This window comes from Cyprinodon tularosa, unplaced genomic scaffold (genome assembly GCF_016077235.1).
Source record: "Cyprinodon tularosa strain WSP-4 unplaced genomic scaffold, ASM1607723v1 ctg117, whole genome shotgun sequence".
Classification (NCBI taxonomy): Eukaryota; Metazoa; Chordata; class Actinopteri; order Cyprinodontiformes; family Cyprinodontidae; genus Cyprinodon; species Cyprinodon tularosa.
Window position 1 is genome coordinate 365,978 of NW_024037970.1, and position 144,179 is coordinate 510,156.

The 144,179-nt window shown below is 36.7% G+C and overlaps 2 protein-coding genes across 7 annotated transcripts in view; one reads left to right on the forward strand and one right to left on the reverse strand.

The window, feature by feature from the left end:
• Positions 1-170, forward strand: part of phox2bb (paired like homeobox 2Bb) — a 3,316-nt gene extending 3,146 nt beyond the window's left edge. Inside the window, exon 3 of the mRNA XM_038308046.1 lies at positions 1-170. This exon is cut by the window's left edge and continues 1,420 nt beyond it. The gene's annotated coding sequence lies outside the window, so the exon portion shown is untranslated.
• A 1,231-nt stretch (positions 171-1,401) lies between these two features.
• Positions 1,402-108,846, reverse strand: LOC119798542 (LIM and calponin homology domains-containing protein 1-like). 6 transcript variants are annotated; one of them, XM_038308057.1, is made up of 27 exons: positions 108,568-108,845; positions 71,748-71,818; positions 65,238-65,307; positions 54,233-54,339; positions 45,572-45,602; positions 40,423-40,533; positions 39,022-39,220; positions 34,603-34,861; positions 32,469-32,732; positions 28,357-28,680; positions 25,068-25,185; positions 24,806-24,963; positions 22,791-23,271; positions 16,766-17,056; positions 16,399-16,504; positions 16,186-16,280; positions 16,018-16,102; positions 14,488-14,516; positions 13,047-13,160; positions 11,538-11,630; positions 11,238-11,402; positions 7,254-7,348; positions 6,718-6,879; positions 6,134-6,229; positions 5,439-5,547; positions 3,692-3,794; positions 1,402-3,186 (listed from the first exon to the last, which is right to left on the reverse strand). In XM_038308057.1, exons 1-27 carry the CDS (start codon positions 108,667-108,669, stop codon positions 3,161-3,163), a joined length of 3,864 nt encoding a protein of 1,287 aa, XP_038163985.1. In that variant the 5' UTR covers positions 108,670-108,845; the 3' UTR covers positions 1,402-3,160. The 6 variants fall into 6 exon arrangements, with proteins under 6 accessions (XP_038163985.1, XP_038163994.1, XP_038164006.1 ...); XM_038308066.1 differs by lacking the exon at positions 6,134-6,229 and having other exon boundaries at positions 108,568-108,846; XM_038308078.1 differs by lacking the exon at positions 32,469-32,732 and having other exon boundaries at positions 108,568-108,843.
• Between the last annotated feature and the right edge of the window lie 35,333 nt (positions 108,847-144,179).

The following is a 144,179-nucleotide window of genomic DNA, read 5'->3' on the forward strand; positions in this document are numbered from 1 at the left end:
CTCCCATTTTGTGAGCATTATGTAACACGTTTTTGTCCAGGATCTGAAAGTTATTTATATGTAGGTAACGAATGCTTATATTTAAGAAAGGAAATATTTCTACATGTGCACATAGTTTTCAAGGTGTACCATTGAAATGATTGTTGATGATAAAAAAAAAAATAATAGTCCGAGCTTGTTTTGTCATTTCTTCAACGTGGTTTGAGAAGTAATAACAGAAAACGTTATGTCTACTTTATAAAAATAAATTAGGCCTCTACGGAAATCTCACGGTGGTCGTTTAAAAGGGCCAACAGTTCCAGCACCAAGGACAGCTCCAGTGCGCTTTATTGATAATACAAGTCAAATATAATTCATAATTCTTTCTTTAAGAACATCCACTTGTCCAAACAAACAAACAAAAAAACAAAAACAATAAACGAAAAAAATGGTCGTGGTTCCATTTAACTAAACTAAATACCGATCTTGTTTAGTTAATTTTTAACATATGGAAAAATTAATCAGTAAGAAAAGTGATGTAAATAAAAAGTCTTATTATTGATCATATTCTGTTTTCAGGTACCAAATACATTGTTGGTAATTTGCAAATGGCAACCTATATTGAATATAGGAAGAAAAAAACACACACACACACACACACACACACACACACACACACACACACACACACACACACACACACACACACACACACACACACACACACACACACACACACACACACACACACACACACACACACACACAAAAGAACAAGGATTGCTTGCATAAAACATAAAAAGAACCAGAAAAACATCGAAACACAAATAAAGAGATATGACGAGGGAGTGTTATTTCAAACCTTTCACCGTGCTTTTACAGCTATATTAATGATCTCGGATTAGGCCTACATTAACATATAAAACAAGTTTACCTTTTTAAAAAAAAAAAAAAAAAAGCTAAACCTACATTAGACGTTAACAAAATATTACCTGATCATAATTTTAGTTTAGGTATAAAAAATGGTCGGTTTGTACAAATAAATATCTAATTACATAAAAAAAAGAAGAAAAAAGAAATACAGCCGTTTCAATGTTACAAGGTATTTTAACCTCATGTTGGTTATGATATAGACGGATAAACATTACTTCATCTTTTCCAGTGTTGCCTAATTCTCAAGCCTAAACCAACATTTCATTATTTATTAAGACATCATTCTTTTTTTTTTGACCAAATCAATAAGGAGTTTCTGCTACCTAGCATCAAACAAAACATAGTAATGAGGAAAAAATCTGTCTTTTTAAAAAAAAACTGAATGCTTGAATTCTGACTCTTTTATGGTAAATATGAGCTGACAACGATTTATCCACAAGTTCACAAAAACTTCCAGAAATCAGCCACTCGTATTACAATAAAGAAACATTTTTATGTCCATTTATATTTATTTATAAACATACAGTGATGTAATAATAAATGCTATTGCATTAAAACATCAAATGAAACTATATTCTGAATAACGTTCAAGCTGAATAGGCTATTATACAATAAATACAGTACAGATGCAAAAAGGTTTCCATTCCCCTATTGTCCTATTAAAACGCTCTGGGACAAGAGCTTGGACTCATAGTTCCTGCTATAAAAGAGTCAACATGGATTTTACACATTAGCTAAATAAGTGCTAAAAATAGAAAAAAAAAATACAGTCGGAAAAAAAATCTTAAAAATACTGCGGTTCAGAGAAAGTGAGAGATGACTCCAGAGGTGAAGCCAGTTTAAGCACAAGGAGATATAGGCCGGTTTGCATTCATACAGCAAATCATTTGGTTTTAAACATGCATTTTTTTCAACATACCCAAAACAAATTAGGAAGCTCTTAACAAGTCTTAAATTTGGAGGTGGCAGGAGTTTAAACCAACTGAACATTGCACAAGTGAAGCTTCTGCTGGTATGTATTCATATTACCTCTGCTGACAACAGATGTTTCAGATACTACAGATGTTTCAGTTTCAACTTTTTTTCAGGTGCATAAATGAACGGTACAGCTGAGAAATTATCAAAACAAGTCTGATTCTCACACATTCAATATCAAAAACATTCAAAACTGAACCCTTATTCGCCCTGTCATGTGGAGTACACATGGTTTTTATTTTGCTTTTTTTATTTGATCATTTACAATTACAGAAAACAAGGCGATCAAACAGAAATTATGATATCAAGTACTGTATAATTAAAAGAAAATAAACAGTAATGATTAAGGAGATGATAAAATAATGTAGTTGAACTTTCTCACCTTTCCTAGTTTTATTCTGACCAAATCACTCTTAGCGAAAATTGAAAATAGTGGGGAAATAAGAAGCACTCATCTGACGCTTTTTTTCCTGCATCCTTTCACTGTCCTAAGGCACATTACAGTGTTGGCTAAACAAGACAGACTGAATAAAACCATCTGCTGCAACCAACAGCTCAAAACAAGCTCACAACTTTGTTATTGCCTTCAATATCAGCCTGAATCTGTTCTCATTTTTAATTTGAACCTAATCTCATTCTCCATAGAAAAGCTCTTTTAAAAATAAATTTTTATATGTATTTGAATTCCTAAATATGTTTTTTTTTTTTTTTTTACTTTATTACAGTTTCCCAATTGTGTATTTACATTTTACTGTGTTATTTACCTGAAGGGGAAATACTTTGTATTAACTTCCATATTTAAAAAAAAAATAACATGAAAAACAAACCAACATAAATCTTTAAACTGTAATTAATTGCATCACGTCTTTTTTATCTCATCTGTAATAAGAAAAATTAATACTATTTTTTCCAGTATGTAAAGTGGTCTGAAGCACTGTGTTGGTGAGCTCTATGTGTTGTCTTTTCAACATGGCTGCCGCCTTAGAACAAACTCGCTGCACAATGAAGCACGCTTTGTGGATGGATGAGGCCCAATAGAATTCAGACTTCACTCATGTAGCAGATGACATGAACACAGAGAATATATGTTTTTGATTTAAACATTTATCAGTCCCCTGATCCCTATTTGGCCCAAATGATAGATCTTCAGTGGTCACAGAGCTGCGGTGGAAGCATACATCCCAACAGGCTGCGGAGGACGTGATTGGTGGCTAATCTGGTTAAAACGAGGATGAGGCTTTCTTCTGCAAACCTTGTGCTTTTTTTCACTGCATCACAATGTGGTCGGCTGTCCAGCGGCTTTAGAGAAAAGACAAAAATAAAATAAAATAGAATGAATAAGAGTGTGAAATTTCGAACAAAAGGCTTTCAATTTTATTGTCCATTATTTTATTTCCTTGTGATGCCTCATGGGGTCTGACTTGTTTATTAAAGGGCATATTGTGCAGATTTGATTTTGCATTTTTTTTTATAAATCACACGTCACACATCGAAAACACTCAAAGAATGTTGTAATCTTAACATTTTAGAAAGAAATAGGGAAAAAAAAACAAAATCTATGACCAGATTTTAAATATGTACACAAGTAGACAGTGTATATCCTTTTTTTTTTATCATAATATTTGCTAATATTAGTTGCGGCAACATATAGGGGTGACAAAATCCACATACGTTCATTAATATTGCTGATTTGTATACAATTATGTATGGATAAATAGATGCCTAAAATCAGAAATGTTAAATTAGAAAAAAAGTTACAAGCAATTGGTTAAAATGGAGACAGGAATCTCTATGGAAAACTTACATCGGGAACGGATGTAGCATTGGTTGCAGTTGAGGAGGCCATTTCTTATCCGGACATCTGTCCCTGTGGTTGTGTCGCCTAACTGTCCTTTACACACCCCGCACTAACAAAGAGACAGGTGAGGAGAAGACAGGAAATATATTTTATCCATTGAATAATACCACAAGATACATAAACAGGATCAGTGTTTTGATTTAGGCCATTGATGCTCCTTCAGCGTAACCTCAGTTAATGTGTTTGAAGCAGATTACTTGTCTAAAGAACAGAAGAACCAGAAGGGAAAAACTCTATATCAGCTCTGTAACACATTCTGTTTTCTTAAAAGACATCTTTACATTTATACTACAATATTTACCCACATTGTATAAAAAGAAAAATGAACGTTTGGATCTGTATTAAAAGGGTAATTAAAAAGATATTGAGAGTTAAATGGGGACATCCATGGATGTTTTTTTCTTAATTTTTTTGTTATTTTGAATGCATTGTAAAGCAACTACTCATTTATAATAACCTAGCATAACAATATAAACTTTGAAAGAAAAAAAATCAGGTTGTTATAATTTCAAGATAAAGGTGAAGGAGTGTAGTTTGCAGGTGCTACACTGATTCTCTCAAGCGTGTAAGTATGAATACAATGGAAATGTGGAGTAATTCAACTATTTGGGAGGGAGACACATTCAGTGTCCCAGCAATGACCAGGTTTAGCTGTGAGCGGAGTCTCAATCCCAGAACAAAAGGAATACATTCTGAAGATTTTTAAATCTTGCTAATGCAGTCTGGGGCAAGATTTTAAAGCTAGGATAGATTTCGGTACGATGAAAGAAAATGTTTGACCATCATGGCTGCTGCTTAATTTGGAGGTTAAAGAGGGAGGCTTGGATGCCTGAGAAGAAAATCCAACATGTTATGAGCAACAGTGGCCCTTTGTTGTTGAATGTATGGCTGCAGGAGGAATTAGTCAAAAAATCACTGCACAATGAGGAAGAAGTATCATTTGGGGAATGTGCAGGCATTAGCCAGGAAGTTAAAGCTTGTGATAAGAATCTCACAAAAATTGACCCAGGTCATTTGGCTTAAAAGGCTACAGAACACTATACATATTTGAGCTAATTTCTTAATATTTCAATTGTTTATTCAGTAAAAATGATTTCAATAACCTAAACCAGGAAAGGTTTAGACCTATGTCTTTTGATGTAGTGGTTCAATCCACCTTCTCCACCAGTGGAGTTAATTTCTGGATCAGTTTTGTTTTGTTCACATCTGACCAAAGTATCTTCTTGCTTTCCATCTCCCTCATTTTGCTTGAAGAAAAATTAATATAATATTTCTTTTAGCTATTTTTAGGGAGGTCTTTTCCACCACTCTTTGGTAAATGTCAGTTCATGACTAGCAGTTGTGTCACCAGGCTTCCCCACCTGAGCTGTGGATCTCTGCAGCACTTAACTGTAAGAGATACCAACGTTTTTGAAAAAGAATCTATAAAAAAGAAGAAAAATAAAATTGTGTTGGTCTGTCTCATAAAACCCACCTAAAATAACAAAAAAGATTTCATGTTGTAATGTCCTAAATGAAAAAAACAAACAAACAAAAAAACACAAACGTCTATAAGGCACAGGAAAAAAGCAAGATTTTCTTCAGTACAACAATTTATTTAACATTATTTTCAGTAGGTAGAAAAGAGAAAGGTTTGAATCTGTATGGGTAAATAACTAAACCTCATGTGATGAATCACCTCTTGTGTACAAACCTTGAAGCAGTGGATGTGAAAGTAGAGGCTTAGTGTCTCTATGATCATGGCTGCTCCCTTTCCTAGAGGCTGTCCGCAGCTGGAGCATAGCTTCCTCCCACTGACAGACCTGCACAAGGCAGAAAGTTAAGACTGATATGTAGTCTTTTTGCACTATGCATGGAAAAAACTATTTTCCTGTGAACAAATCATAACCGTTTTATTCAGTATATTCCTTGTCTTGGTATGTTAATGACACCTTATCATATGTGAGTCCTGAAAATTCAAGTTACTTGAAGGCTAAGGCAAGGCAAGTTTATTTGTATAGCACAATTTAGTACGAGGACAATTCAAAAGTACAAAATTAAACACTAAAAATAAAAGCAGAATAAAAGCAACTGAAGGTAAAAGCATGGTAAAATGATAAAAGCTAGAATATCTGTTACAAAGGTTGTGACTTTGGTCCAGATAAACACTTATTTATCGGAAACCTCTAGCTTCAAATAAAGAGTAAACCTAAACCTTTGCCTCTCCTTTCATCTTTTCTGTTTAAAATTCCAGGCAGGTTGCAGGGCTGCTACTGCTGCAGTGCTACATGTTATGAGATGGGTGGAGATAAATAAAGGTGGGGGTGGGGAGTAAAGCAGAAAATGACAATGCAGAAATGAACTGCGCAGTTTCTTCTCCTCTTTGTGGGCTCTGTTGTGCTGCGGTACCTGTTGGGCGGTGGGGGTAATGTGTCTGGTTCTGATGGACATGATGCGATGGGCTTTGATGAGCCGCGTCCTTTATCATTATCAGTGGGGCTGCACCTGGAAATGAACAGCAACTTGCAACATGATGATGACTCCCAGATACAGCAAAATGATTGGACAGCACAGACAGATGATGACCAATCCAAACCCAACACACAATGGACAGTTTTGGAAGATCCAAGGTGATGTTTTCTTTAAATATAAAATACTTAACATGTTTTTTTAATGAAAAACGACTCACCAAAAATGTTATTCAAAAACATTCTCATAATAAAAAAAATAAACTTTATTTGCTGAAAGAGACCATGGAGGAAAATGAAGGCAACAGATGCCACCTGCTGGTCATTTGTGGTTATCACAATAACGTTTCCTGATTTGCTCATTTAAAAGTGTGACTGCAAAGCAAAAAGAATAGCCACATTTTCTCAAAACTAAAGGATGTTTATGAAAATTATGAAATGATTAGTATATAAAAACTACATGACAATAACAATAACAGAAGCCAGACACCAGTGATTTTATCCCAATCTCAAATATTTACAAACCTTCTCTCTCCTGCTGACCGACTGGGTCTGGTGCTATCGGTAGCGGGAGCTGATTGCTTCTTATCTGGCGTTGAGCATTTGGCTGATGTAGTAGGAAGCGTTTGGCTTTTGGGAATACTTTGAGCAAGTTTTTCTGCCTGACTGCTGCTCTGGCTCACCATGCTGAAGATGAAAGAAAGAAAAACACAGCAACTAATAATTGATCATAGTTCTGTCTGTCTGTATTCAAAGCCTGGTTCCAGATATTTCCATAATAAACAAAACCACACAATTCAGAATGGTTTCAAATATTTCAAAGAAAATAAACTATCATTGATACTGACCAAAAATCACTTAAACATGCTTGTCTAAAAATAAAATTTTGATAACAATTCCTTGGTATACTTGACAATTAAAGTAAAAACTTCCATATAAGCTTGGCTATAAGACAATTGGAGCAAACTTTGACAAATCAATGATCTTAGTTTTACTGTGAGCTTTTTCACTGCTTCAAACAAAACAACTAAATCTCCTCTTCTCAGGCGCTGTCCACATACCTTCTGCCAGTATTCATGCTGTCGTCAGCAGTGCTGATGTCACTAGTTCTGTCGTTTTCTCTCATTTTCCTCTCTGCACTCTCAGTGCTTCCTCTCTGTACATGAAGCAACAGTCAGTTGATTAGCTGATAAAATGTCTATTGCTTATATTCAATAAGCTAAATATATTTTTAATACAAGATATACATAAGTAAAAGCAACTAAGTGGTATTAGCTCTGGTCCCACTGCAAAAAGTAAAATGATTAGAAAATTAATCCCAAAAGTGTCATGCATTTTATTCATCCCCCATAGTCAGTCCCTTGTAGATCCTTATTTCAGTCCACTGACAGCTGTGATTTCATCTTAAAGTAAAATTTGTATTTTATTTGAAAACCAAAGTTCCAATATCTGTGGAAGAGATGCTTGGAAGGAGTCCAGTGTAAAGTTTCCAAAGTCAGTGATAATATGGAATAACTTCCGAAGACCACAAAGTAGCCATCGACTGCAACATTGTAAAAAAACCTTCCAGTTCCTGAGCTGAAAGGCTTTATGTAGACACTGATTTTATTTTCCAGCAGCTACTTTTCTCTACTAACAGTGCCAAAAGTACCAAAAGCTGGCCAATTGATGTCACTCTGATTTACTGAGCAGTAAAATGCTCTGACATGAACCCACAGGAAATTTGTTGTTAAGAGAAGGATCAAAGACACAAGAAACAACAATGTAGATTATCTGAAGGCTGCTTTTAAAGAAATCAGTGTTTTGTTTTTTTGAGTTTTTATGGCACTAGTGACTTGTTTTTCTGACAGGAAAGGGAGTACGAGAGGGGGGGGGGGGACATGCGATGGACCACAGGTTGGATTCGAACCCAGGTTGAGGACTAAGGGCTCCGTATTAACCACTGTGCCACCTGCACGTCCCAGAAAATTGGTACTTGAATTAGAACTACAGGGTGATCACTGTCATGCCACACCTCAATAATGCATTAATTTATGCAAAATTGGATTCAACTCAGAAACTCTATTGATCCCAACTGGAAAGTAGATGTACTAATCCATTTTTTTTTTTCTTTGAGTTGTTGTTGACGACTGTAGGTAGGAAAGCATCTTTTCTAGCTTTCTCTCTTGCACCTTATCTGAAGAAGCCTCTGACTAAAGACACTCTGTAGTTGAAGTCTGATGAAGAGGATATTAATGGTTGTCCATACTGTTCTTCGTTTTATGAAGCATTGGTTGTGAAATAATCCTCGCAAGTTTCAGAAATCTTCCTAGAATGGAACCAGTCTTTTTATTCGCTTGCTGATTTTTTAAAGTAATTTGCTCTGATGCTGTCACCCCAGTAACAGCAACAGTGATTTCTGATGGTAGAAGGTATTATACTCTCCACAACAGACTTACAGAAGATATGCAGCATCTTGCTGCTAAACCGAAGAGACTAAGCTTCTTCAACATAGAGTCTGCTCTATCCCTTCTGTGAACAGCTTCACAGTTGTCTCCAGTACAGTCTGTTGTCTAGGAAAACACTGGCATATTTATACTCCTTATCTGATTTCTTATCTGATGATGTTAATAACATTTGACTTTTTCCTGCTTTTTCGGAAATCTAAATCTTCCTTATTGGTTCAAATTTAAGATCAAATCATTTCGTTTTCACACCATGGCACAGAGAAGTTCAGCAGCTCCATGTACTCAGGTTCTTGTCCATCCCTGATGCACCCAATGATTGCAGTCGTCTGAGAATATCTGCAGATGACATGACTCTGTCTGGTACTGGAAGTTAGAGGTGTACAGAGTAAAAAGAAATGGGGAGAGTACTATCCTCTGTTGTGCTCCTGACTACTTGATTAGACAATGGACCATTCAGTCTCACAAACTGCAGTCTGTTTTTCAGGTCGTGTTTGATCACTGTGATTATTGGGGCTTCCACCTGAGTCTTTTGGAGTTTCTGGCAAATGACAGTGGGTTTGTTAAAGCACACGTACAATATGATGGCATCTTCAACTCCAGCTTAACCGTGATATGCAAACTACAGGGGACCCTAACATCTGCTTGTTTTGTTTACTCAGGTGGATCAACAGCAGTCTCTCTAAGACCAAAATGATGTGAGAAGCAAATCTGTAGTCATTCATAAATCAGACTGTTGGCTGGGTTTCCTTTGGTACTGAGACAAGGCAGGGGGCTTTCTCATTACTGGAAATATCTTCTGGGTCACGTTAAGCCTCTTCACTTGACATTGAGAGACAGATGAAAGGCGGATGGAGCAGCAATATCTTTGGATTTGGTATACAAGTAAACAGAGACAGAAGGATTTAATGCAGAGGTGGAAGATGACACATTTGGGTTGTGAGAGGGAAGTTTTGGGTAAAAGGAGGGTTGGATGTCTATTTGAATGTGGGCAGGGGTTGTTTCTGAAGTGAACCTAATGAAGGTATTCACTTCAATGACTCTGCCCAGACTTCCACCTGTCTGATCCACCCTTTGCTTAGCCCTGTGATCTTCTTCATTTCTGATCATACAATTCTGATAATGTTCTACTAGAGCTCACTCTCCAGCTTCTTTCTGTAAGCCTCCTTGCTTTTTCTTACCTTTATCTCAAGTTGCTTCTTTATACTAATCAATAATTCCCTGTCTCTCTCCATGAAGGCTCTTTTTTCTTCTTAAGCAATTCATTCAGATCACTGGAAATCCACGTTTAATGCTTGGATAGCATCTATAACATATCTGGGGGATAGTGTTATCTACACAGAAGTTTATTTAGTCTGACACACTCAGTCACTGCATTAATATTTTTGCCATGTGGCTGACAGTTCATCCCAGTAGCTCCTGTAGCCTCAAAGGCACCTTGCAGGGTGTGTTCAGCTTCCTGTGACCATATTCCTAAAGTTATCTTTAATTTAAGTAGGTTATCCCTTATAAAGGGGCTAATACTGTGAGCAGAGAAAAAACATGTTTTGATTTAATTTCCAAAAAGAAGACATACTTTAGAAATTTACAATGCCTTGACTTTTGCATAGGACAAACACAAAGTTTTCCTTTTCTCTGGTACAGCAACTGACCAACTCTTGGAACACTGGCACACTTAAAACCATCAGCTTTTGCCACAAATGCATTTAGCATTTGCAGCTTAGCAACAACAGATTCAATGACATCACCCACTGTGTTGCCAACAGCAGAAGGTGGAATATAAACTGTTGTATAAACAATACTAGGTGAATAATATGGATGAAAACGTATTGTTTATTATATGGGGTGCAGAAATAAAACTAAAATGTCTTGGGTGAAACCCTCTGTTGTTTCCAGTGCCTGTTGTAGCAGTGCCAATCCATCTCCCTTAGGTTTCAACCTCTGTTTGCCTAGCAAAGAGAGACTTGAGTCTGGGACATAATCCTGGAGCAACAACTCAGTGAAATACATTATACTGCAAGGCCTGGCCAATATTCTGCCTGGGCTTTTGCTAAGGCTTGGAGGTTTTCTATTTTATTTTTTTTTTAATAATCTTATCTTTTGTTTATAATGATTATTGGAAAAGATGGCTTCAATTTTCTTCTCCCCATTCTTCTGCTTGCTCCTGCTCTGCATCCTCAAGGTCTCCACGGCCCAACCAAATGTTGCATCCATCACAGATGAACATTCAATTTAAGTGTGACATTTCTTGTCTTATATATCATATCTTAAGTGATCTTACATAATGTTTACATTTTTTTAAACAATAAACTTTGGGTTTTTATTATCTCTAGGTCATAACAACTAGAAATGCAGGAAATTAGGGCTTGAAGTGTTTAACTTTATGTGTAATAATTCTATGTACTGTATGGGTTTTACTTTCTGAAATGTGTAATCAAAAATTTCAAACCTTTTAAAGATATTCCTATCTTTTGAGATGGATCTGTATGTACAGCCTTCTTTTGGCCCATTACGTAAAAATGTGAAGTACCTTTGTAAAGCAAATGAAGAAATGGGTAAACAAATTGATAATACAGAGAATATAATTAATAAGTTACTCACAGACTGCCTCTCCAGTAGCTCTTGTTTTCGTTCCCAATCTGCCAGCGAACGGACAATCGTGTCCTCTGGCTCAGAGGTGGAGGAGAGGCCCCCTCGGCTGGGGGAGGGCAGGGCTGAGGAGCGGGGTGTTAAAGGCATTACAGTTTCTTCCAGTATCTTACGCTCCTATTGAGGAGGGGGAGAAAAGAGCAAACCAAACACTGACATAAACATAGAAAACAATACGCTTTTACAAACTCTTTTTTCTTATTATTTCACAAATCAAAGGGCAAACATGTTCCCTCCAGTGGAAACACACACCTCCTCATTATACTTCCTTTCTTCCTCCACCACCTCCCTCTGTGCTTTCTCCCACTCCTCCTTCAGTTTCTCCTGCTCACGCTGGTACTTCTCCTGTTACCACAGCAACAGACACATGACATACAGCACATAGCCTAAGCATAAAAAACTGAGCTGTCTGCAGGTGGATGTTTGGCTGAAAAAAGGGAAAGGACCTACAGCTGCAACAGCCATCGTTTTTTCAAAAATGTTTTTTTCAGCTTTCTAAGTCTGATGATTTTCTGAGATAATCCAAACCAGAAATAAAGAAAATAAATACACAAAATAAAACTTTTATTCTGAAACACCACGTTTCTTTGCATCGTTCAGATATGTAGCCATTAAACATAAACATCAAAATAATAAAAAGGAGCAAAACCACGGCACAACATTGAAAAAAATCTAAAGCATGCAGAGATGTTAAGCATGGAGTTCCTTCACAATTGCTGTTTTAACAAGATTTTTTTATATTTTTCATAGGTTTTGATGGCACTTCCAGAGAGAACAAAGCATCTCTCTCTTCATGCAAATTTGTGTAGGAACCTCAGAAGATTGCAGTTGGAAACTAAAGAGATAAGGGATATAACATCTATAGAAGAGATGGAGCACAGAGAGAAAAAACACAAAACAATGAGGAGGGTGGTGATCACGTGTATCAGGCTTTCGTCAATATGAGTGCATCTCCTCACTACAACAATAAAGGAGCGTTATCTCATTAGCTGAGGAGGGAGAGAGTGACAGAGGCAGCAACAACAGGGCATTGGACAATTTGCCTTGAATGTGCATGAAATGCAGACTGTGCTACAGGATGGCCAAAGCATTGGGTTCTTCCACTGTGCAAGCTCGCCATCTAGTGGTTAAACTGAACATAAAGGGGTTGAGCTTTGTTTAATAAATATGCGAGGGAAGAAACAGCTATAGAATGCATTAGGTCTTTCTGTAATGTTTATTAGATGCATTTTTTTTTTAAGTGAAGTAGTAAACAAAAATCCTGGAATAAAAAGGAACCAACACAGAACTAAACAAATGAACTAAAACAAGGCACATCTGATGAATCAGATCCTTGGAGATATTTACTATGTTAACCTGGATCTATTTAAGAATTCTGATTCAAGTTATCTCAATTTAATAAGCACCAAATGGGGAAACCAAGTCCTCCTAAATAGAAACTTATGTCTCTGAACAACCTGTGTAAACAGTTGCATAGGCCAAACAAAAATGGATGGATGGATATAACTTGTAGACATTGGATGCATAATTAAAGAAAATACAAAAAGAATTCTATGTTCTTATTTATTTTCCCATGCCATGCTTTTGTATGAAAATCTGCAAACTAATTAAATCAAATTCTGCTTCTTAAAGGGCTCAGTAAAAACCTTTCTACCTCAGACTCAGCCTGTTGTGCTCCGCCTACAAAGCTCCTAAGCAAACTGAAATCCTGTCCTTGCACACTCATGCGCCATGCTGTACCCTTTGTGGGTTTCCGTGTACCTGCAGCATGCGCTCCTGCTCTTGCTGCCACCTTTCCTGACGCTTTCGCTCCTCATCTGGGTCCCAAGACCAGCGGTCTCCCCGCCTGGTCTGGGACAACACCGGGACTGAGACCTGATAGGCCCACACACATGTACATACAAGTTAACATGCATAAACACACCACATACATGCATACATCAACATCCACGCACAGCCCATTCACAAAAAGACAGACCCAAATGTGCGCACGCATTCACCACAGAAAAAGAAAAGAAGGGAAGAGACAGAAATATTTGGTCTACCACAACAGCACTACTCCATTGCTAGCAGAAGAATGCCTACTAAGGAGAGAGAAGACAGAGAAAGAGAGATGGAGGTGAATATAAAAGGAAAAAAAGCAGTCTCAGCCATCAACTGGAGCATCATCATCCGGCATGCTACACCACAGCTCCATATGATCTTTTCTAATTAGCTCAGTATCATTCAGGGCGACACGACAAACCAAAGGCTTAGTTAAAAAGGAGCAAAGGAAAAAGAAAATCTAAGAACAAAATATAGAGTTTCATTAGGATATAATGTGATGGGACTGTTTCAGAATTGCTTAATTTACCTTTGGGATCAATAAAGTAGTAGTAGATCTGAAGTGAATTAAAATTAATTTATGTAATGTAAAAAATAAAATAAAATCAGTTATATGTAGATTTAGAGACTAAATAGTTTACGTCTGATTGACTATTTCATGTTTTTAACTGTTGGCAGTATTGAATAAATGCACCAACCCAACAGGTTAGTTGACCAGAAAAGCTCAAAACAATGAGTAAAAAAAAAAACATTCACAAACATACAAACATTGGAAATCAGGGACATTAATAAATAATCTATATAAAATTGAATATACAGCTTATATGTATGAATTATTTAGTAAATAAGTTTGTTTTCAAGAATTGTGATTGCAGCCATTTTGAAATGCTTAAGAGGCTCATTTTCTCTTTCACAACTGAAAATACAAAGAAAACTAATCAAAAAAACACAATTGACCAATAACCTAACTTTATTTGAAAAAAGAAAACACAAAAGATTGTGCAAAACCACAGTTCCCACAAATATTACAGGATTGAGAACTTTCTAGAACAAAGACAATGGACTGAAGGTCACAAAGAAACTGGAAGTTGACTGAGTTTTTAATCTTTAAATGCTTTTAAATTGAAAGTGAAAGAATTTGAAGCAGCCTCAATGATCTGTAATTGTTTTACTTGATATTTTTTTTATGTACCTGTCATTTAATTTATTGTATCTCTGTTTATTATGTAACTTTGCTGCCTCTTGGCTAGGACTCCCTTAAAAAAAGAGGTTTTTAATCTCATTTGGATTAAAAATTCATAAAAATAGATTTTTTCCTGGTTAAATATAGGTTAAATAAAAAAAAAAAAAAGGCAGTTCAGCAACATATTTTACTCACGTTTCCATGTTGATTCTTCTTGGAATCGTCTGTAAAATTGTGAACCAAGACAAAAAAAAAAAATGAAAATCAACATTCATTAAGAATACAAACTAATTTAGTTCCTTGAAACACATTTCTATAAAATATCAAGCACTGGTTCGAAAATCAGAGAGAAAATAAGAATGAAATGACAGTTTAACAGCTTCAAAATGCTTTTTACAAGGCTATACATTTATATAGTATATAGCGTGTTTCTTGGTAACCCAAATAAAGTTGTTTCAAGGCTAAAGTAGAAGCTGCAGAAAAAAGCTCCTCCAGTAAAGGGTTAGCTTTGAAAAAAAACATAGAGGGTTAGGGTCTGAAATAGAATGAAAGAAGGCTCATTAGCTTTGTGTTTATTGGGCCTTAAAATTGACTAAATGACCCAGTGAACATCCTAAGTATCGTTAGAGGTCTATAACATTGCAGATCATAAACTTAACTAAACAGTTTCAAATAAAGCAGGACACAAAATTGTTAAGATTGCCATTAAGTGTAGCATCAGCAAGTTTCCTACTTACAAAGCTTATTTTAGGTGTAATAATATTCTTCTGTAATGAAAGATGAATAATGTTAATCCTTGTTTTAGGTGCAAATAAGCCACCTGTTATCGAGACGAAAGTTTAGTATGTTAGAGTTTAGTATGAATTTAGCAGTTGAGGTACCTGCACGTTTATAAGTAAGTCAGATGCGGACAAACATGTGATTACAAACAGGATGTTTTCAAAACTTGATTACAAATCTACAATATTTTATGTTTAACCCAGCAAGGTTGTAGAAAGAGACTGATAAGCCGAAAAAAGTTTTTCTCCCTCATTTATAAAATGTTAAAAAATGAATGGAGCAGAAGTTGCAACTACTGTAGTTGGTTTTGACTTAGCTCTTAGGGTAATGGGAAGCCTTAACACCAGTATGGTACTGTGGTAGGGGGACCTCCATGAACACAGAGGTTTACCTGGCGGAGCGAAGAATTCCCAGCGTGACTTAGGGTTGCTGGAGGTCTGCAGGGACCTCACACTGATTTCAAACTCTAGAGCAAAATGATGAAAATATGTGGACGGAAGGAAAACAAGGAACATGGGAAGGAAGGAAAAGAGGGAAGGAAATAATGAGGCAAAGGACAGATGTGAAAAACAGGAGCTGGGGAGGACAACCTGAGACTTTGAAAAGTCAAACCAGGGATAGTTTTGTACTTTTACTTATGAGCTGTTGGAGTAGAGGTTCGACTGAACTATAATTAGTCATTCCTATAATTAGGTTAAAATATTTGCTTTTTGAAGGGATCTTTAGTCTGCTCAAAATGGACTAATTTCTGGTTGGTTTATGAAAATATATACATTGAGCATGTGTCAACTGAGATCAGTAATTTTATTTTGTAAAAGGAGAAAAAAAGCTGTGCTGAAAAGGTCAAGTAAAACAGCAAACAAAACTGACATGATAATCAGAACAAAAGAAAGGATGGAAAAGAAGCAGACGGCTCCATCACTGGATATTGAGACATAAATTCACCTGATGATACTTCTTTTTGAGGTATATATCCAAGCGATCCGGGTGCAGCTGAGGGCGGTGCCATCTCCATTCTCTGAAAAGACCCCTGACAGGAAGAAATTCTTACCTACAAGATGATACTAGATGACTCCTGATATGAGGGTCACTTAAAGGTAAAATTTATCTCACCATTGATGCTATAGCCTTATTTTTTATTGTATCAACCTCAGTTGGAAAAATCTGCTGTAGGTTCTCACTGGAAAGTTCAGTCTTCTCTGGTTTAGCTTGAGAAAGAGGAAACAAACAAAATTCTAAAGAATCCTAGCTTTAAACAAAAAAGGAAAACTATTTAATAAACCTGATGCTGATAAAGGCAACATAATAGCAGCACGCTGCTCATACCTGTAGTTGACTGCTGATGAACTGCTGGATAGGTCTTTTCTTCCTGTTGAGCAGCATCTGTCTGACCTCCTGCCTCCCCAAAGCTGTCCTCAGGCTGCCTTAACTCCTGTAATGGTCATAAACATGGTTTACTGTTTGATGGACTGAGTCAACATATACAAAGAGAAGTTTATAACACGTAGTATAAAACATAATTGTCAGATTAAAATCTAATTTTGAAGAAATGTTGCGAGATTTTAATCTTTCCCCAAACAGCACTTTTGAAAACTCAAGCAAAGAAAAAATAGATTTGCTCGATTCCATCACAAACAGGCAGTTTTAGATGAATGGTAAAAATAAACAAAAAAACAAACATCCCAACCCTAACCTCTGGAAGAGTAGTAGGCCGAATGGGAGATGATAAACACTCAGTGACATTCTCCTCTTTAAAATCTTCTGCAGCTGTGTTGTACGGTCGGTCGGTGTCCTTTGTTGACCCTTGACTTCGTCTTTCGGGGGTGGCTGGCAGACATCGAGCAGGTGAGGCATCTGATGAGGGAGCATCCAAAGTGCCATTTCCAGACAGGGATGGAGATGGCAGGAATAGGGGAGGGGATTCCCTTGCTTTAGACTCAGAATTATTTCCAATGTCGCCATTCACTCGTAGCAAACCATCCACCTGCATAACAACAGCAAACTTAAGAGTCCTGGACAATAACTTTCACACCATTATGACTCAAAAACTGCATTGTTTGTTTAGCCTCCATCCATCCATCCATCCATCCATCCATCCATCCATCCATCCATTCATTCATTCATTCATTCATTCATTCATTCATTCATTCATTCATTCATTCATCCATCCATCCATCCATCCATCCATCCATCCATCCAATGCTTTATCATGTATATGTTCCATCCATCCAATGCTTTATCATGTATATATTCACTTAGTCTTGTCTTGGAGTCTAACAAGCATTGGGCCTTCCTTGCTGTTCATCATCAATAGTTCACGTAAATCAAGGGTGTGTTCTATTCTGCTTCAAACACACTGAGGTAACTTCACTACCATAGATAGCTGATCTTGATAGGAATTTTATTGATTATTTTATTTATTTCAAAAATGCTTCTTTTGTAAATTATTATGAAATATTTTATAAAGTTGGTAAAGACCTCTACTATATAAGAGATATTGCTCATTTTTAGTCTGGCTCTAAAGGAACTGCACACCACTGAAAGTTATAATGATCTTTTAATGGCTTCTGCTGCAGGGAATTGTTTCATAATATTTTTACTGGGTCTCGGTGTAATACCATTTATTATTTATAGGGGGAGAACTTTTTTGTTATGGCAAACCAGTTCACTTCTAAGATTGCCTTTCTATCTTGTAGGAAAAGGTTAAGGCTAAGGATAAGGTTAAATACGGTCAGATTGTTATTAATGGTGGTGGTAATGACATGGTTAGATAAGAGGACATTACAATGAGTGATGCTGCTGTGTTCAAGTTTGCCAAAACAATGTCAGACTCAGTCTCTGAATTTCTCTGAGTATTTATGACATGTTTAGTCACGTCATCATTCAACCACTGGTTGTCTAGGTGGCGTCCTGAACACCATGTGGGCTACATTGATAATTTGTAAACCTTTTGCTTAAAACTTGGTCTGGTTCAAAGAGACGGCATCCAACCCACTTTGGATGGTGCAGCTCTTCTACCTGAGAATCTGGCCAACATTATTAGTCCTCCAAATCCCTGACAACCCAGGGTGCAGACCAGCAAACAGAGTTTTAGTTTAAGACACCTCTCTGCAGCTTCTCTACTGTTACCCACCCATTACTCCAGTCAGACAGGACCTTGCCACAACCAAAATCAAATAAGTTAGAAAAGAATCCTAAAGGAGTAAATCGCTCTCCAAAAAGTTAGTTAATTAATTGATCAGTGATAATCAAATTGATTGTTTTCTTACAGAAACCTGGCTGCAACAAGACATACAAAGTAGCTTTATTAACCGTTCTAGTTTATATTTGTAAAATGGCCCATGCATGATTTCTTTTCATTTCTCAATATAAAGCTTTATCATGTTGTTCTGTTTGTTTCCTTACATATGTTTGACTTTTAATATAAGCCACATAAACATAACCAACAAAATTTGGTTGCTAAATCATACAAAATACTGTATACCTCTGAATCAGATAAGCCTAAGATAAATAAAAACCTTAAATAAAATATTTTCCAAAAGCCCCAGTTCTTTCTCATTGTGAGTTTTTCTTCATTTTGTTATTAGCTGTTCATGGGCTCAAAATGCCCTGCTGGCCTTTTCTACAAAGAAGCCCTAATACATGTGTGAGGAGGTGGAGGTCCCACTGAGTGGTAACTTAAGACACAGGGCTGGAGTCGGGTGAATGCTGCCTCTCAGACGGCCCCCTTTTCCTCCTTCTCCTCATCGCTTCCTTTACAGCCTGTATGGGCACTCTTTGTCCGCTGGGAGCCCACTTCACATTGAGAGGGGTCCTACTTGTCGACTTCTTCAGTCAATAGCGAACAGAGACTGCATTCAAGCTGTGACTCCTGACAAGAATCTCCATGTGGATCTGGTAATATCATGCATATTCTTTGAAATGACACTAAACTATATAAATGAATTCTTGTGAATTTTTGCCAGAATAAAGGGAAATTCAAGACAGAAATTAAAATTAAATACTTCTTAAAAAAAGAGAAGTCTTTGGTTTTCATACAAATCAAGTCATTTTCATGACAGTTCTGTCAAGAGCAACAAGCCCAGGGATGTTACTTCCAGAACATTGGTAACATAAACCAATTAAAATGATAAACTTTTATAAAAAAAAAAAAAAGAAACAGAAAAAAAAATAAAATATAGAAAAAAATATATAATATAATGATATAAAATATCTGTCTGCATAAAATGTAACTGAACAATAGGTTATTTTATTAAAAAGGGAACTGTCATCAACCAAATCCTATAGCAATGATGGTGGCCGCATCATGGTCTGGGGTTACTTTTGGTCACATGGAAAAAAGATTTTTTATTAAAGTGGAAGACATTTTGAATATGCCATTCACTTTTTGGCTGAAACCCAAAGAGGCTGTTATTTTTTTACTGTTAGTGAAAGCATGCCTCCTAATCATGACATAAAGGAATTGGAATAGCTTAACAGCGTAGACATTCCATTTTACAAATCATCTGTTAAATTAACTATTTATGTGAACTGAACAATATTGATTTTACATTATTTTTGGATAAACATATAAATTATTGATCACGGTCTTATTTTGCACTGTACAAAAACCTTGCAACATAAAGGTCTGTGTAGACTTTTGAGAACCACTGTGGCTGGAGAGCTCTGAATCACAGTTTAATTGACCAATTATGTACACTACCGTTCAAAAGTTTGGGGTCACCCAAACAACTTTGTGTTCTCGAAGAAAAGTCACACTTATTCACCACCATACATTGTGAAAATAATAGAAAATAGAGACAAGACATTGACAAGGTTAGAAATAATGATTTGTTTTTGAAATAAGATTTTTTTTTTTTAACATCAAACTTTTCTTTCGTCAAAGAATCCTCCATTTGCAGCAATTACAGCATTGCAGACCTTTGGCATTCTAGCTGTTAATTTGTTGAGGTAATCAGGAGAAATTGCACCCCATGGTTCCATAAGCGGCTCCCACAAGTTGGATTGGTTGGATGGGCAATTCTTGTGTACCATACGGTCAAGCTGCTCCCACAACAGCTCAATGGGGTTCAGAGCTGGTGACTGCGATGTCCACTCTATTACCGATAGAATACCAGCTGCCTGTTTCTGCTCTAAATTGTTCTTGCACAATTTGGAGGTGTGTTTAGGGTCATTGCCCTGTTGTAGTATGAAATTGGCTCCAATCGAGCGCTGTCCACTGGGAATGGCATGTCGTTGCAAAATGGAGTGATAGCCTTCCTTATTCAGAATCCCTTTTACCCTGTACTAATCTCCCTCCTTACCAGCACCAAAGCCACCCCAGACCATCACATTACCTCCACCATGCTTAACAGATGGCGTCAGGCATTCTTCCAGCATCTTTTCATTTGTTCTGCGTCTCACAAACTTCTTCTTTGTGATCCAAACACCTCAAACTTGGATTCATCCGTCCACAACACTTTTTTCCAGTCTTCCTCTGTCCAATGTCTGAGTTAATTTGCGCATCTTAATCTTTTTCTTTTATTGGCCAGTCTCAGATATGGCTTTTTCTTTGCCACTCTGCCCTGAAGCCCAGAATCCTGCAGCCACCTCTTCACTGTAGATGTTGACACTGGTGTTTTGCAGGTACTATTTAAAGGAGAATTCCGGTTTTTAACACTTTTAGCCCATTTTCTGTAGTGTCCAGGATGAAATCGAATGATCGACACCAAAATTTTGACAATTGGTCCTGTCTCTGCTTTTTGGCTCATTTAGAATCCACCCCTGGCTGCTTCAGAATGGCTTCCATAGTGCATGTCCGATGATGTCCTTAAAACAACCTTAAACGTTCTTTTTTTAAAATATGCTACTCACCGGGTCGTCAGCGCTGTTCAATGACGTTCCAAAAAAAGTTTTGTAAAGAAAAAACGTTCCTGTAGTGTTTTATTTAGCATTTTGTAAATCCCATTGAGTTCTGTTGGAATAGTCAATATTCCCCTGCCACCGGAAACGGAAATGGGGCCTGTTTACACAGTTTTAGTCTTTTCGCTTCACTCTGTGTACTCCGACGTCGAGAATCAAGAATCCACCTTTCGTATTCCATTTTCAGAGTTTTTTAAAGTGTTTAACAGAGACGTTAGCACCTCGACGTCAGAGGGGAATATTGACTATTCCAACAGAACTCAATGGGATTTACAAAATGCTAAATAAAACACTACAGGAACGTTTTTTCTTTACGAAACTTTTTTTGGAACGTCATTGAACAGCGCTGACGACCCGGTGAGTAGCATATTTAAAAAAAAGAACGTTTAAGGTTGTTTTAAGGACATTATCGGACATGCACTATGGAAGCCATTCTGAAGCAGCCAGGGGTGGATTCTAAATGAGCCAAAAAGCAGAGACAGGACCAATTGTCAAAATTTTGGTGTCGATCATTCGATTTCATCCTGGACACTACAGAAAATGGGCTAAAAGTGTTAAAAACCGGAATTCTCCTTTAATGAAGATGCCAGTTGGTGACCTTTGAGGCGTCGGTTTCTCAAACTAGAGACTTTAATGTACTTATTCCGTAAAAATTCAAAAAAATTAAAAAAATATCCACTGGACTTGGTTTTCAAGATTTGAAGACGTTTCGCCACCTCTCCAGGAAGCTTTCTCAATTCAAATGTCTGGATCCGCAGTGAGTTTGTCTATGATTCTGTCTATGATTCTGGGGATCATAGACAGGTTCAGATATTACAGGCTAACGATGGAACTAAACGACCCATTCATCGGTTACCATTGCATGTTTCCAAGCAATACAAGGCCTTGTCCATATAAGACTCAAACTCACTGCGGATCCAGACATTTGAATTGAGAAAGCTTCCTGGAGAGGTCGCGAAACGTCTTCAAATCTTGAAAACCAAGTCCAGTGGATATTTTTTGAATTTTTACGGAAGGACTATGACCTGGATGACTGAGAACCTTCATCAGCTTAATGTACTTATCTTCTTGCTCAGTTGTGCTACGCGGCCTCCCACTTCTTTTTCTACTCTGGTTAGAGCCTGTTTGTGCTGTCCTCTGAAGGGAGTACTACACACCGTTGTAGGAAATCTTCAATTTCTTAGAACTTTCTCGCATGGAATAGCCTTTCATTTCTAAGAACAAGAATAGACTGTCGAGTTTCAGATGAAAGTTGTCTTTTTCTGGCCATTTTGAGCGTTTAATTGACCCCACAAATGTGATGCTCCAGAAACTCAATCTGCTCAAAGGAAGGTCAGTTTTGTAGCTTCTGTAATGAGCTAAACTGTTTTCAGATGTGTGAACATGATAGCACAATGGTTTTCTAATCATCAATTAGCCTTCTGAGCCAATGAGCAAACACATTGTACCATTAGAACACTGGAGTGATAGTTGCTGGAAATGGGCCTCTATACACCTATGTACATATTGCACCAAAAACTAGACATTTGCAGCTAGAATAGTCATTTACCATATTAGCAATGTATAGAGTGTATTTCTTTAAAGTTCAGACTAGTTTAAAGTTATCTTCATTGAAAGGTACAGTGCTTTTCCTTCAAAAATAAGGACATTTCAATGTGACCCCAAACTTTTAAACGGTAGTGTACATTTGACAAAATATAAAGATGGGTTAGAATGAGCTTTCTGAAACACGTAGCTGAAACCCTTCTTAATGCTGGCAACCCTTTTTTAAATCTATACATTAGTGCTATACGTTTCCTTTTTCCTGACAGTCTTACCTTACTACTCTGCTTTTCAGATGCCAACTGTTGAGGTTGAAAGTAAGGCTTGGGTGACAGCAAAGGCACGGGTTTGGGTGACAGGGCTCGGGTGGATGGCGGTTCAGATGAGCAAGAGCGAATCTGAGGCCGATGAAGTGAGGTTGAATCTTTGGGAAACTCTTCAATTTGTGCCTCCAGCGTGGATGTAAACCTTGGCAGTGGAGCTGACTGCTGCCGCAGATACCTCAGGGGCCCGCTGGGGTCTTCGTCGAAGGGGTCTGGGGTTGTAGGGGAGGAGGAGAGCGAGAGGGAAAGGGGCGAGATGTGAAAGGAGGGATCAGCTGATACGCTGCGGTCTAGAAGCTTGGGCAGCTGCAGGCGCTCCAGGACGGCCTCGCTGATGGAGAAACGTTGGGCGTAACGTTGGAGAACAGCAGATGCCTCCTCTGGAGTTCTGGCTTTCCTGTAAGCCTCTCGTAGCTCCTCTTCACGACGTTCCCTAAAAGAATATAATATGTTTTATGATGTAAACCATTTTAAAAACTGGAAAACACAAGACTTGAATGTTTTGGTATTTTAAAACCTTTGGAATTAAAAAAGAATGTGTTTTATTTGGTTTATTTGTCTCCTACTTTATATGGTCAAAACAAGATGGCAAAAAGGTTTAGGATTAGTGAACAGCATCTGTCTAAATCGAAGTACAAAATAAAAATAATAAAAAGTAAACTTGATTCTAAAAGCATTCAGACTGCTAATATATAATTAGTGAGAGTGGAAATATTTATTTCTCAATGTTTTCTTTTGTTTTTTACAGTAATTAAACATACATATATATATATATATATATATATATATATATATATATATCCTACTTGTTTCAAATTTGTGGTATGCAGCAGTGTTCAGGCCCCTAAGCTGTTATTGAACAAACAGCTTCATCAAGTTCATATCCCTTTTCACAGATGCTGTCTATCCAATCTGACTGAATTAGAACAAATTTCAAAGCAAGTTTTTATATAGTTTCATTCCTATATCGCTTTAAACCCACATTAGATCCTATATATTAGGGATGCACGATATAATCGGCCCCCTATCGGTATCGGCCTCTATCGGCCTTAAAACTGAATATCGGACATCGGCCACCCCACCGACATTTAACCCGATATTTGATCAGCTTCTGAGTTTCTAAAGTCTAAAAAAAAAAAATACTACTTCTTCTTCCTCAAAAACTTCTTTTTTACAGACTTAAAAACTTCTAAAGGCGAGAGAAAAAATATTGATACATTAAAATATCACAATATCTTCATATGCTGATATATTGCCATTTAAAAACACCATATCAATCTCTTTTACTAATGAAATATTGCTATATGTCATTTTGCCATATTTTTATATGTTGATATATTGACGCTGTATCGATCTATTTTACTAACAAAATCTCACAAGAATTTGCAACATATCACGAGAGTTTGTAGCAGAACGATGAAATTTCACGAGATTTTGAAAGTAAAATAGATCGATACCTCGTTTTTAAAAATCAATTTGATATCAGCATATGAAAATATATTTGAGTATATTATTTTTCAAAGTGTCAGAAATGGATAACAAAACTGCTATTTTCAATGACTACTTATTTTTGTCCAGCTTTAACATCGGTATCGATATCGGTTATCGGCTACATGAGTTTTAAAATATCGGCATATCGGATATCGGCCAAAATCCCAATATCGTGCATCCCTACTATATATGTATTACTTTCATTCATAGAACAATACCAGTAAAGACACTACCCCAAATGATCTGCTGCTGGAACACCAATGAAAGATGGGTCTATGGAGGTTAAATGCAAGCAACATTTTTAAAATCTTTTTGTTTTTTTCTTGAACTAAAACATAATATCATGTTTCACTTGCCTTACATTTCAGATGTAAGATGTTGTGTTTCTTTGTGTCAGTCTACAGAATCCAACAAAATAACAACCTTTCCTTTGTGGGAAAATAAATCATTGTGCTGCGGGTGTGGGTGTAACCTACTTCTCTTCCACAATTTCTCGGTAAGTTTTGATGCTTTTTCTCCTTTGAGAGATATATCCGTCTCCTGACATCAGTCGCTCCATCATTTTCCTCTCCTCCTCTTTCTTAATCAGGTCCTGAGAGACACTCCTCCTTCTACTTTTCCATCGGGCCAGGTCCTAACAGGCACAGATACGTACAGATCAGATGCAACCTGGCTCAGCAGCTTGCAAAAACACTGTCAAAGAGGTGTTGATGGAAGAAGGAACCTTAATGCACTAACCTCCTGCCAGTGATTCTCGTCTTCTCTCATTCTGTTGTACTGGTTGTGCATCCGCTCATGACGGACGTGACTATGTGGCGCCTCCTCTTCACCACGCATGTCATTCATACTCACACTCCTGTGTGAGAAGGCGAGACAGAGAGCATGCATAGTGAGTAAACCTTAAATAATGCAGCTTAGACTTAATGTTAATAAACATCTACATTCGACTTCTCTAGCCGGAAAGAAAACACCTAATAAGCACAAGTGAAATTAAATTAAGTGTTATAAACAACTCCCAACAAACATAAACATAAAACTTCTTTCTGTGTCTATGGAAATTGTTGAGCCACAAAACCTCTTTCTCTCATGTCGCATTTTAGGTTTTAGTTTTACCGGATAAGAACTGGCATATTGACAGCTCAGAAATTCAACATTCAGTTATTTTCTGATCAGTAAATGCATCAAGGTTACATTTACCAACAGCACTCTGGTGTGGGTGTTATTTAATAAAACCTGGTCAAGGTTATAGGTATTGGTCATAGGTATTTTAATAAATTAAGTTGTTTGAAAACAAAGTCAGAGGAAGCGCGGAGATGTAAAAAAAAAAAGTACTTTAAAAGGGAACAATATTTTGTGGCCATTGTTTTGTCATTTTAAGGTTACAAAAGTCATAGTTCTGAATGATGCTGATAAACTTTAATAAAAAATTTGTAAGAAGATTTTCTTTCGACTTTGGAAGCATTTTTTTCAGTTTCTGAAACTTATTAGGTTTCTTTAAAAAACAAAAAAAAACAAAGTCTGCAACCTTTTGGGTTGCTGAAATCCAATTTAAGCATATAAAAAGATCACAAATTATATTTCTTTTCAATTTAGAGTCAATTTATTTTGGAAATTCAGTGCAACTAGTTAGTGAGTATTTCTACTTTTCCAAAAAAGGAGCTGGCTTTTCAATATTTTTAGCCAAAGTTACAAAGATCCATTTTCAAGTGTCTACAGAGCCAATTGAGGCTTCAGAGCCGCAGATTACAGATCCCTGATCTAAACAGAACCCTGTTTAGATCAGGGGTCTAATATATGTATCCATAGCCAACGTCTGGATATGTAGATTATAAAATATAATGAATCACTGGAAAATAGTAAATGCTGATTATGGACATCAAATAAGACTACACTCATATTTAAGATTTTAAAAAAAATGAATCCCTTTAGAGCTATTTTGATATAGATAAATATATATATATATATATATATATATATATATATATATATATATATATATATATATAGTGATAACTTCTCTAGAATCTTCATTAAAAAATTACATAGCAAACAGTTTGGCATTCTGTTTGTGTTTAGCAGTAAAACAACACTATTTGTTCCCTTTTGCCGTTTCCATGTGCCGATTTCTATGACACGTTAAGGCATGTATGCCATTCTTTCAGGCAGAGAGAGCAAGACTTTCAGCAGATAACACGAAGAAAGTACGGCAAAACTTAACCTTTTAATTTTCTTTAATTATAAATACTGTTAATGGAAATAATGTCAGTCCTTTGGAAATACTAAGGTCACATTAAGGCCGAAATCTTGGGATATAGCTTCAACAATGTTAAAAGCCCTTTTTGCAGTTAATATGTAATGTTATATGCAGCATAAAATGTGAAGACCTTTATCTTTTTGTTATAGACACAGAAAGCCTAAGGTCAGAAATCTGGCACAAAATTCTGTTTTGTGATGGAATTTTGATTATGATACATATTATTTTATCGCACTGTGTAAATGTTAAAAGAATGGGGTAATATAACCACTGTAAAACCAAAGAAAGAGTTGTCAACCAAATTTGAAGAGTTATATCTTTATATTTTTATATTTGTAATGTTAACTGTAAAATTCTTACTGTTGTGTTTTCAGGTAGACAATTTTAAAGATCTGTCCAGGGACAACAGATGAAAATTCTAATTCAGGTGCATTTGCAGCCACATTAATTAATGTATAGTGTCCCTGTCAAATAAATGAATAAAATGAAATGTAATTCCTTTGGAAAAAAAGAAAACAAATGGGGATCCAATGTTATTTTTTCAAATATCATTTTCTGGGTTAATCTGTAAAAGGTATCAACTCAAAACTGCAAGACCCCCCAAAATCCCCTCAAAACATCTCCCCCGTATGAAACCAAAATTGATTTTTGGCAATAAACGAGGACTTCAGTATTAACTTTGATCGCAGACTGAAAGCATTTAAGCTTTACTAGATGCAACTTACTGTGAATCATCTGAGACATTATCTGTGTGGCTAAAAAACAGAGGAATGAGCATAAAAAGACAACACTAAGATTAATGAAGAAGTAGATTTGATTTTCTCATGCAAATAAGCAGAGAAATAAAGAACTGAGTCTTTGAAGACAGGAAAAATTCTATTAAATCTTATTTAAATTTCATAGCATATTCATATTCTATGAAAATTCTGTAATGTTTGCTTGATAAATCATCCCATATCAAAATAATAGAAGCCTTAAACCAAACACAAGAGGGCACTGTTTTCTAAAATATAGATAAAACTGCAGCACTGCAAAGCAAAACACAGAGCCAGCGGGAAAAAGGTGCATTTAGCATAGAAGAGCTAAATAAAGAAAGCTCATGCGTCTTTAATCAGCACATGAACAACTTGAAAGATGTGGCTCCAAATGTTTTACAGACCGTTTATGGACTCCCATGAATCCATAAACTTTTCACATCTTTTTAAACACAGCTGCTGCTGTTATCGTGGATTGGTGTAAAAGAACTGTGGCCTGTGGTTGGAGCAAAGTAAAGACTAAATTTAGAGAATTCCCCAAATCAAAACCAGATTTTTTTTTTCTGCAGTGTCTGTTCACCACATGGCACTTTTTAGTAAATCATTAATCTGCCAAAGAGTTTGGTACAGATGGGATAATATCTGTCTCAATAACATGTGTCTCAATATAAAATCAACCATTGTTCCTCATTTTGATGCCCTCAAAATACAAAAAGCATAACCCTCAATTGTTTCTTCAAGTAAACAAGCAAAGAAATCAAAATTAATTTTTCCATTCTCATGCATTATCTGTGCAACTGTATTTCTGCTAATCAAACTCAGCAGCTCTGATCCCAGTGTATGCAGAGAATATCATGCATTTTTTAGGTCATAATCCAATCAGGGCACTGCACACTGAGGTCAACATCATGCTGATGGAGAGGGCACTCTAAGATCTTTGGACAGAAAGATCCCTTAGCTACCAAGGCAAATTAAGGAGATGGAGTCCAAAGCATCAGATTAAAACGACTCAGCTCACGTTCTTGGAGGAATACGGTCCGAACAAGATTTCTCCTCCCTTGGTTCTTCTCTTTTACTCCTTTCCTTCGTTCTGCCTGCATCAGTTGCTCTTGCTAAAGTGGTTGCCATGGCAGTGGGCACAGGAAGGAAATCAGAGGAACTGGGAGCATATTTGGGTGAGGTCAGCATTTGACAGATCCATTTATCATCCCCATCTGCACCTGCAACTCCTGCAACCTGCTGGTCTACTGTGGTCTGACGTTTCCTGGCAGAAGTGGTGGTGTTTGGTGAGAGAGTCGCGAAGTATTGGGAGAAGTCCTCTGAGCACGAGCGAGTTGAAGCACTGCAGAAAGCAAAGCAAACTGAAGCGTTTGGCTGCTTCGTATCTTCCTATATAATCAGACAGCATTCCTCTGGAGCAGCCTGAGATGGAACGGTTGTGAGGTCGTAAATCAAACAAAACACTGCATGCTAACAGGTCTGTTTAGAGCAGCTGGGATGTGAAAACAGCTTGGAGCCAGTAAAACCAAAGTCACTTCAACACTTCTTGTTTTGTTACTGTTTTCTGAACAGCTACTTTGCTGGAAGTTTTTATTGGACTCTAAACCAAAGTGTGGAGAGAGAAAGTGGCCGGCTGCTGGCAAGGAGAGGGCCGGCCTTCAGACCTAATCTGCTCAGGGTCAGGGATGGAAGAAGACCTCATTTCCTCACATCCTGAGGGCGGGTCACGTGTGCAGGCTGTTTTTTTTTTTTTAATGTGTGGATTTGTCTGCACATATTGTACAGTTATAGGCTCATGGCCACATTTTTAAAGGTGCACACACTTTATCTGATGGCTGTTTTAATGAACATCTACAAAAAAATAATGATTTGGTTCCTGCAAATTTCTTTTTGAAATTGGAATATTTTCAAAAGAAACTGATTGCCACTAGAGTGCCTTTCAAGCATTTTCTGGAATATGTTACATGTTTTTTCAATTTACATGATCCTGAGACTCATGGGCTCAGTGCAGACACAACTTGCTCTCTCTCCTTTCATTTGCTATGGAAGTTGTGCAATAAGGTGAGAGTCACTTGCCCTCCTCCAGCAAAGCGATGGGCAAAATTTGGAAATGACATCAAAATGCACACAGATGCTTGCGATGTGATGCAAGAAAGCAAGAAAGGCTTAACTTTTGTAGCTGATGTATGGCCCAAAACCAATCAGTGAGGGCCTCACTGATCATAAATTAGAGGAGTGCTCGCCACACATTGCAGTCTGTAACCACCCTTAACATGTAGGGACATATTATTTGTGTCCAGCTTTTCTATATTACATGATTTCAGTCAAATCTAGTAAAATCGCCTACCTCTGCATCCTTGCAGCCTTTGCTGGATTGACTGTATTAATATCAAATTCACTCTAAACTTATAACTAATCATGCATCTTGGACAAAAGTAACATCAAAGCACTATGTGCAATCCCTGCTCTCAATTTTGTGTCCTGTGTGTTCAGTTTCAAAAAGAAATTTAGAGAAAGAAACGTGCAAAATACTAGTTTCTGCACTGCTACTATTACTGCTTTGAAAAAAAATGAAGAAAGACAATTGTGGACTGAAAACTAGATGGCTAGGGGAAAGTGCTAACTGGCTTTGTGCAATTGCTGGCTTGTTATGTTAATATAGCCAGTTTGACCTCTTATGTATGTTCTATAGGTTAATGTGTAGCAGAATAGCTGTTACTGAGTTAGTTAACATATTTGAAAACTATTCAGGTATTGTTGTTGGTGGTGCTATTGTGCAGTAGAATGAGTTGCCTTTCCAGATCAAAAGTCTATGGATTGGGATTTTGTAAAATTAATCCCTACATAAATATAAGTTGTGGTTTGCACAGTGGCGTTGTTTGTAGCACTGTTGCTTGCAGCAAGATGGTATTGGATTGAATTCCCAGCCCGAGGTCTTTCTGCATGGAATTGCCATGCAGAAAGACCCCGGGCTGGTTCTCCCTGTTTCAAGCATGGCTGTTAGGTTAGTTGCTGTCCCTAAATTGTCCTCAGGTGTGAATGTGTGTGTGCATGGTTGTGTGTCTCTGTGCTGCCATGCGATGGACTACCCCACATTTTGCTCATAGGCTGCTGGAGATAGGCACCAGCCACTCCCATAACCCTAAAGGAGCAACCGGGAGAAAATTGATGGATGGATAAATAGCTATTATGGTACAATGTGAAAAATATTCATATATTCCTCTAATATTATTCCAAAAATAATGAGTAAGAAAGTTCCCAATGCATAATGCTGCCACCACCACGTTACAACCGTATTTATGCTGATATCAATTTACACAGACTGACTCACGAAGAAACAACTACTGGTCTTGAAATAATAATAAAAAAAAGAATATTAGTGTTAAGCAGGCTGAATACAGATGAATGCCTAATTTTTCAGATTTATATTGGTAAGAAATTTTATATGATGCAAAATTTCCCTTTGTTTTAACAAATACCCATGTGTGTTTGCTATTTATATAGGATATAAAAACATACAAAAGTTTGACTATTAAAAAACAGGGAGTCTTGAAAAGTACTGTAATGACACATTTTTAAGGCATCTACTTTTAGTAAAGCTTATAATGGAAACAAATAAAAAATAATTGTGGTCTCTAAATGTAGTAATGTTTAAGTGTAAATATCATTATCAAGAGCTCCATCTTATATATTTTTTTAAAGCACACTTAAAACACATAGTCCTTAAAAAAAAACACACACATTCCTATAATTCTAAGAGTAAACCAAAGCCCTAACATCTGTGCCAAAAAGACGGAAAAAAAGGAACCCGAGGGGTGGTTCCTCATAACAACAAACCAACAGGACTAAAATAAATGTTGGCTTTTCTATAAAAAAAAAAACAAAAGAAAAAAAAACATGAAAAAACAGGCCGGATTATGAAATAACTTAGGAGCCCTTAAATGTTATTTTCCAAAAAAAAAATAAAAATACTGCCAGTCCTGGAACAAGCTGGGATTGTAAGAAATGTTTCAGTTCATAATTCAGTTTGCAGTTTATAATCCCCACCTTGTTGCTTCAAACTTGAATCCTAATTTATGGCCTCTGGGTGGCCCACTGGGTACAAACTTTGTCTGGTTCAATAAAGAAAAGCCTGTATGTTCATTCTGTGTCCCAACCAGCTATGAATTTGCGCAGAAACTTCTTAGCTAATAGTTAAGCTGCTGAAAAGGATTTATAGTGTAAAATCTAATCTCATAATTACAGCAGTGTAAAGTAGTCAGATAAGAAAAAAGGAAAGTTGGAACTGTTTTCTACCAATAGGAACTATATATGGTTACGTCGATGGATAACACTAAATATTGTTTTTTAAAAGATCTACATCTGCTGAAATTATTATGTACAGTTTTCCAAAACTTGAAATATAAATATCCAGATGTAAAAACCCTGACAGTATTCTTAAATCCCAGCAAGCTGAGATATGACTGTAGCAGGACACAGAAATGTCTCCAAATGTTAATAAAGCAAAGAGACGTTAAAAAAAGGTTTGATTCCAGATTCTCTCCAGTGATAAAGGTATCTTTGCTTCTTACTGGATCTCTGTTTCTGTCTCCTGAACCCCAGTCGGCCTCGGCAGATGGCCGCTCACACTGAGGCTGGTTCTGCTGGAGGTTTCTTCCTGTTAAAAGGGAGTTTTACTCTCCACTGTCACTAAAAGCATGCTTAGTGTGAGGAATTGTTTGAGTCAATGAGTTGATGCAATCAACTGGTTTTTCTCAGGTTGAAAACTGAATCAATTTGACTGTATGATCTGGTTAAACTGTAAAGTGCCTTGAGCTGACGTGTTTTGAATTGGCACTGTATAAATAAACTGAATTGAATTGAAAGGTTAGACTCTTGAAAGCGTTTCTACAAACCACTAAATGATGATGGGCCATTATGGCTACATTTTTGGCTTAAACATTATAACAGAAGGGAAACTGTTATGTTTTTTCAACACATATTTCTGGTTAAATATTTATAAAGAAAAATTAAGAGACAGTCTAAGATGATTGCTTAATCAGAAAAGGGTATAACAAAAAATATATCAAAAGAGAATTAGAGGAAATATAAATCAGAATCAGGTGTGGAATTTAGGATATGGATTTTGACCTTTGTTCAGAGGTGCCCTTTAGCTGAGTGATGGTTTCCCTAGGGGGCTCCGAGTTGGCCTGGTAGAGGCCACATCGTAGAGGCTCACTGCTCCTTCTTATTCCCACAGCATGGATCACAATGCAAGGTGAGGAAGCACTCAGCTTTACATCCCTCTCATCGTCTTCGCTCTTGTTCTCTTGAATCTGTGGTTCAATGTGTGGAGTGGGAGAAGGGCTATGGGACTCTCTAAGTGGGAGGACTAAGACAGGGCTTTCTTTTGGACTTTCATAACATCCATTTGCAACACACATTGGAAAAAATAGGAGCACATAATCAGGTTGGAGGAAAATGAGTGACATGAGGAGTATTATGATGTCATGGTCACAGGACATGAGGGAGGGAAAGACAGGAGGAGGACAAACATGAAAAGAAAGAATGAATTTATGATAAATTTGGACTACTAGCAGCAAATAATGAGTGATTCACATAACAAACTGCACACACGTTGGTATGAAAAAACTCTCTACTTTTGGGCAATTGAAACAAATTGTAAAACTGACTGAAAATAATTTCTATTTTTTTTACTTTGAATCAGTTATCTGCATTTCATCAGAGCTATCTTTAGATATAAACTAAAATGATGACGCGTTTCACTAAACTGTAGCTTTAGTCAAATCAGGTGGTCATAAACACAACAGTTAGAAAAGAAAAGAATAAAAAGGAATCCAGTGGGTAAGAAAAAATGTGAAACTTGTGATGAAATGTCTGAACCCTGTGCTCACTGGTGTTAATATGGCATACCGATATATTCCAATAAGCCATTCAGAACTAAAGCAGCTTAATGCTGAACTATGCAGCATAGTTCAAACTCCTGCTTTAGTGAAAGTCAATAAAAATACGCATCATCCAGTCCAATCAGAAGAAAAATGAAACAGAGAAAAAGAGTCAGCAGCTGAAAGGTTTTGTTATGTTTGGCATTGATAACAGATGCCAGGAACCATCACTGACTGTGGAGAGTTTCCACTGGATTCTGTGACTTCACTGTAAAACTCTGGGCTATTCATTTCCAAAAAACAACAACAACAAAAAAAACATTATCTTTTCTTGTAATAACCTTTTGTAGTTTATCTTCTTTGTGATGTGTGTTAGTGACTTTTTTTTCATAGTTTTAAACAGGAATTATTGTGAACAAAACTTTACATTCATTGACGGTGTTAAAATGTTTTTTTTTTTTTCAGGTTATATGCAAACATTTTGAAAATGCACTTTTAATATGCATGAGCTCTAGACCATAGGTCTTCAACAGGGGGTCCGCAACCCCTAGGGGGTCCACAGAGGTACTGCATGGGGTTTGCAAAAGTGAAGTTTTTTTCCACTAATTGAAATGTCTTCAAATCCACATTAACATTGATTCAAGACAGTGTAGTAAACAGATAAATGGAGGCAGAAGATGTCTCTCAGTCATCAATGCACACATTCAGCGACACACAGAAGCTCTTTCACCTGGGGCACCGTTTCATTCACAACACCTGTCCCATCAACCAGGAATCAGAATCAGAAATACTTTAATAATCCCTGGACGGAAATAATATAGTTACATTACTCCATCTGTAATAGAGTGACTATAGGACCAGTTTGATATAACACACTTTCATATAATATATATAATTAGGGGGTCCCTGCTCCATCTCGCCCTCAGTTTAGGGGTCCTTAGCCTGAAAAACGTTGAAGACCTCTGCTCTAGACCATAATTATTCAAATTAATATTAAGTGTGTAATGAATCTATACAAGTTTTACAATATGAATGGAATCACTGAAATACATGAACCTTTTGATGGTATATATCATTATTCTGATGTACCTGAAGATCATCTGGACATGCAGCTACAAGAACTTTGCTTTCTTATATTTGTTTCCGGATCGGTCAGTAACATTAGCAATCTTGGTTCCTTCATCCATATTGTTTTTCAAACTGATAACTGGTACTCTAAATTAAAATAATAATGTATAAATCATTGAATTTAACTAACATTATTTGCAAAGAATAAACATACCTTATTATTATTTGAACAAAATGTTAATGCATTTTCTTCAGTCATGAAGTTTAAAGACGTAACCCTCTTTCAGCTCTTTTTGATTCCTGACACTTACCTACAAGGTCTGTCTCCTCCTACAGGTGAGGTTGCAGTACTGCAGGTCTGGCGCCCTCCATCTTCCTTGTCATTCTTTTTTTTGCGAAGTGGAGCTGGAACATATCCGCTCTGGTTGCTCCTGTTGGGTAGGTACTGGTTAAAAGGCATGGCAGTCCGCAGCTCTGTGACTGATGTGCGACGCGCCAACATGTCGTCCTTGTGAAGGTCCGGCATCTTCCTGTTAGGTGTGCCGTCGGACTCTGAGTCACTGCCATGGTCTAAGGTGTGCCAAAGAGATGTGAAAAGAAAGATTTTTTTTGTCAATATACAGCTGGGAAAATCCTGGCCATGCAACTTCCTTTATCTTTATGAAGAAAGCACTTACTTAACACTAAATCAGGATTTAATCTATCCTGTGGTTAAGGCAAGGGACACATTTGCTTTATTAGGGTAAAACGTTTCATAAATCCTTAGCAGACATGACAGATTAAAAACATGTTAAAGATGTTCCAGCAGATTTCCTACATACTTACAATCTGATTCTTATTATCATAATGTAATGAAGGGCTGCAAATTACAATTACAAGGAAATAAAAAAAAAAAAAGTCAGAACCCGTTTTCGTAATCATCCTGCTTCATCCTGCTTTAGGCACCTTGTTAAAGTGTTCATACCCTATAAAATTTTCACATTGTTTCATGTTTCATGATGGGACATGTTTACTCGTCAAAGTCTTGATTTTAGTTACGCTACGGAAGCCGGCAGACCAAACCAGATGAAAGTGCGCATTCAGCGTCTGCTCTGCCGATAATGCAAGCGTAGAAGAAGAAATGTGCTGTTTACCTGTGCAAAGAAAGAAACAACGAAAGAAAAATGTCTGAGGACTTCAGTGTTGAGTAAGAGCATGAGTTCTTTGCCGAGCTGAATGCGCGCTTTCGTCTGGTTTGGTCTGCCGTGGTTTCCGTAGACTCGTGAACGCGCTTTTAGGAAATCCTATACACTACTGTTTATGCTCTAAAAACGTTCTAAATGACTTTGTTTCGAGTAAATTCTGGATGCTACCCTCTCAGGACACTTGGAATACATTGGACGAGCAGTATGGAGGAATATTGACACGTTTTTTGTGGACTTTTATGGACCTTTCTGCCTCGGGCACAATAGACCTCCATTATTTGAATGTCAGCAGACAGCAAGAAGCCTCCCAGATCTCCAGATGCATTTGAGATATCAAAAAAGTACTCCAGAGTGTTGTTCAGCATGGGGGTGAGTAGAAAATGAAGGCTAATCATGTTTTGGGTGTATTATTCCTTTAAGCTGTCGCTAATGGGGATCCATAATAAAGAAACTCTGCTTTTTTTTTGCCTACATGCAAAATGCTAGGTTCGAGGAGGAAACCTAATGATGTCACTTAAAACAGAACGCACATGCTTGAGCATGGTGGATGAAGCACAATGCTCTGTGTTTTTCTTCAGCAGAGGGGGATTGTGCCAAAGTGGATGTTAGGAAAACATGCAAGTGGCTGCAAAAACAAGCTTAGGAGAGCATGACTGCCGAAAATTGAGAGTCAGGTTGTTCAAACAATTGAGCTATTTAGAAAAAAAGAGTGATTGCAGTTTTTAGTCTCTCTATGTGCAAAGTGGGCAGATTTGCTCTTAAGAATCTGCAGCTTCAAATGTAGAAAAAAATATTTTTCAAGTTATGAATCAGATGAGCAGAGTAAACATTTTAAACCAGACTTTAATTTTTACCTTCATTGAGCAACCCTCACTTAATCTAATTCTTATCCCTTGACGTCCAAATCTATCTAACAGAAACCCCCAATGGTATTTAAATATGAAATGTAACAATATGAAGATTAATGTGGGGGGTTAATACAGAGGTAAATTAAGCAAGAAGCCCAGTAAAGACAACCGCTATCCTCTACTCTATAACCAAAGCTCCTCCTTATTTACATCATGAAATACCGTTTAGACTCAATATGCATCAAAATACCAGATAAAATAGCACATAAAGCATAAAAATAAAAATAAAATAAACCAGGAAAAAAACAGGGCCTCTCATGCTGGTGAGGGATTTCCGTATGTTATTATTTTGTGGAAGAACATGTGATTGTTTATTGTGCTTTCTTAAGAAGTTCAGAATGCAGGACCTTTCAACTGCAAGACCTCATTTTTCCCCTCTTCAAAAAAGTACCTCTGACCTTTTTTGTTGTTTTGCATTTTTTTTTTTTTTTTGTTTTGCAATGAAAATTAATGTCAACAAGTATGTTAGATTAGGAGTGCTACAGCCTGATAACAGGAGTTTCCTTTGCTCTTCCTCAAAACAGAAACAAACAGGATGCCAAGTGGTGCTGTGAATTTCCCACACAGCCTTGGAAAGTACACTTTCACAATGACCTTTTTTATGTTGCTGTTAAACTTTATAAGGAAATAATTTACAAACGGCTTATGAGGGAAGAGTTTTAGGCTTTAGAAGATGGTTCCATTTTGCATTAAAAATAAATATAATAACTTGTAATTTAAGCAGGAAACATGAGCTACTCTGAGGTTTAAATAACATGTACTGTCTAGTTATAAGGTCAATGATAGAAATAATGCATACCTCTCATATAATATACAATACATTTTAGAGGCAAGAACGCAGGTTTTGATTGCATGTTTTTTATATATTCATATGTGCAGGGCAGTGAATAGTTTTGTTGCCTTGATATTGCTACTGTTTTTGAATTTTTTCACAGCTGTGTGTTTATTACAATCCTAATAAAAAATGATGGAGAAAAAAAAATTGGAACAGCAAGCAAGCAAGCTTTTGAGGAGAGAGGGATCTACCAAAACTACTCAAAGAGCAGATCAACAACTCTTCCAGGAGGTCATGAAAGAATCGTGAACAACTCCTCTTATCTCCCCTTTTATCTCCTCTTTCTTTAATCTTTTCTCTTTTTCTTTCTGTTGTTCCTTTCCTGTTCTACTTACATTGCAATGTCCATAAAACTTAATACTCCCTGCATGATTAATAATGCAAAAATTTATATGCATAAATCAAGCGGAACACTATGGCAATAGCCTTACTGCTGCACTTGTGAAAACAAAATCTGTGGGGCTCTCTTTTTGCATCAAGACAATTATTCTTATTGCCACATCGCCAGACAGGACACTTTTGCCCCATTGAAGGTCACTAATTATGATTCAACAATAGAAATCAAATAGGAAAAAATGGGTTAAATTACTGGGAAAGTCCAAAAGCAAAAAATAATTAACAATATCTCATCTTACACTTTTTAAAACATTCTGGGGAGCCTAGAGTCACAATTTGAGCTTGTTGGAAAGGGTGCACCCCATTAAACTAGATGGAAAACTAGCTCAGCGTTTAAGAAGAACATCCTACTGACAGTTTAACATGATAACAGGTGTTTGATGCACCGATATATAACAATCGATAGAACATCATGTTGCGATGGAATGAGACAGGGATGCTGCACAAGCAGAAACCTCTTCGGAAGCACAAAAAAACAGGTTCTTCTTAAAGCCCATTTAACTTTGATAAGTAGAATGGCATGTTGCTGGCATGAAAAATGCATAGATTCGATGCTGTAATCTGTGATCAGCAATATTGGGATCAGACATTGATTTTGTTGAATGGCTTCAAAAAACCTGATCAGTGAATCTCTATTGATCAACAAACAGAATGAAATCTAAATGAGGTGCTGTGAACATGGCCTGTTTAACATCTGGGTCACTTTTAAGTTCCAGAAGCAAAAAAGTCCTCTTGTACGATGTAAAAAAGGAATAACAGTTTTTTTGAAAATGTACTTTTTTTCGTTCATCATTTGCACTTCATTTGTACTTAGTCGGCTTATCAGACATTGCAGACATTGCTGTTTGATAAAATGGGATGTTTAAATATGATAGGAGAGAAAAATCTAAATCTCTAAGGAGAGAGACACCTTTTTAGAATGTAAAAATTGTATCTGTACCCCTTCACAAACAGACAGCAAAGCTTAACTGTTTGCTCTATTATTCTAAACTTCCATCCATCCATTTTCTGGATTGCTTAATCCCAAGTGGGGTTGCGAGGGGTGCTGGTGCCTATCTCCAGCTGTCACGCACGCACTCACACCTAAGGAGAATTTAGAGAAGCCAATTAGCCTAACAGTCATGTTTTTGGACTGTAGGAGGAAGCCGGAGTACCCTGACAGAACCAATGCATGCAAACTCAATGCAAAAAGACCCTGGGCTGGGAATCAAACCCTCAACCTTCTTGCTGCAAGGCAGTAGTGCTACCCACTGCAGAGCCCTATTCTAAACTTGTTTTTTAAATTTTAAATAGAAGGTAGAGCTTCTAACATTAAGACTTTGCTTTCACAGTAAATTTAGTTCTGCAGATTTTTTTTAAGAATATATGAAGAACTATATAAACAGTGTGGGCTGGATGAAATCCTACCATCACTGCTGCCGCGTGGGACCAGGACGTCCGGTGACGGAGTCTGCTGCGAGCGCGAGCCGAAGGAGTCCAGGCTGTCGAATGAATCTTCTCGTCCGTGGCGTGGCGGAGAGAGTGAGTCACTGCGTTCCGAGTCCCAGCAGTCAATGTAGCCGCTGTCCCGAATGCTGCGTTGAGGACTTTCTACTGTCTCTGCCTCCTAAGTTACAGAATGTGTAAACACATGCATTTCAGTTTTTCAAACAGCTGAACTCAAAAGAAAAATAGATTAAACTGGTGTTTGATTCAGTTTATTGAAAGTAAGACAGAATGTGAATGTTGCATAATGCATCTCAGCTAACTCCACAGCCCTCCCACGTCTATTTAGTCAACAACCTTTTTAAAATATCCCTATTATCTTCTGCCTACATCCTTGCTCATTACTCTCTCTTCACCTTAGTGACCTTTCTCTTTTTTCTGCCACCAGCTGAAATGTGTCTTTGGTACTAATGGAAGGTGGGGAAAGACCTTTCCTGACAACCAAATGACTTCCTTTTCCTGACCCCTGAAAGCTCTGCCATACAGCTTCATAAATCTCTGTATTCTTGAAGGTTCCATGGTGTGTGGGTATTGTGTTTGACGTTTGCTTTATCTGTTTTCGATATGTAAGAATGTTTAGAGATATAAGAGCTTCCTTCAGGCTAGTTCAGTCAGAAAAACATCCACCTGCTTCATGCTTTTCAGTAGGCCTTTTTAGAACCCACTGGAAAGCATGACTACAACGTTTTTTAATATACTCCTCTTTTATATCAGCGTTTTTTTTTTTTTTTATTTAATGGAATTTTTTTCTTTTCTCCCATAAGCAATGTGTAAACATCTGGTAAACTAATTCTGCTTATTTGGCAGTAATTGTTCTCTTTTACAGACAGTGAACGGATGTCACTGTGTGGAAAAATTTCATCTAGGATGACATCATTACTGTGAATGATAGTCACAGGAAGATTTGTATAAAGAGTTCCAGCATTTCTCTGTCCTTCTGGACAGCAACATCAGAATTTCCAGCAGTCTGGTTTATGAAGGTCGTGACCAGACCTGAGGTGGATGATGCTATTCTCTCTCTCTGAGATCATTTCTCAAATATTTTCCAGGACTTCCAAAAAAAAAAAAGAAGCAGAGATTGTTTTTATATCGTTTAATGCCACACTAGATGGTCATTTGGTGACAGCAAGAAAAAGCTTGTGGCTATCAACTCAGAAGAAATGAAATTCCCCATAGTTACAGAGATAACCAGCAGAATTAAGAGTGTAACTGTACAAGGAACTGATTAGATGATTAAATCTATTACCATTGTTGTTCATTATAATATAATACAATTTAATGTAATTTAAAGTAATACAAGATAATATGATATAATATAATGACCTTTCGCATTTGTGACAGCAAGCCCTCAAACTCTTTTAGGTCCAGCGTGGGCCCGTTGTAGGAGGTGCAGCTGTTGGCAGCACGACCGAGCCAGTAGATTGTGATTAAAACCTGCAGGTAGAAACAGATTAAATTATTACAAAATTCAGGTAATATTTGGCATGTTGGAATTATATTAATCATGAAATATGTCAGAATAATATAGAAGGGAAAAGAAGTATTTGAAAACCCTGCTGCTGTATCATGCAAATACATACTTAAAATAAATCATACATTGTGATTTGCTGTATTTTTTATTTTTTTTAGATCAGGTCTCAGTGGACATGCGCCTACAATGACAATTTCAGACCAATTCATGATTTCTAAGTGGGAGAACTTGCAAAATGGCAGGGTGTTCAAATACTTATTTTCCGCACTGTATGTCTAATAAAACCAATGTGGCTTTGAATAAACATTTTTCTATAAAGTAAACAAATAAATAACAGAGCAGGTATGCAAATAGTCTGCTTTTAATGTGGGAAATACCACAAACTTCCCCAGGAGTTGATGACTAAGCACTATGAAACAAGCCATGGCTGGCATGAACATTTAAATACTCAAAAAAGTGGTGCATGAACCGACAGTTACCGGTATGTATTTTGGTTAAATGACCTCTGAGCACCAAGGAAAATGATTTAACACTTGTCCTTCTAAGTCTTAATTCATTCTGTAAAAATTATAAAGTAGCAACAGATCTTTAAATTAAGGTATATGACTGTTTATATCCATTTCTAGGGTCTACACTCCTCAGCAAATGCATGAATATCTAATTAAACCAAATGGTATAAAAAAAACTATCAAAATGGAATGCATGAGTTTCTGAACTATATGCTTAACAATACAAAAATTGCTTCTTTATAGTTTAAAATAATTATTTGTGCAGTGCTTCCTAAAAATGAAAGCTACAATCTTAAAAACAAAAAGGTTAATAATCTTTGAATACTCATGCGGGCACTATAACCAGAAGCATCAGAAAGCAGAACAAGAGCAAGGCTTTTTTTGTGGGAACATAAAACCAGCTACACACACCTCTCTGATCCATATTCTGACCTGTGAGTAGCCACTGTGATTTATTAGATAAATGATTAGATCAGAGTAAACTCTTTTAGGTAGAGAAAAACTGCTAAAGTAGAAACTCTGCTGTTGATTAGTTGCACTAATGGACAAACTAAGTGTGAATGAGAAAATAAAACATGCAGCACACATTTCAGTTTCTTTGCAGTCAGATTAATGTGCAAAATGCTGAATATACAGTCTAAGCCTGAGATGACACAGGGCTGCACCTTTAGCACTGTTGGCAGGGTGCTTCCTGCTATATTTACAGTGTCCATGTCAACCTGCACGCCACAGGGGAGGCAGTGATAAGAGGGCTCAGCCAGGCTTAATGTGTTTATTGCACGTCCACTGTCAATGCAAACAGCTTCTGCCATTCAAATACACAGAGAAGACAAGCAAATGGAAGGCCCCGGTGATTAGAGTGAAGTCAACATCCAGTTGAGTCATTTACTGTGAACCACAGTGAACTTAACCTCTTAATATCCAGCTCATTTTGGGAAATTCTCGCCTATTTTGCATACCAAAATGGAAAAGCAAATAACTTACGAACTCTAAGCCCAAAAAATTGGGTAAGTAAAACACCCGAGCTGCATCAATCCCAAACTGCATCAGTTCAAACATGACTCAAAGTTGGGGTTTTTTATTCTCGAAAATAATAGGTATTTTTTGAACAGCAACTGCTTGTTGTGACTGCTTTGTCATCTTTACATTTTGACATGCTGCTATATCTGTGTTAATTGTTCTTTGGTGCTCGCTGTGTCCATCAAATGAACTAGTTGGTTGAATTGTGGAGAATCAAAGCTTTCCAACGATGTCTAATATGTCTATATTGGTAAAGATTTTACCAGTGTAATTTTCGCTTTGAGAGGTTAATTACAAATATGATTCCCCCCCCTGCTCTCAGGTAAAACAGTCTCAAAGAGAGAGACTTTAGCTGAAACCGAAACTGAAGGGGGTGGAATGGTTCTCCAGCCACAGCGCTAATTTACATCTGAAAAGGGATTCATGAGTTGATAAGTACTGCGGGGAGACGGCAGGCTGATGAAAATTCTCGTATCTCTGGGATTTCTAGTGTTAAAGGTAATGATTCCGTTATCTGTAGTAAGAGGTGATTTATGGAAAATATTCATTAAAAGCTAACAAATATTGTCTGTTTAAATCTTATTTTTGTTTTCAGGTAATCCCACATTTCTATGGCCAGAATTCCACTGGGTCATTGGCTTTCAGACTTTGCAACATTCATCTTCCTCATTGTAAATGGATAAATAAGATGTCAATAGTAGCTGATATCCCTACCCTAAACAAGCACTGGCTCTGTTAAGGTGGCAAATCCTTATCTTAAAGGCTGTGTAAAGAAGATTCACATTTTTTTTTGAAACACATTAGAGATGTGATAAATGTATTCTTCTACATGTGTAAAAAGTCATGCAATACGTAATATTGCACTAGGATTAAATATGGGTTTTATATTCCGGTGTTTCAGGATTTTTGGGGAGTGTCAAAAAGTGCGACCTCATGTTATCATGCAACTGCCTTCGGCAAAGCCCCCCCGCTGGCCCAGCAGTATAAAAATGAACAGTGAAACCACTTATGCATTGTTACCAATTAAGCGGCTTTATCTATATACTTATGACTGTTTCAGACCCCTCTAAAGAGTTTGCTAGCCACCAATTTAGTGGCATTATCCTGTCTGTTTGACACTGTTTGTGAGTTTGCAATCTTCAGCGAACAATTACTAAGCAAGACACAGGGACTCTGACGCAGCAGCTGCAGCCTGTCTGTAGTCGTAGAGCAGATTTATTCTCCTCTGTGTCGCTTCTAAACATGAGTCATACATAAGCATAGAGTCCACCTTTCCCCCTTTAATTAAAAATCTGATTGTAAATGTAATATTTAGCTATTTCTTTTTTTAAAACAGCTGCATATTTTCTTGCTGATGAAGATTCTCAGTCATCCAGGTCATAGTCATTCCGTAAAAGTAAAAAAAAAAATCCATTGGACTTGGTTTCCAAGACTTGAAGACGTTTCGCCACCTCTCCAGGAAGCTTTCTCAATTCAAAAATTGAGAAATTTCAAGTATTGCTAAAACGTCAGTTTCAGCAATACTTCCGAGGCCTAATTGAATATGTTTAGCTGTGTTTTAATCATTCAAATTCATATGGGTGATTAATAAAACATATTTCTGTAGCGTGATAAACTGAGAACAGACACTGATTCAAACTTATGCAATCTTTAATGTAAAAATGTGTTTTGTTTCTTTTGCAAGATTGAAAACTGCATTAAAGATTTTAAACCCTTTGTGTATCACACATGGTGTGGAGCTATTTTCCTTGCTGGATAATGTTCCCTGGGGGATATGAGCAGAAAGAGACCAAATGTAGCTGAACATTTATTCTCTTTAGAAATTAAAAGGTGCCAAATGTAACTTATGTTTATTTCTATGTTTGCTTTCATCATATGACAAATGCTTGAACTGAATCAGCTGTGTTTATTTTGGCAAAAAATATTATAATGGTTGAAAAGATTAAAAAAAACAAGCTTTCTGTTGAAACACAGGTTGTCTCAATAATCCGCTGTAATCCTATGTAAAGTCCTAGACAACTTTTAGCTATATTCTTGCCTGCTCAGATTGTTTAATACTAGAGATTTATAAAATCTTTCATTTAATTTTTTTCCTATCTCTCAACTTTGGTGAAAACATCAGCATTAGATATAATGAGCTTAAAGCCTGAACACAACTTAGAGGACAAATATCAAAAATGTCCTCAACATTTAACCTTATTATAAGCATCATGTACCACTCTCAGCAACAAAGTACAGCACTCCAGTGTCACCAGTATAATGTGCGCATCTCTAGTAAATCTAGGTCGCCACCAAATGTGTTCCACATGCCCACTATTGAGCATGAAAAACAGCTCTGTATTGATCCTAAATACAACACAACAGCGAGAAGCTTGGAAGGTCTGTACCAGTACTATCTAGACAAGCAACACCATAACAACTGACAACTGCATCAAATGTGAAGTCTGACATCAGCAATGACATGGACCAGGTGAAAGAAACCATTTGTTCAAAACAAGTCAGTGAAGTTTGAGTGACAGTAAAATAAACAACAGGCCTTGGAGAGAGAGGAGAGGAGAAGTGCGTCACACTTATTTTACCGTTATTTTATCATTTCCAGCAGCTGTAATACACGGTCAATCCATAAGGTTCAATTGAAAGGTGATGATGAGCTCTTTATATTACATTACAAAAACACAAAAGATTGCAAAACAGCTCTAAAAAGTGTCCTCTGATGTCAACCCAAATTAAGATGAGTTATCTATTCCGTGTGGTAACTGCTCCTTTACATCTTTGTTTTGCACAAGTGGCTCATCTCGTTTACACCATTACAGATATTTTCCACTCCTCCAGGCAGCTTTTTTCAAGGTAACATCAAAGCTGTTTGCTAACACCTTTATGATCACATCAGCAGATTATTCTCACAGCACCTTCACCTCTCTATATATGATGCGTTGCAGAGACAGCTGCCGTCCAATCCCGGTCTTTAGTCTTCAGCATGCAAGGCAAATCCACAGTGCACGTCACAAACGCAGGTCCAGGCTAAAGCATCACCATTCGGTAACTTGCGTATCATTTTCTCTGCAGCTGTAAATGCTGGCTATTGCAGCAGAGAGTTTGTTCAGTCAGCTAAATGATCTAGCTGAAGCTGTGGGATCTGTAGCTGCACACATTAACTGCTCGGTGCACACCAGCATCACATTGAGAGTGAAGGGACTGAGAAAGAGTGGAGCTGCTCTGACTGCAGAGTGGGCAGGGCTATCACAATGCCCTCTGCTTCTTAAAGAGGTACTTAAAAAAAAAAAAATGCCACGGAGGTGTTCGAGCAGATACCCAACACAGACAGCAAAACAAATCTATTTAAATGACAATAAAAACCTGATTGGAGTAAATGAAAAAGGGAAAAAGTAAAACAAATAAAAAGAAAAAAAATGTTTAGTAATGGCAGCCCAAACAGACAAAAAAGTTAGTTTAAACAAAAAGTGACACTTACATTCTTGAGTCTTCGGCTGCCGTCGCTTCCCCTGGACAAAGATACAAAGACATAAAGAGAAATGTGAGACATGCTGAAACTAAAACAGTAGAGGAATTTAGGACACACCTTTATTTAACTTCAATTTGCCAAAGACAGCAACAGCACCAGAACTAACTGCAATAATCTGTAGAGGTTGTACAGCTTGCTGGCAGGAGTGATGTATCACCATAACTCATTGTTTTACTCAGCAGCTTCAACAGATCAATGACTTTAGTGCTTGCTTTTTTCTTTTTTTTTTACTGTTGAGATTATGAAGTGCAAAATGATGGACAGAAATCCACAAAGAAAATTGCTGATGACTAGAATTAGAGAATTTCTTGCTAGTATAGTGGAGAGTATCCCCGCCTGTGGGGGGAGGGTTGGCCTAGTCATTAGAGCATTGTGCTTGTGCTCTGAGACGGTTGCACCCGGTTTGTTCCCCACAGCCTCCACCCTGGGTTCCTGAGTAAAAACGTATAAACCAACACTGCTCCCTGGGAGCCACACAATGGCAGCCCACTGCCCCCCAAGGGGATAGGTCAAATGCAGAGAGTGAATTTCCCCATTGTGGGACATAAAAGGGATTTACATTTCTAGCTTGATCAGCCATATTGTGCTCTAGAACTCATCAGATACATAGGTTCACCCTCAAGAAGTGTGTTTATCTCAAGTTAATGCAAAATGTCCATGTTAAACTGGTAGAGTAAAAAAGAAATACATTTCTAACCCTGGGGAAGATGACACACAGTTTATATGAGCAACATTTTTCTATGAAAAGGTACAAAATATCCTGATTTATACTGATAGCGTATAGGACTGATTTGGTTTTAACTAATGAGTCCTCTTAAGGAGGATTCCCAGAATATATGTCAAAAACCACATAATTGAGTATTAGCCAAGTTGGTGCAAAACAAGCATAACAAAAAACACACAAAAAATAACAACAAAGAAAAGACACCAGAGTAAAAGATTTGTAGAGAATCATATTTTTCTTTCATAACATGGAATAAAGCTTTAAGGAGCATAGCACAAGTTCAGAGTTTTTCTCAGATGGCAGCTTAAAATGAAATGTTTGTGCATAAACATGGGAGAGGAGGAAAAGCACTACAGTCTGATACTACAGCTATTTTGTTCAAAATTGTAATTTTGTAGGAAAGTCAATAATATTGAAGTAATTTTCAACAAGATACTCTATCTTACCTTTTTTTAGCAAAATAAAAAAAACAACAACTGTGGGTCCATTTTCATTCTGGATGCAAATCGGAGTTCTCTTAAAAACTACCGACCAGGATCCCTTTGTCATGAACTGAGTCTATAGAGGCAATTTCAGTAAATGGAGGTAAGCTCAATTTGCACGTTGGCCAAATGTAAAGGCATGTATGGGAAAGAGAAAATGATAATTGATAATAATGTTTAACTTCTAAACTTGCAAATTTAAGATTTAAGAAAATAATCTGTTTTTCTTTGTTTTTTGTTTTTCTTTCAGACTACTGTTTTCCCCTATTTTCAGACACCTATCCAAATATGAAAAACAGGAAAACAAATTTATGAATTACCAGTATCATGAATCTCTACCGCCATTTTCCAAATCCCTTGCTCACAACTTTCACAACTTTATTATAGTTAGTATATATCATTTTGTTGATCCAATTTTGGTTTCCTGCTTAAAGTTTTTCTCACCTTTCAAAATAACATCCACTATTAGACACTGCAGCAACCTGTAAAATGTGACCTTTGCTGAACTCAGATATACACTGATAGCGTATGGTGTGGAAAAACACTGAACTAGGTAGACGTAAAAACATAATTAATTGAATTTCATTATTACCAGGTCATATTAACTCTGTTTCCAGACGGGTGTCTTTGTTTAGAAATCAACACTTTACACATTTTAGAGTAACATGTCAAAAAACTTCCAGCAAAGTGAGCTTTTTCATCTGCCTATGTTCATATCTACACCTAGGCCATGAGTCATGACCGAAAGAGCGAAGATTAACTTTCTCTGCAGAGTTGCTGGGCACTCCTTTAGAGATAGGATATGAGACGAGATGTACAAATAGTTATAAAAATCATAACAAAATAAATAAACAAATTTAAAAAGAAACTTAGCAGGTAAATTCTAAAATTGTATTATTTTCTCAGATTGCGCCTATTCTCACCAACATTTTCACTCACACATAAAGAGAGATAAACATCAAATTAAAAAAAAAAAGACTGCCAAGAACCAAGATATAAAAGGTTAAGAAAATGCAGAATATTAGGTTTCTCTAATGTTTGATGAAAAAAAGCCTTTGACACTTGAAGGATGGGTACTAGGTTACAGTAATGCAACCAAATTCCTATATCATGAGAATGCTTATATAGGTACCAGCCCCCGAGGGTCAAAGGGCCAAACTCGCTCAGCAGGTAAGTGAAACCTAAATGGCAGATAACTGAGTTTCCCAGTGACCTGAGAAACAAATAGTGAGATGTAAGGTGAGGTAGAAGTTGGAAGTAGCTGCAGGGAATGAATCACAAACAGGTCCTCTATTGTTAATCCTAGTTGTCTGTCAGCTGAATAGATATGAGGGCAGGTTGCTTTTTCTCTGCCATTACCCTGCACAAATAATTCACATTCCATAGGATATTAGCTCATATGTAGAGGCTACAGTCAAAGAAAACATCCATAACATTGCTTCCATGTTATTCTGTCAGTGAATTGATTCTATTGGAGCAGGTAACAGTTGAATGAAGCCTGATGTGGATTAACCAAAAATAGCGTAAAGAAATGTGGTTGATTCATTCATGTGAAGCAGGCAGTCTATACCATTTCATCTAATTTGATTTTTGCTCTTTCTCTGCAAAATTTGCACTGTTGTTCTTTTTTAGTGAAATGTTCCAATACAACTTGCATTTGTTTATTCTATTTCTGCTGTATATATGCTTGACTATGTGCAGCACCTTATTACCATAACAAATCCAAAGGGCAGTAAAACATTTTCTGACTCTAATTCAAAACTCATTTTATGAAATTCATTTTTTTACAAAAAAGCAAGAAAATCTGGATTAATATACAACTATAGATATATAAAGATGGTTAATATTCCCAACTTCCTTCTGTCAGCTCAAAGCTTCATGCAATCTGAATTAAGGCAAAAGGCAATTTCTCTGATAAAGCCTAATTTTATTGAAAAGCTGCATAACTACAGTAAATATCTTCTAATATTTTCTTGAGGTAAATAAGGCACAGCATCAGCAGTGCTTTTTTGTTCCATGTACCTTGAATCACATCCATTGTGATCTGATTCATCTCTCACATGTATTATGGTTGTATTCAAGTTGACCTGAAGAAACTGGGATGAAAAAATGGTCAGGGCATCTAAAAAAAATCATCTGTGGGTATTTTTAGTCTTTAGTTGCAGCTATCATTTAAAAGTGACCAACTGAATGATTAATGGCGAACTGATGACAGTATATGTGTCACCAGTTCAATATGTGAACTTGTGCATTCTCATGTGCTTGTGTACTCATGAAATGTCATCAGCCTCAGTCCTTGTATTGTTCCAATTCACAAGAACAGCAAACCAAGAACCGACCGGATGTTGTTCTCGCCTCTCCCTCTTTACTGAATAAGCATTAGAGAAGACTTGTGTTCTTGAGATTGACAGCTGTCCCAGAATGCAATGCGGCAGCAGCAGCTTTCAATGGAGCGCTCACAGAGCTCAGAGTATTAAGTTAAAAAGTTATCTTTTCTGTAGCTGTTCTTCAATAAAAGTCGTTTTTAAGATCATGTGAGGTAGCAACATTTTACTTTTAAGCGTCACTATATGGCCCATTTAACGATTTAATGTGTAATTTGAAAAAAAAATTCTGAAGTTGAGAGGCCCGCCGCAACCAGCGGAGCTTCGAGGGTAACGGCAGCAGGTCTAATACTAACCAGGGGTGTAAATCACACCCATCATGGCGATTCGATTCAGTTGACAATTCGATTATTTTCAATACTCAAGAATACACCACAATACAATTCGATTAATTTGGCTCTTTTTTTTTTTCTTTTTTTTTTTACCTTACAGGCTAGACAATGTTTCAAATTTGAAATAAATCAATGAAAGCTGTAATATTGTTGTGCATTTTATTTGAGAAACAACAGCAAATAACAGAAGTAGAAAAGTTGTACTCCACCTAGACCTATGAAAACCTCATTCACTGAAAAATAATTATTCCCCTGCTTTATAGATTCTGAAAGACCTTGCATCAAAAAGTACTGCACACAATCATTGCAATGAGTGCAATAGAATACCTCGGCTCCAGAGTGTCGACGTCCCCGCCCCCTCCAAAAGACACTCTGCTGCACCTCTCCCAAATTGTAGCTGACCGCAGACACTGCCGCAGACAGTGCTGCAGTGCCGGCTTGTTTTGTTTTTATGACCGAAATTGCGGAAAAAAACTTTTTTCCACCTGGATCTCCGCTCTTTTTGGCCCTCAGATCCCTCCGTTGTCGGACAAACTCTCCCCACTTCCTCACCGCCTCGGCCGTATCTAGACCCACAGCGTATAGCGCAGACCATATTGAGCATAAATCAAAAATGTCTGTATCAAGCTCACTGCGACACACTGCTGCAGGAGTATAACCAGGAAGCGAGGTAGAAGGGCAAAATAGTTTTAGCGCCACCGCAGCACGGGAGTGAGATTTACACCCTGTAGGAAATGGATAAAAATAGACCGGAGGAAAAAAAAAAAAAAACATGAATCAATACTCTTGCGGACGTGTCGATGCATCGGATCTTCGGCTGTTGGATCGATGCATCGATACAAAACGATTATTATTTACACCCCTAAACCTAACCCGTCTGCAGCAGCCCTCTCTCAGGATAAAGGACGGTGTGTGTGAAGGACGGCAGGCTCTGATGGCGAGTTTATTGTTTTATTTGGCAAAATGTTCATTTGGTTTGTGTTTATCTGACTGTGTTAATTATTATTCCCCCACTAAATAAAAAAAGGCATAATTTATTATTATCGAGAGACTATAAATAACAGAAGGTGAAATGCGGCTCCACACTAGACGAGCGTGTGGTGACGTCACAAGTACGCTTCTGCTCCAATTGACCCATATTTATGTTGCGTGCTCCCGTTCTCCCCAAGTCCATACTTTCCTGTGTTCTTCTCAAGAACATACTTGGCGAGAACATGAGACTCATTGATGAATAGTTCTGTACTTGACAGGTAAGATACCCAGCAGCTCCCGCCTGTCAACTGCTGCATTTTAGATGTTCATAACCTCCAAACTCATCAGATATTAATCAATTCAAGCAACCGTATGATGTTCAAGACAAACTGGAAATTTTTAAGGTTTAACTTCAATTAAAAAAAAACTAAAAAAAAAACTTCATTGGCATCAAAGGGGATCAAAAATTGTAACTCAGGATTTTTCTTTTCGACAAGTTTTTGCAGATGTTTACGGCTGTAGGCAGGAGCAGTTTGTCCTGCAGCAGATCTGGAGATCCCTTAAAACAAAGACACTATTATTGAAGAGAAACTTTTTCTCTTTTTTTTTTTTTTTTTTTTTTTTCCACAATGCTAAATTAGAGGATCTGCTGATAACAGCTCAGCTAACACCTTCAGGGTACTTAAGGAGTCAATACTCTGACTGCCAAGGGCAGACAGCAAATGAGAGGGGGAGAAAAAAGCTAGACAGGTGGTCATAAAGGTATGCCTGATAAAGTGGAGTGAAATGTTCATTCCCTTATTAATCTCCTTTCAGATTGTATGTTTGTCATAAAGAGAACGTTTCTAAGATGAGCTCATGTCAAAACAGAACCCATCTGTCTTTCCAATTCAAACGTCCCTTTACAGTTGAGTAAATACCAGCCTGGATTCCTATGAAAGAAGCACAGAAAGTTTCTTCTGTCACTGAAGGGCAAGGAAACAGCATCCTGTACAGCAGAAGATTACATAACTACTGGAAATAGCACAGGGCCACTGGAACAATGACACCTCAGTTTCCTCTCAGGTCCAAGTTAATGCTGCTAACTTCCCTCATGATTATTATTATTTCTTTTCAGTTCTACATATTTAGCATATTGACTAATTTAACCAGGCAGGGTGATCCTTCTCCTCAGAAAAAGTGCTGGTATTCTAAAAAAAACAAATCCTACTTAAAGGTTTAAGGATTTTACTACCTTTGCATGCCTGCATTAATGCCTCTCAGGTGCAAGCATGGGAGACTACTGGGCCTTTCATGGCAAAGAAGTATGTAGAAAATTCTAAGGAGATTCATTAATTCATTTTGGGTGAGATTTTAATGCTCTGCTTTAATATTTTTAATATTATTTTAGTTGAATGAACACAAAGAAGATGATATTTACAAAATATATTCAGTATAAAATCTATAAAAACACGTGTTTCAGTAAATGCAGACATCTAAACATTTTCAAAGAGTTCCTTCGTCTGACAGAATCCCTCAAGCAGCTACTTGCAACAAGTGCAAAGAGCAGCACTTATCCTCTCTCATCTGATCTCCAAAGCAGCTTCTGAGCCCCTAAAGTGAATGAAACTTTGTTAAACACATTTAGCATAAGAACAGAACATGCTAAACGTAAAGAGAGACACCCACACATTCACACAAACTCTGATATTAGTATAAAACATAACATGCACTTGGCTTTGTTTCCAAGCAACAAAGCAGGAGCCACGGCCGAGTGAGTGATGCAAAGTCTTTTGTTGTACTTGGACAGAGACCAGTTGTCTCCAACAGATATGCCATTGTTTCTGCATTGATAGGCTTGTACAAACTTCCATTCCCTGTCATTTACTAATTTATGTTGCAATGAACTGCAATCATTGTGCAATGCAGAATGACTGACGGCAAGAGGTGGAGGAAAGAAAAGCACAATCAGTGTTTAACAAGCTTTCTATTCACACACAGCTGAAGTGCTAAGCAGCATTCAGGCCATATAAATCAAAGCCATACATTGCCTTTCTTTATTTTGTGTAATCCCCAACCATATGCTTAAAATAGATCATTAGTATATCAGAAAAAGCAGCAACACAATAAACTCTGAATATGGTTGTTAAGTTATTGATGCATTGATTTCTCAGCTGGTGACCTGAATCAGTTGATTTTCCCTCTGACATGGCTTTGACCGTTTACTGGCAGATCGAACTCTCAGAAAAACAGATTTTATTCCAGTCAGGTGAGCATGAGCACAAAATACAGTCAGCCAAGTTCCAAAGCCCAAAAGTTCTGTTTTATTACTCCAAAATGTATTAAAAAAATGAAAATAAATGTTACAAGATTAAATTGGAGTGCTACTGATTCGAAGCTATGGAATATTTGTTTATAGAATTTTCCACAGTTAGTGGTTGTCGATCTAGAAAAAATTCCACTCATCGAAAAAAAACAGCAACCTATAAAAATCTGAAACTTAACGATTTTGATTCTGAAAATCAATGACCCTCTGGAGAAAATCTACTACATTTCAATCTCTAGCATTCTGGGAAATGTGAAGCCCTAAATATTAAGAAAGTAATAAAAAGAGGAAATAAAGTAAATGCATTGTAAAAGTGGAAATATAATCAATAAATTTGTATGTAAATGCTTAGTCATTTCAATGTCTAATATGTATTTATTAAGAGCTAGCTCCACTTCAAGGATGAAAGTAACATATGTAAAAAAAAACTACAAAAAAACTCAACTTTATGGAAATGTGAAAACATTTTTTCTATGACCTTAGGCTGTTAAAATGTGTTTCCTCCAATAGAGATAAATACAAAAGTTGTTAGCGTTGGAAAAGATACACGGAAACACAAGCTTAATATGTGACGTACTGCAGGGGTATAATTTAAACATCATTCATTTTCTTTGCATTGATTTAAAGTGAAATAAAAAACCTTGTCTTTGATTTTGGATTAATGAAAATATACCTTAAGTCAAATTTTCTAATACAAAAAACAGAAAATATAATTTATGATCAAGTTTTTAAAAGTAAACAACGCAGCCATAAAAATACACATCAGTCAGATTTGTTTAATAGGAAATTTGAGCAACTAAATATTAAATTGCCAGCAAAATGGCAACAATTATATCTTAACCAGTGTTTTTCTTCCTTTCGTACTCAAAGTAAAATATTTCATCACATGGCTTTGCTGGTGAAGACTCTCAGTCATCCAGGTCATAGTCATTCCAAAAAAAGAAAATTAAAAAGGGGCAGACCCTTTTTTGTCAATTTCAATTTGCATATTTTCAAAGCAAAAAACAAGGCTTTGTTGGGCTACTGTATAAAACCTCGAACTCAACGCTATTCCTGACATTTTGAATTGTAAAAGCTTCTTGGATCGGAAGCGAAACGTCTTCAAACTTGCAAACAAATTCCAGTGAATTGTTTTTAATTTTCTTTTTTTGGAATCCCACAGTTTTGTTTTACAGTTAAACTACTATCATAAAAGATTAATTTAACCTAATTGAGGCATTTGATACATTTACCAGGGATTTCAATACATGTCTCAACAACTGTATTCCTTAATATCTATTTACATAACTCAGGTGTCTTTGTGCAAAGACAGTAAAAGCTAAACATCCCTCATGTAGTGAAAACTGGGATCATTGGCTCTGCAACATAAATGGTAGGAGAAGGAGAGAGACACCAAAGCTTTGAGTCTTACTTTGCAGCAGGACGTGTCGATGTGTCCTGCAGGTCTCCAGGGTCAAACAGCTGGGAGCCTTTCAGTCCTAACTCCTCACAGCCTCGCAGAAAAACACTCAGGTTGTCCTGTGCAGAAAGCAAACCAACACCAGGTTACCTCAAAATTCAAAGCATACAATAACTCACCAGACCAATTATGACTCTCCGAGATGTCTTATTTTGGCAAACAAAATATTTTCAGCAACAACATTTGTGTTAAATTTTATTTAATTTTTTTAATCCTTTAGCCAAACAAGGCACCAGTCTCTGTATACAATGTAATCCTGGATACCTGCTCAACTGAAAGGTGACACTCGCCAGGGTTTATGTCCAGGTTTTGTAAATTTCCTTTCTTGGATTCCACCAAATTTCATTCTTCAGCTTCTGGCTTGATAAAATATTTTTCTTCTTGTGATCTGTCATCAATCACCTTCTCTTTTCCTTGGTCATTCCTTTCCTTCTTTTCTAACATTTCAGCCCTGGTCGCTGCAGTCCTTTAATCTTCCCACATGTCTGCTCTAACAAACTCTTTGTTGGATGCAACCTGAGTCAAGTTCTCTCGTGTTCCCAGGTCTCTCATCCCCCCCCCCTCTTTCAGAGGGCTACAACTAAAGCCCTTCCCTCTCTTTTTCTCTCAGGGTGTCACCATTTCCTCCTCACCTCAATTGTCCTCAGACCTCTACTTTCCCTCTAACATGATCTTATTCACATATTCAGATCAAAATAGTGGATCTAAATGCATTGTTGGGGATTGTTAGCTAAATTTAAAGTAAAATTATATTTTTTTTAGTTCTGCAGAGGATAAAAATCTGTCCATGGCTAATAACATGAGCAGAACATGAAAAACACTTGTTCTCACGGTCCTTCTGCTCTTGGAGCAAAACAGTGGCTCTAAACCCACCCAGCAGCTTCCTGTGTTTTTGGGACGGGGCCATCTGTGCTCTCCTGGTGGGGAACCCCACCCACAGATACAAAACTCACACATGGCCATCCCTTTGAGAGAGGACTCAGCACTTTCTTCAACTGGTTTTCATTTCAGTGAGGTCTCACCTAGCTGTGATTTATTGTCTCTTGTTCAAAATTAAGAAAAAAGAAAAACATTTTACATTAAACTAGCAGATGGTGTAGTTTTATGTTAAAAAAGGGAAAGCAATCATTAGTAGCAGTGCAGTTTCCATCATAATGTTCACTTCTGATCTGATGATGATGAGAGCCTGATTATTATCCAGCTGCTTCGAGCAAAGAGTTGTGCAGCATCGCCTTTTCCCACCTGTTGCAAACACTGCCAATCAGCTGGCTGAAAGAAGGCTTTTGCCCCCTTATAAATGAAAGTATGGAAACGTATGCCAGCGTTTTTGGAAAAGTTATGGATAAGTTTTGTATAGGTTATGAGAAACATGCTGAAATAGGCTGAAACATGCTGGCACACGTTGACATACAGCAAGTGCGTATGTCATACATGGGGCATACGTTACAGGTAAATTATTTGATCGTTGACATATGTTAGGTGTAAGTTCCTCATAAGGTGTCATGCCCAGCTTATCGAAAAACCAATGAGTAAGGTTTGCCTAACTTACGTGTAACTTCTCAAGAACTTATCCCCAACGCATATCAACATATTTGATGTGCTCCAGATGACTGCTGAACGTGTTTCTAACTTACAGATACTGTTTAATGGCGTATTGGCAGCGTTTTGGTATAAAAGGGGGTTCGCAGGAGGAGACCGTCAGATCTCCTCCAGACTTCATCCCCATCATAAGGTGAGCATGAAGGTAAGTGTGATGGATCCTCCCGGTGTTCATGCCCACGGCCATGACAAACAAACTTGCAGACATGACGCTGAATCTGATGCGACTGCAAACCTTCTTACTTTCTTTATATTTGTTCTTTTTTTTTTTTTTTTGGCAGGCGGTAAACAGCTGCTTGGTTAATACCGGGATCAAATCAATCTTTTTATGCAGATTGGGCACCTCCTAGCGCATTGCTGCCCCCCTCAGGACACTGGCTTGAGAGATTTCTTGGGCATTATGCTGCCATGCGTTAAGTTAGGCTGTCGTTGGACACAAGTTCCAGACTTGTTAGGAATAAGCTATGTATACAGCGTATGCCATTTTTTTAGGAAATTCTGGGATGTCGGACATAGGCTGTCTAAATCGACAAGATGTGACAGGACTCTAATGAAGGGCATCCTGTTGCTTTTTTGCTTAAAAACTGCTAAATTTGATGATTGCTTATCATTTGTCTGCTTAATCCACACAAAAATTACGTATAAAAGAGTAAACATGACAGTAGTTTTTATTGAAAATGTTAGGTTATCAGCAGCAGTATCTTTTTTGTCTTTACATAAGACCATCTTTGAGAAAATTATTTTAATTATTTGTGTAAAATCCTGTTTTGCACAGAGAAATAAATGTTTAAAAGTCTAATAAATTTTTTCCCAATAAAGGAACTGTTCATATATATTGAAACTAACTCAGGATTGACAAAAAAGCACAAAAGGTATTGACAGTTCTCATTAGTGAACATTCCACTGAACATATACACTGGAAAAATTCAAAATCTAGATAAGTCATTTTTTCTTAGAATTTGTTCTTGGATTGAGGAGGTAAAATATACATTTTGCCAATGGAACAAGACAATTTACACTTAAAGTAAGAAAACACAATCGCATTGTCTTATTTCAAGTGCATATTATCTAATTATCTTATTTTAAGAATAAAAATACTCATTCCATTGGCAAACTATCTCATTTACCTATTCAAATGAAGGGTAAATACACTTAATTTAAGAATTTCATACATATTTCTAGATTCTTTTTCGAGTGTATACTTGAAAAAAATGTCTAGTTATCCCTTGAAAGCCAAAAGAGAAGACAATTTTAATTCTGCAAGTAAATGTAAGTGACTCAGAACATCTAAAATTGTTATCCTTAGCTTTTTTCTAAGGGACATTAATCTAAAGTGCACAGAGGGACAATTCTAAAAGCTGCTTGCAAAAAAAAAAAAAAGGAAAGATAAGAGACCAATTTAATTCAACTAAAGGAACTGTTTATTGACTTTATTAAATCAGGAGGTTACTACAAAAACAGATACTTATCTAAGCTTGCCTGCACCAACAGTCAGAAGGTTAAAGGGGTCATAGAATGATTATATAGGGTATTTGGTGCTGGTCCTTAAGGTCTCTGAATAGGGTGTGTAACATTGGTCATGTTATTGGCCATGTTAAATGTGACCAGGACAGAGGAAACATGATGGGGTCAGAAGTATGACTATTTCTTTGTCTGATTTTAGATAACCATCTCTTTTTACATGTTAGGCGTTTGCAGCTGTTGTAGAGAGAAATCTAAAAATCTGTTTAGCTGCACAATATTTAACAAATATGTAATTATTGCAATGTCAGTGTATGGTATATAAACATCCCAAAAGGCTGTTTGGACTACAATATCTGTTGAAAATGATACCACTCTCTTTGTTCAAAAATACACCCATCCTGTTCGTTGGGCTCCACTGCAGCTGACACATTTACTGGATCTTAAAAGCTATTCAAATCTAAGAGATTTTTGTTGTAGAAATGTGGTCAAATGTACAAACTGAGGCTGATTCCATCTTCTCTGTTTTGACCGGGAGGAGTCAGTTAAGATTTTAAACATAGACACACTAATACAAGATATATGATACTGATAATTGAAGATACCTTCAAAGAAATAGTCATTTTAGTCATTTTAACTAAATAACAAAAATTACAAAAAAGCCAAAGGAATTTAAGATATCCAACTTTGATAATTAATTCTAAACAATTTGACAAAAAAAATTGCTCAAACAAATCTCAAAATTTGAAAGTAGAAAATGAACCCGAGTAAGAAGAGAATTTGTTAGTCAGACAATCTCAGGATACTAATGAAGCATGCAGCTTCAGTGAAAATCGGATTGGCTGGTATTTACAAAAAGTTCTTTCCATTTGCATCAACAAAGGTCAAACATACCAGTCTTTCATGGTTTGCATGGCAGGCATGAATGCTTAAAAAAAAAAGTTTTCAAATTCTCAGTCATTTGGATCATGCCAACCAAAACCACTGCTCTAGTGCGAGCCACCAGAATTAACAAAGACTCCTACATAGTTGAAATCTTTGCAGAAAAACTGAGTCAAAGTTCCATTGATTCAGATTAAAGGCTCTCTTGTTGCGAGCATTACTTCTATTCACCTTCCAAGGTGATCCCCCACTGCCATATCTTTTTACGCAGAAAAACACAAAAGAATCTAAAGACAGCTTAAAACAGCCTGTCACGAACACAGCGGTCACAAAGGTCAACCTGCCAAAGCAATGAGGTGGTCGTTCTAATTACAAAATAGTCTAAACTCCACAGAGGCTCATTTTCCCATTAGTCTCCCAACAGGAAGAGGAAGGGGGGAGTAGGCTGTGTTTTATTATGATCGGCCAGATAACAGCAAACTCCTTGTTTATGTGTTTCTCACCTCAGTAATCACAGCCAAGAGGCAAGAAAAAACACTTTGCAAAGGCAGAGGAACTTAGACAGAATCATTCAACTTGGAGACAGTAAAGGGACCCATTGTTTAGACACAGAAAACCCTCCAAGGTGTAGTGTTCTGATTTTATTTTTATGCCCTGATGTCACATTACTAATGTAAACACGTTTCTTTCAGTAGATTGTTTATTGTCCCTTTGGGCCAATTAGTAATTGCTAATTCCTGTTTTTCTAGTCCTCTAATTGTGTAGTCAACTCATGTAAAAGATTGTCTTTGTAATGTTATTTTTTGCTTCAGTGATTTTTGCTTCAGATACAAAATACTTTACACTATTTCCAATACATGCAGGTTACTAACCTTTTGAAAATTAGCTTTACGTGTTACGTAAGAATCAGCAATCTTAAAAAAATACAAACTCTGTGCACTTCCTTTTGCAGGCAGCAAACTTCCCTCCCACTATGGAAGTGATATCATAAATGATTGTCTCGAAAAGTAAGGCACACCTAAATCCAAATTTCCTGTACTTATTGCAGAGGTTGTTGTTCATTTTTCTAATTTTGGAGATTTTTGATTTTAACAGAGTGTCTGATGAAGAATTGTTGATGAAAAATGATCCAAATGGCCAGGGTGGTTGAGGGATTGCTGTCAAGTCAATGAGTGGATCCTATCAACTGCTTTTCCTTAGATAGTAAATCCTTGACCCAATCTGATTGTATAATTTGGTTGAATTGTCTCTTTAAAGGGCCTTGAGATGACATGTTATGAATTGGCCCCATATAAATAATACAGAATTTAAACCTGATTTGATCTTGTGAGACAAGCAGATCTATCCTTTTTCCAAGTTTCAATTAAAAAAAATATTATTTTCTCTGCAGTTGCAAGAATGAATCCCTGAGTTTAGCAATATTCCATGCAAAGTGAAAGTTAATTGATGTCAAACTAACATTCAGATAAATTTTTAGGGAAAGTCACGTCAAACCCTAAGCGATTCTTACTTGTCATTTTGATCCAGCTTTATTAATATCACTATCTAATTGAATTATTCTATCAGATTAGACAATTCTCCAGTTATTTTAAACCTGTTTTAATACATGAAAGTCCTTAAAACTGAATTAGTGAGATTAATTATTGCAAACCAAAGGAAGGAAAGATTTTCTAATGACACTAATGTAAGTCTGGAATATAGTCTAGGCCATAGCAAAAAAGGAAATTCACTGCTGCCATTTCTGTTGTGGTAATGTGTTTTTTTCTGTTAGAGTCAAGGAATAAGGCCTCCATGGGCTGCTGCTTCAACCTATGTGCAACCACTTAGATGAGTTTTAAGAGGAACAGTGCTAACCACACCCTTTGCTGTTCCCCATTAGTGTGCCCACATTGACTTTGGGACAGTTGGCATATAGGTATGTAATTTGCATCTAGGTAAGTATCAACACCATGCCAAGAGACAAGGACATCAGTAATGACATTAGAGATGGTATCACTGCAGTTCATCAATAGAGAATTGCCTAGAAAATGTATACCAAGGTCAAACAATGGATTTAACAGATGTAGGGTACAAAGCGTACACGCAGAAAGAGTACAGAACTGGTATGGACTGTTGGAAGAACTATGGTAGAAGCTCCATCTTTTTAAAAGGAAAATTAAAGTATGGGTTGGGTTTAGTTAGGGCTAACTATATCACCATCTTTTATACAGGTCAAATAAATGCAAACCTGCTTGATGATATTGCCCAGGAGGATGTTTGAAGGTCACAAACAAAATCCTAACAGTAAAGCATAGTGTTGGAGGCCTGACTATGCAGATTTGGATTGCAGCCCAAGGATCTTGCACCTTCCGGTGACTGAATTAAATATCATCCCTCTACATCCACGTCTTCTTAAAATCAATGTGTGGGTGTCTTTTTGGATGTTAAGTTTGGAAAACTTGCACAACTATTACAATAATCCTAAACACTGCAGCAAATATATAATATGGGGGAAAAAAGGAGGAGAACCAAAGTGTTAATGGACCAAAAAATGTCAGACCTCAACTTGACATAGTCCAAAACTTGTTTAAAAGGTTGAAAAAGTTAATAATTATAAAAAAAAATGTCCCGTTGCAACTTAATGATTTCCAAAGTAAATGGCCTCAGCTTTCAATTAATCATTTAGGGAAGGTGGATTGCCACTGTGCAATGCCAAAGGAGGATTCTGGGGCTAAGGGTCGTGCTCATGAACCCAGGGTCCAAGTTCCAAAAAAGTAAAAAAAAAATCTACTGGACTTTGTTTCCAAGTTTGAAGACGTTTTGCTTCCAATCCAATAAGCCTTTTCAATTCAAAATGTCAGAATTAGCACTGAGTTTAAAGCTTTATATTGTCCAAGTCTGCGAGATTTGAACCACAGAACTTGAGGCCTTCCAAAAATGCAAGTGCCTTGCTTAAACCAGCTCTTATTTGTTTTAACCTGGTTCTTCTGACAGTCATGAAAATTATCTGGCTCCAATCATAGAATGTTTAAATGAAGTTTTTATTCTTCTTAACAGCATTTGGAACTCAGATCCTGTTTGAGATTAAATAAAAAAAATACTAGCTAAAACAAACCTCAATGGCTCCTTAAGTAAAAATAAGGTAGGGATTTGAAGCGGATAAAGGGTGAATGGAGCTGCAATGCTATCAACTTTCACACATTCTGTAAATGTGAGCATGGGTCCTGAAAGGCTACTTCATTTAAATCAAGGTCATAGGTCGTCATGAAAGAGCTCTACTGTATTTTACTATACTCAGCTGAACACTATCAGGGTTCAGATCTTCTTCAATTCACAGGCTCTCATTCAAAGACAGACTCAAGCTGGAAATTCCTCAGAGAAAGCAGAGAATCTCCAGACAACAAAGCAGTGTTCATGCGTTTATTTTTATGTACATCAAAAATATACACTGCTCACAAAAAATAAAGTGAACCCTAAAATAGCACAGCCTAGATCTGAGAAGATTGAAATATTTTCACTGAATACTTTATTCTGTACAAAGTTTTATGTGGTAACAAAATTACACAAAAATAATTAATGGAAAGCAAATTTATTATCCAATGGAGGGATTTGTAAAAAAAACACTACAGGCTGAACTAATTATGATAATGTCCTTAGAACCGGTCATCCAGGGGTCGAGAAATGCAATACATGTACAGAGGCTTTGGTCCTCAAGGTGGTCATCACAGGTTCAATACCTGGCCCGGTGACCTCTGCCTCATTTCTTCCCCCCTTTTCTACTCCTATTTCCTGTTAACCTACTTTGAGAATGCTTCACATAGTTAAGACTAGTGTTGCGCCGATGCCATTTTTTGGCCCCGATACCGATACCTGGCTGTACAGTATCGGCCGATACCGATACCATAATAATGTAAAATAATTGCCATCATGGCTTTGTCAAGCTGTTGCCTACCTTTGTGAGGCAGGAAAAAATCTAATACAAAGTGAATCCAGTAGAACTTTTTAATAAAAAGTTCTACTGGATAATAAAAATAAAAGGTTTGTATTGCCTACCTGGAATGGGTGACAATAGTTGAATAAACTTATGGCTCTCAAAATGGTATCAGTGCCCTATTTGTTGGTACTCGCCGATACCGATACCACCATTTTAGTGCAGTATCGGGGCCCCGTCCGATACTGGTATCGGTATCGGTACAACACTAGTTAAGACATACATTAGATAAAAATTACATATAACTGTTAACATTTCATTGAATATAAAACATTAAGCAATGATTAATCCTTTCAAAATTGTACCCCCTTTAAATGTGATAATCCGACTATAATTTGACACATACACGTTGGAGAGCTGCATCAACTATAGCTGAAGTTGACTTGTTACTGTTTGACCAAATTTTCTCGTAAAATGTATTTAAGTGTTTTTAAGTTGTGAGGGCATTTGGTTTCCACTACCCTCTTCAGGTGAACTGAAAGGCTTGTTAGATTTAGTTGTGAACACAAATGAACCCTGACTACATCCTAAGTTTCCTCTTGAGAAGTCATGTTGCTGTTAACTCCAATATATGATTGGACACCCATTGGTTCTGTGGCAATAATTCTCACTTATTTTCAGCTTCAAGTAGACACCTGAAGCTTTTCGGTCTAAACTAAAAGTTTGTTATTTAGTCTAACTCCACAGAAAGTTCAGTACCCACTGAAGAAAGTAACAGCAGAGGTCGATTCTGCCACTGGTTCACAGAGAGGATGTCAAAGTTCAAGCCTGGGTTCAACAGGCCACAATATATGCAACAGAGGAGATCTTTATATCCAGAATTAGATGTTTTTGCTTTTCTGTTTTTTTTGTTAAGAAAGAAAATACTCTTACATGCTCAGCATTAGCTGCTTCATGTTTTCAGGAATCATTGGTATGCTATGTTATATAATGGCAGTGCAATATTACACTTTGACTTAGACAACTTTTATTGTTATTTTATATACACAGAGTGTATACAAAACATGCACAGTGGATGAAATGTCTATGTGGAGGGAAGAGGAGCCCCGATGGGAAGTATGAGAAAAACATTATGTAATACTGTTGGTAAACATGTGGGACATTATATGAATTTGAATATAAACTCATTTGTCTTAGCAATGAGACCAATAAGCTATCGTTTCTCAAACACTTAAATATTTACCATTACTCTACCCTCTAAAACAATGAATGCTGCATTAAAAGAAAGCAGTCTGACACAACATGGACATGGCTTGCACTGATATTATTAAAACTGCGTTTCAAAATTTTTAGATCAAAAGTTTGCAACTCACACGACCAAGTTATGATAGCTTTTCTTTTTTTTTTTGGACATTTGTATTATCAAACCTATGGATGACTTATTCATTATATAGATCACATTTTAAGGAAAAGTCCGGTCAGCAAGGAATAATCAATAGACCATTATCTATACCTAAAACTAATATTTTTGGGTGATTTAATTAATTTAGCGTTAATTAATAAAAAAATTAAAATAAGATTTTTTCTCACGATCACTGAGTCTGGGAGTGGCCATTTTTGCCCAAATATAGTAACATCTTTTTCCGGCAGTGATATCAGGGTGCGGTAAGCCTAGAGCCATTCTCCTTGCTTTACAACAAAAATCAATGGGAACCATTATACAGACCTGCAATCAACAACAATTATTTTTAGATTTCGAGAGGTCTTCACCATTGAAATTTCTGATTCATGCATGGCAGTTGGATGTTGTAATACATCAGGTAAAAATGAAAAAAAATTTGTTATTTCACCTTAATGATTCCTGATCCACCAATGGTTCGTTGTTGGATTGCCAATTTGAAGAGGTAGGATTTGCTATTGAACTTCTAGCCAGAGAAAAAACACGTAATATGTAGCCAACATTTTGAAGAAGAATGGTTTTAAGATGACTAGGATAATAGCGCCTAGTGACAAGCACCAGATACAGCATTGGGACTTGCTAAACAGCCGATACCACACTGTAATAAAATGAAAATTACTCTTAATTAAAAACACTTATCATCTATTGGACAGTATATAATCTTTTAATATTTAAAGTACTTTCAGAAGTTTGAATGCAAAATATGACCAGACTTTTCCTCTCATATATAAAAAAGAAATAATTAGTTGCAGTCTCCTTTTTTGTAGATTAAAATCTAGATATTCCAACCTTGATGTGTGTAGGCATTATTATATTCACTGGAGCTTAACACAAAACAAATCCTAAAATCTTATTTTTATACCCAGTCAAAAAAAATATCACATGTTCGACAATTTTTGCTAAAAATAACTAGCCTAGTAAACTAGCCCAACCGGCCAGCGGCCAAAATCATTTTTGCCTGCGAGTGGTCTAGCTTCGATCAATACCCCAGGCCCTAGAAATGTGTTTTGAATTTTTGGATGCAAAGCAGGTGGGGTTTTGAGGGCAGGACGATAAAGCTGTGTGACGCTGGAGAAAGAACAACAAGGAAGATGGCAACAACTATTGAAAAGTTGACGTTTGACTCAGCTTTGGAATCAGGTTTGGAAGGATTAGACTTGGTTTTCGTTGAAACATGACCAGGAAGAGACTCTATGCTCATTCATTTTTAAGAAGGACATATTCACCATTTTGCCAACAGGCTGTTTGTTTATACTCCCCCACCAGCTTTCTGTAGCACTTACCACGTCAAAGTCAGTTAAGCTCATTGGTCAGAGCATTGGCCAATAGGCACAGACAGCCGTTTAAAAACAATGGGCTGTTCTCATCAACAATCTTCCAATGTCTCATTCATCGGGGGCCAGACTAAATTACACATTTAATCTCAGATTTATTCTGGTTTATCAGGCTAAAAGATAAAAACTTCATATTTGAGATTATATTAAAGAAGACAGAAAGGTAGGCTTGGACCTATGTATTCAGGTACTGTGATGAAGATGAATAAAACATCAACCTGAAGCATGAGAAAGAAAACAGGAAGGTGCAGAGGTTGTTTTGAGTTTAAATTGACAGGCTGTTATTTTAAATGTTAAATAGAAAAAACTTACCAGGCCAGCTATTGGTGTTTGCAGTCGGTTAATTTTCTTTACCAACCCAGGTCTAATGGAGCTCAGTAACCTGATAAGAAAGAAAGAAATAGAGTTGACAGGAGTCAAAGAATGAACCTTTTTACGTGAATTTAGAGAAAAGAGAAGTCCAGTCATAAAACATTAACTGGTACCAAGTTGTGACCGAAGTCCCTTACATGACCAAGACAAACAATATAAAAGTACAACCTAAAGAAAGAATATAAGACAAATATTCTCAAGGTCTTGCGGAGATCTCTTTAAGATTGATAAGGACCCTAAATTCGAAAAAAGGCTACTCTCAACTTTTTAATTTATTTGATAAAATTTCTTCTAAAAATTTTAACTCAATATGTTTATGAAAAGTTAAAAGTTCCTTGGTGGAAACATATTTTATCTGTGAATAAAACCTTGTCTGGCTTTGACAATGAAGAAACACTAACATCTAAAGCTGGGCCTACTCTGTAAATTATTTTCATTTGTTGTACTCAGCTACAGCTCAAACTGTACAACGAAATCATGTGGTTTTGTTGTACAATGGAAAAGTTCACAGCTCACTATGTATGTTCTTACACTGTATGGCCCGATCTACCTGCTCACAATGCATGCCCAAAACCACGTCGGACTCAGTGCCAAGAGATGGCGCTGTCAGGAATCTTCAAGCTGGAAGAAGAAGAATTCCCTTGTTTGCACATGTGGAGTGTGGGAGGTTCTGGTAAATCGGCTCTTAGATGCTCGTAGCTCTGCTTCAACAGCAGGATTTACCCACAAACCCCTTTTGACTGAATTTCCAACATTAATGATTTTCTACCATACAATTCCTGATTTGGAGGTGGTCATGAGAGGATAATCTTTCTTATTCGACCCGTTGCAGTTCACCTGCCGACAAAACCACTCTACTGAAGACGCCATCTCCTCTGCTCTTCACCAGAGCTTGGCACACCTGGAGGAGAAGAACACTCATGTGCAGATGTTGTTCCTGGACTTCAGTTCAGCTTTCAACACCATCATCCCACAGCATCGGATAGGAAAACTGGAACTGCTGGGCTTCAATACACCCCTCTGCAATTTGCTGTTAGACTTCCTCACAAACAGACCTCGGAAAAAAAATCCAGTACTGGCGCCACCATTTTGTAGTTTTCACTAAAATGCGAGTCAAAAAACGACACGACCCAAAAACCAACAGTGCTTCTGCTCTGAGTTTTTCACCTGCGCTCAAAAACAACAATGGAGGGACCAACAGTTAGTGGCGAACTCGACTTCGAAATGTTTGATTTGCAACGCAAGCTGAATGGGAGTGGTGCAGGAGTGGGAATCATTCTGAATGGGAGCGGGATAGGAGTGGGAGTAATTTCACCAGGAGTGGGACGGGACAGGATTTAGATTTCTACTCTGGCCCAGGATCGGGACGGGACACAATTTTTTTCTGTGGGAGTGGGACGGGACAGGAGTGAAAATCCACTACCGTGTCAGTCTCTAATGTCTACCCATTCAATTAATATTGTTGCTACTTCCTGAAGGGTTGCAAGTGATGAAGCCCTTCGGGGCCCGGTGTCAGTGTCCAATAGTCATCGGCCCAGAGTTAGGTCAGACCCTTGACAGGTAACAAGTCATCACTGGTGTAACACAAACACACATAAAAGAAAAAATAAAGGAAAGGACACAAAATCATGCCTAAGCACAATTTGAGGAGAGCAATTTGCATAACGGTCATGTTTTAAACTGTGGAAAGAGGACAGAGTTAGTCTGTCAGGTTATGAACTATTTTGTTATCAAAGTATATTTTGTACCTCAGTAACCCACATTCATATAAAGGCTTATCTATTTCTTTTGTCATTTCTCATCACACACAGGAAAGCAAATCTTTCTCTAGGGAAACTACTGTACATTCCTACAAAACATGCATAAAGACACAGCTTTACAGTCCTCTGCTTTTCCTTTCTGTCTCTCTGCCTCATATTTCATCTTTTGTGTCTGTTTTCATCACAGGAAGCATTGTATAATGACTCTACCCTGAGGGATTAAATATCAGCAGTCCTGTGATGCCGACCACATTCCAGCAGTCAATATGAGATGAAATGCCATAATTTACCTTTTTAGTAACCTTGATTTCCTAAAGTCCAACTCATCAACTCCAAGAGATTAAATACTTGTTTGGTCCTTTTCAAAAATACCTTTAAAGAAGCTGCATGAGGAGGAAGATTCTATTCTTCATGAATGTGGTGTAGGTGTTTGTATGGGTTACCTTTCTGATAATATTAACAAGTTCTACTCTATAATTTACTGTTTGGGATAACAACGCTCCTCATTTTTCAAGTGTTTGTTACTTTAATACCTGAATAAGAAAGCAATTAAATACAACAAAATTATAAGCAATTGTTGAGGACTTTGTTAAGAAAATCCTTTGCATCAGAAAAACGATCTAGAAATAAGTAAACATTTCTTAAATTAGGTGTATTTACACAGTTAGTTTTAAAATTTTTGTGAAGAAGACATTTTCACAGCTTCAAATAGAATGATCCAAAGAAATACTTCTTTTAAGTCAGGAAAACAGAGAAAATGCTGGAGAGTGTTTTGGTTGTTAAATCATATACTTTTCTAGTAAGACCAATCATAAGTTTCAGTGCTATCCCCTGCAGCAATTAACAGAATTACACTCTGAAAGGGTTGGAAACTGAGTGTATTTTAAAAGTTCAGCAACAGAAATGTAAAATTGTGAAGGGTTGGAGGAATCTTTGATATCCATATCAGGGGTAAACTAACTGCATTTAGTTTATCCCTAAACTGGATATTAAAGATTACACACTGAATATATATGATAAATAAATTTACCTTACAAAAGGTATTTTTTTAATTTTATTTACTGGTACATCTGTGGTTAGGAACTTTAGGAATTTTGAGACAAAACTGAAAGCAGGTCAGTAAGACTTTTAAACAACTTTGTTAATCTCCAGGAGTTAGCAAAAGACATTGTTCCTTGAAGTGAGAATCCAGATAACTGTTCTCCTGTGTCTTAAGTCAAGACTTCAGGTTTTATCGCTGTAAAGCTTTAGAAATACTCAGAAGGCTGGGGCCAAAACCAGAAAAACTGAGGTATTGGTCAATTAAGAACCAAAGTCTCATCCAGACCATTTGTCTTCACTCTGATTCTTACACAGATATCAGCATTTCGATCATTAAGATACCAGGGGTGCATTCCTTTTAAAGAAACTTGCATTAACAATGATGTTACAAACTAAACAAATCGACCACTAGCCATGGGAGGCTAAAGGGGCTTTCAGACTGCTATCACTGCTGCTCTCTTAAACCTGTTATATTCAGTTGCTTTCCCTGTGTAAGGCCCTGCTTTTTGAATGTGCTTGCCAACATGATCAAGGTTTAACATAGTCTACTTTGACTGCACTACAGAGTGACAAATGCACACATGGCAAAAATAAACAAAGCAAACCAGCCACAAGCCAGAAAGCCCAAGGTAAAAAATGAAAGAAAAAAAAAATTATCTGCAAAGTTTTAAATGACACAAGTTTGCAATCATAGTAGCCATGCTCTTCCACACCCAAATTCCTCAATCTGTTCTCTTCTTGCTGCTCTTTGTCCTTTAGCCACCGTATTTTCAAGACTATAAGGCGCATATAAACGTCTTTTTTCTCCCTCAAAATGTGCGGTGCGCCCTATAGTGCGGTGCGCCCTATGTGTGTTGTTACTGCGGACGTTGTTGAGACCACCATGAGAAGGTTAAAGGGGGAAGTGGGGGCGTGGATTGTGTATAAAAGAACAGGTATGTGCTTTATGCAGAACTCCTCATCTCCTCATTGAGGAGATGATGAAAGAGTGGCTGAGGGAGGTGTATGAAAGGAGACCAGGTGGTTTTTCCACGCATCACCATCGCTGTTAATCTGTGACTCCATGCGTGCCCATCTCACAGCCGATGTGAAAAACAAGGTGAAACAAATGAACGCTGTGCTTGCTGTTATTCCAGGAGGTCTGACAAAGGAACTTCAACCGCTCGACATTGGTGTGAACCGGCCGTTCAAAGTAATGCTACGTTCACGCGTCTGCGGCTTCATTTTTGCTGCTTGTACCAGTTTAGTTCTGACACGCAGCTGAAGCAGCTTTGCTGCCCTGGCTGTGCGGTGCAAAAGTGTGTCTGACGTGCGTTGGGCAGAGCTACTCTATCCTTTCTTTGCCTTGCAGCTATATTTGCTATGATCAGTGGGAATAAAGTAATGTTAATATGTTTTTAAGTGAGAAAGTCCACCTGAAAAACTTAATCATTGCAGTCAGTTCATCCAGATTACGATCCTGCCTTTTAATATTAGTTCTCTCGGAGCCGCTCAGACCCCCACATACCGGCGGCAGCCTCTGGCCAGGTCGCCTCCTCGCGGTTCACCGCGGCAGCTGGTAGGTGTTTTTGATCTAAATAATCTAAACTGCAGGCACCAGGATAATAAAAGCGAACATATTCTGCCGGCAGATTTCTGCATTTTAGGTTAATTTATGCTTCAATAAACTGTTTCAGAGGAGTGATCACAGCGCTCTGTGTCATCAGCGATGTGTCTGTCTCACGGCCAGCTCCCAGGTTTGATTAATACTTTGTAATAAATACATGAATAAAGCACAAACATTCTCAGTTTTGCTCCCGCTCTATTTTTAAATATGCAGTAGAGGTATTTAAACGTAGTAGAGGACATGCCCTATAGTCTGGTGCGTCTAATGTGTGTGTTAAAAACAGAAATGGCACACATAACTAAGACTGCGCCTTTTAGTACGGTGCGCCTTATGGTTGTTAAAATACGGTAGCATGGCTAGTGCTAGTACTTTACTGACAACAGAAAAATAACCGCCCAACGACTTACCATAGTGTTGACCAGCCAGCACAGATCAGTGCAAAGGCACTTGTTTGTGCAAGCACATCACAAACAGCGTCCCGTTTCAAAGGGCCATTAGATCGTGCCTTTTAGTAAAATGAAGGTGCAGCTCTATACAAAATGTGCTCTAACCAAGATGTAAATTTTGTTAAATAAAGGCGTAGAGCTTAGTAACCATCTAATAATCACATCAGGGCCTTGAGACATTTTCGTAACACTGATTTTTGAAGCCAGAACTTACCAGGCCACTTCGAAAACAGCATGGATCTTATGTTTTAAAATCCTTTAAGCAGCTTTTTTGTGGAGATTTTAGCAACCCATCAATAATTGGAAGCATAAAAACAATCAAGCAAATAAACAGAAAAAAAAGCATAAGCTCAATTATCTCTGAGTCATTTAGATAAGAAAGGATAGTTATCATTAGCCTGTTGTTTCTCCTTTCCTTTCCATTCACATCTTTAGCAGACACAGACATGCATTTACTCAATAAATATTAAGATGTTTGTACCAAATCATATATTTCTAAATAAAAAAGTTTAAAAGGTTTGAGGCGAAATGTTAAAACACCATACCAGCTTTCTGAAGCTCAGAATACTGTCCAAAATCTTAAAGGGACAAAATATTGGTAACATTCACTATCTGTAAACAATCTTTAAAAAGGTACATCAATTTCAGGAGTAGAGAACTCTAGATTAAAATACCCTTCAGCATTCTCTAACCAAATTTATATGCCAGGCTAAAAGCTTCATCTACATCGTGTCAGATATCTTGAAAGCAGCACATTCTAGTTATGAGATGCATTTGAAGTTCTATTTGTTTCCCAATAAAAAGTAGAGCTTTGATCATAATGATTCTGATACTCTGGGAAACATCCAGAGCATTATGTGCTAAAATATAACTAAAATTAGAACAATAACCTCAAATAAATCAGCACTACCAAATGTGGGTTCTGTTGACTTCTTTATTCATTCTGCAGCATGCTTATCCTGCAACACACTCTCTAATGTTTGACCCTCACTTTGTGCCCACTAAGTAGAATCTGGTAGCAAATATGTCCAGTGGTGACAATATTTAAACATGGGTAATGCCTTAATGTGCCTGACACCTGTAAATGAGAAACTATTGGTAAAATTCCCTATCAAGTACTGCACAATTGGTTCTGAAATCTCTGAAGAAAATATAAAAACTGTACTTTTTTGTGAAGTTTATCTAAAGGCCAGTAACATAAGATAATTTAGTTTCCTCTATAAACTTTCATATCTCTACTAATTTACTGTAAGTAAGGAGTGAACTGTGATGCATGAGAAAGATATAACACATCTGCCTCTTCCATCTCTGAACTACATTCTTGTAAGAAATCAAAGTGCTGTTATTTTTCCTATAAATGCTGAGTCCCCCAAGCTAATGTTGGGCTTATCATTGAAAATTTGACATGCATTAAAAATATACTTACACTGGCAATGACCCCCACAAAATATTGATAAAGCAGGCTCTTCAGGTAGCCAAAGTATACAGATAAGTCAGAGATAGCCATTATGTAGCTTATGATAAGGAGACAAAGACAAACAGAAGAGACAGACATAAAAATTTCCACAATGTTTAGACAGATGCCAAAGGAACTTACTCGCACAGTAGAATCCCGTTCTCCAAGCCTCCTCGGAAATCCTTTTCACCAAAACACCGTCCAGTCGCAGCCTACGGATTGAACAACATCAGTAAGTCACTCAGCCTTAATACTACAAGAGTTGCAAAATATATCTTTCAGGTTCAGGCTGTGAACAAATGGCTTACAACATGTTATCCTTGACTTGACTGAAACGCAGAGAATTGATTGGAAATAACCAGAAACAGAAGACAGACATATATTCAGCCCCCATGTGGTAGAAGAGTTCTAAACACTAACAAGCTTGACATAAGCTGCAATCATCCTGACCAAATGGCTGAGGAAGGCTAATGTGTTGTGACAGAGGACTTATCGGTTAATAGAGGCTCAGACCCTCTGAGAGGAAGTCTGCCAGTAAGGGCCTTCATGACAAATGATCAAAAGGCATGACTCTATTCTCGTGTGCAAACACTTGCACATGTTTATCTGCTAAAGCATGTCATTTAACAACTCACTTCATTTGGAGGATCAATTTGAACTGTTGCAATCCTATTGCACTTTTTTCCCCACAGAACATGAAGAGTTTATCAAATGTGATTGAACATTTCAAGATTAAACCTGATGTCTAACATGAACATAAACATCTTTAGCAAAAAAGTAAACAATATAATGAAAAGATGGGGACAACTCCTAGGAATGTGCTGTCAAATGACTTCCAGGGCTATTCTCATTTAAGATCCATTTATTCTGCATGAAAAGAGAGGACCCCTTTCGGTTTGCTGGTATGGAAGCCAAAACAATTACAAGATTAAATTTCCTGAGTGCTTCTTTCACATTTATTTACACAGCTGGAAAGGCTGCAGACTAGTAGAGTATCTGCCGTGGCCAAATGTTTCTAGTTTTTTTCAATTCAGCTTTTTGGCTCTCTGGGGAGTCAGGATCGGCTACAAAAGAAAAGAATGGCAGTGTCTCAGTGAGAGGGGCCAACGGTAGGCCCTGAACCTCCAAGCAGCACCATGTTTACAGAAAAGAGGGCGGTGCAGACTTTCACTGTGGGCTGAGATGAAGCTATCCACATCCAGCGACTGGTACAATCAAAGTACAATATAACCAGATTAACGTTGGGGACATGAGTAAAGCTGATAGGACACCATGTACATCATGAAACCATGTGTTTACTGACCAGTCCAACAGTAGAGACACATCATTCTAAGATTTTCAAGAAGCAGATTTCCAAAAGATAAATACTGATTGCCTGTCAAAAGTATTTAATACTCACATTTTAGAGATGCCAAGAAAGGTGTTGTGTTTATTCGACAGCCTTTGGACACATGTCTACAGGTCACCAAATAAAATCCAGCTGTCCAGCTCAATATTGTGCAGAGCTGAACGGGACAAAATGCCCCCCACTTCCACAGTTATGCATGAGGGTTCCTCCAGCTAATGAAAGTCAGACATCTACTCTTCCCCAGTACCGTTCCACAGTCCTGCTGTAAAGTATAAATGTTGCAAATACCAGCAGAAAGCATCTGCACCATTATGTCTTTGGAGCAGTGGATTACCCTTTTTTAGATGCTGTTCAAAATTTGGTTTTAGTGCCATAATGATGTTTTATACAGAAATTAAGAGTCCATTACAAAACTTCTGTAAATATTGATGATTAAAAACCTGAAGTTTTTCAGAAAATTGGATCTTCGCAAAAAAACTACCGGTATTAAAAAAGACGCTTAATACAGAAAAGCATGTTAATGAAGGTTTCGGTGGAAGAAAAACATATGGCAGAAAATATAGGTACTAAATATTCCAGAGAGACCAGTGAAGCAAAGCCCAGTGAAAAACATTAGAGGAGATTCACAACATTTCTCCTGGATTCAAAGCTCCAACAGTTACCACTCACAAATATGTCTAGAAAATGAGTCACAGCTGTGTTAAGCAAAATATTAAACCTAAACAATCTCATAAGCAGATGAAAAATTATCATTTTTTTTAGTTGTTCTGGCCAATGTAACCTAAATCTAAAATGTGATTGACACAGTGGATCTGGTCTGAAGAATTAGGATTTATAAAACAACAAAAATTGATTTAAAAAAAGAAAAAATATTTTGTACACAATAAACTGGTGATGTGAAATATCCTCTGCTCAGGGGTTCCATCAGAATAAGAACAAGACAAATTAAAAAATAACAATTGGAAATTGTATGGTATCTGAAACAATAGTCTTCATTACAGTTGTGTTCCCTTTTGGTTTTGCTCAATAATTTGGCAAACTGGATGGAAGGCAGGGGATAACAGAGATGAAGCTAGGAGGAGAGTGATTTAGCTCTATCTGAGCACTTGCAAATAAGATAGATATTTTAAGTATGTGATGGAGCTTAATAGCAATGGCTCAGCTTAAAAGGATGATAGAAAGCTTCGTTTATTTCATCAGCTCCTTTTCTGAGCCGTGATGAGCTCTCAAGCCTATGCTGCCTTCAGGTGTTAACCTCAGTGAATTATGAAGAAGAAAAAAAGTCTAATAGCTTATTTGGTCTTTCTGTCTGAGAGAGCTCTTAAGACCTTTAGGTTAAGCTTATGTAAAACCAACAACTTAAAACATAAAGAGGCTTTAAATAAAAGTTACCAGCTTTCTGGTAATAGAGAAGGTGATAAAAAGATAAAGAGGTAATAAAACACAAAGATTTGACTCTTCAGACCTTTAATTACAAAACCAAACAAATAAAGCAACGCAATGGCTCAGTAACTGTGACTGTAGCAGCAGTCATTTCAAAAAACTTTTTACACAAGGTTACAGATTAAGCTGAAAACATCTGGATCTGAACATGGAGCGGGATCAAAAGAGGATAGAGGTATGTGTAGCTTTTGTTGTTTTCAATCCACTGTCACATTGTTTAACAATTACATAATTCTGCCTGGCTTTGTCTTCCCACCTATTCACTTCTTTCCCTTTGGGAAACCTTCATGTATAGATCAAAGACCTTCTAATGAAGGAGCTATACCCCATTCGCTCTGGAATTCACCAGGAAATAAAAGCATTGCTGATTTTCAAGGAACAGCTATAATCTTTGCAGAGTGAAGCTTTCATGAAATACAGAAAGTTAACATGAGCATGCATGTGCTGCAATATTTACTGTAGAGGTTATCCTCTGATATCAGTGTGTATTTAACAAAAGTTCCCTAAAAACCTTTAATTTAAAAATGCTGCAAATTTAAAAGCACATTTATTCAAAATAATATCAGTTTTCTGTTAAATGACCTCAGAGTTTATGACAGTGTCTTTGTTCACTCCATACTGTAGGTATACTCCTTTATCATTATGTTGACCATTCATCATAACTGTAATTGGAGGAGCCCAACAATTTACAGCTAACCAAACCAAGCTAACCACCAATAATTCAAGGATTTAGAAAGGCTGGGTTCCTTGACACTACTTACTTCAAGGCCCCTGAGGATAAGCCTGTTGCAGCTCTGAGAGTCGTAGGCCTATAATGTTGAGCATTAAGAGAAGCATGGGTGGTTTCCAGCAGTTTGGTCTCCAACAGCACGCCTGCTCTGAATCCACATGCCTGCCTTGCAGTCAAGAGCATTCTACATTACAGCACGGCAAGTTAAGTGTATTGCATAAGCAAACGAGGTGCTCACAAGTCACAGAATGCACGTAAACACGCTTCGGGACAGCAGCCAATAATCTTGTTAAGTCAACTTGGCAAGAGCTTAAAGTGTGAAAGCTTCTGGTTTTAAGGAACAAAACAAAGACAGGAGTGTCCAGCCTGGCCCCTTAGGACACAAAGCTGATGAAATGTGCAGCAGGGTGAGACACAAACAACCCTGCTGCTTTACGTGACGTCCTGTGTTTTATCTCCAGAGATCTTCTTTCCACTGTTTTATTTCAGATCTTGTATCGCTGAGGCTTAAATGTGGTGGTTTGTATAAGTGGTCCCTCTGATGGGGCATTACAGGGGTCCCAGTCAAACCTCAAAAGTGATGCCTGCCTACAATCCATCATCTGGACCTTTTCTTAAGCTGTCAGCTCTGTCACCCTGGTAGGAGTCCTTCATGATGGCAAAGAAGTATTTAATCTGGGCTCAGATCTAAGGCAAACAAGTAAAAGGTGATGAAGAGTTGGTGATCCTGAACTGAACTGCCTCAGGTTTAATCCAAACCAAGGAAAATATAGAAGCACACATTCAGGGGAATAACTTTGAGGCAGTTTTGTTTTTTTACATTTACTTTGCAACAAAAGGAGCAGCAAAGGCTAAATATTTAAGAGGTATTGGTTCAAAAATGCTGAAAGAAAATGACGTCTAAAAATTGAGGCGTAGTCATTCATTTTAATAATTAAGGATGAAAAACAAAAAAGACGTTTGTTTATGCTGGGAAGGTTAAATACTGTTAATAATAATTAATAATAATATTTTTATTTCACTCCCGCCCCATTTTAATGACTGCTGCAAAACAGAATAAGAACAATAAGTCTTAGTTGGTTTGTAACTGCTCAACAAAATCCCTGCTCTCTGTTGCACTAGCAGAGGATAAGACATTTACTGTTATTGCAAATAAATGAGATCATCCCAAAATCCTTTGATTTGGTTGTAATAAGTAGATCTATTAGCTACTGTTGCCTCTCTACTTATTTTAATTAGTCTGCCCATTCTCACAGGGGCAGAGCTAGAAGGGGGGCCAGAGGTGGCCATGGCCACCCTTAGCCAATCATTGGCCACCCCTGTTGCCACCCCTACCAATTTTTTCCCTGCACTAATACAGACCGTTGCAGCAGTTATACTCTGTAGGGGAATGTTCAAACATATTAAACATTTAAATTTTTTATATATTAACAGTTACTTCACAAATAAAACACTGTGGTTATTTATGCACATCAAAATACTAACATTAAAGTTGATACATACAGAAATTAGGCTCTTTTCAGAAATTTTTTTTGTGTCATATGGGGTAAAGAGAAAATGATGTGTCTCTGCAAGTCATCTACATGTCTTCAGTGAAATCATAGATAAATAACTAGTACTTTAATAACTAATAATCCATTTAATGTAGATAATACTACACGTAAATATTAATCTTATGCAAAACAATTTTTGATAAATAAGATAAGTGATGACAATGGAAAAATTTTCACCCCAGACAGTTTGGATCATACTAAAGACAAGTTAAGGAAAGAAAAAGATAAAAATGTAAGTTAATAATCAGTTTGAGTGAGTATTTTCAATAATAATAATGTCATGTTTAAAGTGACTGAAAACACCCAATCAGAACCATTTTAACAGGCTGTCTAAATTAATGCCACCATAAGCAGGTGATGTTATTTTATATCTGCTGAGCCATTTGGAGATCAAGTAATACACAAGAAATAGTATCTAGTGTCCATGAAAGTACTTTGCCAAGTGTTATTAAAAACTATACAGTAATGTAAGCATTGGATTCTATAGTATTATGTATAAAAAAACTTTTCCTGAATATTCATATATTTTTCATCTGATCCTTAAATAACCAGAATGTGCACGTAAATTACCTAATATTTTTGTGTATCTGATAAGATAATTTTGAAAAAAATTAAAATTAGATGTTTAGTTTACTTTTATCTTAGTTATAACCTGCATGGTTACTGTTTACTTTTACTTGAATAGAACATGTGCAGAATTAGCTCCACTCTTGGTTGATTTAGGGTTTTCTGGTACTCTTCCCACCTCTGTAGCGGACCAAGGCAGAAATCATCAAAATAGGAAATAAAAAGTGGGACTGCTCGTGTATTTTTTTCCTTTTTTTAAGCATCTGTCACAAATTTTTCTACTAAGTTGCCACAGATTTTAATCAATTAGGGAGAAGGTTGTTTTATTATGTCTGTTAAATTCTTCAGATACTAAAATCAACAGATGCATCTGAAAATACAATAGTGAAGATGAAAATTCACATAAGATGTCTTGAAAGAAAATGAATGACCCCCACTGGACCACACATAAAGAAAATACTTAATCATCCCATGCAGCCATTTTTTGTCAGCATGTTTTCTTTTTGGCGGGATATAAGATGGATGACTAAGACAGCATGTGAATTGGAACCGTGAGACATGCTGAGGATAAATAAAGCCTCAATGCCCAGGCAAGAGAACATGAACAAAAATGTGTTTTAGAAAACAGGGATTATAACTTGTAAGAAGAGTTTATCTTTTATAATCACCATACTATTAGATATTTGAATTAGCAGCGGAGTGCGACGAACTAATCCCAGAGAAGAACAATGAATCCTGATGCAACTAAACCACACATGATGAAAGAAAAGAACTTAGACTCATCCTGCTTCATAGAAGACCTCATTTAAAGAAATGCATCACATCTGATCTTGAAAGACCACCATGAACGGGAAAAAACAAAACATTCCCCAAAAGAAAAGAAGAATCTGAGCATTTAGGTTAAAAAACACAAAGCATAACTTTTGAACAAGACCTTACTAACAGATTACTCAATATGTTCACATATACAAGTCATGAAAGCAGCAGATATTATTTGTTATAATAAGGAGAGTATTAAAAAAATAAAGATATAAAAATGCTGCAATAAAGTAGTTCTAAGAACTGCAAAAAATGTAACTTAGAGCTGTTGATGCACCACTTAGGTTTATTTTCTAAATTGATTCATTCTTATTTTCACATATGCTATTAATTATAGGAATAACCTAAAATTAAGATCAGCTGTCCTAGCAGGACTTTGTTTACATTTGCATCTTGTCTTGCCTGGAGTCTTATTATTATAGCCACAGGTAAAATGAATGCTGATGTTAATGCTATCAATAGGGATAGAAAGCAATGATTAGAGAAAATAGAAAACTCTCAGTGAGCTGATTGTAACACTGAAGGAGCTGCAGAAGTTTCAAATAAGTATTTGCTCTGGTTCTAAGCTTGACAACGATTTTTTGTTTGCTCCATATGCATAATCTAAGGAGTACTGGCTAATAACATTGTTTGATTCCAAGGCTGCAACTAACGATTATTTTGCAAAACGATTGAGCTATAGATCATTTTTTTGATTAATCGATTAATAATCAGATAACCAAAGGTTCCTTAACCTCTCAAAACCCACCAGGTCGCCAGCGTTATAAAGCGTTTACAAATAATAACTCAGATTGCATAAAAATTTAACTGATAAAATGTTTACCAATACAGACACGTTAGACATCATTTGAAAGCTTAGATTCTTCACGATTCAACCACTTAGTTCATTTTATAGACACAGCCAGCACCAAAGCACAGTTAACACAGATATAGCAGGATGTCAAAATGTAAACATGACAAAGCAGCCACAACAAGCAAGCATGTCTTTATTGCTGCTGTTCAAAAAAGACCTATTATTTTCGAGAATAAATAAAAACAACTTTGGGTATGTAAATAGGCGAGAATTTCTCAAAAGGAGGCAGATATTAAGACGTTAAAGAAGAATTTTACTAAATTAAACCAGGTGATCAAAAACTCTTGTTCTTGTAAAGCTCTGGGTCGAACATATTAACAGATGAAAAAGTTTTTTTATTTTTTTTTTAATCTTAAATACAAAATGTTAACATATTTTTGTTTGGTATAATTACTGCTCTAAGTGGCTTGCTCTGTCAGCTAAAGGCATGTGTTAGAGTCTCTATACTCAAGCTAACAATTAATTGATGAATAAAATAGTTGACGATTATTTCAATAATCGATTCATCACGAATAATCCGATTAACTGTTTCAGCCCTATCTGATAAAAAAAGAGAATCGAACATTACTTAAGGAATACCACACCCCATTCAAAACATGGTGGTAGCAGCATCATGATACCTTGTCTTTAAATGCAACTAGTTTTTTTTTTTTTTCATTATGTTTTTTTTAATATGAACTGTTTCAGAGCAAGTGAGCTGGGATCTAAACCTTCAGTTATCATTGTTGTGGCCATTTATGCTAAATCTTTGTAATTTGTTATTTCTACCAATTTAGTTTTTGTCTTTTGGTTTGTAAAATATATTTAGGTTAATTTAGAACCAAAATGTGTTATTTATTCATAATTGTAAGCTTCTAAACTGTTAGACCCTCCCATTAATTTGAGTGACTAAGAGCACACCAGGTGTTGGAGGAGAGTGTGGTAAATGTCTGGTGTGGACGGGAGGGTTTGAAAAATGATTTTTTTGACAACTTTTTTGAGGGCTTAAAATATTAAATTTCGTTTCTACTAAGATACAAAACATTTTTAGTAATTTAGTAATTTTTCTATTTTTTTTGCTGGAAATGCGTGCAAAAACAAAAATCACCTGTTACCACCCACGGCCTTCGTTGTAAATTTTGGTATTTTATTTAAGTTGGAACAGAAGGCTAAATTGAATTTAATAAAGAAACTTGAATTTAATAAAGAAAACAAACAAATTCATCTTTCTGTTGTCACTGTCTGATTTCAACCAGAAAAGCACAAATGTTCCCAGGCACACTGTGGATCCTGTGAGAGCTATTTGGCGTGGGAAACCTTACACAACTGACGATTAGTCATGAATTTCTCCTACTCAGGAAGACACACTGATTTCATCTGAGCAGAAGCTTCACTGTATTTACAGTTTACTTGTGACAAGAAGTTTGCAAAGCAGGGAAAATAAAAATAAACATTCAAACAAGGCTTAAAGCTTTGATTGGCAATAAGATCATCACAAGGTGATTGATAGGTCATGGTCAGGCACATTCTAGTCATCCAGGACCACTGGTCTGTGATCAGTTAGCATGATTGTTTTCTTAGGGAGAGTGCTTTTCTGTGTTGCACCTTTCTCCATATAGATTGGCGCTGTTTCTTAATATGTGTACTTGTGCGTTCTCATGTGCTCGTGAGCTTGTGAAACATCATAAGCCTCAGTTCCACTACTGTTCCAATTCACAAGAACAAAACACAGAGAAAAGACAAAGTCCCCGGATGTTGTTCTCGCTCCTCCCTCTTTATCGAGTATGCATGCTTGTCCGTTCTTGAGATTGAAAGCTGTCCCAGCATGCACTGCGGTAGCAGCAGCTTTCAATTGAGTGCTCATAGAGCTCAGGGTTTACTTAAAAGTTCTCTTTTCTGTTGCTCTATAAAAGTAAATTTTAAGGTCCTTTCAGGCTAGAACGTATACTTTTAAGGGTCACTATATGACCCATTTACTGATCTAGTGTGTAATTTAAAAAAAAGTTCCAATGTTGAGAGAACCGTGGTGACCAGCGGATCCCCGAGGCTAACCTTAGCCAATCTGCAGCAGCCCTCTCTTGGGATAGCCGTGTCTGAAGCATTGCTGGCTCTGTTGGCAATTTTTTTGTTTTATTTGGCAAATTGTTCATTTGATTTGTGTTTATCTGATTGTCTTAATTATTATTCACCCAATAAATGAAACAAGTAGGAATTTATTATTATCTAGAGACTATTAATAACAGGAGGTGAGATGGAGCTCCAGACGAGCCAAGAGTGTGGTGACGTCACAAGTACACTTCTGCTCCATTTAACCCATATCTATGCTGTGTGCTCCCATTCTTCCTGAGTCCACACTTTCCTGTGTTCTTCTCAAGAACATACTGGGCGAGAACACAAGTCCATACTTGCATTCCTGTGAATTAAGAAACGGCCAAAGCCGGTGTGAAAAGTGACTAATTTAGCTTGGAAATGCTGTATGTTGATTAGGTATTGAATATCAATATCCAGACCTCCAGGAAGTTTAATTTATGCAAAACCAAATCACTACCCTCAACATGTCATCAAAGGCCCTCGTTAAGTGGATGAAAGACAGTGGCGGCTTTTATTTAAATAACCCGTCTTACCTAGGATTAATTCATGGTCGCTATAGTAACTGTCGTAAATTCAAGCATAGACCAAATTTAATTTCCAAATAGACCAAATTTAACAATATCAATTAGCTCTGTAGTGTCTACAGTCCCTACTAGTGTCCAGGTGGCTCAGGTAGTTTTGCGTACCTTCAGTTTAAACCTGTTGAAGTTTTGAAGGACCCTGACTCATACAGTTCAGGTATGAGTAGAGATGCACCGATGTTTTTACTGTCTGAATACAGCTTTTTTTTTTTTTAAGTCTGACCTTAATAAGTACATTTTCACATAAGTTCATTGCTTTTAATCAAAGGGGCAATAAGCAAAATTTCACACAGCATAATTGTGTCCATTTTCAGAGGATCACCTTTAGTGAAGAAGTGACGACTCATAACTTCATGATGCTGTTAGCAAGAGAACTTCATTTTGGGAATTGATCGCCTTCAGGTGAACGTTTCTATCTGGATATCCTCTCAACCATGTTGCATCTAGCTAAATTGCACTCTATGGGCAAGGAGGGGATAAGTCATGAGTGGAAGATATCAACATGGAAGTAAATGGTCATACACCTGGTGGGTTCATAAACATGAGACTGGAGAACAACTCAGAGAGATGGTGCCTTTAGTTGTCCACAAAAAAATAGTTTTTCACAAAACAATTTTAGTTTTTTCTATCTAAAATATTTATTTTAGAAAGAAAACTCTCTTACCGTTTGTGTAAATGAACAAACTTATTCCAAGTTAACTTTGTTATAATTCAACAGTTAGTACGGCAATAAAACATCACAACAGGAAATATTTTCTGCAGACCCCTAATTAAAGGTTTTTGGACATCAGGTCATCTTAAACGGATAACTACACCTCATTCTGGACCGTTCAAATCTTTCACTAAGGGACTATCAAATAAATGTATTTGTTTTCTTAATGAAATAAGAATGAAGTGCACTAAAAAGCCACTTGTTGTGGATGTGTTTTTGAAAAATGAAGGAATGCAAAATAAAAAAAAAGGTGGATTCTTCACAGTTTGTCATTGGCTGGTATCTATCATTGTCAACCTGACTTCTTCATCATTAATAATTATGTTTACTTATGGTTTTGCTGTTTTTTCCTTAATAGCTTCCAACACTATTCCTTGTAAAAGTGAAAAGTAATATTTTTTGTAAAAATACTTTATTTATAAAGAAAAAAATGCAGAATGATTAGAACATCAAATAGCATCTCATAATTATTGATGGTAATATGATGTTAGTTTGCACAATAAATTAAAGCTGAATGTGATCTTCTTAATTTAAACTCAATGAGTTTAGAAATAAAACTTTTTAACTTTTTGTTTGTAAATTGAACTCTTTGCTAAGACAGAAAAGTGAGGTGGCAAAGCTTCAGTAGGATAAATGCCAAATGTCAACAGTGCATGTTTGATAAACATTCATCAAGGATGTGAGCTTTTATAAACATAACCTGTGAAATGGCTGGTTACTCAGTTTTATTGATTTAGGCTTAAACTGTATCCGTGTTTATATAGGATCCAACCTCAGATACAATCTAAATCCCTCTCATACCAGTGAAAATTTATTATAACAACTCTAGTATTACTACTGGCTGATAAACACACAAAGTCAGTAGGAAAAATGTCTTTATAGAATGCTTACAAATGACTATCAACAATCTTAAATCTGGAACTGCAACACTAATGATCTGCGACTAGACTGCCCCTCCATACTTTCTGTACAGAATATTTTCTGCATTTTGCTCTAAAAACAGAATGATCTAAGAATCTTTAAAATAGTACAGACTGCTCTTTTTCAAGAAAACACTCCTATACCTCTAGTCCACAATGTTGGCCAGTTGAGTCCTTGGCTGTTCATACAGTACTTATTCACCTCTATATATTCTCAGATAATGTAAAGTGTTCTGCTTGTCCTTAAATCTAAATTGATGAGATTTTTTTTCCTACAGCAAAGCAGAAAGCAGTTCTGTGTTCCCTGTGTCTTGTCCAGCCCTGATACAGCTATTCAGGTATTTCAGCAGACAGAGGAACTCTGGTTTATACTTTTACACACCTGAACTGAATAGCTCATGAGCAGAACTCTGCAGAACTTAATGAAATGGTGAGTAAAAAAAAAAAAAAAACAACAGCCATAGTTGCAATACATTAGTGTAGAGGACTGGAGTCTGTAAAGTTATTACTGTTCAGGCAGAGAAGCTAAATTAATTTATTCAAATTCTTGAACCAATCAATGTAAATGATGTATGGTGACATTTTTAAAGAAAAATGAAATTAAAAAAAGAAAAAAAAAGAAATTACTCAGAAACTAAAAGCTAAGTGTAGAAAAAGACAGCACCAGAAAGGGATGATTACAAACACAGAATCAAATCAATGTAAATGAGCCAATGTAAAAAAACAAAAGTGTTACAATTAACATTTTATAAAATGTTTTAAGTAAACTTTATTCAAAAGGGAAAATATTAGGAAATACTCCTTTCAATTGCCAGAAATGTAGGGCAGCTCAGTGTAGGGCTGCTCAGTGGCGCAGTGGGTATCACTGCTGCCTTGCAGCAAGAAGATCCTTCTTTCTGCATGGAGTTTGCATGTTCTCCCTGAGCATGTGTGGGTTCTCTCCGGGTACTCCGGCTCCCTCCCACAGTCGAAAAACATGACTGTTAGATTAATTGGTTTCTCTAAATCATCCTTAGGTGTGAGTGTTTGGGTGAATGGTTGTTTGTCTCTGTGTTGCCCTGTGATGGCACCTGCCTCTCGCCCAATGACAGCTGGAAATAGGCACCAGCACCTCTTGTGACCCTGCTTGTGATAAGCGTGACAGAAAATCGATGGATGGATGGATGCCAGAAATGTAAAATTAGCTTGTATTTATTTGCTTCTATAGAATCAATGTTACAGTTCATGAGTGTGTGGCGCTGTACACTTGTTCACCTGGCTATTTCGTTGAAACTATACTAGAGTATGAAAACAGCACTTTTGAAGTAAAAGCTTGTTTTTGTTTATTTAGCAGCAGACGTTCATTTTCTCTGTATATTTTATTTTGAAAGTTCAAAAGTGACACAAATATGTTCTTTGAAAGGGCTTCAAACAACAAAGGAAGCTTTACTTCAAATAACTCCAGCCAAAATTACTACATTTTTATGTTCAGCCTCTCAGCTTTGAATTCATTATCTTTACTGGACATTTATAGGTCTTTACAAAATATAATGCTAAACTATTCTAACCTAAGCAACATACTTTTTATTTAACATCCAGAAATCAGCAGAACTTTATAAATGATTTTCACGACAGACAGAATTTGAAAAGCAAGTCATATTCAAGTGATCAGCTAAAACTGTTGTGTGGAAGATACACCAACAGCATCACATTTTATTTCTTGTGATTTTTATCACATGAATTAAATAGAAGATGTATCAGGTCTACCTCACACACCCACATCATCTCACATGCTGCAGTAGATAAGAATTTGTTCTATGTCTCACTGAGTGGTAATATATGGCTAGTTTGATGTGCTTAAGAACAGCTTGTTTAGTCAGATGGAACAGTCTGGCAGTAAACATAAATTTAAATGAGGTTTCTATGTGAAACAAGCATTAGCTTTCACTTAAAGCCCTGTAATACACAACCATGTGACCAACCTTGCATCAATTCAGAAGATCTGATTTCTTTGAAGCTCCAATACCAAGTTCTTTTTATGCTTCACCTTGAATTTTACTTAACCTAGCTATTAAAATTAGTAAGTTCAGTAAGCTCCAGTGATTGAAAAAAGACAAAATGTCTTGTGAATTAAACATACTAGCCCTCAGTTAAATGTCAGTATCTCTGCAAGCCTATCCCGTTTTCACACTGATTCAATGGTGGAACTATGTTATTGTTGTAGATTAACTCCAGTCAAACTGGTGGTGCTGGTTTCCACCACCCCCTTTCCTTTAACATGTTGCCCCCTGGATTCCCATCTTGGGGCTTGAAGGAAAAGGAGGAACTTCCTAGTGGGAGGATGGCTGGGGAGTTGCCCAAAGAAACCTAGATAAATAATTACCAAGGACCAGTTTGCAAATTTTGCACATTTACCTTTAGGATAAATTAGTTTCTCTGTTAACACAATTTACTTTTTCTTGAGTTCCTTTTTTTGACCTTATGCTTATCCCAAGTTAAACATTTGGGATATACATGTATACATTCATACAAATCATAGTTGCTCTGAGGAAGGAGTTGATTAATGCCAACAAAGCAACAATTATTGCAAAAACAGTAAAAAAAAAAAAAAAAAAAAAAAACAAGAAATCCTCTGGTATTCGAATAAAGATGAGCATTTGTATATTTGAACTTTCTCTGATATCTAATATCCTGCCTGCTAGAGTTTTCCTGATGCATATGCATAACACAACATGCAGCAGCAGCCAAACTAGGAATTTAGTCAAAGTATGACTGCCAAGCAGGTTTCATTGCATGAAACCCAAGTGATGTTTGCATAATACAATCTATAAATCTCTAAATTTGGCATAGATTATCAACCTTTTTTTTATTTGCTGTAGAATTGAAATAGTAACAAGTCCTATAAACAAATAAAATGTCTTTAACAGACTGGAGCAATGTTATGGCTATTTTGGTAAATAATTCACAACTAAAGCTGAAATATTAATTATATCATTGTATGTTTGTTTAAACTGTTATAGGGCTGAAACAATTAATCTGATAAATCGTGATCAATTATTGAAATAATCGACAACTAATTTATTAAATGTATTATTCGTTAACTGAAGTATATAGACTCTAAAACTTGGCTTTAGCTGACAGAGCGACCCGCTTAGAACAGTGATTATACCAAGATTGTAAAAATATTAACACTTTTAATTTAAGATAACAAAAACATTTTCATCTGTCAATATGCTCTTTCCAGAACACCTCAGGTAGAAAAGTTTTAGTTCCCCCCGGTTTAATTTTTGCAAAATGTCTTCTTAAAGGAGCCTTTTGCTATCAGATTCACTAAATTGATTCATCTGTTGAATATGTTTTCGATTAACCACTTTACTGAATTATCATTAGTTGCAGCCCTAATCTTTTTATTCATTTATCAGTTTCAAGATTGGGATTAGGAAGGGAAAAAAATGTAGTTTTTGCCTTACAGATAGAAACCAGGTTTTAACCAAAGCTTAAAAATCTACTTTACTTAAAAACAGCATATAAACTCAAACAGGCTGTTGATCACCTAATTAAAAGTGTATTAAGGCTGCATATAAAATGTTTAAACAGAACTAAAAAGGCCACAAACCACTTTTTAACTTTCTCTTGCTATCAATTCCAAAACTATTTTTAAGTTATTTCAATCAGCAGGATGGTTCCAACGGTGGTTGTTCTCCAGGAAGGCAGACATTGTGCCACTCTGCACAGTTGAAGACTAGGCTTTTAACCATTGCCATTAGAGGGGTTATAATAGTGTTGAAGCCAATTTATTTTATTTTTGTATAGAAATCCATATTTATAATAAGATCTTAATTTTCTACACTTTGGATTTAAACTAAGATCAAGTGAAGTGCATTCCGAATATTTAGGCACTAACAAATCATTTTGTTTTTTTGTCACTTGTTCCTGTGTCTTACAATTTAATGCTCTTAGGAACTTAGTCATAATCCACACTAAGAATAAGGTAATAGTAGAAAAAAGGCAATTACCTTATTACCTGAGCTGGGTGCCCCTTCATTCACAAAGGGGCACAATGCTTAGAACAGTAACCTAGCAACAGACCCTGGATGTTTATTAAAAACAGCAAAGGTAGAAAGAAGATTCCTTTCCATCCTGTCATTTTCAGAGAGCGAGGCAGGTACACAAGCCAAAACAAACCAAACCCCCTCTGGTCTGTCAACGTGATAAAATTCTTTTCTTCCCGGCGTGCATGTTCTGACATGCTCTTTCTTCATATCTTCACAAAGCTTTGTCCTTAGCAGGCTTAATCAGCTTCACTGACATCCTTTGTCAACAACAGGATCCCAACAGGGCGTTAATCAGCTCATTACAACCAAATTTAATCTCCTTTGGATGTTTAAGATGATTCTGCCAAACAGACGCCATCATCAAGAAGAGTACAACATGGTTTTATTAACACAGTAAAATGATCAGGCGGGTAACATTACTAAGACATATTGAAACTCGATAATATCACCTCTGGGTTCCAATTAAAAACATGGAGTGATTATAGAGCCAGAGTGTTTTAGAAAAACAGCAGTTGCAATGTTCTAGAAATTTGGTTTTATGCCGTTTTGTTTTATTTTTTTTTAAGCTTTCCCAAAAATCCTTCAGCCAAAATTATATAGAAGCATATTAGATACAACAACGCCTAAATCACTGCTGGATGTGAGGTTATAGACTTCAAAATTGCAACAAAGAATGTAGATAGTTTAGGTACTTTAATGGCTTAAATTCAATTTCTCAAATGATTGATTCAAGGTGATTTTATGGTCAGTTTCACAACCAGGAAACACTGTGATGTTTATCTTAGTTAGCAGTTAACTTCAATAAATAAAAACGAAAGCACCAAAAAATGCAATTATCAATTTCAAAACATTTGTGACACATTATTACAGGAAACAATTATTATTTCAACTCAATGTATGAAAATAATATTTTTATTGCTCTGATGGCAAACAGATATTGTACATCAGGGGACGGAAATCACCTTTGTTTGCCTCCAGAGACAAAGAAAGAGAAGTGTACGGATGGTGGCAAGGCTAATGCTTAGCAGATCACTCACGACCCACTTTGTATTGTAAGACTGACAATATGCTGCCATTTTCTGAACATTTAGTCTCATTTTTAAAGCAAACACAATAACAAGATTTAGTGGTATGACTATTTAAGGTTTTTATCAACACAAACACATTTATAACTACATACACAAACATTACTTTTTCATGACTGCAAACATGTATATTCAATAAAACCAGATTATGATAATCAGCACCCTTGTAGACCCTTTGATTAAACAGGTAATATGCGATTTTTCAACCGGTGTATGCCGGGTCTAACTGGCTTTTGTCACTTCCCAACAGGCGTATCCTATTTTACAACTGGATAAGCTGGTTCTAACTAGCATATGCTAGTTCCCATCTGGCACATACAATTTTTCGAAACTGGCATGCCAGATACATTTTTTGGCTGTTTGCGGTAACAGACTCTGGCTCTGGCACTCTGAGTCCTCCCCTGAGGACAACACAGATGAGTCCAAGCCGATAGATTAGTCCAAGTTGACTATGAAAAGTATGCAGAAATCAGCACCAAATATTGCCAAGACCCATGTCAAACCGCATGATATTTGGATTCATCATGTGTTCAATGAAAAACATTGAAGTGAGCTTTCAAATAAACGCTAAAAGACAATAAATATTTCATTTTGAATGGTTTCTTTGCCAAGTTGTCAGTAACTGTTAAAGTAAGTCTGGTAAATACTCTGTGCTTGTCTTCCCTTTGATGATTAATAGCGTTATATTATGGCTTTTAATTTATATATTTTTTTTCTATATTATTTGTCGTTTTATTTGCATTTATTGGATACTAGCTTGTTTAGTTAATATCAAGGTAAAACCAAATAGAGAACAAGAAGCAACTTTGGAAAGCATTTAGCCCATCCATGTGAAACATTAATGTCCTGCAAAACTTAAACTACTGCCAGCAATCAACAAGCAGACTTCCTAAATTGCAGGGCTGGCTGTGAACCAGGTCTGAAGGAGTCTGAGGAGCCCTCCGACTGCCGCTGCCATTACACAGGGCTTGACCTTCAGCAGTTCCGGAGAACAGGACTCCTACTGTTCTAAGTCACACTTTGCCTTTCAGCAGAAGTTGTTATCCCTTACAGCCTAATCGAGATTAGGCAAAACTGAGAGTGGTGAAACATTTCAAGAAGAACTTATATCTGTAAAACAAAGCAATTTTAAAAGGAAATCCTTTGAAGGATTTTAGACAAAGACACATGGGCACAAACACAGACATCAACAGTGTAAAATGAGAGCAAGAACATTTGCATTTCAATATGAAAAATAAGTAAAATATAGGATAGAGTCCATGGTTAGGTGCATCTTGAGCAAGATACAACACAGATTGGACCTGTCATGAATCCTCATCAGTAAATATTACTAAAGCTCATTAAAGGTAAATGGCCTGTATTTACAGCGCTTTTTCAAGTAGCAACTGTGATAGTCGACAAACAAAGCAGGCAAAGAATGGACGCCAAACTTCTCAACACTGTTCTGGGTGCTAATAACATTTTCGAGTAACCTCTCCAAAAGTACTCTTGTCGCGAATATCAGATTTATAGTCCCCACACTGCACAAACATTAGAATGTTCTAAAATGTCAGCCAATTAGATTGTCAATTAGATTGTTAGTTGGATTGTCAGCCAATTCAAATAATTCTTGCATGACTTAAAAATTGACCCAAAAAGGGCAAAAAAAATAAATAAATAAAATCATACCGTTTATGCCTGTCCTATAAGCCAAATAAAAAAGATACGATAAAAAAGACATCAATGCTAACAGTCTGCATGAATATGTAGCTATGAATCCAAACAATTCGTTGTTATTTTTAATAATACATCAACAGAACATCTAGAATGGTGCAGAGTATCAGTATTAATTTTACTGAAAATATATTATATTATTATATAAGAATTATCACCATGATTGCATGATAGCTGAGATATAGCTTCTTCTTGACGTCACAGTTCTCAGATTCAATATATTTTTTAATGTGATAAAAGCAAAAGGAAGATGAACATTGATCAGCCTTTAGAGCATTAGTGTCAACTTAAGGAAGCAAAGGGGCTTAGAAGCCATGCAGGGGTTATTGCTTTCCTTCTAGACAGGTAAGTTAAATGTTGCAAATGCTATTTAAAGGTAAGAAAACAGCTGGCAAAAAGTATCGGATGAGTGTGCAAGGACAGGCCATTTACTGGTCTGGTAGCTATCATCAATAACAATTTGAAGCAAAAACAAATACTGATTAGATTTGACATCAAATAAAAAAACAAAACAAATAAATTATCATCACTGATGGAGATTAATCTAGATTTATAGATAAGAAATTTATTTTTACAATGCAGACAAGCGTCGGTCAGTTGAAGCACAATTGTGTTAATTTCCAGAGTCTGTCAGCTGCACACATTGTTAATGGGGGGAGGCAGGTTTGTGTGTGTACACTGGTGTCTGAATGGATGACTACTAGGGGGGTTTTAGGAATGTTGGGGGCACAGAGCAATGAGTATGTCACAGTGTGGGGGGGAACAATGAAACCTATCCCACTCAGTTCTAAAAGCTTCCATTCATTGTGGACCTGAGTCATCTACGTATATCTGAACAATTCAAAAAGAGGGCCTGTTATTTTAGCCTTTTGTTTTAAGAGCCAACAATAACATTAGATGAGACTTAAACCTTATCTGAATGAAGGCTGTGTTTTTCCCAAAAGGCTCATCACATATGCAGTTTCTACAAAATTACTTGGAAAAATGCAACTTGCTATAGAACATTGACATGAGGACAATGACAACAAGTTAACATGCCATTATAATTAATTCAGGATTGCATGTGGTGCATACCATCAGGAAAAAGGACTAAAAAATTGGGGGGCATGTGCAGGTTGGGACTATGAGATCCATCCATCCATCCATCCATCCATCCATCCATCCATCCATCCATCTTCCCCCGCTTAGTCCTGTCACGGTCACGGTTTGGTAGTCTATGGACGAGAGGCGGGGTCCACCCTGAGCAGGTCACCAGTCTGTCGCAGTACTATGAGTATTAAGTATATGCACATAAGTAATATACAGTTAAGCCTAAATGATTCATACCCAAGAAAGATCTTGGGCTAACAAAATTTTTTACTTTCTCAAAATGTCTCTTCTGGCAGGAATGTCTCTTCTGGAAATTAGGTTAATGTTTTGCAGTAGACCAGGCAAACATCTGAGCTAAAAAAAAGACAAGAGATCTGCAGAGGAGGTGAATGATTAGAGGGATGGCATTGGGTCCTTCTAAGCTCAAAGACTGGGGATCATCACTATGTAAAGACACATTTTCCATTTACCATTCAATGTCCAAAACATGCATAAAGTTGGTAAGCAAGGGATTCCTGTTTTTTCAATACAATGCAAATATAAACAAAAAATGTGCTATGTTTTTACTGCTGTTCTGGCAATTCTTGCATTATGGTAAGTAAAAAAAAAAGAAAAGAAAATGCATGCGTTGTTCATGAGGCGGAATTTCTCAACATACTAAAAGAGAAAAAAATAAGAGATATTTTGATTTCAATCAAAGGGATCTGACTAACCCTTGCCTGTGTTAAAACTCTGGCTTGAGTTTGAACACATTACATAAACAACCACTATCTGTTGGTTGAAAAACTTTTTCACTCTTCACTCCTTCACCGCAAACAAAACAGACATAAACCAGCTGTCTCTTCTTACTCACTCTAGGAGGCTGATCTTACTATCAGAAGGGTCTTGAACCAAAAATGCTATCAGCTCATCTGTCATCCATAATCATAAGCATTACTTCATATCATCAACAATATAGCATTTACAAATAATCAAGCTGTCTATTAAATTATAAATGGGATCCAACAACTGCAGTGAGACTCTAATCCACAGGTACTATTGAGTTTAAATAAATGAAAACCAGTTTTAGTTACATAACAGCAAATCAAAACAGGTTCAATAGGAAACACTTTACAAGGCAAAAAAGCACAACTTGTTTCTATCATTAGAATGAAAAATTCATATATTTCCATATAAAAGAACACCATGTTACTTTCAAAAGTCTTTTGAATCGAATTTAATTGAACAGAAAAGAATACACATCGCTATGAACTTTGACATGACTGAAGTATTTTCTTTGCACGTAGTACTTTTACATTCATCTATCAATTCATTTAGCTGCTCCAATCAAGTCACTTGCAAAAACACTCCTTCAAAAGCATTTGTGAAATAATTGGTCGCTGTCTGTAATATAGTCATTTCTCTGCTACATTTGTTAGTGCTATCATAAGAAATTGAAAAAAAGTCACACAAAAAAAGATTCTGAGCCAGAAATTGGTAGGCAAAGTTAGGTGTCTGTTTTGTAGTATGGCTTTTAATTGCAGATCGCCTGCAGCCAAGCCTTGCATCACCAAGAGCATTTCACAAATTCAAATCCTGTGGTGTAAAACCTGTCACCGCTAGACTCTAGATCAGTGGAAATGTTTTCTTTAGAGTGATGAGTCTCTCTGTCTGGTCATCATATGGACGTGTTTGTTAACAGCGTTAGTCTCACTATTGTCCCAAGAGTGTAGTTTGTTGCAGAGGTAGCATTATGGTGATTTTTTTTTTTTTCTTTAGGTTTTTATGTTCCGAACTTTGTTTGAGGAAAAACATCACTGTCTAACCGTACTGATAAAGTTATGAAATAATTCAAAACTCCTATTAACATGCTTTAAAATAAGATTGGAGAAAATACCCATGTACTTCTATAGCTCCCCATGCAGAGAAACAATAGCAGTCAATTTTATATAAAATCATATTTTCTAAATTAAAAATCTCTTCATATATAATATTCTGAATAATATACTTATCAGAAGCCTGGTGCTGACGTGTTTAGTTTCAGTTCTGCTATTAACCATTTGGGCCTAGTCCGGGTCATTTTTTTTATAGCTGGGTCCGTCGGAGTCACTGTCCTGCATGTTTTAGATGTGTTTCTACTCCAGCACACCTGCATCAAATGATTGCGACCCCTCATCAGAAGCCACCACATGTGGCAGGGCAGGTTTGTGAAGGCATGGAAAAACCTAAAACATGCAGGACAAACGTATTATCCACACAGAAAGTTTATTAATCAATTCAGCCCTTAGTGGGTTAATGTTATGCAAAAGTGTGATATAAATAAAATATTGTACATTGTTGCCTAATATCTATTAGTAAAAGTCAAAATTGCACATCTCAATTGTCAGTCATGTTTCACTTACTCCCTCGACAGTCAGAAAGAGTCCAGCTCCCTAGAGTGCCGGCTTAGAAAACTAGGATACCAGCTCATCCTGCCTGGCCTAATTAGAAAAATCCTCTGTACAGTGATAAAACATCAGTCATTGCCTCCTCTCTCAAAAGGCCCTATTTTTTCTGCCTCTAAAAGCTTCATATACCTTATGACTAAAGCAGGTTTCAGAAAAACACCTTACGAAATGAATTTAAAGCTAATCATAGCAGTGAGATGACCTACTCCTCTCATAACCCGACAGTTCTAAAAATAGCAGACATACATTAATAATGGTAAAATCTTCATTAAAACTGATCAAGAAAACTGAAAAGTGTTGGTTTTCTAAAGAATTCATTCCCTGGTTCCTAAACCTACAGTACATGGATCCAAAAATCAAGGGGTCTCATGAAAGAACCGTTTTTCTTTCACTTCATATAAGTGATTTAGGAGAAAAAAAAATTTGCATTTTTCTATTTTTCAAACTTCTCTCCGGCACAAACTCAATTTACAAGTGCTCCAGAGTTGATGTAACAGTCCTGCTCAAACAGTCAGCTGTTATCTAAACTTGGTTTGGACTGATGACTGATGGTTCTGCATAACTGTTCCACTAGTGAGAAATGCATTCAGTTCACTTCATGGAGTTGCTCTGGCTTTGCTTTTACACGGAATGTTTCATTTTGAGGTTTGGCTCCATCTTAATTTATCAAATTAGGTTAGTGCCGCTAACATTTTTATGTTTATGTGTTGTATAAGAGAGATGAAGAGTGTTATAAAGGGATGACGAACGTGATCCGGAGATTTACAGTACACAAGTGTGGGGTTTTTTTGAGTTACAACTGGGGGCAGTGTATTGTCAAACATCCCCCATTGTGGGGACATTCAGTACAGGTGTTAAATGGTCCAAATGGGGATATTCAACGGGTCCCCAGATGGTAAAGTTTCATTCTTTGAGTTTAGGTTAGGGTTAGTTTAGGGTTCGGTGTGGTTTTAGGGTCACTATAGCCCCATATGCACCACACTTTTGTAGTGTAAATGATGTAAGGTAAGGTAAGGTATGGTACTAGTTCATCAGTAGGGCTTGGCGCGGTTCAGTTAAGGCTCGTTTCTCAGATAACAAAGAGTGCATGAGCAGACAACATCTTCTTACAGTCAGTCTCTGTAATCATGAAATTTCAGGCATTCATAAAAATACAAGCTTCCCTACCATGCCACACAATTACCACTGGTGATTCTGCTTAGCAGTGTGATGAACCTCAACTCCTGTCATTGTTTCCTACGTCTTTTTTCGTATCCACTTCCCTAAAGACGACTCTGTCAAATAAATTCACCAAAGGCTACCTTCTTCGATTGACTCTCCGCAAACTTCCTGAGTGTTACTAAATATTTTCATTTGGATTTTTTTTATATTATTTTAGTTTTTACTTACAGTATCTAACAGTGCAACCAACAGGTGACACGTCATTTAGAGCTATTGTCATTTATTCCCCACTACTTGGCTTTTACTGGTTCTTTATTGCTGCTGCTCAGCTCTCTGTCAGCAGAACCTCAATCTCCAAATTGGTAGTCTCTATTTTTTGTATTCAGTGCCATTTCTGTGAATGGACACCTTCTGACAAGCACTGTCATAGCCTTTGCAATTCTCGTGAATGCACACTCACTTATTCACAGGTGGTACACATCACATTTACGAGGATCATTTACAATAATTTACTTAAGTTCAGAACATTTGTTGAATCTCATGTGGCGCACTCAGAGGAGCCCAAAGTAGGAGAAAAAGTAAGAGAAATTCAGAATCAGAATTTGAAAATGTCTCTATATACCAAAACAAATCATAAATGAAATAAAAGCAAGGCAAAAGGCACATTTCATGTGGGAAGGAATGTGGACAATAAGGAGTTTGGGCAGATTAGAAGCCAAGTGACATGGAGCAACAAGGTTTATGTAATGTGTTCATACTGCTAGCTCCATTTTTATTTTAGGCTCCTGTTTAATTAAAAGAAAACAGGGTGTTCAAGTGAACATAAAAGCTTTGCCTATGAAGTTTGTTCAAAGGAACAATATAAACTCAAAACAGCTCAAGGGGTTTTACTTTTCCTGTCAAAACTTAAGAAACACATTTAATTACAAGAAGAATGCACAAATAGATTTACCACAAGAATGCTTTTGATCAGGTTTGTTTTCTTTTCGTACAGTATTGCTGATTTCTCAAACTCAGCCTAGGAAGGCTCAGTTTGTTCAAGGACATATAACATAAAATGTTATTGTTTTCCAATGTTCCATTCCCAGACCACACAAGATGTAGTGTAAAGTGTAGCACTTTGATTCCTTTTCCAACCAACTTCTAGCACTAGTGAACATGAAGCTGTTATTTTTCAGGTAGAAACACTTTGTAAGGTTTTGTAGAAAATGTATGGGATTTAATATTTAATCTGCAACACCATCAAAATCAAGAATACAAAAGTTTTAATCATAATGGTATTACCATAATGGTGCAACATAATAATAAGGGTGACAATGGCATAGAATACGGACAGTGCATAGGGTGCAGGAGTTTGCCCAGCAACAGGAAAGTTGGCAGTTTGAACTAGTGCTGAAACAATGAATCGTGATCCTTTGTTTATCAAAATAATCGTTAACTAATTTAGTGATCGATTAATCGTTTACTGGAGTATAGAGACTCTAAAACTTGCTTTTGATGTGTAAAACACTTCGGAGTCCTCTGACTTGAAAAGGAGCCAAATAGGTAGAGGCCATCTGTATTAATGACATTTAACTGAGACACAAGTTCAATCACATCTATAACACGTACTGTAAAGAGAAAGGAAACATAAGCATCCTTAGAGGAGACATACATGTATGAATGTGGCACACACTGAACGTGGCATGTCGTGTTTAGGTAAAGTGCAGCTAATTTGATATTATTATTACCTTCAACTGCATGTGTGAGAACTTCATATTATTGTCATGGCCAATTTCAATATGTCATTAGTACATGTAATTTGCTCTGTTTAAAATGGGAGAACCAAGCCGGTATGTGCATCTTATTCTAGTTTTGTTGATAAACACTAACGCTGCCTCTTATTAAAACAGCAGGTCTTTTTTGTCACCACATTTTAGGATTCTTTATTTGGAATATTTGAAGATGTGCTTAAATAAAAGCTACAATGAGGCACTTTTTACAATAAGCAAACCAAAGACTAAAGTACTGAAAAAGTTTGTTGCTGGAATATTGAGTGTCTCTCAATGTTAAATCAATGAAGTTCATTTTTTTGCAAGAAAATTTACTGTTTGCAAGTAGAACGTTACTTCAATAACTGGCTATCCTTACCTGTACAAGCAAGAATTTTGACTCAACTTTGACTAATTTTAAATAAAACCAAACTCAGAAAAGTCAAAGATGTATATGACATTCAATGAAATGAGTATTTATAAAGCCTACTCCTAACACACCCTATGTTGTTGTCACCCATCAGTGTCTTATCGGATGATCTATATATTAGATTTAGCTCCAAGTGTGCTGAGTAACACTACCTTCTAGCTTCCCTGTGGAGAGCAACGCTGCAGCCTGGCACATGGCCAGCTGGCTCTCTTTGGGAAAGGGCTGTTTGTGTCTGCATGTGTGTGTGTCTTGCAGTGCAGTTTGAATACTAGCCTGCTTTAATCTCCCTTGTTGAAAGCTGTCTCTCTTTCAGAGCATGATCATGCACACACTTTGCAGTAAGATGACTGTTCACCTTGTCACAGACAGACTTTAGACATCAGGCAGAATACACAAACACACACCCACATAGAGCTGTACTCAAAGACACAAGGAGAAACAGTGGGCACATGACACATGCTGGGCTCTATTCTTTACAGTGATTTTGATATTTCTTTGTCTTTATCCTCATCTTTAATTTGGTCATGCCATGGTCTGACACTTCTTACAATGTCCCAAAAGGAGTGAGGAGGAATTTTATTCAGCCTAATCAAAACAAAAACCACTCTAGACCGGTAGATTTGGAAAGCTGGAGCATACAGAGAGAAGAACCATTAACTGATCTCTAGACCATTCAGAGTCCTGAATCATCTCTCGACGAAAGATTGATTTTCTATGCACTTTAACATATTGTGTTGAAGTGACAACATTATATATTCTGTTTAATGAGAACCAATTTTAATTTTTCAGGTGGACTCCAGCAGATTTTAATTTTAAGGGACCTACCAGTAGTCATACACTACAATCATACTGTACATCTCTAAGCCAGAAGCTTACTCTGGTTACATACAAATCTCTTCTGGTAAAATGAGGCCTTAAATCTGGCTTATTATATACTGTTTTGTGTTTTATACCTTGTTTTTTTGCTGTCTTTGTTAGAAAACAAAGTGCTGTTGTATATTTACCATAAGTGTATGTTTATCACAACAAGACAATGTGACTTGAGGTAAGACATTGCACATGAGTAAACAAGTGAGTAAACAAGTAATGGAGCCAAGTGAGTCCAAAGCACCCAGCAGAGGTAAGGGAAGAGAGGAAAAGTACAAAATAAAGTATACAACAGTGCAAAATCTGATTGCAAGAGGGATATGACAGGAGTAGCATTCAAAATACAATATAAACATTTATGTCCAGCTAAAGCTGGAGAAGCATTTAAGATTTGCTGCCAAGTTGATGGATGCATGATTATACAGCCATCCCAGTACTGTTAAAAGCGATAAAGATACTATGATAAGGCTCATAGTTTCAGTCACGAAAAACTTTATATGACTGATTGTAGAGAGAGATTGTTGGTGGGACATTTATCAGGCCGATTTTAGCGTCTGGCTCATTAATCGACAGCCAAAATGAGTCAGATTTTAAAAAAATTGGGCTGCTCAGTGGGGCAGTGGGTAGTGCTAATGCCTTACAGCAAGAAGGTTCAGGGTTCATTTCCCAGCCCAGTGTCTTTCTGAATTGAGTTTGTATGTCTCCCTGTGCATGCGTGGGTTCTTTCTGGGTACTCTGAATTCCTCCCACAGTCCAAAAACATGACTGTTAGGTTAATTGGCTTCTCTCCTTGGGTGTGTGTGTGTGTATGTGCGTGCGTGAATGGTTGTTGTATCCTGGTTGTCTCTATGTCCCCCGCCTCTCGCCCATTCACTTCTGGGATAAGTCTGATGGAGAAAATAGGTATACAAATTCTATTTTTGCCTCATACAGCAGGAAAAAAATTTCACCGGGTGCTAATTCTGCTCCTCTGCCTCTCCCTTCCTGAAGACTGAGCTGCTCTGCAACGTCCCTCCCCACAAACACGCTTACACAGCTGCTGCTGAGGTAAGCATGGAGGTGGACGAAGAGCGATAAAGTATGTAGTTTACTCCCTGGTAAGCTGCTATTTTATAAAACTAAACACTAGTACCCCCTGACAACAAATGTCCTCATAGAAACATGCTGTTAGGGTGCATTAAGGAGAGCAGACAAATTTTATATGCGCTAGTTGTGGCATACATATTAGCATTTTAGCCCTGTGTAAGTTTTAAAACAAAAATAAGATTATTATATTGTGTCCCACTACACTTCGTGCTGACATGCAGGCTGTACTGGGGCTCATAAATTCAGAAGTTGATTTTTAAAAGGCTCCGACTTATGTATTTAGTTGTAATCCTGTTTGGATGTTTTAAAAGCGGCCTTGTGTTCAGTGGTGGAAGGGAACTTTTCAGTTGTTTGTAAATATGACATATTGATATTTATGTGGTGTTATTGTCAAAGAGTCTTTTAAACATGAATTAATACAAAACACCTCCCATTAGCCATTGAACAGACCCATTAGCCATTAAACACACGGGATTTATAAAAACTCATTTCACAGAGAGAGGGGAACGGTCAGGTGTGGAGCCACTTCATGAAGGACAATGATAATTTGAGTTGGACTATAGTTGGACAGTGTATATCCAGTGTATGTCCATTTTTAGATTATATATCCAATATCGGCCACTATCTGCATGCAAAATTGATTTTATGCTGATGTGTTTTTGAAGTTAAAAAACCACAACCTCCTCAAGCCATGACCGACATAGAGCCCGTTCAGCCTTGCTGCACGGTGAATCCTTCTGTGTCAACATTGCCATTATAAGCAGAAGGAAAAGCAGTTCTTTGAAAGTTTTACTTAGGACCAGTCCACATTTATAAAACAGCTACTTTTATATTACTTTTATAAAATGGTATTTCAATAATATTAATATGTCAGTAAAATTAATCAATTTTAACCTGCTCTAGATTTTCTGTGGGTGTATCATTTCTGAAATATGTATCTTTTTGATTAAAAATTTGTAACTATGGACTTTAGTTCTCCAAAAATATGGCTGACATAATTGCAATGAGACTTATTGTCAAATGATGTCGTCATCGAGTACAGCAACCAAATGCAAAATGATTTAAATAAATTTGCTTGTAAAATGAAGGGCCTGCAGATGTTACCAGATAAGGCTAACCTTCCTGTTTCACCTGTATATCATCCTCCTGTCAGGTAGATAAAATTTTAACCATAATACTTCTACTGAACATGAACAGCAACCTTTTAAACATCTGTTTTAGAGTTGGGTCAAGCTATTACTTATAAAAAGGGTTTAAAGGCAAGAAGTTAAATGTCCCAAGTGAAGTCCAATTCCAATGGTGAAAACTTTTAGTCATTGACACGTTTTCTGACACATCAATGAGGTGAAGAATCAAGCAATACAGATCAATATTGTCAAAGTCTCAACTCAAAATCTTACTTAAATCAAGTCATCAAGTAAGACTCGGGGTCCCTGAGAAAATATCATTATAAAATTAAGAGATTTCTGAAGAATCTTTTTACATACATCTAAAATCTTGAAGTCAAGCCTTCTAAGGGTTTCTACCATCTACCCTTCTAATCAAACACAATGCTCTAGAGAAAATCTAGCTGTATCCACACTAAGAGGATATTATCGTCAGTGACAAAAATGTTTCTTTAAATCTTATTCCAGGATCATTTGAACCCCTGAGATGAAAAAGGTGACATTAAAAGTATTCAGTTATATTCCATGGAAAGCTGTGAGATCAAAAGACTGTCATAAGATCTCCTTTGAACTGTAATCATATGAGGTAAGCAATAAAGTATCTGCACTTTTGATCAATTTATTACAACAGTATTAAACTGAAGGAAGAACTGTAATTAACCATTAGGGAAAAGTATCCCTAACTTTCATTATCTAAAATTTCCATATCAAGGAATATAATAACCAAATTTACTGGTCCAAGAATCATAAATCACTATAGCAATAAGAGTCTTTAAATTGGAGTTGTTGGGTAAGTAAAGATATGGTGCATATAGATTCCAATTTTTAACTGAACAAAAGGACAGAATTAAAGGAAGAGGTCCCCAGGTCCGCAGGAAATGGAAACCCTGAAAACATAAATCAAAACCCTAGACAGCACGGTTAGATCTACGTCAGCTACGTTGAAAACTGTAATTAAAAAACTGATAATTAGCTTACATTTTAAACTACTATTCTACTAACTACTATTCTGTTTAAACACTATGATTTTTAAGTTAATCAATTCATTACATCTAGATTTTTCCACTTCTCCCAAAGATAATGGGTTAAATGTAGTTAATTTCATTGCTCTGTGACAGTGTATTTTTGAGGCTGCTATAGGTGCCATGATGGATGGATAATTGATATGAAGAATCATATGTCGGTAGTCATAATTCTATGCCTAACCAGTAAATTTCACTCCATTGTGTTGTATAGAAACCCTAAATACAATTGTTTTGTTAAGATTCAACATTGAGGTGGCAAACTGCTTGTGGTCCTTGTTAGCTGTTACTAAATAAAGCTTCACAAGGCCTATTACTGTAGAAAAATCCCATTATGCAAATGACCAACATATCACCTTCTACTTTTGCGGTACATATTATCATTAGTCATAGCTCAGCTGTACAGAATACACTAGATGTACTGGAGAAAAAGGTCTGAAACTAAATAATTTCTAACGTGAAAATTAAATCTTAAGGCAATTTGCACAGGTTTTTTTCTTTTTTTTTAATACACTTTTTAGAAAGTGACAATGGCTAAATGCTTGCCAAGATCTTCAACACAGCCCATGTCTGGTTTGTGTTAAGGTACATTCAAAGGTGCAAATTCCTGCCCTCTGCTCTCTGTTATCAGTTAAAAATGGATGCTGAACCAAAAGACCAAACAGTTGTTAAATGTTATGCTTCAGCTTTTGCTCTTCAGTGTTTAAATCTTTTTAATCAAACAAGAAAAGGCAGTAAAATACAACAAGTTTACGGATACATCCAAAATAGATAGTTAAAATGCTCTATCAAGCAGACAAAACCAAGCACATTTTGACCTCATAACTCACGCTGTTAGTAAGCATAGGGGAGCCTCTGTTTATTACGGATCTGAAGCTCATAAGAGCTCTAAAGCAAGTGATGAATGGAACATCCTTCAAGTGGCCTAAATCCTCCTCAGACAGACACTTCCTTCTAAAATTACATTCTTTAACAGCTTGTAGTCATAGCAATGCAGCCCAAGTACTCCAACAGCGACTGCCGAGGAAGCTAAGCCCTTAACATTACAGTCCATTCTGTAGGATGAAATTACAAAGAACCTTGATTGCAAATGATATCATGCGGCAGGTTTAAACTAAACACAGACAGAGTAATTACAGACATCATTTAAGCTCAAATAAATCATTAAATCAAATGCAACAATGAAAGCTAATTGGTGGAAATCTTAAGCTGATGTATAATTACAAGATTTTTGACTGCAGGGGTTTAGAAAGGAAAACAAATTGGTAGGTATGGTTATGGTTGTATCCCTTCCATGACTGGCCTCTGCTGAGTTAAACGTCATCCTTAGCAATAAAGAACCTATTTATTACGACTGGTCAAGTTCTTGATGATATACAAATGTTGCTCAACAGTTCATCTAACAGACAGACCATAATTTATTTAACCATAAGTATCAAAAGGATCAGTTTGTGCAAGTCAACAACAAAGACTAAACACATTAAGGACAGCAACCATGCATCAAGGTCAGATATCTCTGACATCTCTTCATCTGGGCTTTCCATTTTTTGGATAAAAAAAAAAAAACTTGATTTAAAAAAATCCATGACTTTATTTAACGCTGAGAAAAAACTCCAACAAGACATGCTTGTTAAACATGTCTTTAAAATAATTTCAGTAAAATCAGACCGATAACTGATCAGAAATCTTTTTTTTTTTTACGGTTCGTTTGGATATGTATGTAGCAACTCTTGGTGGTTTTCCCTATCACATATAAAGAATAATCAGACATAAAAAAAAACTAAATTGGATTCTCTAGCCATCCAGACAGGAGAAGTTAAAGTGGGAGCTGATTCCCTTTTGCTTTTTGAAAGAGAGCATCATGAAAAAAAACAAAGACAGCAGTTTTTTTGGGGGGTTTTATCCTTTGTTAGCACTTACTTTTGTTATAGAAGCACAATTTCCTAAAACAGCAAACTTTGTGTATATTACAGAGAATGCAGATCCTTACCTTAACTTATAGAGTTGGGCCTGTTTTTCTGTGTTTGGTCCTGTTTCTCTCTTAGACATAAATAATGCCTCATCTTTTACTTTGAAGATCAGCATCTGCTCTCTTTCATCCCGTTTGATTAATTGGTCATGTGCTTAACAGCTTCTTGCTCAAACATAGCCACCTATGGAGCTGATTTACACTGACTTTCCCTAGCACACAAAGTATTTATGGATCAATGCTTCTATGATCCTTTTTATTTCTGCTTCTGTCTTCTCAAAGCTCCAACAGAGGCCTGCTCACACTGAGCCTTGTTCTGCTTAAGACTTCTTTGTGTTAAAAGGGACTTTTTTTCCTCTCCACTGTCCCTGCATGCATGCTTGGTGTGAGGCTCATACAGGTGGAGTGAGTCCTGCATATTCAATGACTGTTGACTGCATGATCCATGAGAGCAAAAGGTTCAATACTCAAAGATAAAAGAGAGCACCTTTGCTGTACACTGATGAGTCTTCCTTTAATTGAAGAATACCCTATGTCTCAACTTTTTAACAACTTCTTACATCTCTTCCTCCTCTGAGGTGACTATTAAGGCATCAGAGACTAATGGAACTGCCTCATCTTATTCCTTCAGTAACAGTGTCGACACTAAAGAGTGCTGATGTCAGCAGAAGCCACACTGGTTTGTTCACAGATCCATACTATGCCATATATATTATAGTCTTTGATGGTTCAGTAAGTGGTAGGGCCAAATCAAGATCAAGAAGAAGAATCCAGAATGAGATATTTTATGATATTTGATATACTTGAATTATGTCCCCCTGTCCATGTTACAAAGAGCATTGAAACACTTATTGACATAGGCACCCTTTAAATACTGAAAGATATTTAAGTTTCTCTGAAGCTCCAGGAGGATGTGCACTTTTTGAAAGCAACCACTTTGATTCGCACAAGCTGTTCTCAAACAGCACAGACTGTTTCTGTCACAAGATCTGGTTTGCAGATCTTGTGACAGACACAGGCAATCTTATATAAAACAAAAGATTAGATTAAAATCCACTTACAATAAGCAAAGACTCTTTAGCCAAAGGCATGAATCCAGAAGCAGAACACAGCTTTTTCACCACATGACAAGAAAACCTCAGTAGAATTTAACAATATAACATGTAAAAACAGATAGAGTCCAGCTAAGACTGGCAAAATGTCATTTCACAAGTTGTTTTTTCATCAGAGCAAGTCTGCATTGGGTTGATAGCTGGATCTACATCTAGTGTGTTCTATCTGTTTTGTAGGAAAGACGCTGGCACTTGGACCTACATCAAAGGCAATCATAGTCGGAAAGGTAAAATAATATGTACATACTTCAAAAGCCAGATGAAAAATAAGGTATCAATCATGGTAATAACAACACTGAACAGAAACTTTATAACACTGATCAGTCTGCTTCCCTGTCTGCTCAGAACAGAAACATTATCAAGTCAATAGCATCCCTTTTTTTATTCAGGTCAATTCATATTTATTCAAAATCTCTAAATCTGTCATTACTTTAAAAGAAAACACAAAAAGCTTACAAAAGCTCTGGACAAAATTCATTGTAAAAAGAAGCATTATTTATATCACAATGAGATAGATAACACAGCTAAACAGCTACATCAGAAAGACATTGTTGATGCTGATAATCCATTTAATACAGCAATTTACTTAAGTCTACAGAATAATCACTGAAATGTGTTCATAAAAGCTATTTGAAAAAGAAATGACTGAAATGTACTGTTTTGCAGATTAACTCTCTGTAAACATGTCAAAGACTTGTCAGCTGATTTAATAAGCCCTCTGTAAAATAAGGAAGTTACTATTATGTAAAAGCATTATTTCTGATTTCGTCTTTAAGTTTTAGGTTATTCTAATTTGTTCAAGAATTTCAGTTGAACATCTTACAATACATATGTCTTGAATTCAGTGAGAACAAAGCAACTGTTGAAATGACACAACCTGTCATTTGTTCACCCCTGCAGTTATAATTTCTTATTACTGCTGGAGGTAGAACTGCCCTAAACCACCAGTTAGAAGAGAGATAATTGATCAAAATACTGATGTTTCAGAGAGAAGAAGACACAGTTAGATGGTGTCATCAAGAATTCCCTTTATACAAAACGCCCTGTGGCTCTACAACGCAAATCATTCAACCTAACAAAGTGTGGGCTTTTTCTCTCATCAAACGGCCAGCCAGACTCTTCTGAAGTTCAGAGGAACTACAGCACCATCATTAGTGACATGTTGCTGACATGACAGTGAGAAAAGACACCTATCAAAGAAGTCATAATTGCAGGTGTCAATTCTTCGCTGAAGTTCTGGATTGTTTCAAAGAATCCTGCTGGATTCCTTTTGTCTGAATCTTGTTGCTGGAGCATATCTTAAGTTAAAATATGGGAATTTGAAGTTGGCATTTTTTCTTTATGTACATATATAACAATATTCGCCTCATCTGTAAAAATAAGATGCTGAAGATGTGCTTAATGGATTAAACAAAACTGGGTATGACATCATGAACCCAGTGTCGGTTGCCCGTTTGCTACCAAAGCAGCCCATGATAAGATCCTTTAAGTCCTTTTGGTAGTAACATTCCTTGGCATAGTTGGAATTTGGAGCGACAACTGAACACCTACAATTCAACCTTATGTTGCTTAAAGCAGTACAAAATAACTTTCAATTTTGGTCGCTTTTGGCTCCCCACGGTGGACAAAAGCTGTATTGTTTTGCCTGAAGGAAGACCCCATTTCCCATGAGCAGCAGCGCATTGCATCGAAAAAACCTGATCTCCCGGTCCCCTGCAGTTGGATTGAACTACATTTCTGTTTCAAGACACTGTGTGAAAGAATGACTAGTGATGAGATAATGAATTTATCTGTGGGGAAACAATATCATATGATGATATTGAAAATAAGAAAGCAGTCTGTGCATTTGTGGTTGTTTTGCATAGCAGGGTTACTGCCACCCTACTCTAAGTTGCTTAGTGTTGGTGAAAGACATACAGACCCCCTCAGGCTATGACAGAGGTCTCATTCAGCTAGTTTTAAGTCGACTTATAATAACAAAGGTTATGAAATATTTTATGAGTGTTGGTTTAAAGTATTCCTAAAATATTTTGCCTTGTTGCAGGAGTATTATCCTGTGGAAAGAGGTCACAGCCATTGAGAATACTGTTTCCATAAAGGGTTGCCTGTGGCATACAGCAGTACTTAGGTAGAAGGTATACATGTCAAGATTAGGTTGGTATGAATGGCAGATTTCAATGGTTTCCATTGCACTGACCAAAGTATTACAGAGCCCCTACACTCTTGTATTCTTAAAACAAACATCTGCGAAAATGTACTTTCCATTTCTTTAATGCAAGATAAATCCAAAAAAATCAGGACACACTCATTTACCATCATGTCTTACTATTAATAAACACACAACCCACTAGTGTAATATAAATAATTTTAGCATTCAAACTAATTAGGGTGAGACCACCTGCCGAAATAAGACTCGTAAAAATAGTGGAAAGAGAAGTTAGCCATATTTAGTTAGCATGAACCATCTCCAAAATAACTTAAGGGAGTAATTCCGTTTTTCTCTCTCTGACAAATCCACACTATGTTAGCATTTACTGTATTTCCACTCTGCATGTCCTTCCAAAACAGTTTAAAAAAAAATCCACTGGACTGAAGCTTTTTCAATTAAAAAGGTCAGAATTAGTGTTTGAAGTTTATATAGTAGCCCAAAAACTTGCTTTTAGGTAACTATATAAAGCTTACTATATAAAGCTTATAACTCAACACTTATTCTGACATTTTGAATTGAAAACGCTTCCTGGATGGGAAGCAAAACGTCTTCAAACTTGGAAACAAAGTCCAGTGAATTTTTTTTTTTTTTTTTTTACTTTTTTGGAATGACTATGACCTGGATGACTGAGAATCTTCTTCAGCATATTTCACTCTGCATGGAATATGGATAGGCCAACATTCAAATTTTTAGTTAAAGAGCCTTCAAATAAGGCAAAGGAAAAACTTAGCTTTAAATATCAGTAAACTGGTGAGGAGATCAAGCTAGCCTCAACTCTTCTGTGTATCTTTTGATTTCTTCTCCATGTATAACCTTCTATCTGATGCTGACATTTTACCTAAAGCAGCAGCTAAATATAAGTGGATGTAAAGATGTTGAATGAAGATTTGAATTTATGAGCTTTATCAGGAGCAAGCGACAGTCAACTGGTGTGAGGGGATAATCAAGTCAGGCCCCAAGAGAGAAAGCTGAGAGGGGAACAACAAAGAAGCAGTTTCAGTTCACTTCCACTCCTCTGCTCAAAGCCTCACAAATTCTAGGTCAATGGTGGCTTTTTAAAGATGTGACATAGTCCTCCAAGGAGTTTGAAGCTGCGAAATAGGCCGGCAAAGACGCCTGACATGTTCATTGGTCTTTCAGTGAAGGTAATAAAAGATGCTATGTTGTACAAACATATATAAGAAGAAATATGAGATATATTCATACTGATACTCATATTGACATATTTTTACTCCTTATGGAAGAAATTAGGAGCTGCCAAAATATGAGTCAAAAAATAAATAACCTAATAAGTATATTTCTAGTAGAGAATAAAGCATTGATTTCCCATATAAAAAGCTTCAAATGTTTATTTATGTAATATTTCTGTATTTTTCCAGGATTTGTGTTTTACTTGGAGGAGGTTTCAACTGGTAAGGATGTATTTTATGTGCTCAATCAATAAGTATCCTATGGTGCAATCTCCCTGCATTAGACAACATAACCAAAAACAGTAGAACAGGTTTTACGGCCTAAAGGCTTCACCAACAGAGAATAACAACCATCTTCAGATAGTCAAACATCTTCAGAAAGCTTCTGCTCTGCATTATCATAAATAAAAATAACTTACAAAAAAATATATATATAGGTTTAGGAGATCTCCACTACTGCAATTTAGATTGTTTGAATCTTATTTATACAAAAAGGATGCAACCTTACAAGAAGTTGTCCACATTAGAGGCAGATGATTAGATGGTTAGCTGTGCTTTGACAAGAGGGCAGCTGAAAGCATGATGACACTCAAAAGCAATGGAGGTTGACAAGTGCAGTGATTGAAATTCTCACTAAACAAAACCTTGCTTGTGTGAGAACACTGTTGACCAGGCTTGCAATGGGGCAAAAATCCATTCCACATGATGCATTCATTGTTTTCAGGGAGCATGCACCATGCAACAGCCACTAAATAACAGAAATAACTGGGCCCATTCTGCAAGTATTAGGAGAGTATAATGAACCGGTGCTTATATTAAATGTTTAAAGGATAATATAAGGATTTATATTATACTGATATAAGGCAATGCTTGAAACAATAGGTAATCTGTGTAGGAATTTATTTGTAATATATTGGGTTTTTTTCTAGTTTCAACAGGTGAAGAAACTATAAAACGTCATGTAGTTCAAAAAAGAGATGAATTACAGAACAGTGACTAAGGTTACTGTATAAAAACAAACACCTGTGCTTAAAGAAAACATGATCCAAACTTACCTCTATCCATTTCTGCGCCTCCAGAAACGCAGAGTCGGCGGCCGACTGTGTGACAGGGGGATGCTGATGAGACTGTCCAAAATCTGCAGCCGGACTGGCCATGGACGAAGGACTTGGTTCCTCTCTTTAAGTGTGAACGCCTGCAGCCAAAAGCCGCGTTATTCCTTTTCAATGAGTTACTTCTCCTCCGTTATAGCTGTACTGTAGATGTTCCAGCAGCTGCAGCACCAGCGACCTGCCGAGCAAACCAGTCGGTGCACTCCACAGAGTCGCTCCTGTTAGTCATTGCAGCATCAAAGTGCGCACAGTTGTCCACAGAACCGAGGTTGAGCATCTTCACAATAAACCCCAGTGTGCAGACGCACACTATTTGGAAACGATTAGTAGAACCGATTTAAGCAAAACAAAGTTAACATAGTTAACCTGCCGGTATTTGTATAATCTTTATGGTGGGTGAGAAGTTTTTACTGTGGTTACAGACGGATGTTTCCAGTGCGTGCTCTTATTTTGACAGTAATACACTTCCGGTGGTGCTCTACCTGTTTAATATTGACTTGACGCTGTTCGAGACTTCTGCAGACCACAGAATCGCTCCAACATGGATATCTATGGCTCCAACGGTCTAAAATACACACAGCAGCGCCGCTCCCCCGGCAGCCAATGAGGACAGCAGCACGCTTGGGATCTCACACCCACTTTCACATGTGGGACAAACAGCAGAGGAGGGATATCATTTAGAATCTCCAAATTTACAATTAACTAATTACAAAAATCAACCGTCTCTTTTATTATGAAAATATGCATATAAACAGGCTTCTTTTTTAGGAAAAACCTAAACTTATTTATAAAAAAAAAAAACATAACAGGAATGGATTTAAGTATACCTTCCTACTGTTTATATACTCTTGCATACTTTTGCATATCTGTTGCTGTAAAATCAGAAACCTCTATTATTATTATTATTATTTATTTTTTTTTTTTCTACAGTCAGGCAATTGCAAAGTAGTTCATGATCTAAAGAAGGAGCTAGGGAAATACCTTTATTGTCCCATGGTGGAACAATTCAGTAAAGTTTTTTTTATTATTATTCTTTCAATAATATCTTTATTTTTTCACTCTTCCATGAAGGCCAGATGTTTTGATAGTGACTGATAGCTGTCCTGTTAAGAGTTTGTTCCACTGTACTTAAGGTTTGTGAAACTCTGCAGCCCCTCCAGTGATCCATAGGGCCTCTTAGCTGTTTTTGTGACTATTGCTCTCAGAACTGCTTAGTTACTAAAAGTAGAGGGTTGGGCATCAGTAGATTATATGATACTGTATCATACAAAACATTCTGATTTTTTATAGTGCACTACTTTGTGTTGGCAAATCAGAGAAAATCTCAATAAAACAAATGTGGTTGTAATACAAAAATAGTAAAGCAGTTGATTTTACTGTCATGTTCCCTTTTAATTTGCTGCACGTTTGTGCGTTTAAATTGTTATTTTCAGCTCATTCAAGTTTTTCAATGAGATGTTTCAGTTATGCTGTCACAGTGTTCTTTTACAAGGTCTAAATGCGGAATATTGACAAATTCTAACATGAGCCAGCTTGCCCTTGAATAAGGAGGCTGCAGCTCACACTTAATATATCTTTGGCTCTAAGCACTAAGTGTTTGTTAAGTTGAACAAACAAGTCAGCCAAAACCTGGTCAACAGCTTTTTAGCTTTGAGCCTATAGGTGAAAAACTCAGTGATTCAGCATCAAGGCAAACCTTTCTGTTAATGAATGTAACCAAATTTTTAAATAATTGAGAGACAAATATGATCTATGATGTAGTTATTTTTACATAGCCTTGTATTCTGGTGTTGCAGCAGGATCTAGTTTCTGTAAATTGAAGCTTTTCCAGGCCTTAGGACTACAATCTATTTTAGCTTGTAACATTTTCTTTATCTCTGCTGACATCTTGTGGACATATGCAATAGTACGGAAGCAAAGAGATTTAAGCAGCGAATACCTACCTTCCTCTTCTGTTTCTATGAATTCTGCATCCTGGACACTGTAAACAATCTTGGTCATTCTTCCTGTCTCATGTTAGTGTTAAGAAAAAAAATTTCATTAACTGGTTTATTTTATAATTCTGCTTAAGGAGACCTTATTTTGCTGCTCGCTTTTGGTTAAGCGTTTTTCTATGCTTAGATAGAAAACTTTGAATCAATTTACTGTATGATCTGGTGAACTGTAAAGTGCCTTGAGATGACATGGGTTGTGAATAAACTGAACTGAATTGATCACAGAAGAAGAAGAGCTATGAATAAAACATAGTATTTTTGTCTACACTCATACACATTTCTGTCCCACCATAGGTTTACTTTTAAATGTTAATTGTATAACTGCTTATTTCCCTTTAAGTAATTGGACCACCCCAGCAAACATTACATGAAACCATCTACTGTAAATGAATGTATAAGTATAAAAATTCCTCACAAATACATGTATTTATTAGAAAGCACAATTCCATAACATGGCTTATCAAAATAAATGAATGGAGAAAGGTTAATAAAAACAGTTAAATGAGTCAACACATCTAATGACTATATGTTCCTGGTTAATGAAAAGAAAAAAAAATCTCCTTTAAGGTATGTTATTACACCTTTACTTAGGAGACCTTATCTTGATCCACATGACTTGATCAGTTACAGACCTACATATATAAATGGTAAATGGCATGTACCTATATAGCGCCTTTATTCAAGTTAGGAGACTTGACCAAAACACTTTACACTACATTCATTCACCCATTCACTCACACACTGATGGTGGCAAGCTACATTGTAGCCACAGCTGCCCTGGGGCTCACTGACAGAAGCGGGGGCTGCCGTACACTGGCGCCACCGGGCCCTCTGACCACCATCAGTAGACAATGCAGGTGAAGTGTCTTGCCCAAGGACACAACAACACTGAAAGTCGGAGTCGGGGCTTGAACCGTCAACCCTTCGATTTCAGGGCAAACTCCTACATCCAACGCCACTGTCTTTCTTCCTAATTAAAAAATTTGAGAAAATTATTCAAATCAAATGTCTGATATAACCCATAATTAACTTTTAGTCAGAGTTTTGAATCTGGTTTTAGAGCTCATCATAACATTGAAATAGCACCGATAATAGTCATTAATAGTATCATCATGGCCTTAGATAATGGACTTGTATTTGTATTTGTCCTGTAAAATCTCAGTGCTAAATTTGATACAGTGAATCACTATATTCTTTTAGAAAGGCTTGAACCTGCTGTAGGGATTAATGTAACTGCACAGGCTCAAGTTTGTTCATGTTAATGATATATCTCCTTCAAGCTGCAGAGTATCACAGGTACATTGGCTAGGGCCAATTCTTTTTACTATATGATTTTAGTGGGTATCAGACAGGGTGGGAATAATTTCCACTGTTGTGTTGACGACACCCATCTTTACTATAGTTTTCTATAAATCCTAAAGATATTGACTGATTATGTAGACATGCAAATCTGGATGACTAAACTATCTGCTTTTGAATGCATACAAAACAGTAGTTGCAGTTGGACCAGAGAGTTTGAAAACAAAGCTCATTTTTCAGTCACTTAATCTGAATGGGATTCAATTGGTCTCAGATAATAACGTAAAGAACCCGTGTTTTTTATTTTTTCAGGACTGTCAATTAGGTCTTTTAATGATGAGGTCTCAACTATTTCCTTCTTTCATGTCCAACATACTGCATACAATAAAAATATCTTGTCCAGTGGACAATTGTAATTCTTAATTAAGTCCACAAACTGCATTTGACACTTTTAGCTCGTCCAAAATGCTGATGCAAGAGTTCTTTTTAAAACTTAAATTAAATTAAATCACATTTCTCCAAGTAGTTTGTAGAATTTCCATAGCGGAATGAGAGACAAATATTTTAGTTATCAAGATTCTCTCCTCTGGAACAAGCTACCAGTTTTAGTCTGTGAGGCATACACCCAGACTAATTTTAAGGCTAATGTTAAAATGTTCCTTTCAGATTAAGCTTTAAGTTGAAGCGGCTTAGGTTTTACTGATCCTTCTCTTTAATGCTGCTTTAGGCTTAGGCTGCCAGAGCACACAGGGACGGGTTTTTATCATTCTGTCTCATTCTACTGCATTATTCATTGGTTAAAGTTCTAACTTTATGTTATCGCTGCTTTTTCTTGCCATAGTAGCTACATCTGGTCTGGGTCTGTGTGGCTGGGGCACTGTCCTGGTAAGAAATATCAGCTGTGCTGCTGCAATTCTCACATCTGATTATTGATGATCGAGTTTGGCCTGTTTTTAGTGCTTAGTCCTATTTCCCTCCAAGACATATGAGGTTAGTTTTTACCGTAAACATCTGTATGTGCTCTCTTTCATCCCTTTTGACATGAAAACTGCCTCAGATCTCATCTGCTTAGCTGCTTCTTTCCTAGACAGAGCCCCCTACAGAGCTAGATAACTGATACATTTTCTAACATAGAAAGTGTTTATGGATCACTGCTTCTGGCTTCTTTCATTTATGGTCTCGACAGAAGGCCACTCACACTGAGCCTGGTTCTGCTAGCGGTTTCTTCCTGTTAAAAGAGAGATTTTCCTCTCCACTGTCACAGCAAGCTTACTTAGTGCAGGGGATTTTTCCATAGTCAACAAAACAATGCAAGTTAATATACTTGCTATATGCTCATCCAGGAGTAGCAAATCCTGCAAAATCATTGACTTGATGCAATTAGCTACATTTCTTTAGATAGTAAAGTTTTAAGTGATCAGACTATTAACTCTCTGGACAAATTGGGAAAAGAGACCAACCCATGCACAGTCACTCACATGCTTATTCACACACGCACCCACACAAGCAGCTTTGTTTTCAAGACATATAGAGACATTTCACTGACTTGCATTAATTTTAATTGCCTAACCTAGACCCTTACCCTAACTATTAGTAACATATACCTAACCCTAACCTGAACTGAATTCACACCTTAGTTCTTAACCTAACCCCGACTCAAAGAACAGAACTTTACCATATGTGGACCAGTTGAATGTCCCCTTATGTACCTGTAAGTCCCCGCATGTAGGATATTTTACAAACTACTACCCCCAAATTGTACATGAAATAAGACCACACACACACTTCATGAAGTGATTTTTCACCAGCAAAAATCAGACTTCTTCGGCTAAAGACCTGTGTATCTCACCAATCAGACCCAGGTTCCACACGGCAAACAGAATAGAAACTGGTGGTGCAGTAGTTTTAATGGCATATGACATCAGGGGGCTTGGCTCGTTTACATCATTGAATTTCCAACATATTGGAGTTACAGCTAAAGGTTGTTTGTTACCTGTCTCTAAGATCTTTGCAAATGTAGAGATCAAAATGTCTACCAACTTATTACAAAACAGCTCATCCCAAGTCAGAGGGTGAAGAGAGCTTATGGACTGTAATATTTAAATCTTGCCACAAATTCTCATATAGGTCTAAGTCTGGTCTCTCATTCGGCCATTCTAACAAATCGATATACTTTAATTAAAAGCATTCCATTGTAGCTCTATTTTGATGTTAAAGGTTGCTGTCTCAGCCTTTAATCCTATTGCAGCCTCTACACCCAGGAATCCATTGTATCTAACATCCAATTTCTCATCAGTCCTTTTTCAGTTTTCCTGGCTCTGCTGAAAAAGACCATCGTACAACACGACTTTTGCAGCACCCTGTTTTAGAGTAGGGATGTTTCATTCAGGGTAATAGAGCGTAAATCGTTTGCTGCTCATATGTTCTGCACATAAAACAGAAATGTTAATTTAACTTTTAACTTTAATTGGTGATGCACTATGCTTTGTACTGTGTCCCCTATGACTTGTTAAAGGTAATTCAAATGGGAACTGTAATAACACAAAATAAAAGTGTTTCTTATATAAATGAAACATGAAAACAAATTTGTCAGAGAACACTAGATGGCGCACTTTACTTTTATTAAAATAGAAAGGTTTTGGAAATCCTTTAAAAGATGTGCATTACATGCATGTTTTTTTCCCACAAAGAAAGCTCTAAGTGAATCTAATGTCCTTATTTAGATTTATGTTTTGACCAAAAAAGCTAAACCAGAAAGAGTCATCTCACAATACTTTTTCAGAAGTTTCAACATTGACAGGAGAGCCGTCTTAGTTCCAAACAATCTTTAAATTTTACATGTTTAAACAAGTGTAGACAATGAGCAAACACATATTGCTGCATAAATAGCAACATGTGATTAAAATATACAATTTGAAATTACTTTAAATTCAATCTCTAACATTAAACAGTTATTGTTAAGACTGCCTCAGAAAAGCAGAATAGATCTTTAATGCATCTTCACTAACATTGTGTTTGTGGATTAACTTCTATAAGCCACTGGATTGAAACATATTCATTAAAATAAATAAAACAAGAAATAAATGTGTAAACTAAAGCCTAATCCCTATTTCAGGTTTGGATCATGTTTTAAGTAAATATTTTATCTGCTCTTAGATGCATAATCCCAAATCAAAACCATTAACATGAAAAGCCAGACACAGCAGATAATAGCTGAATCTAAATTGATATTTCTAAATTGTATTAGCACTTTCCAGTGTGGAGGTGTTCCCATTAAACATTAATTATTATTATATACAATTTTACTCACCGCTACATATGTTGAGTATGTAGCTTATGACACATCACAGGTGTTATTGACTTTAATAGTCAAGAATAATAAATTGCTGGTCATTCCTGCTTGTTTTTTGTTGTTGTTTTTTTTACACTGTATATCACTGGAACAGCGGCCTGCACATTCTGTTTAACTGTTACAAATTGGTTAGCAACTAAGCAGCCATTTACAAACACAAGCAGCACAATAATCTTGTCTTCACCAATGGATTACTCATTAGTCTGCAGATTCTCAGCAGAGGGAGTCTTTGAACTCCTGGCACCCATTTCAGAGCAGAGATTGTAGGAATTCCTTAGCTGTCAGAAGTGATTTAACATTTCCTTACCCTTTCTTAGGAGTATTACTGTGTGCACTGCTGTACATCCTGATGTAAACACCCTGGTCTGTGACCATGCCAACCTTAAGCCCTTCCTCCAAATTCCCTCAGAAAAAAATCAATTTTTAATGGCATCCATTTTCTTTTAGCAGGCTCTGAACGGCAATCTTTTCTGTGGAGACTGCAGAGCGGATGTAAACACAGCTTTGAATTACAATTATAAATCAAACTTATAAAAAAATATATTAAAAAGTTATGTTCTGCTGCCTTTGGGCTTCTCTGCACAAAAGACCAGCCTTCTCACCCCAAACCCCACCACCAAGATCTTCTGGCTGAGCAACAATTTCTTTATAAGACAGAAGCCTGTGCATCAGCTTTGAAACTTGGGCAGATGTTGTTATGCTTAGTTGTATTGAGATGGTTTGTTTATTTGAAGTTTTCTATCAAATACTGGAGGAAAAAATCATGTGTGTGCCTTTCTTAATTTGTATCAACTTGGAATATTATGCAATTAGGGCACAGAACATAAATAACAGTAACACAAATATCTAGGATCTTTTCAGCATTTTAAGTTTAATGCAGCGTGGCCACAATAGTAGTCACTTATTAAGCAGTTACTACTCCAGTGGACTTAATGTATAATGCAATGCCCTATTAAAGCCTCCATTAAAGTCAAGAACCATCATATGTCAGAAATGTGAATATTGCATAATGTCCCAACAAAGCAATTAGCTCCCAGACTGCAAATTCAGGGCTTGTTGGGGTATATAACTGTGTCAGAGTTTCATAAAAAAAAAATGCATCAAAACTGACTGCATAATGGCATAGACTTGTGCATGTGTTTGCACGTTCCCAATGATGTTTTGTTTCTTCCCAAAAACTCTGCTACTGCTCATTGTAAAGCAGGACTGAATGAATCTCTTTAAATTGACATATGAGTGTGCTAGTGTATATGGTTACTAAGCGATTATTTACTTTTTCAGCCTCATGTTCAATCACTGCTTGTGATAGGCATCACACTACAGTTACCATGTGGGTAAATACAAGTAGACATGCAGAGATTTCCAAAACAGAAAATAAGAAAGTAAAACATACATCAATGTTAGAATGAAGTGGGCTACCATAGAGCATCAGTAAGTTCCCACAACTTAACCCTAATAGAATGAGTTGATGTGTTTTTAAAACCCAGATTAGTGCCAGAAACCAACCAGTTGAATCAACCATTACTGGTTACACACTGAGCCTGGTTCTGCTGGAGGTTTCTTCCAGTTAAAAGGGAGTTTTTCCTCTCCACTCTCGCTACAAGCATGCTTAGTGTGAGAGATTGCCTTCGAGTCAATAAGTCGATGCAATCAACTGGTTTTCCTTAGACAGAAAACTTTGAATCAATTTGACTGTATGATCTGGTGAAATGTAAAGTGCCTTGAGATGACATGTGTGGTGAATTGGTGCTATATAAATAAACTGAATTGAATTGTTTAGACAAATAGTTAATACAGAATTGTGCAAGGGGTGCATGTTTGGAGATGTATTTAAGGAATGTATAATTTTAACTTCTACATGCAATTATTTTACTGATTTTTTTACTTTTGAAAGTTGTGTGACAAATCAGCCCTGAGAAGGGGCAATTCAAATATATTCTTAGTAAACCAAAACTGATTACAATCCCGTTTAGTCTAAGTAAACTCTCACTGCGTCTGGTCGCTGCTTGAACACTTGATTACCATTGAATAAATTGACTAAATTTATACCGTGCTTTTCTAGTCATACTGACCGCTCAGTGCTTTACACACTACAGCCATTTACACTCCCAAACTCCCAAAGAGAAATACACCAGTATTAAGACAACTTTGGGTTAAGTGTCTTGCACCAGAGGCACATCAACTGAGCCACAGTTGCCAACCAAACTAAAGCTTTTATTATAACCAAGTTTTGTTTTAGTCACATAGAAAACAGAGCTGTGTTCCTTAGAAGTAGTTCATCAGCTAAAGTGGAGGTTGTTCAGAACATCACTGGAGACCAATAGTCTTCTATATTTGGTATGCTGTGATGGCCTCTGATCCAACCCTATCCATCACACCAACACACACAAATTCTATGCTTCACCTTTCAAGGTCTTATAACAGTGCTGTTTTCACTGATTTGACTTCTCACTCAAAAAATGTATTTTTCATGTATTTTACTCTCTTTAAGAAAAAAAAGTTTGTTCCTCTCTGTTAAAAGGCCCTGCAGTTTTCAATTAAGAGCTTATTGTTCAACATAGTTATTTTTGTTCTGCATTAGAGAACACCATGACTTTTCATCTGAAGTTTTAATAACCCTCTGATTTCACATATTCAGAAAATCAATTGCAAAGCATCTTCAACTCAATTCATTTTCTCAGCTTGAAATAATTAAAAGTACAATCCTGCTGGTCTTTAAGTGAGAGAAAACATACTCTGCAGGCTAAATTAGCTTAGTCCAAGTTCAGTGAATTCTTTATTTTTGCTGTGAAACATAACTTGGAGAACTTTTTTAGACCAAAGTAAGAAAAGTAGAGGTTCAAATAATCCACAGTGAGAATCAAGAGATCAGTGTGACCTCTTTCTTTAATGTGAACCATTGGATAAATGAAATCACCAAAGTTCTTTCTTAATATTTGGAGGGATCTGAGAGTGTGAAGAGACTCTACCACCTTCCTCTGACCCTGACTTCAACCTGAACGCAAACGGCACACAGATATGCATCTGTGCACACTTCTCCAAACCCTGTGGAGAGAGTGAAGAGTGAGAGAAAATAGACCTCCCAACATGGGGTGCCTTAAGAGGGCTGAAGCCTCTCAGAATGTACGCTCCCTACACAAGGTTTAAGAGACCTCCCGCACTTCATATTTTTATCCTCAGAGAGAAGAAAGATGTGCTGCTTTTCCACATCTTAGCCATATTTCAAACAATAGTACTAACAATGTGTGGTTTTTCAGCTTTCAGACATGGTCTCTGTATATTATCGGTGACATAACACATAATATTTAGCTGTAATTATACCAGTGTAATGTACTATTTGATATATGCTTTTAAAACATAAAAACAATCTTCCTTAAGGAATAAGTAAATACAAATTAATTACTGATTTACAAACAAGTTGTTTAAAAATAAAACAAGTGATTCAGAGAGCTGGCAGATATCCATTCATTAATATAAACATGTAGACACCCAAGTGCTTATAATTCCTCAGCTTCTCTACTAGAGTACCCCTTCTGTGATGAGCTTTTTGGTATTATTGTTGTTTTCAGCTTAAATCTGTGATAATCTTTTTTTATTTTAACCATGTTCAGCTGAAGGCAGTTATCCAAACACAATAACACCAGGTCAGTGGTGTCCAAACCTTTTGCTATTGAGACCATATATGTCAAGTTGAAGGCCTTAACCAGTTTGGATTTTTGTTTTATCAAAATTGCAAAGACTACTTAATTTAGAAAAATTTTGCACACAGTGTTTTAATAAAACAAGAACAAATGAAAATGGAAAGGTTTCTGTAGAGATGTGAAAGTCTTGCAAGTTTTTCTAGGTTAAAGGAAAATCAGTACATCTATTTTTGGTAGGGCTGTCTTTTACAGTACAATAGTAACCATGTAATAATATTGTAATAACATAGCAATATACTGTATATCACTAGGTAACAAGAAACACTTTATGTAGAATTTTGGTAAGTGCTGTTCTTCAAATTTTAGGCAGACAAGATAAAGCAGACTTCTTAGATTACAAACTGTTATAATATGAGTTATCATATTCATTTCAACGGCAGCAATACATTAATTTGTTATTATCTAGTAAAATGCAGCAAGCCAATCTTCGTAACTAAACTCTTATTTATATGTAACTTGAGTTCAGTTTTTAATGCTTTATTAGCCTGATAAGTTACAATTTACTTTGAAAGCCATTGGTAGGTGGTGACCAATAATAGAAACTGTCATGTGGTAACCTAATGAAAATGAGCCACCAAAAGTCTCATAACTATAACTGAACTTGATTGATCTCTTATTGGAGAAATTTAACTCTGCATTGAATCATCCCCCTATGGGAGCAGTGGGCTGCCATTGTGTGGCGCCCGGGAAGCAGTGTGGGGTTAAGGGTTTTGCTCAGGAACCCAGAGAGGAGGCTGTTGGGATTGAACTGTGTTCTTGCAGCCCTCTCCATTGTTAAATAGTAACATACAATTGTCATGATTAAATGAAATAAATTACTTTGAAATTATATACCTTAATTTTGGGGTAATCACCAAACAAGAAAGGGTTTTTCTTGTTACCAAGTAATATAGCGTGACTAGCTATGTCATTACCATGTTATTACATAATTATTGATATACTGAAAAAGAAGGTGTTTACCATATTTTTTCTGGACCCTTTACCATGTGTTACCTATTCTAAAGATGGGTAAATTAAATAAATATGGTGATACGGCTGACATTTTACATTTCAGGAAAGTGTAATTTTTTTTATATATCTGCACCCTAAAATTTTTTTATGTGCATCTGCATGAACTGTAGCACATAATTTCAGACATTCTGGAATGATAAGGAATGGACTTAAAAACTGTCATATAGGTTGCATTTTAGACACCACTGCTATAGACTGTTTGCCTACATGTTTAGTGTTATATCGTGGTTTAACACTTGGCAACAGAGTCATTCTGTAGGTGTAGAGAGTACAGCTGATGCAAGAGACACACATCTTGTAGGAATAGGAGTTAACAGCAATGCATTGAGGAATCCAAGTTTCTTTTACACAAATGTTCACCAAATGGTTTTTATAATTATTTTTAAGCTTTATTTTAATCTGGAAATGTTTGGAACAGCATTTGAATTATTCAGATAAATACTTTTCTCCTTGTTTACTATTTATGAGAAAAGATGTAAAAAAGGTTTGGTGATGAAACAAGGAGATAAAAGAAAATACAGCTGATGATGAGGATGGAGAAGAAGAAGAAGAATACTCTAGGTAAAAAAGATGGAACGAATCCAATTATTAAAAATAAAATTCTAATGAAGAGAACATATTATTGTTGACTTCTCATGTATTATTCAAGAAGAAAAGGATTGGGTGCTTATATTCAGTATGTCAGCTTGTAAGCCAATCAATGCTTGTTCCTGACTGTTCATTCTTCTGTTTACTACAGGCAGAACTTGAATGTTTTATTAATAGATCAATTGTGTTCCAGCATCATCAACCTTTTAAAGTCGAGTGAAGGCTTATTGATTTTAACACAAAATAAACCAAAAAGACGTGGGTTAGTTGGAGAAATGTAAGTTCACTGATCAATATGTTATCTGAGAAATACGATGAATAGCCACTGAAAGGTGAGACCCAGTTGGGGAAAGTGTGGAGAAATTCAACGATTCTTTTCTGAAAGACAGAGTCAGTAATTATTATCTGACATCATACAGATAACTGAAGAATTTAAAGTACATGCATTTGAACTTCTATTACAATAAAGGTATCAGCCAAATGTTTTATTCAAATCAATTCTTGTAAATCTTATAAAAGATAGTTTAATGACAAATGGATTTATTGTAAAGAACATGAAAAATTTAGAACGTGTCAAAGTTTGACTTTTGACCTACAAAAACCCCTCTTCTTCAAGTCACTTAAAATTGTTTGCTGGACTTCTGAAAGACTTTTGACAGGATAAGGAAACAATCAGAGTAAAACTGAGATTAGGTGGACTAAATTAAATATTTATTTTTCAAATTTGTTTCTTATAGAGGTGCTGCTAATATAAAGGGGTGGTAGCAAAGCTTCTGTGCGTTTTAAACATTCTCGTTATTCTGTGATGACAGTGGTTACCGTAGTTTGATTTTTTCTAACATTTTAAAAGAAATCTCCTCAGCCTTGGTCCTAAAAATCCTTTGTCATTGCAGTCGCACTCTTTACAAATAAATATTTTTAACAGTTCACAAAATATTCAGCAGGTGAACGCCTGATGTCCTGACAAAATATAAGTGTCTAGTTTTAATTTTAAAAGATTATAAAAAAAATAATTCAGAAAATCAGAATTTTTTAAAACTAAATTTTATTTCCAACTAAAATAGTTGTTTAAAATTAAGCTTCTTTACAAATGGCCTCAAAACACTACTCTCAGTGTTTTAATTTCTTTTTTTTAATTTCTTTATCCTTCCACCTTAAGATTAAAGTCAAAGCAGAATCATCATCCCTAATAGACTCTGGGTGACTTTAATTGGTTTGAATCCAATTTACTCATGTTATTTGCCAGTAATAGTAGTAGCATTGTCATTTTGATGCTAAGTTTGTGTTAGATTTGTATTACGTCATTAGGAAAATTAGCTTAATATTAAAGGTTATTGTTTGACAACTTTTGAGTTAATTCTCTGTTCTTGTGTTGATTGTAATAACATACTCTAGAAATATTTGTTTCCACAGCTGATTAAACATTAGGTAAATGAAAATATCAGTTCCAGCCTGTTCTGGATGTTTAGTCGCTATAAATGTTAGCTATAAAGGCTAGAGTTGGCTCTAGCAGGCAGGCATGTCCAAAGTCGGCCCTCAAGGGCCACTGTCCTGCAGGTTTTAGAGGTTTACCTGCTTTAGTACAGCTGATTGATATAATTGCAGTTCAGCAAAAGCCTGTTCATCAGCAATCAATGAAAATCAGCTGCGCTGGAACAGGGAAACCTCTAAAACCTGCAGGACAGCTGCCCTCAAGGACTGACTTTGGGCATGCCTAGCTCCTTAAATCCCCAATGAACTACAGCAGATGTAGCTCAAAACCATTCCAAATGCAGGGTGCAAAAACCAAGCACTATAAGGGCATGATTCTTGTTCAAAAAAGAAGTAACTGAGGTTGTTTCAAAAAGAGATTACTAAAAAGTTCTTTACAAGTTTGTTTACTGGAGGCTTCCAGTAATGTTGAGGTACACCAGAGAGGACTGAAGCCAATAGTGGGCAATTAACATATAATGGGAACATTGATTTCTCTGTATATGGCACATGGCAAAGAAAATAACCAGAAAATAAAACCACAGATGTTCTACCATTCCCCCCAAAAGAAAAGGCCATAATGACCTCCTTTCAAAATTGAGAGTAATTCCAACAAACTGCCATTGGTGAAACAGAAACAGCTATGAAGTTGCAGAGTTTATTTCCCCTGAGTCCATTACTGTTGAAGCAACCATATATATATAAGGCCTTGAAGCAGGAAAGGTAGCATGTGATCAAGAGGGTTTTCACCAGAACTGTGCTACCATAGCACAATATGAAATTTAAATTGTATTAGTTTTTCATTTCTGATCAGCACTCTGGAGTTGAGGCAATCTCTACAAATCCCTCTTGGCTTGACCCCAAGAGAGTTCCTTTCTACTCCAGCCTTTTTCCTGAGGGCTCATTTCAGTTAAGACCCCCATCAACCTGCCTCCAATTGGTTGCTGTGAATATCTAATGTGATGAATTGCCTAGGTCGTTTACATTTTATCTGAGAACAAGTATTCTTTACTCCCTTATGCAAAGTGCTGTCTCAGTGGCCAACATGAGAGAAGCAACAGAATTCCTCCCTGTCCAAATGCACTTTTCATTAGGAAGCAGAATAGGTTCAGGTCACAGAGGCAGCACAGATGATCAAATCACAAACAATGGAGCTGCTGGCTCTGCTCCAGGTCTTTGTTTACTGATGTGAGTTTAGGGTTGTCAAATGGTCTCTGTGTGTGCATGTGTGGCTGCAAGTTTCAATCAGGGGGTGAAATGAAACATTATTTACTGCATATTACAATAGGTGAATCGCAATAAATGTACATTTATTGTGTACATGTACATGTTTAAATTCACCTGTTTACTTCTGTTAGCTGCACACTGCATGGAATTGAATAACATGTGCAGGTGTCTGTCTTCTTTACTAGCATATTAGCTCAGAAAATTATTATTTCTTTCTTGACATGTGTAAAATATCTACATATATTCTGTGTTGGACACACATTTAATAAAATATCCACAACTTACCAAAAACAATCTCTAAAATTCACTCAGCCTGGACTTAAAGTGTTCAGGGTAATGAAATCGGTCAGTCTTTATCACATATTTATGTGAAACACCCCATTAGAATTTTCTTTAAAGGATTCTTTCACGGACAAAACAACATTAACAAAAAAACACAAGTTCACATATTTATGGTTTTAGAGTAACTTTACACGTGTGTTCAAATTTACTGCTCATTTACACATGGTTGACTCAGTTAAACAAACTCTAAAAAGAACAACCAATATACTACTTGCACCCATCATGTCTCGTTTTGTGTGAAACTAGAGAAACTTTCCTTTCCAATGATATAAAGCATGTCCTTGTAGCACCCTTCTGATGCAGTACTGTAATGTCTGTGTGTATCTGAGCTGAAATAATTTCCAGCCCCTGGACTATTTAATCAAATAATACATATTGACTAGAGGCACATTTTGATGATATGTAGAGTAACTGACATGACCAGCCTCTGTCATATGCAAAAAAAACATATGTATATCAACATTTTTATTTGACCAGATTCTTGTTTATAAGGGGAAAAATACATTGGGTACACTTGACAGATTTAACTAAATTGTGCCAAAGTGAAACAACGCGAACAAAAACTTCTGTGGAACAAATACGCTTAAACTCCTTTAATTCGACCATTGTGAAGCTTTGGTCATGTTTTTGTACATAGATTCTACAACATCTTCTGGAATTTCAAAAGGATTTTTAATGGCGTTTTTTTGTTTTTGTTTTTTTAGACTGTCTGTTCAGGATATTTTTATCATAATTTGTTTTTTTTCTATAATTGCAAAAACAGTGGTTCCAGTGGAACATATTCTTTTAAGTCTTATATCTACTTAAGTACTTAATTTTCTAAAAGGTTGATCTGCTTGCCTAAAATGTAAATGAAAATCAGAAGTAATCTGAAGTACTTTGTCATAAATAGTTTTAAAACTAGAATAGATTTTATTTAGACTTTTATCTCAGATCTTTCTCTCTTTTTTTTTGAACAGTATCAATATCATTAGATAAGCTCAAATATGTCAGCCACATTCTCTGAAAAGTAACATCCCAGCAAGAAGGACAAGCATCACATGGGTGCTTCTTCATCCTGCACTTCCCTGTGTCTATATGAAAAGCTTAATTTATTGGTGATTCTGAATACTTTGTTAAGAAAATGTCAAGCAGAGAAGAAACATTTAACCAAAACACATTTTACAAAAGTTTCAGATATGTGAATGAGTTAAAAAGTGTATTAGACTAAATCGATCTAAACATTTCCTTGCTTAAGATTAGTGTTCTGATTAACTCATTTTGAAGAGGATCAAAATATGAGCAGAAGTGAATCTAATAAAGCTATTTGTTTTTCCTTGTCAGATATGTTCAAATATACTTTTTAGACTACTTAAATTGGAGAATTTCATGAATACCTAGTATGTCAGAGATATTTCTCCTGTATAACTCTCACCCTAAAATGAGCTTCAGATCTCCACACTTAGATCTGCCAGTCTTGCTTCAGCCGTACACACATTGAGTGACATCACTGCAGTTTGTCTTTTTTTTCTAAACACGCTGCTGTTGGAGAAGGAGCCTGCCATACCGACAAATAACATTCAGTCATCCCTGTAAATCTCCATGACTGAAATCAAAGGACAAACAGAAACCATACAGAAAGGGTTATGATTTAAACATCTTCAAAATCATTTAAAACAATCAGTAGGAAAATGGCAATACAGCACATGTCCAATTTAAATATATATTTTTTTCTCTTCCTCCACAGTACATAAAATGTGCCACTTTCTGGACTGTGCTCTGCACAGAATGGAAAATGGGACTAAAGTTTACCAGAGACCTACACATTCACACCAATATGTGCAGTTTGACTCACATCACCTACAGTTTTGGAACACAAAATCTCTATGATCAGAATTTAAAGTAACTGGGCTCAAATGATCCCCTCAATTGCAGAGGTGAAACAAAAAGAACACAAACATGTCAAGAAATCACTTGAAGAATGTGGTTATCCAAACATTTGTTAAGTCAGCCAAAAAAAACTATCAGGAGGAAAAACACTGTATCTAAAAAAGAGGAGAAAGCAGAAAGCCACAGAAAAAATGAATTCCACGTGTCAGGAGTTTCTGAGAATAACATACCAGTGAATTTCAAATCCAAAAATACACCAAAAACCTGGTTCCTCCCAAAGACAGAAAAGGCAAGTCAAAGCAAGGCAAATTTATTTGTATAGCAAAATTCAGTAAAAAGACAATGCAAACTGCTTTACATGATTAAAATATAGGAAAATAAAACATAATCAAAGCAAGTAGAAAAAAAATATATAAATAAAATAAAAAGTGCAGAAACAAAAAAGAACATTAAAAACAGTTGGACTAAAGAAAATAAAAAAGTTGAACTAATGATGTTTCAGTTGAACTGTTTAACTAGAACAGTTGAAGGCAGTCCTAAACAAATGTGTTTTTAGTCTTGATTTAAAGGAACTCAGGCTTTCCACACTTTTACAGTTTTCTGGAAGTTTGTTCCAGATAAGTGGAGCATAGGAACTAAATGCTGCTTCTCCATGTTTAGTTCTGGTTCTAGGTATGCAGAGCAGGCTGGAGCCAGAAGACCTGAGCGGTCTGGAGGGTTGATACACTGATAGCAAGTCTGTGATGTATTTAGGTGCTAAGCCATTCAGAGATTTATAGACTAACAGAAGTATTTTAAAGTCTTTTCTCTGAGATACAGGGAGCCAGTGTAAGGATTTTAGAATTGGGGTGATGTGCTCTACTTTCTTAGTCTTAGTGAGAACACGGGCAGCAGCGTTCTGGATCAGCTGCAGCTGTCTGACCTGTGAAAACACTGTTGCAGTAATCAATTCGACTAGAAATAGTCAAACCAAATCTAGCAAACAACTACACTAACACACGGTGCAGGACCAGAGATCCAGCTGGTCTGGGCAGAATTCAGCTCAACACTGGCTCCTCAAAACACAACTTTGAAGACCAAAATGTTCAGATTTTGGACAGAGAGGACAGATGGTTTGAAAAAGTGGTGAAGGAAGCCATCTTCAATAAAAGGGAAAAGTCAACACTGGATTGCAGTTTCAGCTTCCAAGCATTTACGTACATCTCAATCCTAAACCTATCTAAATATACTTATAGTAATTCAAATAGCACTCATAAATCAATATATGTTAAAGGGAATTAATAGGAGATTGAATTTTCAGAACAATAATGGCTGGTTTCAGCCCTACTTCATTTAAATGGCTTTTTGGTTTTGTGAATTGAAAAATATTTCATTTCCTGATGTTTTTCACAAAAAATGTTTTTTGGGTTTCTTCTTAAAAAGTCAGGCCTGTAAGGAGGAATTTAAAAAGTTTTTTTTCTCCATCCTATTTTCTTCATCCTTTGTGCTCCGCAATCTAAAATACTTTACAAGTATACAAGCATTTTGCTGTTGTACATGTCATAGAAGAAGTGTAGGTAATTTCTTGCAATAGGTTAAACTAAGAACAGTTTAAGGTTGCAGTACATGTAATGGGATACTGAACTCAGCATTTAGTGACCCTTTGAGAAATATGAGAGCAGTATTTGTTAGTAATTCTATTTTTCTGTTTTATTACCATATAGCTAAAAGTAACATGAAAAGTGTAGCTGTAATAAAATCCTTTTGCATTTAAATTACTGTGGTTTTGTAAAAAAAAAAAAAAAAATGCTGCCTCTGTTAAATAAAACAGGAGTCACCAATGCTTGCACTGACCTTTTGAGCCCAGGTTTTTGCTATATGTGGGGTCTTAACCGACACCCACATCGAATGCAAGTGTATTTGATGGTAGCTATGAGCCTCCCATCCATGCTTGTTATGTAGTAGTTTTTTTATTATTCACTCACTATTGAGAATCACAAGCGCACTCTACCTTCATGAGTAAAATGTAGGGCTTGACCTTGTTTTTCATACTGGTCTCATTGTCATACATTATCATATGTTATGGAGCTATTTCTGACAAGTACAGGCAACGTTCAAATATGCAGATGCTCAGGAGGACAGGATACACTCTAATTAGACCAATCTGCATGCACGCTGTGTGTTTTGTGCTGTTATAGTTGTTAGATTTAAGATGCAAATTGAATCCCACAAAGAGTCACCTCACGAACCATCCTAATGCAAGCTTTGATTGCGCTTCAGTTGTCCCAAAAAGTGATTTGAAAGCTTCGCTGTCTGCATTAAATCTCCATAATGAAGCAAGACAAAAATGCCACAGCCATTAGCATATGACTTACTATTTGTAATTTTTTAAAAGCTGAAGCTCATTATCACAAGGCCTGTGAGCAGGAGGGAGTTTACTCATAAGAAAAACTATCATTTTCCTTTTAATGCTGAAAACACTATCTGCTGTTTACTCAAATAGGATGCAGTGTGGCAGTAGGTTAAATATATATGTCATTTGCAAGCTGTTAGAGTTTTCCAGTAAAATGTTTTCAGTTATTTCTTGAAATTTTCTTAGCAAAAAATACTTCTGAAACCCAAGATCTTAGAGTAATTATCAGCTGAAATCACACTAAGCAAACGTGTTTATATGGGTTAAAATAAACCTAACATGACTAAAGAATGCAGCACTAAATTCTCTTTATAGGTGAATATAACTATTGTCAGTGGGTGTTTTTGCAGGAAATATGTTCTTTAGAAAAATTACTTACAGCATAATTCTATGGATTGTGTTTCTCTTTTAGGTCCACTAGTGAAATGAAAAGCACCATATTTTGACCTCCAGTAAACAGCAACTTGGTTGATAGTGCGATCAAAGAAATCTTTTTATGCAGGCAGGGCACCTCTGGATGCATTGCTACCCCCCTCAGGACACTGTCTTGTGCATCATTCCATGAGCATTACTCTACCATGCTTTAAGCATAAGTTAGGCTGTCGTTGGACATAAGTACTGGACTCGTTATGAATATGCTATGTATACACCCGAAATAGAAAAAAAAAACATAGAAATTTCAGTGTATGCCCGCATTTTAGGAGATTCTGGGATGTCAGGCATATACTGTCTAAATCAGCAAGGTGTAAGGGCCCTAAGAAATTAACCTCTGTGGGTTAGTGACCATATTTTTCTGGAAGTTGATGACAACGAACTTGTGAGTCACTGACCTGGTCTTATAGCTCAGTCCGAGCCCAGAGGATGAAGATGTTTCAAACTAGCCGCCTGCTAACGAGGAGCAGTGGTTGCCGCAACGAGAGTCCTAGACACTGATGTATCGGTGGTCAGCGGACAGGCAGGAGATAAGAACTAAGAAGACGAAGGAAGGCAGGAGAATCCAGAGGGCTAAGGCAAGGCTGATGTTGGTGACATGCTTGGTTGTCAGTGCCAAGATCATGACTTTTTGCTAGAGTGGACAACAGGAAGAATCAGGAAAACTAGCTATAATCAAAATAAGCAAAATGTGTGCAAGATGATAGATAATGAGAAAGGTCCTGCGTCGATGACACGGTTATACCTCTAAAGTTAAAGATGAAATTACCAGAAATACAAGACAACAGAATAAAGCAAGATAAAGTGACCCAAGCAGCAAAACACAAACCAACATTCTAGGGGCACTTCTCCAAAACATTTAATTACGAAAACAAGTTTTCTATCAACTAAAACAAACAAATCACCAGCCCTTTACTTAAGTTGTCAAGTTTCTTTTTCTCCTTCAACTCTGTGCTCTGGCTGCAAACATCAGGCAGCAATGCTGGCTGACCTTGAGTGTCTTGCCTCTTGACGATGCTCTATGTTTGCCTCTATGTTATTCTATAAATACAAGATAAGGGCCGCGTCTGATCCCATATGTGGTTGTGTGTGTCAATTGAGACCCCAGCACTTATGACCCCAGTGTGTGCCCATGCTCCCTGCACTGCTATCTATCACTCATGCTGGGTAATTGGTACCAGTGCAGCAGCAGAAACAAAATGTCTTAAAAAACAGAATAACTCTCAGGACTGTTAACTAAGGTTTTTGAAAATGAGAAAAAAAAAGCTTTGAGTTTGACAAAATTTTTTATGAATCCAAAAAAAAGTGATCTTTGTTTAAGATATTCTACTTCTTTGTAATACTAAGTAATAAGTTATGTTCCTGTTTTCTATTAAAGATTTTTTTCAGAATATATTCTCTGTGCCACTTGCTGAACAGTTGTTGCCATGAGTCACCAGTAAAACCTCAAAAACTGTATATCAAACTAGAAATGTCTCTCTAGAATTCCTGTACAGATTTTCCTTTGCATTCAACAATTTTAAACACAAAAGGTAACTTTTTTAACACTTTCCCTTTATTTCAGACAAACCAGTAAAGAAACACAGCACAATTATAAAGTATCTCTGCTTCTTTCTGTATGTCTACTTCTGTCTCCTTGAACCGCAGTCAGCCTCGGCAGATGGCCGCTCACACTGAGTCTGGTTCTGCTGGAGGTCCTTTCTGTTAAAAGGGAGTTTTTCCTCTCCACTATCGCTACAAGCATAATTAGTGTGAGGGATTGCCTTTGAGTCAATTAGTCTATTAAATCACCTGGTTTTCCTTAGATAGAAAACTTTGAATCAATTTGACTGTATGATCTACTGAACTGTAAAGTGCCTTTAGATGACATGCGTTGTGAATTGGCGCTATATAAATAAACTGAATTTAATTGAATTAAAGAATTATGTAAAATTGTTATTTATATAACTGCTTATGTCTAAGACATGGTGTGAGGAAGTTAAACACACTTAATCATACACCTTCACATTGCTATAGACCCTTTTTCTGTCTGCGTCACAGCTACAGTACAACAGAATGTTAGCTGGAGACAAAACGAACCAACAACTGGAGGCGGCCAATGCAAACCAGCAAGGGGGCGGCTACCTAAGGAGCTTAAATTAGCATATTGTACATTAGACTACAAAAAAAATTAAAACATCTATCCCATAGATGCAGCCACTGCCAGACAAAAGAAACAATGTTAGCTGTGGAGATGGCTTTAGTTAAAAGCTATAAAACAAGCTAAGGTGACAGAACAATCATCAAAGACGGTCTTCTGTGCAGCACTTAAGTAACGTTAATCTCCCTGCTATGCAAGTGAAGTTTGCTGTCAGATTTTGTTGATTCTTATCTTTACAACGACCCAATTTAGCTCGATGGTCGTTTTCTAGCCTTGGCACAGTTAGATAGAACTTCAGACGAGCCTCTGTTTTTCAGTTTTCTATTTAGGAGTAGATGTCACTGCATTAACCCAGATGTACATAAATCTGGCAATATGATGTAATCCTGTGATATCGTCTATCCATTTAGTTGGTTTGTATGGATTGACCGATCTGGTTCCATCCATTAAACTTAACTTCCTTGAATAAATATCCTGGCCCCACATAGCAAATAACTCTAAATATTCAGATCAAATCTGTTTTTCTACATCTATGTTTTTTTAAGTTAACAAAACTTACCAGATTCCGATCCCATCTACGGTGACTAGAGTGCCCATTTATGCTCACCATTCTTCTTCCAACCCATATGTTTTTTATCACAACCAGTTTAAGCTTTTTCCTAAACAATCTCATGCTTTTACATTGCTTTAATTTAACACAAAGATTTTTCCACACTCTCACACCTTTTGTTGAAATGCACATTTTTTCTTGTTGGTCAGATCATGTAAGACAGGGGTCACCAACCTTTTTAGGGCCACTTCAAGGGTACTGAGTCATAGCACAGCAAGGGTCAGTGTTCACCTAAACTTCATTATACATTATAAACATTTTTATTGTTTCCTTTAAGTTCTAATTGTATTTTAGACATTGTCATTTTGAAAGGATCTATACATTATTAAAAAAGGAGAGAAACAGAATAGAAGAGAATTTCAAACTTAGCCCACTGGTGAATTGTTCTTTTCTTAGAAGTCTGAGGGCACCCCATGTGGTCCATGAGGGGCCCCTTGCACTGCATGAAAAGTGGGATTTTCGTCAATATACGGCACTGTAGATTGTCGTGGAACTTCAGGTTAGCGGCAGTTTACGGCAATTTGCAGGCTTCGACGAAAACTCCCGTAAATTGTCAGAAATTGACGTGGAATTTCTTAGGCAGTGTTCCCCCCATGCCTCCCCCCCATGGAATTCTAGGGGAGGCTTTAACATGTAAATGAACATGCTGTGAGCTATACAAATGCAAACCAGGGTTGCAGGGGGGGTTGCAGATCAGGTATAGCCTCTTACATTTTAGCTTGAATTGATTTATTTAATTAAAGTACGCTAGATTACTGTGTATGCAAATGTTATGTAAAAAAAATACACAAAATAATTTACTTCAAAAATTAGTTTTAATCAGAATCAGTTGGCTGTAATGGTTAATTTTTTTTTTTAGATTTCCACTTTTTTTTTTTTTTGTTATTGAATATATAAGAAAACAATAACAATCTCAAATAACAAGTCAATAACAAATATTTCAATACAAGAAGAAATATCACAACTCCTGCTTTTGAAAAATAAAATTAAATGCACAGGCTGGAACAAAGTATAAAATAAAATAAAATAAATAAAAATAAATAAAATAATAATAGTAGTTAAAGTAAATTAATCAGTGGGGACTACCAACTGAAATTCTTCAATTAACTCAAACAATTTAATTGCATTTAAATTCTGCATCTTTCTCAGACATCTTTTGAAAAGGGAAAGTTCATTTTTGAGAGCAGAGATTGAGAGGGAGCATTTTGCATAGCGACATTTATGGATATAATACTTTGTTACAATTATTAGAATATTGATTAAAAATTCCACATTTTTTTTCTTTAATGGATAAACCGAATTGAATGTTTTGCCAGGAAATAAAATCTAAATTTATTGTTTTAGAAGACAGAAAGGTTCGAAGTTGATCCCATAAGTTTAATACTTCTTTACATTCATAAAAAAGATGTTTAGTTGTTTCCAATTGAGTTGTACAAAAGCCACAGTTCTCAACATTAAACTTAAATCTCTCTCTTAAAAACTCATTTGAAGGATATATGTTATTTAGTATTTTAAATTGTAATTCTTTATATTTAGGAGGAATTGGGAATTTCAAATAATTTGTCCTAATTTTGACTATCATAGATTTCTTAAAATTTTGTAAGAGAGCTGTGCTTTTTGTTCTTCCTGGGTACATATTATTTATAGAATATTGATTCAAAAACTTGTTGTTGCATTTATTATCTCTAATGTCCACCTGCTCAAATTCAATCTTATGGAGACAAACAATTGCAATTGCAAACAATTTATAGGTGCATTACCGCCACCTTCCAGAATGGAGCGACGCGAGCTCTTCTCGCGAGTCCTTCCGTATAACAATGACGTCGTATGTGATTGGAGGAGCCTGATGAGCCTTCGGCCCCATCGTCCAATCACGTGTGAGCTTTTGTGCACTACGACCTCTCTTCTATACTCAGAAGAGCTTCATCTCCAGTTACCGTGTTTGTATTTTGTTGTTACGTGAACAATGGCTGCACGACGTCTCGCGTTCAACTCGCCTCCAACTGCTCTTAGTCCACAACTTTTGGCCAGCCCGCAGACTGACGAGAAGAAACTGCTGATTGCTATCAGCGGACTGTCTCGTCAGCTTGCCCAACATACTGCCGACATGAATGAGCGGCTCACTCAGCTGGAGAATTCCCTGCTGCCAGGGCTCTGCAGCAGTCGAGCAACTTTGCGGGATATACGAACTCGAGGAAGAGAAGACGGGTGCACAACGCCACGCTAGCGGTAAATATATGTTCGATTACTGGTAGCTATGCTAAAAGCAGCCTAGCTTAGCTAGGCACGCTAAAGACAACCTAGCCTAGCTAGGTAAGCTAAAAGCAGCCTAGCCTAAAGCTTTATTAAAGTGTATTTTTTGTGATTCACAGGAAGCATTATGCCGTCTTAACAACTCGGAGACTAATTGCAGGCGCTATGAACCGGAGCAGGGGTAAGGTTTAAAGAATATGCTTTCATTCTGCGGTAAAAGGACATGGATACGGATGGATTTGCACGATGTTGATAAAGACGACATTGTGTGTAAGTGACTTGTTTTAATGTTTTCTCCTTCCTTGTTACTGTGACTTGCATTTGATTTATTTATTTTTTTTATTCATACCACTCTCATTTAATTGTTTTCCAGCTGCCTGTAAGACGTATTATGAGACGGTATGCAGGAGCTTCAGATACACGCTGCTAGCCAGCACGCTGCGTGCGGAGGCTGCCAGGCTATCTGCTCGGAGTCGGGCCAGAAGAAAGAGGGTAAGACTTTATTTGGTGACTATTTTTCAGGTGCATTGATAGATGTGTTGTGTCCATACGCAGTGCGCTGATTCATGTTTTTTTTTTTTTTCAGCTGCTGAAGGCGAGGCAGAGTGTGCTGGCAGATGAGGAAGTGGAACTCTGTAAGTCCGCCACCGTCGACCTCATGTCCGACGAAGAAGATGGCGTCGTCGGCGGTGTCTCTGGATGGATTGTACGGTCGCCGCCATTTCGTAGGCCGGATCTCACTGAACTCTGTGTTAAGCTGCAGTCCCGGTTAGAAGCGATGTCGAAGTACAAGGCCACGTACAGTAGGCGTCTGCACATCGGACCTGCCTCGGAGGGAATGCTGCCTGTTACCTCCAACCCCGAGGAAGCAAACGGACCGTTCACGGAGTTGTAATTTTTAGATACGCATGTGTTTGGATACGCGTTGTATATAGTTGTGTGTATTTTAATAAAGCTCTTTCTTTGCATAAACAGCTTCCTGGCAAATCTTCATTTCCTGTATAAATTCATTCATGTCCTTGATGGTAGCATAATAATTGTGTAGTAGTGTAGGATAACATAAATACACAGCATATGAATGAATAAATATATGAATGAATAAATATATATATAGGAATAAATATATATATGTAAATATGTATATATGCCAACCAATCACGAGCGACTTTACTTGTTTAAAAAGAAGTGGTTCCGTCCAATACTCAGTAAGAAAATTAAAGCCTGGCGTGGCCACGTGTGGTTTTGCTGCCAATCACGAGCGATTTCATTTGTTTGAGAATAGTGGTTTCAGCCAATACTGAGAAGGTTATTCAAGCCAGACCTGGCCAGCCGCGCGGGTTTGCTGCATTCATATGCTAATTAGGGCCATTAGTACAGCTGATCGCTCTCCACATACGTCACGGTACGTTTCCGACAATTTGTGGCACGACAAACGCGGACAAGCACGGGTTGCAAATTGTCGGAAACTGACGAAAATCAGGCAGATCTGCGGGAGTTTACGCGGGCACCACGTTGGTGACCCCTGATGTAAGATTTTGAAGATTTTAGATTATCTCTTTAAATGTACCCTACCACTCTGTCAACAAAAAGTTTTTGTATGCTCTCTGGTAGCTGTTTTTTTTTTTAATTAATAAATCAGTTGTATGCTTTGAAGCTCTATCAGATCACAGAATTGTCTATGTGTGAACTGAGGGAAATATTAAAGCACAATGCAGATATAATTTATTACAGTTATGTTCATATTTGTAATAAATTGCAATTTTTTAAGTTAGTAGTCAAAACTTTTTTGAATTGAGAAGTCATTATCATATTGTTGACACAAAAACTTTTTCAATGGGTGCAATGTTTGCAGTAGGTTGGCTGGGAGCTGATGATTACTGGTGCTTCGAGCCTGCAGCCCTTTGTAGCGATAGTCAGGGCATGGGTAGTTATAAACAGCAGGTTCAGCTCCATACATGTTGCTTCCTAACCTTACAGTACTATCTTAGGTTCACCCAGCTATCTCATGCTCGGTTTGACCTATACTCTTCAGCTGCTTTTCCCTTTAATGCTACTCCCTAGCACTTGCAAACAAGCTGTGGACACAAACACATATGTTAGATGTATGTATTTTACAGTATATATAACAATTGCTGACCATCATTCATATCCTTGTTTACTTCATATGCTGATAATTATTTGTTAAATGCTTTAATGTAAATCTGCAGCTGTCTGACTGAAAATAATAATTTTCAAAAACTATGGATGCATTCAGCCTCACTCTTCCAGCATGCCATTTTCTCCCATGGAAGAGGTGATACAATAAGCAGCCACAGCTTTTTACCCTTTTGAAAGGGATGGGGGGGTGAAAGGTGGAGGGTGTAAATATATGAGAGTGCAGGGGAAGAAGGGGGTGTTATACCCCTAGGGAAGGGCAGAAAAGAAGGGGAAAAAAATGCATCCATATTTGGCAAGGTTTTGTCTCCTCTGTCAGCCGAGTGTAGTGAGGGGTTCGCAAAGTAATGAACTGGATTAGTGTAAGAAAATGTGCATGCCTTAGTTTAACCGAAGGTTGAATTAAAACAACCATGTAAACTACTGTCTATAGAATGGGCATATAAAAAGATAATATCTCTAGAACCTCATGTAATTTTCTTCTTAGTAATCAATTGTCTTCGAAATGTAATCAGTGCTTATCTTGCTTCATAACGAACAACACCCTAGAAATAAATACATTTTTTTCCCCTAATGAGTAAAAATGAGGCTAGTTCTGCATTAAATCATGTTATATATGAGCAAACCCCCATTATACTCACCCTACTGAGCACCTATATGGATCACAGACATAATTTAATGTAGCTCATTTTATATTCCATCATCGTACACTCTTTCAACATGACCTTCCACCTCAGTGGATCCCATTTATTGATGCACTTTAAGGTATAAATCTTCTGATGTGAGAACAGCCATGATTTTGATTTGCATTTTATTGAGGTTTAAATTGAGCTGGGATAATGATGAAATGTGAGGGCAGTATTAATGGTGTTAATGTTGACCAGCACCAGGCATGTTCTTTGTCTTCATTGGGCAATCTACTGGCTGCTTTTAATAACTTTCATATCCCTTAGCTTAGGAAGAGACAGTTTGACCTCCACTTGTGCAGCTACCATACATTAGGTACCACAATCTGATGGGGATTTAACCAAAAGATTTACACTGCTCTTTTGACAACCTTTTTTTATGACAAAAAAAAGCGAAACTGGCTCTTCTCAAATGACAAGAAAACTATTTCAAAGGAGTAAAGATTTGGAAAAGGAATTTAATTTTTTTCTATACTCTAGAAGTATAAAAGACATCTGCCGACAACTGAAGCTCTGCCAAAAATGAGCCATCAACATGAAAATGATCCTAAACAAAATAACCCGTATCAGAATCAAGTTTATTGCAAAGTAGGTTTGCACATACAAGGAATTTAACTTTGTGTTGATGGTGAAGACAAATTAGATATATATATATACATAATACAGACTCTATAGCTATAGACAATATACAACATACAATATACTATTATACCATATGCAGCTATTTAATATATACAGATTAGACTGTCGTTAATGTAACGCAGAAGGTGTGGAGATGCTATGTTGGTGTAGGCTGTAGGTCCTGAATGTGTCAGGTGCTCAGAACGCAGGACCCAGAATTCAAGCAGACAGATCAGGGTGATTTACAAAAAAAAAACAAAATTCTTATTAAAACGTGAACGTGCAGCTGTTTGTCAGCTGGGGTGGGATAACTGGATACTCTGTAGAGATAGAAACACAGGTAAGAGACTGAATCTTGGGCCAAGACTATGAGCATTAGTCACTAGCTTGGTTCTGAGATCAGTCCGAGCCCGGAGAAAGGAGTAGAATCCAAACGGAAGGTTTCTCCACAGCTTTCAGCAGGAGCGATCCTCAGAGTTCCAAGTAATGAGCTGAGCAGGCTCTCTATCTGTGGGGGAAATCAAAAGCCAGAGTCGAAGCAGAACCAGGTTACCAGGCTAGAACATCAGAGAGCCAAAGTGGTATCAGTGGAGGATCCAAGCCGAGGTCAGAAGACGGGTCCAAGTTTCGGTATGCTGGCAGAATCCAGGAATTAGTCCAGAACAGATCAGAATAGCAGAGAAAAACTGTGGCAAAGAAAAAACTCTGAGATCCAAAAAGCAGAAACAGGTCAGGATCAGAAAATCAGAACGTAACAGAACCGCTAGAGTTACTCTCACACACAACTTGAATAATCTGGTGCAGATGGCAGGAGAACAGGTAGCAGCAGGAACCAGGCAGACAGTAAAAAGGAACTTGGCAGATTAGACAGGGAATGGAATGAACAATTAAGCTAGCCATCAGTGCCAAAACTATGACAGAAGTGTCACAGTTTGTTTTATTTGATTTATTGTTCTGTTTTATTTTAAGACAATCTTTTGACTTTTCATAATCTGACCGAGTCACAAGAGAGACATTGTTTCAATCTGTTAAACACTGGGAAATCTGGTCACCCTTTACATAGTGGGAGCCTCTATGCAGCCAGGTTGTTTGTGTCCTTTCAGCTGCTCCGTTATTCAGGGAGTCACGGCAGCAAGTCAATATGACTTCTTCACTGACTTGGCAAGTTTTCACTTCAGATGCCCTATCTGAAGCAAGCAGGATTATAACCTGGGTCCCCTCATTCAAGTTAATGACTTAAAGCATGGGTTCCTCTAAGTAGCCAGTCTGATGGAAAACAAAAAAATTGCATCAGAGCCGGAGTGACCCAGCCTTTACTCAAAGTCCAGACCCTCAACCTGACTGAGACCTGATTTTACTCATAACTATAATAAATAAATACAAAGAATTATAAATATGTGATCTATGAACAAGAAAAACGCTAATAAAGAAGTCCATAAGCCAAAACATGTTGGTATGCCAAACAAAGTTTACAATTAGTTCTTTAATCCTTGCTAAAGAGTTTTGCCTCACCAAACCAGAGAACTTATAAAGCAAATATAGATACTTGAAAAATCAAAGTCCTTTATTTTGCCGTACATTAATTTAAGTATAACCTTCAGTCACGTTTATGTGTAAAGTAGGACAAAAAATGCCTGGGTTACATGGAGGTCTTACACAATATCCTTAGCAGCAATGAATCATCTTATTTTTGTGGAAGCTGCCTCTTATATTGTACTAATTGAATGGCAGCTAACAGCTTCTTGCAGAGGGAGGAAACAACTGCTGAGTTACAACATAAATTGTACATAGAAAAACAGTTATATATCACTTAAGAGCAATTAATCACTACTTTACTAAGTGTTTTCAATGTGACCAACCAGAAGTTCTCATTTTCAACACTCTCATGAGAAGGCCTCAACATAAAACACATATGATATAGTATAATCCTATCATGCAAAAACCTTACACTGGTTATTTGCTTCTTAGGTTAAAATCTGTATTTACTATACTTATACAGTATATATGTGTATGGTATACTGATGTCTAAATAAATATTAGGCAGCATTTCATAGGATCTGATAATTTTTTAGCTTTGAGCCTTACAGTCAGTTAGTTCATGTTATAGTTTCTGACTGTGTTAATGTTTCAGTTGTATCTTGGTTCCTTTAGACTGTGTTTAACACATCTGCTGTTACAGTTTTACACATGATAAGAACCTGAAATGCTAAAACCAAGCAGCTGGGTGTGTTACTATGACAACTGAAATTAGCGGCAGGAAAACTGCATATTGAAAAGAACAAGAGGCTTCTCCCATTGTCGGCCTTTTAAGAAATGAACATGTTTGTAAGAACATGAACAGTATATCTATGGGATAACTCTTCCAGCCTGTCTAGAAATCTTTATTTTTTTTGGAAAGTCTGGAATCCCCCTTATTTCCATCCCCCCCCCCCCCCCCCCCCCCCCCCAAAGAGTCATGATCTCTTTTGCATCTGTAATAAAAGCTTAATCTACTTCTCCTAATGTAAATTATTATCTTTAAACTCTGACTGTGATTTGTTTTCCATTTCTCTCATCTTGCACATGCGCACTTATAGAGGAGCCATGCAAAAATGTGGTCATGCAGGTCTGGACATGCATTTTTAATTAATACTAAACTTTTCACTACTGTTTCTTTTTATTTCTTTTTTTATTATAAAGTGAACAAAGTCTACACTCATGAGAATACAGAGCACAATAAAGGTGACAACCACTGGGAACATGAACAAATAAAAGCAAATGTAATGATATAAACAGGGTAGAAAGATATAAGTAAATCTTAAAAATATGTGTTTAAAACATATATCTGCAAAATCTCTTATTTTCAAAAACAAAGACAAAAAAGGTAAGCAAATTGTGCAAAATAGCAATTATTAAATAAAAATAATATCAGATTTATTGTCCCAACATTGCAGATGTGTTGGAATCTGTCCTTAAATGTCAGCCAAACTCAGTGGTGTCAAAAGTACACACATTTGTTACTTAAGTTGAAGTATAGATACTGCAGTTTAAAAACACCCTGGTAAAAGTTGAAGTATCAACTTGACCTCTTTACTCAAGTAAAAGTGAAAAAATAACTGCTCTAGAAACTACTTTCAATATAAAAGTATAAAGTAACCTTAAAAAAAAAACAGCCAGATGCCACTATATGAACTGAAAGCTACATTTTTCGACTATTTCGAAAAATTCTTTGAGAAAGAGCCAAGGTTGAGGGAGGTCTTCTTGGTCTCCGTCTCCATCTCCCGATACGCTCTCGCCTGTATCAGACCTTTCAGACATTTCAACATCTTTGTCTGAATCTGACATTGTAGCATGGCATAGACAATTCATGTTTGCAGTTTGAAGAACACCTGCTTGCGTCTAATGATTTCCTTTGGGTAACCAATGAGTGTTTGCATTATATGACGCATCCAATTACACTTGTTTTCACTAGATGTGGATGCGGCCAATGATCTTCATTGGATGGCGCACATGATGTGAAATACATATTTCTAAAAAAATTAAACCATTAAAAATCAGCGGGGTCTGAATAAAGAAAATCATCAACCAGTAAAGGTTCGGAGACCTTTTTAATGATCTGTTACTTTAAACAGAATTTAACACTGAAATAAAACAAGGTATTTATGCATTCATGTTGTACATTGAATTTTGAAATAAATAAAAAAATAGAAATTGCCAAAAATTGCATGCCTTGCTATCTCAGAGGAGTTGACAACAAGTAACGTTTGTTTTAAAAAAGTAAGGAATAGAAATTACAGATACTTGTGTGAAAATGTAATGAGTAAAAATCAGAAGTAGGAAGAAAAATAAGTAACGGAGTAAAGTACAGATACAGAAGTGTACGTAAGTACAGTAACAAAGTATTTGTACTTCGCTACTTGACACCTCTGGCCAATCCCTTTTATTTTTAATTCGATAAATAAAACATTACCTACTACATATCTGACTCAATAATCATAATAATTATTAGTTTAATCATTAGTTTTAGATGGAACTATTCACACACTTGTATTATGTTAAACTGCACTTCCAATATTCACCACTGTTTGACGCCAAGTACCTTTTTCCTCTGAGCACGGAGCAGCCGGCTTGGCTCAATTCGCAACGAATCATGCGATACCCAAGGCTGGGTAGGTAGGATACACCGGGCCTGTCCTTCAAATCAGGCAAAAAGAAGGATGCATTTCTTAACCACATAATGAGGAGTCTTACAATCCAAACAGAACTTGGCACCAAGCTATGACATAATGGGCCTACGAAACTGGCCTTGGGAGGAGGCAGTCCCTAAATTCAAAATCAGTATAATAGTGTCCCTCCATGTTTTAGTAGACCAGTTTGGACCAGAAAACTGAAAAGTCATGGAGTTGTAAATACAGAAAACATTTCCCCCTCTAGATAAAATCCTGCATCAAAGAAGAAAAGGAACATCTCCCAATTACTGTATTACAGGTAGAATAGGTCAGAATATTTGCAGAGAAATGTAACTTTCAGGTTGTAAAAGAATAAAATCTGTAGGAATACAAGGGGTATGAATAAGCTCGCTGTATAACCATAATTCCACTTTCTTGTGACAAAAAACCCTTTCTGTGTTTTTTATTTTAGTTTTTTTTAAGTGGAAAAGTGTGAATATTTAAAGGGAAGACACATAAAGGTGTTTTGCAACATTGGATCAGTGCGATCTTGTTCTGTAAGCATAGCACTCTGCCCTTCAGGGCTCGTGTAGAAGTTTAGGTCTGCTGAGAGTTTTAAAGGTTATGCCAGTTTTACTCTCCCCCTCCTTCCTTTCCTGCGTCTCTCTCCTGCAACCGAGAAAAGAACATGAGCCAATGGCCTATGGAGAATACTCAACACCATCTCTAGTCTCCTCCTGCACATTTCCCAAACTGCCCTTGGAAATGTGTTAAAAAGAAGCTCACAGCATGCTAAACACTCAACAAAGTGCTGTTGATACATTTGGGGCATCTCAATATTCATATCATAGATATTGCATTCACTGCTCAGTCGGTACTCACTTCTTTTCATTTCCTTTGAGTGTCCACACTGCATCCTACAGTGCTTAAGGCTGTGCTTTCTTGGTAAACAATGGGAGTAACAATGACAACACAGCTGCTATGAATCACATCTGGAGACCACAAAATTCTAAGGAAGATGAATGAGCCTCTCTGAGGCTGTCTTATAATGCATTTCTAAACCATTATAGAATATGGACATGCAGGACAACAATCTAACATGCATAATATATATTAACAATAGAAAAAACATGTTACTCCTCACTGCACCACATCAGATGATATCATCCAGGTGTCTCTAACTATCAGATAGAGAAATTATTTACAGCAGGAGAGCAAAGAAGCTGGTGTCACATCTGGGAAGCACTGTTGCTCTTTACTGAAATCAGCCTTTCATTTTTTCAAATCTGATTTAAATGAGCAGGGACGAAAACAAGCAGGTAGGGAGAATAAGATTGGCTGGGTATATCCATCAGAGGTGCAGAAAGATGAGCTAATTTACTCTTTACTTCAACAAAGAATCTGCTAGCAGCTTATGCCAAGATTGTCGTTATGACTATAGTTTCCTATTAGGCTCTAAAAATGTATATCAACAATCCCTCAGGAAATACAGTATTTGGCATCTTTTTCATACAGAAGTATTATACTCTTGTTTATTTGTGTGTCTTTAAACCACACTGAAAAACAGAGCTTACTCTTTAGGAGATGGGAAAAGGATGCATGCAAAGATTCTACTATTATAGCACAAGTATTGTAAATATTCTATTGAATAAATCCTTGTTATGTTTCTGTAAGGTATAAATGGAGGTTGCAATCCTGCAATATGGTTTCACTGGAACTCTTCTAATAGACCAAATAGGACATGATAAAATGTTTAAAATGATGCTGCATAATACTGATAATTTCAAACGGTTATGTTAAAAACATTAAATCACATTATAGAATGAGTTTGGTTAGAAGTAATTCTATTTGTAGAAACATTTATTCTCAATGTCAAAGAAACAACTAGAACTATTACACTATTTATGTAAATCTTTGTATTGGCTTGTCCGATTGGATGTATGTATGTATGTATGCATATTGAGTAATGAGATGAGAGATTAATTTGGCTAAATATTGTCACATCATTCCACACAGGTAAAATTCAATGAGGCTTTGGTTCTTTTACATGCAATATTTCTATTTAGTTTTTCTTTGTAATTACAGAGATCCAAGAAAGCAAAATAAAATATACATGCATGTCCACATTTTTTGCAGCTTAATGGATGTGATAATAGACAAACTCTGGATGGTGTTATGTGGTTAACATACTTCAACCAAAAAATAAAAATATTTCACGCAGAAAATGCAGAAAATAACAAAATAAATGTCTTCTTGTGTAGAGTTTTCATATTGTCCTCGTCCATGGATGGGTTTTCTGTCCTGTGTGTTTCTGTGATGGTCTAGTGTTGGACTGTCTATCTGATGACACTGTGCCTTTTGCCATGACTGCTAATAGAAGGACCTTTTGTGTGACCCTATGGCTGTATGCAATAGATGGATGGAACTAATTATTACTTTATCAAGAAAGGTTGTGGGGTATTTTTACAACCCAGCTGTTATGATCTAAATCACTCTGTGTTTTTGCTAAATGCACCCATTTATATTCCATATACTTTTCTTTCATCTCAGACAAATTTAATTTTAGTTTGTTGTGCCTTCTTTGTAAGGTGTATTTTTTTCTGTTATGTTAAAAAGTCGAGAGCTACATGGGTCTATATTTGACCCAAACCTGAAGTAAATTAAAGAAGCTAATTAGTTTCCTTTTTTTTCTAACCAGCAGTTTTTAGAGTACAGAATGTGTTAGCTGATGGGAAGAAAGAAAATTGATCATAAATGATATAAACCAAGTATTTGTCTGCTCTGAATGTCAGACAGACAATGATTCAGATTTCAGATTGTTGATTCAAGCAGGCTGAGCTGACTAAAAGTACAAGGTTATTTGTAGCAGCAGCCTGCAGGAACAGCTCCACTGGGATGGAATGATAAACACACACATGCATACACATGACTGCTTGAGTGCGCTCATGGTATTCTGTGGTGCACTATCTTGCTAATTTGTACAGTCAGACAAGAATTGATCGTGATAGTCTGACATATGCACAATGCTCTTATAAGATTGTATTATTATTATATTACTTGAATGTCATTGAATGTTCTCTAAATGCAATAATAAAGTACATATACTGTATTTCATCTCCCAAAATATTCAGTGAAAAATGTAACATATCTTGCATGATTTTTTTTGTCAGATATTCAATGTAATATCCTTCAACTTATAGTATTATAGTACATTAAAAGTACGGTATAGCAAGAATAAAAGGAAAAAAAGTCAAAACTGTTCTATT

Coding starts and splice junctions, on each gene's coding strand:
- LOC119798542 (XM_038308057.1), bottom strand. CDS start 108,669: ATGGCCAGTCCGGCTGCAGATTTTGGACAGTCTCATCAGCATCCCCCT. Junction 45,603..54,232: donor TCGACACGTCCTGCTGCAAA/GTAAGACTCAAA, acceptor ATCTTTGTCCAG/GGGAAGCGACGGCAGCCGAA. Junction 25,186..28,356: donor GACCGTATTCCTCCAAGAAC/GTGAGCTGAGTC, acceptor CTTCTCACACAG/GAGTGTGAGTATGAATGACA.